Source organism: Taudactylus pleione, unplaced genomic scaffold (assembly GCF_031769625.1).
Source record: "Taudactylus pleione unplaced genomic scaffold, aTauple2 ptg000191l, whole genome shotgun sequence".
NCBI lineage: Eukaryota > Metazoa > Chordata > Amphibia > Anura > Myobatrachidae > Taudactylus > Taudactylus pleione.
The window spans coordinates 1,836,883-1,945,679 of NW_028284593.1; the positions used below are offsets into that span (position 1 = coordinate 1,836,883).

A 108,797-nucleotide genomic window follows, 5' to 3' on the forward strand; every position below is an offset into this window, starting at 1 on the left:
CTGCACCCTGGCAACTTTCTACTGAACCACTGTAGCCTTTAGCAGGGCCTTAACAATGTCTTCCATGTTCTCTCTTAGGAGTGAAGTGGAATCTGGCTTCCCTAAGCATCTGACGATGACCCCATAATGGATTTCCCAGTACAATAGTCTATTTCAGTAGCAAAAAAATTTAGGTGTCTGTCCCTTTAAATTTTTCACATGGATGTTAATGGCTGCAATGTCAGTGCAGTTGCTCGCATCATTCTCCACCACGTGTGCCAAGATCGGGTATGCGGTGTTGTCTCCTGGTGTAGCCTTTGGATTTTTCATGCAGAAGCCAATTCACAGCACACTGGTGTTTGTACAAATAGCCTCAACTATTTTTATTTGCAACAAAAGTAAAAACAAAACCTAAATCGTAGCCTGTCTGGCTCTAACTAATACAAATTTCTTCCCCCTACTGGTGGAAGGATCTACTGTCCAACATACACAAACTGCAGTATAGCACAGCACTCACTTAAAGTGGTAATGGTGTGCCTCAGCAATCCAGCAACTTGCTCCCCAGGCAGTGAGTGACTGACTGGATAAACTGACACCCATTTATTAGCCTCTCTCACAGGTGGTCTGTTAATCAAGGATGCTCACAAGCCTAATTACCACCAGTCCAGAATGAAGCTAAAAACCTGGAACATACATAGGGCTTGATTCAGCATGGATCGCTATTGCGTACGGAGATGGCCGTTTGTTGCGTACTGCGCATGCATATGCATCGCAGTGCGCGTGCACAAGTTAGCACTGTGATCGCTTTGCGTTCAGAGTGAGTGACATCAGGTCAGCGTTTGGGGGTGGTGATGGCAGGAGAAACGCAGGCGTGCCGGTCCATTTAAACGCCGTTACTTGGGCGTGCATAAATTAGCTACTGCGATGGCATACGCAGCTTGAGTACTCGCTGCGTGCGACGAGGTTAGCAATTTCTAAGTTAGGTCAGACCTGTTGTAATTGTGTGTGAGAGGCCGATGTTACCGATGTATACACGGATTGCAAGGTTTTATGGATGTGTAAAAGTGGTAGTGGGCGTCTCTATGCGGGCTTTAGCCATCTCTGTAATAGCTTTGCGATTGCAGTAGTTAGCATATTATCGCAGCACACCTGTGTGAGTAACCACAGCTGCGATCGCAATAGCGATCTGTAGTGACTGAGGGCTTTATTCAGAGGCGGCCGTACGGTCGCCGCCTCGATGTTTGTCTAGTGCGCATGCGCACGAGGGAGCCGGCTCCTTCATGCGCATGCGTGAGACCCGCTACGACCGACAGCGCCGGTCCTAGCGGGTCTCTTTCCAAAGGGGGCGTGCTGTCGATGTTGATTGACAGCTCGCCCCGTTTGGAAGGCGGGCTGGGGGGGTGGCAGCCCAAACGGAGGCGTTCCCATGGGAACGCCTGCCATTTTGGGGAGGCCCCTCTGGCATCACTAGTGATGTCAGTGGAGAGCTTCCGGCTCTGACAGAGTCATAAGCTTTCCGGGGCTTACGACAAGTGAGACCCTACCCTAGGGTCTCGTCGTAAGCCCCGTTGCGATGGTCAATGACCATCGCGACCATCTCCCTAGCGGTCGTTAGAGCTGTGGGTGTTAACCCACAGCCTAACGACCGAAACAGAGGCGGCCGGTCAGGATGCAAGCGGCCGCCCAGTTTCTGAGCGACCGCTTGCATCCTCTGACCGCCTCTGAATGAGGGCCTGAGTCCATAGCTCCCATCCATCAGTTCCCCAGTGCTTTTTATCATTTCAGATGTATGTTTTATAATTCATTTTGATTAGTGCATACTTGCAATACATTTTTTTTATAATGTATACATGAATTTTGAAGCCCCACTCAACTATGCATCAGCTGGAAACTGGAATACTTCTACATCCATATATAAATGCTTATACTTATGTCCAATGACAGCATTGAGATGCTCTCGGCTCATTGCTACTTTGTGGAGGATTTTCCTGAGAGTAAAGAGAAGGCGTGGGCCTTACTGGGAAAGCCATATAGATGCACTTGTGCAAAACCAAGACATTTCCTACCTTGCATCCAGACTGTTTTGCAAATGAGCGTTTTCCTTCTGTGGACAGATCTGTGCTTGATAAAAACACATCATACCCACTTCTGCTTTGTATGTTGCTTGTTAGAAACTTTCATTTGTTATTGTGATTGACACAAAAATGACAGGATTTGCAGAGGAAGCTCTCTGAAATGTTCCTTACACCCACCATGAGATGACACCACAGCTTCAAATGGTAAATCTATTTCAGCAAATCAGAGAACCCTAGAGCATTAACTAATCGATGACCCAAAGTAAAAACAGTATTTCTGTAGTGTAACTTGGCAAAGTAAAAAAATATTTGAAACTGAGGAACCCATGTGTTACAGTAGGCCGGCAGTAAAGAAGCCATTTGTTTGCTTTATCTGGCAGCGTAGTACTAGTATGGTCAATGAGATGTAGAAAGAGCAACAAGCCAATGGCAGCAGATAGGAACAAGAGCCAACAGATGAAATAGTTTTGTTTCACAAGGCCCCAGAACAATAGTACTTTCCGTGCAAACACATCGGATACTTGTTTTTCTTTCCTTTTTCCAGTCTGGGTACTGTGTACATAATAGCCACTGATCTAGTCAAAGTATAAATGAAAAGCGATTATAAAGATTTTTCGAGGGAGTTTGCCAGCAAACATATGGATCTCATTGCCACTTGTACTGTTTTAGCCAGTAAAACAAATGCAATTAATCAATATGTAAAAGTCATAAATTAACATAAGCATTAATCATTCTAATATGTAAAAGCCATGCATTAACATAAACATTCATCATTCTTCCCCCGTATGTGTCAGACTGCAATTCTTTTTTTAATCAGTGTTTTTGTCTGTCATTTCTACCTCTTGGCTACCAGTTAACTGACCATTCCTCACTGTGCAAAACTGTCTCTGCCCTGAAAACTTTGTTCAAGTCATATTTTATTTTAAAGGAACTCTGTAGATTGTCCGCAGTATGGTACGTAGTCATGATTTAGGTCACTACAAATGTATCAGGTGGAACAAGCACCACCGAATATACATTATTATTATTATTTTTATCATAAGAGATATTTGCAATTTTGTTTTGTGCCAGTTAAAACATTAGTAAATGGTCAGTTAAAGACGTTAAAAAAAAAAAAACAACAACAACCCAGACATTATTATCTAGAGAGTAATGGCATGTAACCACTCTGCTAGGATTCTCAGTGGTGGCTTCTACATAGATTTATTTATTACTAGTTATTTATATAGCGCACACATTCTGCAGCACTGTACAGAGAATATTTTGCCATTCACATTAGTCCCTGCCCCAGTGGAGTTTACAATCTATATTCCCTACCACATGTACACACATACATACTAGGGTTAATTTCTATTGGGAGCCAATTAACCTACCAGTATATTTTTGGAGTGTGGGAGGAACCGAAGCACCCGGAGGAAACCCATGCAAGCACAGGGAGATATACAAACTACACACAGTTAGGGCTGTAGTAGGAATTGAAGCTACGACGTCAGTGCTGTGAGGCAGTAATGCTAACCATTTCACCATCTGTGCTGCCCAAGAGATATAGATACTGTATGTTACTACATAATCTATTGTATGCCAGTAATATTACCTTTGATTTATAGTAAGAAAAAAGAAAAGCACTTGTCATTATCACCATACTGAAACTATAAGCATAGTAAATAGAACCTGACTCTATAGCATCTCTTGCTCAGCTTGGGTTACAATGTCTTCACAGGCATGTAATAATACTGATCAGGATACATCTGTTAGAACATATAAAAAATTAAATGCACCTAGAAAGTTTTCAGTACTTATAAAGTTGCTCATTTATTACCAGAGTTAATTTATTTGACAGGCATATAATATAGTCTGAGTCACAAATCAGAGCACTGTATGCTAGAATCACTGACCTCATAAACATAAACATCAAATGTTGGTTAACCCGGTATTTGCAATCACGCGGCAGAGCAATAAATAGTGAAAACATAAATGTACAATATGAGAAGGCTGCAAAGCTGTTTCATTTTGCTGATTATCACAATAGTCATTTGCACAAAATTAGGGATGAGCGGTTCGGATTCTGTGAAATCCGAACCGCTCTGAACAGCGGGGATCCAAGTCCACCCGAGCCGTGGCTCGGGTGTTCCTGCCTGACTTAGATCCCACTGCCAGACCAAACATCATCCTCCTGACATCGGATTCTCACGAAAGTTTGCATCTACATAAGGAGCCGAGAGTTGGACTCTGCGCCATTTCACTCCCACGCTCCGCACTGCTCTGCTGATAGCTGGCTGTGTCCAGAGACTCACAAGTGGCTGTGCTGGCAAAGTGACTGTGTAAGGGGGCACACTGCATGCTGTTGTATGCTGTGCTATACTCTGCTGTTTAAGTGGCTATGTCCAGACTTACAAGTGGCTGTGCTGGCAAAGTGGCTGTGTATAGGGGGCACACTGAACACTGATGTATGCTGTGCTATACTCTGCTGATTAAAGTGTCAAGACTCACAAGTGGCTGTGTGCACAAATAAAAAAAAGTTGAAAAAATAAACAAAATTTTCAAGAAAGTTAATAGTTTAATAAAAAAAATGCTTATTTTTTTGGTGCTGTACCCCACGGTGTATACAGGCACTGTGACTCCTTGGGCCTTAGCCCTCTGTGTATAAAAGCTCTGCGACTCCTTGGGCCTTAGCCCTCTGTGGAGACAAGCACCATAACTGGGCTTTAGCCCTCTGTGTATACAAGCAATGTGACTTCTTAAGCAGTAGCCCTCTGTGTATAAAAGCACTGTGACTCCTTGGGCCGTAGCCCTCTGTGTATAAAAGCACCGTGACTTCTTGGGCCTTAGCCCTCTGTGTATACAAGCATTGTGACTCCTTGGGCCTTAGCCCTCTGTGTATACAAGCACCGTGACTTCTTAAGCAGTAGGCCTCTGTGTATAAAAGCACTGTGACTCCTTGGGCTGTAGCCCTCTGTGTATAAAAGCACCATGACTTCTAAGGCCTTAGCCCTTTGTGTATACAAGCACCATGATCCTTGGGTCTTAGCAGCTGATTCAGACCCGCTCGCTAGGAAGCGATCGCTCGTAGCTGGCCAATTTGTGCAATCTGCGCATTTGTATGCATCGCGAACCACTGTGAAAGAACAGGAAGTGCTCGCTTGCCCAGCATAGACAGCCCAGTTGAATGAGTGACAGGAGAGGCCATTTGTGGGTGGTAAGTGGGGCAGGCCATTAGAAATGAGGGAGTGAAGGTACGAACGCAGGCGTGCCTGAGTGTTTCAATGCCATTTCAGAGGCGTGCATAATGAACAGGCAGTATCATAGTACACATCACCTGGTCGTATTTCACACTGAAGTGATCGCAGTGCTTGCGACAAGGTATAGTCAACATCAAGCGCAAGCACATCCGATGTACCAATGTTTTCATGCACTACCAGGAGATGATGTGCGCAAGTGGGCATCTCTTACAGACCAGGAACCAAGAATGTCAAAACAGATTCCCTGTCCCAAAGCTTTCTTCCAGTTGAACAGCCTGTATCCTCTAATGATCCGATCGTTCCCAGCACACGCATTCTTGCTGGTCTGACACAAACCCTGGCAGAACAGATTCAGTCTTGTCAATCTCAGGCCCCTCCAGGTAAACCTTATGGTCTTTTGTTCATGCCCGAGAAGTTCAGTGGAGCAGTGATCATGGAATTCCATTCCATCAGAACTTCTGGGCATCTGGGGGTTTCTAAGACTCTTGAGTTATTATCCCGATCTATCTGGTGGCCATCCATAACTAAAGATGTTCGTGAATTCATCCTGACTTGTGACATCTGTGCCAGGAATAACGTTCTCTGTGTTGCTCCTGCAGGAAATCTTTTTGATATTCTGGTACCTTCCAAACCATGGTCACATATTGCGGTGGACTTTTTGGTGGACCTACCTTTTTCATCAAGATGTAACACCATTTGAACAGTCGTGGATAGGTTCAGTAAGATGGCCCATATCATCCCGTTGGCCAAACTCCCCACTGCCAAGGAGCTGGCTACTCTGTTTATTCAGCATATATTTTGTCTACATGGTCTACCACTGGATATCATCTCAGATCGAGGTATCCAGTTTATAGTCCTGTTTTGGAAGTCTTTCTGTTCTGCATTGGGTATTAACATCAGTCTCTCCTCCACCGTCAGTTGAATGGGCAAGCAGGGCGGGTCAATCAGGCCTTGGAACACTACCTCCGATGTAACGTGTCCAAGTGTCACAATGACTGGGTCGAACGTTTACCTTTTGTGGAGTTTGCCTACAACAACTCTTGTCACACATCATCCTCAGTTTTGCCCTTCACATGTGTCACTGGTTCACACCCCGGAGCTAATTCCTTTGATCCAATTTCTGGACCCTATCACTCACCTATGTCTGTCTCCCAGCTTAAATCTGTCTTGAAACAGGTTTATCAGGCTCTCCTGAAGGTTTCTTTCCGATCCAAGACTGTGGTAGGTAAGTACCGGAAGTCTTATAAATTGAAGGTCGGCGATTCGGTTGGCTTTCTACCAAAAACATCAAGTTACGCCAACCTTCTCAGAAGCTGGGCCCTAAGTACATTGGTCCATTCCGGATCATTGCACAAATAAACCCAGTGACATTCAGTCTCAGGTTAACCAGGACCCTCAAGATTAATAACTGTTCCCTGCTTAAGCCGGCAGTATTCGTCAGAAGATTTTAATTCAGACGCTACAGAATGCCTTCTCCTGTGGTTGTTCGGGGTCAACAGCTGTATGTAGTTGAAAAGAGCTTGGATTCCAAGTTTGTGCAGGGATACTTACAGTTTCTGGTTCATTGGAAGGGTTATGGCCTAGAAGAGAGATCTTGTGTTCTTGAGAGGTTTCTGCATGCTCCGGGAAAAGCCTTCTTCAAGAAGTTCACAGACAAACCCGTTTCTAGGGGTTCCTTATCCCCTCGTCAAGGGAGGGTCCTTTCACAAGCTGCCACAGGTTATGACAGCCTCTCTGGTCACCAGGCAATGTGGACACCAAACTGAGAGACCAAGACGCCGGACAGCCTTGGGTGCTACTTGGTCTGCCATGTAGATTTGCAGTGTCCCAGCTGTCATCCATCAATCTGTGCACCCGCAGCTCACTGGTGGGGGATCTTTTATCAGACTGTCTGGACCGGCGACACGTTGCCAGTAATAGTTTACTCTGCCTGTGTGAACTCTGTTCCCTGTTGGTCCTGTTGATTCCCATATGCCGATTCTCTTATGGTATCAACTATCTGTCCTGCCTTGTCTCTTTGCCACCTGTCATCCCAGCATGGCCTCAGCTTGTGGCTCCACCGCATCAGCAGCTTCTGCCTGTAGTCTCATGACCTATACCTTTAAGGCTGCACCTCTGCATCAAGGCCGCATCTCTGCCATCAAGGCTGCACCATCCACACCATCAAGGCCGCATCTCAGCCCTCACGGCTGTGTCCATACCATCAAGGCTTTGTCATGATGCGGCCTGTGATTGGTCATTACTTACCCCTATGTCAACGTCTCCGTGCTCCAAGGCATGGAGATGCCAGGCCTAGGGTCCAGTTGCGGCTTAGTATTCTCCCCGGGGTCCACTAGAATCCTCATGTGCGCATCTTAGTTACCATTAGCGTGGACATGGATGCTGCTATGTTGGTTCATATCATCTGATGGATATCCTCCAATGATAGTCTGTGGTCGGTCAGCTGCCTCATTTGACCAATGATCAGCTACCTAGGGGTATTTTAATCTGACTCTTGGAACAGGAAGTTGCCTGTGCATCTTTGATTCTCTTGTGATTACTCGCTGAGACTGCATCCCTAGGGTCCACACTTTTCTAAGTGTCTACTTCTAAGTTGCATTCCTGAGAACAACACCTCTAATCAGCGTCTGGGCATTTACCAGTGTTAACATCTCTATCCAGCATCTGAATCCTTTCCAGTAATAACACCTCTGTTCAGCGTCTGAAAATGCTCCTGTAAAAACACCTCCAATCAGTGTCTGAATACTGATCAGTTATATTTCCTTTCTTCAGCATCTGGGACTCGCTGCCAGATAACACCACATTCCTGCATCTGAGGTTGTCCCCGTCACGCTCAGACACCTCTGAGCTGGATCACCGCTAATCAGAGACTGACTTCTATTTCCAGTGCTGCCATTTTCTAAGTCTGACTTACCAGTCTAGTCGCACTGCTCCGGTTTCCTTGCTATTCTCAGATACTTACTCTAGGGGCAGCGACCTGTTCACTTGGTGCCGCAAAAACCCATATGCCACTTGGAGGGGTCACTGGTGAACACCACTGAGTGGATTAGACTCAGCACCCTGGACTAGGTCTCGTAAACATCTGGGAATAGTTTATGAGGAAGTCCTATATACAGCCACCTCATCTCCTGCCATTAATTCACCCTATCCCCCCAGCTACTGAAGACAATCCTGAAGGCCAATTATCCCTGTGTCACAATCGTGGGATTTAAAGACTGTGTTCCCAGACTGGGCCTTGGACCTGTATCACTTGGCGCAGACGCCCGCAGGAGGAGACTTGGTTTAATAAAGTTCCTCCGCATGAGAGGAAGCAGTGAACTAATAGGGAATTTGAGTACTGCTAGAAGTGGTGGTGTAGCTTGGAAGCCACTTGGAAAGACTGGATAGCCTTGTGTGGACGTTAGGAGCTGAGAAGCTACATGGAGCGGCTGGATAGCCGTGGGTAGACGTTGGTAGCTGGGTGACTATGTAGAGCGGCTGGATAGCCGTGGGTAGATGTTGGTAGCTGGGTGGCTATGTGGAGCGGCTGGATAGCCGTGGGTAGACGTTGGTAGCTGGGTGGCTACGTGGAGTGGCTGGATAGCCGTGGGTAGACGTTGGTAGCTGGGTGGCTACGTGGAGCAGCTGGATAGCCGTTGGTAGACGTTGGTAGCTGGGTGGCTACGTGGAGCGGCTGGATAGCCATGGGTAGATGTTGGTAGCTGGGTGGCTACGTGGAGTGGCTGGATAGCCGTGGGTAGACATTGGTAGCTGGGTGGCTATGTGGAGTGGCTGGATAGCCGTGGGTAGACGTTGGTAGCTGGGTGGCTACATGGAGCAGCTGGATAGCCATTGGTAGACGTTGGTAGCTGGGTGGCTACGTGGAGCGGCTGGATAGCCGTGGGTAGCTGTTGGTAGCTGGGTGGCTACGTGTAGCGGCTGGATAGCCGTGGGTAGACGTTGGTAGCTGGGTGGCTACGTGGAGCGGCTGGATAGCCGTGGGTAGATGTTGGTAGCTGGGTGGCTACGTGGAGCGGCTGGATAGCCGTGGGTAGACGTTGGTAGCTGGGTGGATACGTGGAGTGGCTGGATAGCCGTGGGTAGACGTTGGTAGCTGGGTGGCTACGTGGAGCGGCTGGATAGCCATTGGTAGACGTTGGTAGCTGGGTGGCTATGTGGAGCGGCTGGATAGCCGTGGGGTAGACATCGTTAGCTGGGAAGCTACGTGGAGTGACTGGAGCACAGTGGGAAAGCTCACTAGGAAACTAGTTGCACTGAAAACTTGTGTCAGCATTGGGGAACCTTATATAGTGGATGCTGGGAGCTGACAGGCTGAGAGAGAAGGAGAAGACTCCTCATTGGTGGTAGTGTGTCACATGGGCAATCCAAGATGGCCGCGCCCATGGACCGGAGGACAGCGCTTCTCAGAAGAAGTCAGCGGGGACCAGCAACCAGCAGGAGCCAGCGTGGGAGCAGCAGAGCAGCGGGACCTTCCAGAGGACAGCGGAGACTGGCCAGAGAGAGAGGGAAGCAGCGCACAGCACAGGAGCCGGAAGACAGTGCGGGTCAGCACCCGCAAAGATAGGTGACGGGGTCTGATTCTGGGGTCTCCAGGGCGGCGTGTGACAGTACCCCCTTCTTCATGAGTGGCCACCGGACACTTCCTTGGTTTATGAGGAAATTTCATATGGAACGCTTTGACCAGAAGGGGCGCATGGACATCGGAGGCATTTATCCAGATTCGCTCTTCCGGACCATAATTTTTCCAGTCGATGAGGTATTGAAGATGATTGTATCAACAACGGGAATCTAAGATTCTGTCAACTTCGAACTCCTCTCCTTGTTGTGTTTGAACACCAGAAGCTCTGGGAAGGACCTTCTGAAATCGGTTTAAGACCAGTGGTTTTAGAAGAGAAATATGGAAAGAACTTGGAATGCGAAGAAAAGGAGGAAGTTTTAGCTTGTAGGCCACAGGATTCAAGACTTTGACGATTGGGAATGGACCAATGTACCACGGGGCAAATTTAATTGAGGGAACTCGGAGTCTTAGGTATCGGGTAGAGAGCCAGACCATATCCCCAGGTTGGAAATTGGGAACCGCTCGTCTTTGGCGGTCAGCAAATCTCTTGTACCGGGCTGAGGTTTTAGTCAGAGAGGAACGAACCTTTTCGCAGATGTTGGAGAACCGTTGAAGAGACATCTTGGCCGCGGGCACATCTAATATTGGAAGAAGAGGAGAATCTGGCACTCGAGGATGATGACCAAAAACTGTAAAAAAAGGAGTTGAGTTGGTGGACGTGTGATAATGATTATTGTGAGCAAATTCGGCCCAAGGAAGAAGGTCAATCCAGTCATCTTGAGAGGAGGAGACAAAAGTGCGCAGGAATTGTTCCAGGTCTTGATTGACCCTTTCGGTCTGACCATTGGTCTGGGGGTGATAAGCGGTAGAAAATTTTAGTTTAATTTGAAGGGCTGAGCAGAGTGACCTCCAGAACTTCGCTATGAACTGTACTCCCTTGTCTGACATGATCTCTTGAGGAAGGCCGTGGAGCTTGAAGATCTCTTTTATAAAACTCTGGGCGAGTAGAGGTGCAGACGGGAGCCCAGTAAGAGGTACAAAATGAGCCATTTTAGAAAAGCGATCCATGATAACCCAAATGGTGTTGTGGCCCCGAGATGGAGGAAGCTCAGAGATGAAATCCATAGAGAGGTGAGGCCATGGCTTACATGGAATTGCTAGAGGCTGGAGTTGACCATGTGGAACCCGCCGAGGTATTTTGTGTTGAGCACATTTGATGCATGACGATATATAAGACCTGATGTCCTTTTTCATCAAAGGCCACCAATAGGACCGCTGGATGAATTCAAGGGTTTTATCCATACCCAAGTGTCCAGAGAACCGGGAAGCATGGGCCCAATGCAGCAACTTCTTGTGGAGTTCTGGAGCGACGAAGGTCTTCCCAACCGGGGGTATAGAAGATAATTTGGTGGAGGCGAAGAAAGCTGGATTCAGGATTGATTGGGGCTGTTCCATGGGTAGATCAGGGTCGCTTGTCATGGAACGGGAGAGTGCGTCTGCTTTGAGGTTTTGTGAGCCAGGGCGATAGGAGAGTTTGAAGTTAAACCTAGAGAAAAACATTGCCCACCGGGCTTGACGAGGGTTCAGGCAATTTGCGGATTTAAGATAAAGCAGGTTCTTGTGGTCTGTGAAAATGGTAATGGGGTAATGGGCTCCTTCTAGAAGATATTGCCATTCTTCGAGGGCTAGTTTCATGGCGAGTAACTCTTGATCCCAGATGGTGTAGTTTTTTTCTGCAGGCAAAAACTTCCGGGAAAAGAAACCACAGGGATGAAGTTTTTCATCTTCAAACCGCTGGGAAAGCACAGCACCGACACCTTCGGAGGATGCGTCCACCTCCAGGATAAATGGCCGGGTGGAATCCGGTTGCTTTAAGATGGGAGCAGAGATGAAGGTTTGCTTAAGGAGTTGAAATGCCGAGGTAGCTTCGACGGGCCACTTAGTTGGATCTGCTCCCTTACGGGTGAGAGCTGTAATAGGAGCTACCAGTGTTGAAAAACCTTTCACAAACTTGCGATAATAGTTGGCGAATCCTAGGAACCTTTGTATGGATTTTAAGGAAGAAGGAAGAGACCAATCAAGAATGGCTTATAGTTTTGAGGAATCCATTTGAAGGCCTGTTCCGGAGATGATGTACCCCAGGAATGGTACACTTGAGACTTCAAACAGACACTTCTCTAATTTGCAAAAAAGTTGATTGGACCGCAATCTCAGAAGGACTTCCTTCACCTGGTCTCGATGAGTTTGGAGGTCTTGAGAAAAAATCAAAATGTCAACCAAGTACACAACCACACTCTTGTACAAAAGATCCCGGAAGATTTCATTGACGAAAAACTGGAAGACGGCTGGAGCATTACAGAGGCCGAAGGGCATAATGAGATATTCGTAGTGCCCATCCCTGGTGTTGAAGGCCGTTTTCCATTCATCGCCTGGACGGATACGAATTAAATTATAGGCCCCTCTTAGGTCAAGTTTGGTAAAAACAATGGCTCCCTTGACTCTATCGAACAACTCGGTTATGAGAGGAAGAGGGTAGCGATTCTTAATAGTTATTTCATTAAGACCCCGGTAGTCAATACACGGGCGCAGCCCACCGTCTTTCTTTTTTGCGAAGAAAAATCCAGCCCCTGCTGGAGACGTGGAGGGTTGAATGAAGCCTTTACTTAAGTTCTCTTTAATGTACTCTGACATAGCTTGAGTCTCAGGGAGAGATAGAGGGTAGGTTCGGCCTCTAGGAGGATTCTTCCCGGGAATCAAATCTATGGGGCAGTCCCAATCACGATGGGGAAGTAATAGGTCTGCACTCTGTTTGCTGAAGACATCCAAAAACCCACCATAAGCTTTGGGCAGGTCAGTAGAATCCTGTATGACAGAAGATCGGACAGGTACTACCCGCTGAAGGCAGCCTTTGAAGCAATTGGAACCCCAAGAGGTTATTTGCATGGTGGTCCAATCAATTTGTGGTGAATGTCTCTGTAGCCAGGGTAGTCCAAGGACTAAAGAATGAGAGGCTTTGGGAATCACTAGGAAGGACAGTTGTTCAGTATGGAGCACCCCAATGGTAAGTCTAAGTGGTGCTGTACGATGGGTGATGGTTCCACTAGTAATGCGACTACCATCGATGGCAGTTAAAGTGATGACCCAAGGCAACGCTTCTATGGGGATTTGATGTTTCTGGGCAAAGTCTGTAGTGACAAAGTTCTCTGCTGCTCCAGAATCCAGAAGAGCTAATACAGCTTTGGAACCTCGGGGAAGCTTTAAGTGAGCCTGGATGGTGGAATCAGACTTCCTATGTGATTCAATGGCAACTCCTAACTTAACCTCTCTGTCATAAGTTAGGAGGAGGCATTTCCCAGACAAATTGGACGGATGGGACAGAATCTAACTAAGTGTTGAGGAGATCCGCAGTACATACAGAGGTTCTGTCTCTGCCTCTTCTGTCGTTCCTCAGCCGATAGACGAGAGCAGTTGACCTGCATGGGTTCTTCGCCCATAGGAGGAGAGGGTAAACGGGAAGCTGGATGTGGCCTTCCGCGGTCAAGTTTGCCTCTTTCCAAGGCACGCTCCCTGTGACGAAGATCCACCTTGTTGCAAAGGGAAATTAAATCATCCAAATTGGTTGGAAGGTCATGGGAAGCTAGGTCGTCTTTGAGTCTTTCTGAAAGACCACTCAAGAAGGCAGCGATGCGAGCGTCCTCGTTCCAATTGAGTTCTGAGGCCAGAGTTTGGAACTGGACTACATATTGACCGACGGTCCTGCTACCCTGACGGAGGCGTAGAATATCAGCTGAAGCGGAAGTGGTTCTTCCAGGTTCGTCAAAGATCTTGCGAAACATGGAAATAAATTCAGGGTAGTTGGAGAGCAAAGGATCCGATTTCTACCAAAGGGGCGAGACTCAGTTGAGTGCTTGGCCAGAGAGCAGAGAGATGATATATGCCACCCTGGTTCTGGCTGTTGGAAAATTGGCTGATTGTAGCTCGAACTGGATTTCGCATTGGTTTAAAAAACCCCTGCATAATTTGGGGTTGCCATCGAACTTGCTCGGAGGGGAAAGCTGAAGATGAACAGGAGGTAGAAGCAGGGGAGCAGGTGACACCACAGGAGGAGAGGTGGCTTGCGAGCCAGCGGGAGCGGGATGAGCCAATAAGGACTGAATGTTGTCCAAGCATGACGACATATCTTGGATGAACTGGATCAACTGGGCCTGAGAGGTCTCCTGTCTTTCCAGATGAGATAGTACATCCTGCGAGGGATCTACCCCAGATCCTTGACCACTTGCCGAGTCCATCTGGCCAGTGTAAACTGACACAATCGTGGGATTTAAAGACTGTGTTCCCGGACTGGGCCTTGGACCTGTATCACTTGGCTCAGACGCCTGCAGGAGGAGACTTGGTTTAATAAAGTTCCTCCACATGAGAGGAAGCAGTGAACTAATAGGGAATTTGAGTACTGCTAGAAGTGGTGTGGTAGCTTGGAAGCCACTTGGAAAGACTGGATAGCCTTGTGTGGACGTTAGGAGCTGAGAAGCTTCGTGGAGCAGCTGGATAGCCGTGGGTAGACGTTGGTAGCTGGGTGACTACGTGGAGCGGCTGGATAGCCGTGGGTAGATGTTGGTAGCTGGGTGGCTACGTGGAGCGGCTGGATAGCCGTGGGTAGACGTTGGTAGCTGGGTGGCTACGTGGAGCGGCTGGATAGCCGTGGGTAGACGTTGGTAGCTGGGTGGCTACGTGGAGCGGCTGGATAGCCGTTGGTAGATGTTGGTAGCTGGGTGGCTACGTGGAGCGGCTGGATAGCCGTGGGTAGATGTTGGTAGCTGGGTGGCTATGTGGAGTGGCTGGATAGCCGTGGGTAGATGTTGGTAGCTGGGTGGCTACGTGGAGCGGCTGGATAGCCGTGGGTAGACGTTGGTAGCTGGGTGGCTACGTGGAGCAGCTGGATAGCTGTGGGTAGACGTTGGTAGCTGGGTGGCTACGTGGAGCGGCTGGATAGCCGTGGGTAGGCGTTGGTAGCTGGGTGGCTACGTGGAGCGGCTGGATAGCCGTTGGTAGACGTTGGTAGCTGGGTGGCTATGTGGAGCAGCTGGATAGCCATGGGGTAGACGTCGGTAGCTGGGAAGCTACGTGGAGCGACTGGAGCACAGTGGGAAAGCTCACTAGGAAACTAGTTGCACTGACAACTTGTGTCAGCATTGGGGAACCTTATATAGTGGATGCTGGGAGCTGACAGGCTGAGAGAGAAGGAGAAGACTCCTCATTGGTGGTAGCGTGTCACATGGGCAATCCAAGATGGCCGCGCCCATGGACCGGAGGACAGCGCTTCTCAGAAGAAGTCAGCGGGGACCAGCGACCAGCAGGAGCCAGCGTGGGAGCAGCAGAGCAGCGGGACCTTCCAGAGCACAGCGGAGACCGGCCAGAGAGAGAGGGAAGCAGCACACAGCGCGGGAGCCGGAAGACAGCGCGGGTCAGCACCTGCAAAGGTAGGTGACGGGGTCTGATTCTGGGGTCTCCAGGGCGGCGTGTGACACCCTGGGGCTGACAGGCTGCATCTCGGCCATCAAGGCTGCACCTCTGCTCTCAAAACCATACCTCAGCACTCATAGCTGCACTTTGTCATCCAGGTCTTATATCAGCAACCTATCCGCTCACTTACTATATTCTCTATCAACCACCAGCCGCTATATACCACCTGAGCACCAAAATAGCAGTATAAGCCTCTGCTGTCCCGAGTATAAGACCAGATGGCAACCTAAGTACCAGTGTGCGTACTAGTACTAAGGGAAAAACGGGCACCTGTTATTGGCAGAAGACCTTGACAGTGTGATTCTAGAGGTCTTACATGGTGACTTTCTGGTGATCGTAACACATGTCCACTCTGACATACAATACAAGCAATGGTTACATGGCCACTCTGACATACACTATAAGCACTGGTTACATGGCCACTCTGACATACAGTATAAGCACTGGTTACACGGCCACTCTGACATACAGTATAAGCACTGGTTACATGGCCACTCTGACATACAGTACAAACACTGGTTACATGGCCACTCTGACATACAGTACAAACACTGGTTACACGGCCACTCTGACATACAATACAAGCACTGGTTACATGGTCACACTGACATACAGTGTAAGCACTGGTTACACGGCCACTCTGACATACAGTGTAAGCACTGGTTACACGGCCACTCTGACATACAGTGTAAGCACTGGTTACACGGCCACTCTGACATACAGTATAAGCACTGGTTACACGGCCACTCTGACATACAGTGTAAGCACTGGTTACACGGCCACTCTGACATACAGTGTAAGCACTGGTTACACGGCCACTCTGACATACAGTGTAAGCACTGGTTACACGGCCACTCTGACATACAGTATAAGCAGGGCCGGATTGAGGGCCACATGGGCCTGGAGCTGAAAATAATTAAGGGCCTATTTTGAAAAGTGTGACCAGTGCTGTACTGTGTGGCCAGAGCCACATGGGCATATACACCCGCTATAATCTCAACACCAATGTCTCTGTAAATATGTAAAAGAAAAAAAATCTATTTTGTGAGGTAACTATAAATACAATTTTACTACTTATGATTTATGGCTAACCATGTGGACAGCAGATGGTCAGTCAACATCATGCTGTCATGATGATGGGCCTATTTTTATTTGGAGGCCTGGAGCTGTAGCTCCATCCGCCCCATTGTTAATCTGGCCCTGAGTATAAGTACTGGTTACACGGCCACTCTGACATACAGTACAAACACTGGATACACGGCCACTTTGACATACAATAAAAGCACTGGTTACACGCCCACTCTGACATACAGTGTAAGCACTGGTTACACGGCCACTCTGACATACAGTATAAGCACTGGTTACACGGCCACTCTGACATACAGTGTAAGCTCTGGTTACATGGCCACTCTGACATACAGTATAAGTACTGGTTACACGGCCACTCTGACATACAGTGTAAGCACTGGTTACACGGCCACTCTGACATACAGTATAAGCACTGGTTACACGGCCACTCTGACATACAGTGTAAGCACTGGTTACACGGCCACTCTGACATACAGTATAAGTACTGGTTACACGGCCACTCTGACATACAGTACAAACACTGGTTACATGGCACTCTGACATACAGTACAAACACTGGTTACACGGCCACTCTGACATACAATACAAGCACTGGTTACCACTCTGACATACAGTATTGGCAAAGTGGAGTTTTGTCACCTTCCCCTCCACACAGATCATCATGGCTTTCCCAGGGTGGAAAATATAAAATTGTAGCTGAATTTACTAGTAACACTAAAGGCCCCCATACACGGGGCGATCTTTCACACGATCTGGCCATTTTCGACTGATCGTAGCGACCAATCGTGTGAAAATTAGTGTTTTCATACACGATTACAATGCGATGCGCGTCCTTGGCGTCGTGGATTGGCATCGTAGATCAGATGGTCTTTGCAGAAAGATTGCGACCCATCGTGTATGATTTGACACACATCGTACGCACTTTTGCTGCAGTACGATGCGATCTACGATGTACAATGTCCCTGGACACTCCCCTCCTCCATTTTGAGGCAGACGATGGGAGAAGTGAAGAGAAGCAGCATCGTCTATCTAGCGGAGTGTGCCTATAAAACGTGAGTATCGCCTGTACACCCTGAACCACCAATGCATAGCCCTGCCCCACCAATGTGTATTTAACTCCTGTGCCTCCAATGTATACCCCTGGCCCACCAATGAGTTTTAACTCCTGCGGCAACAATGCATACCCCTGCCCCCCCCCAAAGTGTATTAACCCCTGACCCACCAATGCATACCCCTGGCCCCCAAATGTATTTTAACCTTTGACCCACCAATGCATTCCCCTGGCCCACCAATGAGTTTTAACCCCTGCGCCACCAATGCATACTCCTGGCCCCCCAATGTGTATTAACCCCTGACACACCATTGCATACCCCTGGTCCCCCAATGTGTTTTAACCCCTGACCCCCCAATGCATACCCCTGCCCCCCCATGTGTTATAACCCCTGTGCCACCAATTCATAACCCATGCCCCCAAAGTGTATTAACCCCTGACCCACCAATGCATAACCCTGGTCCACCAATGTGTATTAACCCCTGCACCACCAATGCATATCCAGTTTCAGCAAAATATTACACACCAAATAAACAAACAGCATTTATTGTGTCAAACGGTAATAACTGTGAAAAATTAATTATTTACAAATGTTCAACTTTAAAACCTACAAAAATTTTACTTTTCTTTTTCTATATATTTCCCCAACAGGAATGACAAGTGCCAGAGAAAGGCAGTTTGTGACGGGGTTCATCAAAATGTTCCATGGCCACGAGTGTTTGTGGTGAGTCAAAAGTCAACACTACCGCAACAAAATCAAGTGCAATGCGGCAATCCAGGAGCTAATTTCATTTAGCAAGACCTTTCATCCTGATGATTATGTCACAGTGGTGTGGGCCAAAAACAAAATACAAAATCTCCGCACTGTATACGTGAAGGAGAAAAGGAAGCAGGAAGAGTCCCGGGCATCTGGAGCAGAGGCAGCTGACACCTATTTAAGTACGCTGTGGTACTTTGACCTGCTGAAATGCCTGCATGAGCAGGAGCTGCAGCGACCTGCACAGGCCCTAATGGTGCTGAATACAGAGGACCCTGGAGTGGAGAACCCAGACGCGGAACAAGAGTCCTCATTTGAAGTCATAAGTATAATTACATTTTTCCCATGTCCACTGTAGTCCATTAGCATATACTGTCCTCCTGCCACGGTACTGCCACCACTCTGTTGAAGTAGGCCAGATATTGCTCCCTCACCTCTTTAGCCCTCACAGTTCCTGTTGTTGAAGTGAGTGAAGGTGGGGCCACAGAGAGCATTGGGACTGTTTCCTCCGGTTGGTCCGGGTCATCCAGCACTGCTGTGTCTGATGTCCTCTGGGTAGAGCTCTTTTTCCGTAGGAAATTATGGAGGACACAGCAGGCCAAAACAACTGAATCGATTTTGTCCATACGTAAATTAATAGAGGTATGGAAAATCCAGAACCGGTTGCATAGAATCCTGAATGTGTTCTCCACTATTTGGCGAGCCCTGGATAGTCTGTAATTAAAAATGTGCTTCTCTTTTGTTAGCCCACGTTGCGCATACGGCTTCTGCAAATGCTTCTGTAGAGCAAACGCCTCATCAGCCACAAAAACATAGTTTAGGCCGTGCTTTGTTTCCGTTACAGATGGTAAATTCAGGCGGTTGGAGCGAAGTCTCTCATAGAAGAGTGTTTGCTTAAAAGAACCCCCATCCGAAGCACAGCCATTTTTGCCCACATCCACAAAAATAAATTCATAATTGGCGTTAACCACCGCCACGAGCACTATGCTGTTAAAACCTTTATAATTATAATAAAAGGACCCGCTGTGGGCAGGTGGGGTAATCCGGACATGTTTGCCATCTATTGCTCCACCGCAGTTTGGGAAGTTCCATTTCCGTTCAAACTCCTAAGCAATGGTCTGCCACTCCTCCACCGTTGTTGGGAACTAGAATTAAAAAATTAGAAAATTAAACCTTTGAAAAACATGTTCTTTATACAATTATCTCTCTCCTCCAACAGCCTTCAACACCTAACCTGGATTTAGCGGTCAGCCCACAAATTGCCGCCCAAAGCTAGCCAGAAACACCACAACCTGCACCTAAACGCCGGAGATACCAGTGTAGAAACCAGGAACAACCGGATGAACTACTGAATGAGGTCAGGCAGGCTTTAAACAAACCAACCGACATGTTTGACCACCTGGGCACGCACATAACCAGCACGCTATGGGAAATGGAGGAAAGCCAGCAGATACATGCCCAATGCCTGATGTATGATACAGTTATCCGGGGGCGAATGAAAAAGCTGGCAACCACTACTAGGCTCACGGATGACCCTGTCCCCCAGACAACGCTACAGCCATTTAACTATGGCCCATCCACATCCTACCAGGCCACACCAACCTATCCCAGTTATCCTACTCCACAATCAACCAATCCCTCCACATCATCTGAAGTGGTGTATAGTGCCATGTTGGAAGAGGATGAGGACCCACCTCTATTTGCAAATTTTTTATTTTACATTATGTTTAACTATCAGCCAGTTTTATGTCTCCCAAGGTGCTGCGTGGTATACGGCATTGATGATGCGGGTTGGACAGGGTCCCGAAGCACATGGCGCAAGGCCAGATTGTTGCATGCCAGGGCCTCAATCTGGACTTGTGCCATGTGCCTCATGGCCTGTTCAATCCAGCATCTGATACGCCGTATACTATGCAGCTGATTAACAATTGGGAGACATAAAACTGGAGGAGATAGCAGTTTGTTTTCAGTGCATTTCTTGGCATAAAGTTGCTGAAGGTTTTACCATTTAAACTATCAGCCACTTTTTCACTTGTGGATATACGACTTTTTATATGGTAAATATACATTGTTGGTTTGGTACACAAAATAAATCAGCCATTTTGGTTTGGAATTTATGTACCCACAAACATTATAAATATATATACAGCCATGTTGGCTGTTTTACTAATCCCCATTGTGTTTTTAAAAAAATAATAATAATTTCTTTCACAAGAAACAAATGTGTAATGTTTTACTTACTTTGAAGAAGTGGAACTTCAGGACATTGACAATGGCATCACAGGTGTCCTAGATGATGCGCCCCAATGCCTGGGGGAAAATGAGGGTCCCAAACTTCAATTCTTCAAACGACCTCCCTGTAGCCAGGTACCTCAACGTTGCAATCAGCCTCTCCTCAGCCGGAATGGCCATCCTCATGTTGGTGTCCTGCCTCTGGATATAGGGGGTCACCAGACGCAGCAACTCCTGGAATGTAGCGTAATTCATCCGCAGGTAGTTGCGATAATCGTCCGAGTTGTTCTACCTAATCTCCATCAGCAGGGGCATTTGGGAGCCTCTTCGTTAGCCACTCCTTGGTCCAGCAGGACCTCATCCTCCTCCTCTCCTCAGGTTCTACACCTTTCAGCCTCAGATAGCCATAGGCTAGCAGAAGTTTATGGCAATAGGAATCCATCAGAAAGAAGAATAAATACACACACTTTGTAAAAGGCAAGCCTTAAAACAAAGCAGAACACACTAACAAAGTACAGTGTTCAGCAGGGTATAAAACCAAGTCTCACTAGTCACTGAGCAGAGTGTGCACAGATCTAAAATGGATGCTGCCTTTTATACCCCCTAGATAAGCCCTCTGCTATTGACATTCCAACAGATGCGTCGTGTGTGTATTTTCTGCATACGATTGATCATAACGGTTTACAATCGTTTAAGATACATCTGATCGTATGGTCGTTTGTACAATCGCACCATTTCTAAATACAAATCGTACAGAAAGCCAAGGGGAGAATTTCCAAGGGAATCGTATGTGAGATCGAATCGGATACAAATCGCCCCGTGTATGGGGGCCTTAAGGGGTGTATTTATCAAAAAGCAACATTAAAAGAGTTTTTTTGTTGCAGAATATTGCAGTGATAGAGAATCTTCGATCACTGTTATTTACCATAAAATTTTGCTAATATTGGTGACTAATTTAATAACATATTTAATATATGCTGTTGTATCAGTGAAATACTATGCAATTCACCTGAGAATCAAAGTAAGAATTATCTCCTCTCCAGAAATACACAAAATTATTGTAGTATATTGACACCTGCACTATCCAGAACAAATTCAGCAATAATGGAAAGTGTGAGAGCAAATGTTTAGAAAACATACCTGCTGTATTTGGAGTGTCCCATAGCAGCAAGAGATCCTTAACCGCTCACTGAATTCAGGTTTACACGCTCCATAAACCATTGCAATTTAGCAGAACATTGATAAGCTCAGTGTCACTAACAGGTTGTTTAAAACAGATTCTTCAGCTCACTTATCCTTTATCACACAGTTTACACCAGCAGGAATCTCTGCTCCACATCATCCAGCTGTATTACCTTAAGGCAAACATTGCATACCATTGTACTCTCACATATTAGAGGACCATTAGCTCTGCCATGTGTCACAGTTTTTAAAAGTTGTTTTTTGTTCACTAAGAAAACTTCTGTAACTCATGGGGGGGCAATTCAATTGTTTTTTGCACGTCAATGGAGCAATTGTATTGTTGCTCTAGTTAGGCATGAGTCCCGCGAGCGCACAGATTTCCGCAAAAAGTCTGGCTTTTGGGCACCCCAAAATGTCTGTTTGGGTGCTTTAACTAGGAATATTGACTGATTTAGTCATTGGCTGAACCCAGTTCATTTTGGTGCGACAACCACGATAAGTTATAAGGGGTTTATAGCAGTGTTAAGAAACAGAGTGAAAAGTGATAAGGTGCCAGCAAATCAGCTCCTAACTGTCATTTTTCAAACACAGCCTGTGACATGACAGTTGGGAGTTGATTGGCTGGCACCTTATCACTTTTCACTCTGGGGGTCATTCAGACCCATTCACGAGCAAAGGACGCTCGCAAGCGGGTCGATGTTGTGCGCATGCGCGATACCCGGCGAGCGACGAGGAATACGTCGCTCGGGGTCTCGCACCAAAGGGGGCGTGCTGTCGATGGTGAGTGACAGCACGCCCCCTTTGGTGGGCGTGCCGGGGGCGTGGCTGCCAGACGGAGGCGTTCCCATGGGAACGCCTACCGTCTGAAGCCGGCCCTACTGACATCAGTAATGATGTCAGTGGGAGTGATTTTGGCTCTGATAGAGCCAAAATCATTCCTGGGCTTGCGGCAGCGAGACCCTACCACAGGGTCTCGTCGCAAGCCCGATGGTCGCGATGGTCTTGACCATCACGACCATCTTTTTGGCCGCTCGCATATGCTGTGGGTGGACACCCACAGCTATGCGAGCGGCCAGGAGGCTGCTCCATTTTCAGGTAGGAGGGAACTGATTCAGAGCGAGCGCTCTGGTCAGAGCGTTCGGCTCTGAATCAGGCCCTCTGTCTCCTAACACTGCTTAGTAAATAAACCCCATAGGCACCTGTGGTACTCGCGCCCGATCGAAGCAACAATTAAATTACTCTGTTAGTGCAAAACACAATTTTAATGCATAATGCTTATTTTCCAAAACAGAGATGTGACAGTATGAGTATCTGATTTAGCAGATTCAGTGAAGATAGTCACCTGTAACTGGTTAAAAGGAAAGAGTTCTAGTTGCAGGACATGTCAATGGGAGACAGACCAAGCCATACTATGCTGCAATATAAAAAAAACATTCCCAAAACATGTTATGGCCAGAGGGAGAGCTGCAGTAGCCTCTACTTCTATTCAGTGTTTCATTAAAGAAAAGTCTTTAATTTACAGGTTCAGTGACCCATGGATTGGGATAACATGACTATTGAAGACAAAGAAATACAGTAATAAGAGCATCATTTTGGATGTTTAACTCCCTTTTTTTAATGCTTATAGGGCTATGTGGAAGTGAGTGTGTAGAATATATATTTGTACAGAAGTACACATGGCAGAGAGAGGAAAGAGGGAAATAAAAACTTTGAAGAATCTCAATTAAAAATGTAATGTTATTAAGGCAAGGTAATAGTGTGCAATTTAAAAGTAATTTCATTCTTAAAATGCCTATAAAAATCTTAGTAGGAAAAACTAAAGAAATGTTAACAGCTTTTTATTGCCAAAGGATGACATTATTTGTCAACGATTTAAAATAAGCAAGCGATTATTATAAACAATATTATTTGCAAACTAATTTATGCTGAGCACATACTTTTACCATGACGCTCCCTCTAGTTTATTACTGTTAAGTCTAATTTATACATTTCTAATGACCCCATTATTCATTTAGTCTTGTATAATTCTGTGATGTATATCTTTCTGACATTTGTCCAGTCAAGCCTGTGACTCGCCTGCAGTCATTCTGAGCAAGAGCAGAATCTGGATTTCCATTTATAAAGCCATGTTTATATACTTGTCAGTTACACGTTTTTTCTGTTCGTTGTGAGCTCAAGAATTATCCCCTCCACAGCATCCCAGGGGTTTCCATGAAGAAAACAGAGGTTTCAAACTGGAAAAAGCATGTGTTTGTTTTCTTACTTAAGTACATAAAGATTGTTTGAGAAAAACGTTGTGGGGCAGGGAAGTGACAGATATGTATATTAAATAACGTTTATTTAGTAATAGGGTAAGTGGCCGGTGAAGTTCTAGAAAGCATATAATCTGTCTATAACTAACTTACTTTTCAATTGACTGAGTTATATTATAACCTATGAACATCATTAGGTATTACCAACTTTTGTGGTAAACCAAAATTGACACACATTATTTTTATAAAAAATGTATCAGTTAATATATAGATTAAAGTATAATTACACACCAAAAAATGTATGCCATCTTATTTTGGTCATAATTGCATACATGTCAGCAGAAATGGCTCATTTTTACATACATGTCATCAGGAGTGGCTCACCATTGCATACATGTCATCAGGAATGGCTCATCATTGCATACATGTCATCAGGAATGGCTCATCATTGCATACATGTCATCAAAATGGTTTGTCATTGCATATGTGCAAAGCTGCCATTGCTGGCCCCATTACTTGGAGGGTGTGATAAAGGACAGGGCGGGATGGCCATGTCATTGTGCATATCCAGCATCCAATTTGGCAGCAATAGCTTTGGGGTGTGTTTGTGCCTCCTTGGCAAGCCTGGGTCCCCAGACAGACCTGGGCCCTCCAACTTTCTCAGCAGTGGCGTAACTATAGAGGATGCAGGGGGTGCGCTTGCTATGGGGCCCGGCGGCTTAGGGGCCCCACCAGCCCAGTAAGCATCCCCCCTGCACCCCCTGTAGCACAGCCGGCCAAGACTTGCTGGTGCAACTGGGATCTCCGGTCTCTGAAGCAATCAAAGATTAAAGTCACCTCTAATTGCTTCAGAGGCCAGCGTTCCCAGTGATGCAGTGCGTGGGTGACATCAGGACGTCACCGTCATCATCCGTAATGAGAGGAACCTGTGCATGCTGCTGGATCTAGTTTGATTCAGTCAGTGGAAGCATCTATGCGGGAGAGCTGATGGCGTGGAATGGAGGGTATCCCAGTGGCCAGCATGAAGAAAGGTAAGTACTGCACAGGGGAGGAGGGCCACAGTATAAGGGGCACTACTAGGGGCATTACTGGGGGCACTGCATAAGAGGTAATACTGGGGGCACTGCATAATGGGCACTATTGGGGCACTGCATAAAGGGCACTACTGAGGGCACTGCATAAAGGGCTTTAATACAGGGGGCATTGCATAAGGGGCTCTAATACAGGGGGCATTGCATAATGGGCACAACTACAGGGGACAATGCATAATTGGCACAACTACAGGGGGCATTGTATAATGGGCACTGCATAAGGGGCACAACTACAGGGGATACTGCATAATGCGCACAACTACAGGTGCACTGTATAGGTAGACCTATGGGGGTCCCAAGGAAATTTTGCTATGGGTCCCCCATACCTCTGGTTACTCCCCTGCCTCTCAGCACCCCTACATATGTGTCACCAGATCTACAGTGCATCCGGAAAGTATTCACAGCGTTTCACTTTTTCCACATTTTGTTATGTTACACCCTTATTCCGAAAAGGAATATTGTTTTTTGTCCTCAAAATTCTACACACAATACCCCATAATGACAATGTGTAAAAAGTTTTTTAGAGATTTTTGCAAATCTAATAAAATAAAAAACAAATATGAAATCACATGTACATAAGTATTCACAGCCTTTGCCATGAAGCTCAAAATTTAGCTCAGGTGCATCTTGCTTCCACTGATCATCCTTGAGATGTTCCTACAGCTTAATTGGAGTCTACCTGTGGTAAATTCAGTTGTTTGGACATGATTTTGAAAGGCATACACCTGTCTATATATGGTCTCACACTTGACAGTGCATGTCAGAGCACAAACCAAGCATGAAGTCCAAGGAATTGTCTGTAGACATCTGAGACAGGTTTGTCTCAAGGCACAAATCTGGAGAAGGGTACAGAAAAATATCTGCTGCTTTGAAGGTCCTAATGAGCACAGTGGCCTCCATCATCCGTAACTGGAAGAAGTTCGGAACCACCAGGACTCTTCCTAGAGTTGGCCGGCCGTCTAAACTGAGCGATCCTGGGAGAAGGGCCCTAGTTAAGGAGGTGACCAAGAACCCAATGGTCACTCTGTCAGAGCTACAGCATTCCTCTGTGGAGAGAGGAGAACCTTCCAGAACGTCAACAATCTCTGCAGAAATCCACCAATCAGGCCTGTATATTAGAGTGACCAGACGGAAGCCACTCCTTAGTAAAAAGCACATGGCAGCCTGCCTGGAGTTTGCCCAAATGCACGTGAAGGACTCTCAGACCATGAGAAACAAAAGATTGAACTCTTTGGCGTGGATGCCAGGCGTTATGTTTGGAGGAAACCAGGCATTGCTCATCACCAGGCCAATACCATCCCTACAGTGGAGCATGGTGGTGGCAGCACCATGCTGTGGGGATGTTTTTCAGCAGCAGGAACTGGGAAACTAGTCAGGATAGAGGGAAAGATGAATGCAGCAATGTACAGAGACATCCTGGATGAAAACCTGCTCCAGAGCGCTCTTGACCTCAGACTGGGGCGACAGTTCATCTTTCAGCAGGACAACGACCTTAAGCACACAGCCAAGATATCAAAGGAGTGGCTTCAGGACAACTCTGTGAATGTCCTTGAGTGGCCCAGCCAGAGCCCAGACTTGAATCCAATTGAATATCTCTGGAGAGATCTAAAAATGGCTGTGCACTGACACTTCCCATCCAACCTGATGGAGCTTGAGAGGTGTTGCAAAGAGGAATGGGCGAAACTGCCCAAAGATAGGTGTGCCAAGCTTGTGGCATCATATTCAAAAAGACTTGAGCCTGTAATGGTTGCCAAAGGTGCATCAACAAAGTATTGAGCAAAATCTCAAACAAACTTTTTACACATTGTCATTATGGGATATTGTGTGTAGAGTTTTGAGGACAAAAATTAATATATTCCATTTTGGAATAAGGCTGTAACAAAACAAAATGTGGAAAAAGTGAAACGCTGTGAATACTTTCCAGATGCACTGTATGTCACGAGTATATTCCACCAAATATGGCTTCCTGTTGCCATTGTTACATGAAATGGCTCAGCGTTGATATCTGTAATGTATTACATAAAGTTTAATATGTATATTCACCCATACTGTGTGGTAACAGGTGAGCATTTTATGAGCTTTGTTTGACATTAGGTATGCTGGCACTACTGGGTATAATGTATGTGTTAAATGCAAGACATCATGTACATGAGCACAAGCAAAATTTAATAGTGATAACGGCGGACAATACATGTATGAATTTAGTCATACTTTAATACAATATACCTGCACACACAGCGTTTTACACTTTAGAATTCAAAGCAAGCAGTCGCTATTGTCTGATTTTATACATTTAAAATACGATATTATTTAATGGGGGGTTTTTTTGCATATTACATTTGAATACAATTAGAAATAGATGAACTAAGCATTTAGCAAGGTCAGTAACCTTGTACTAGGTCGGTGACACAGGTGATCATCTGTTTAATCCGTGTTGCCAACCAAAATAAAGTTGCCTGGAAAATTGAACATTTAGGAGGACAACATCTTGTTAGCAAAGAACTGAGGGATATTAAAGTATACAGCAAATGGGACATTTTTTATAAAGGAAAATCAAAAGCTAATTTAATATGAAATGACTGACATCACTTAATATGTAAAACCTGTGCAAAATATACCAAACAGTAATCCATATGATCACATGTCCTTCACTCATCTAGTAGGATCACGTTTGTAAAGACTTCCCATCACCACCACTGGCTGGTATTTCCATTGTTGTGTTCCACTGAAGTGTTGTATGAGGAGTTCTCCTGCTCTGCCTTCATCCTCCGTGCAAGGGTGCTCACGGGGGAAAGGGGGACGTGTATTACCTGCCCTGGCCATTTGAAGGGGCCCAGGTTAGCAATAGCCCCCACCTGAAAAATTCTCTATGCCCGCTACTGCTGCAGCTGCATCTGTATAGCAGCGAAGCAGCAGCAGCACATCAGGCAGTGAGAGAGAGGAGACTACTGCCACACTGAGCTCTCCTCTCTCACTGCCTGATGTGCGGCAGCGCTGCTATACAGACATGGCTGCAGCGGTAGTGACCAGAAAGGAGAATTGTTACAGGGGAATCGGTATGATTTATCGCCGGACACATGTCCGGCGGTTGGAATCCCCACACCAGCATCCCGGCAGCAGTGGAAATCCCGATCGTCTAGTATTAGCTAACCTATTTCTACCCCCTAACCCTAACCCTCACTTAGGGGTGCCTAACCCTAACCTCCCCCCCAGTACCTAACCCTAATCCCCCCTCTAAGTGCCAAAACCTAAATCCCCCTTCCATGCTGCCTAAACCTAAGTCCCCCGTGGGGGTGCCTAACCCTAACCTCCCCTGGGTGCCTAACCCTAACCCCCCCCTTCCCCTAGCCTAAACCTAACCTCCCAGGTGAGGTGCCTAACCCTAAGTCCCCCCCCGGGAACCTTAAACCTAACCCTCCCTTCCCCACGGCTATCCGCGCTCGGTGCCTGGCATCCCTTCGATCGGGATGCCGGGCATCGGTCTCCCGGCGTATGTCTAATGACAGGCATCGGCATATCGATGCCTATCTTTAGACCCTTGCTGGGATATGACAGTCAGGAAGCCGGCTGTCAGGATTAGGTCCGCCGGCTTCCCGACTGCATACCATTACAGGTGAGCCCCTGGACTGCCCTCACCCCGTTGAGCCGCTCCTTTGCCGAGTGCGCGGCACATACTATTTTGTTACTTTTTTTGGGAGGGGGCCAGGCCATGCCTCCTGGATTTGGTCATGCCCCCTAGTACCTGGGCCCACTGGAGCTCTCGATGGCCATGCCTCATTGCAATCAGGTAAGTGCCAGTCTCTAGGAGCTGCCAGAGCTCAGCAGGAGCCCTGATCTCCAACATGTGCTACAATGCACATTAAGATCACATCGCCAGAAAGTTATATGGTTTAATAGGTAGAACACAAAGGGTTTGTATAAATGTGCATAAGACAAATGGTATCAAAATGTACTTAAGTAGTCTTACACATAAGTGGTATAAACATGTGACTACTTAAACACATATTGATACCATTTTTCAATGCTCTAGTGCAAAATAATTTGTTACCCTTGGTGTGAAACAAGCCGATACCAAGGTCAATAAAGCTGCAAACAATATGGTGTATAAGGATCTGAATGAGTACAGACAGACCCTATTCACCTGCATTGGAGAAATGTACAGTGCAGCGAAATGGAAATTTGCCATGGAGATATAGTTCAAAAGAGATAAGTTATGTAAAGTAACTAACAATACAGCTAATAATCTAAGCTCAAAAGAAGTAGATAGAGCTCTGTGTATGATTGGTCTAGCTGTGGAATGACACGTTGATTTCCTTATTCATGGTAAAGTGAACCCACATGATATGTGGGTAACTCTGCAAATGGCTTATAAAGCTAAAGGGCTAATGAGATTAATTAACTTGAGATGCACATTGCATGCAACAAAGCTTAGTGCATGTAAGAGCATGAACGAGTATATGGACAGAATGTTATCCCATCTCAGCAATTGACTTCAGTGGGTGTCATAATAGATGACATGAAGGTTGCAATGGCGATGCTGAAAAATCTTTCTCAAGAGTACGATTTCCTGGTAGTAGCATTAGAATCAAGTACTACAAAGCTAACAACAGAGACTGTATGTGCTAAATTATTGCAGTTTTGCATACCTACAGAAATAAATGCTAAAAATTCTGTTTTACTGTGTAAAATTTCAAAGCACAAAAAACCTAAGTGTTAGCAGGAAAAAGTCAGTCTTGAATGTAGCAGATAGCCACCATAAGGACTGCTGGTACATGGACTCAGGAGCCACAAGGCATTATAGCTGTAATGAAAGTTGGTTCAAATCATTAAAATCATGTGATTCGGTAAAAGATAGAGGAATTGGAGACAAGGTCCTAAATGCTATAAAAGTTGGGACAAAAACTCTATGGTTGAAGGTGAAAGGCAAAGAAATTGTCACAAACGTTGAAGATATATTATTTGTGCCGAACCTAAGAACTAAATGTAATTGCCATCGGTGTACTTGAGATGAGAGGATACAGACTCCAATTTGCAAAGGGTTGGTGCATTGTGTACAACCGAAGAGGGACTGTAATAGCTGCATCAACCCGGTACCAACAACTATATATCCTAGACACAGTGGAGTGCTGTGCAATGGTAGCTGCTGAATCCAACAAGTCAATGGAGCTGTGGCAGTGGAGGCTAGGACACCTAGGCTATGACAGTAAACAGAAACATCAAAGTGATATGGCGACTGGAATTACAATGGACAATCCTGTAGGACCAACATGTGAAAGCTGCATGAAGGCACAAACAAACATGTTACACCTTTTCCAAATTTGCATCCAGAGCATAAGTGCCATTGGAATTAGTGCATACTGATGTGTGTGGACCAATGGAGGTAGAATCCATGAGCAGAAAACGTTACTTCATGACACTCATCGATGATGCTACAAGGATAACACATTTATTTTCAAAGTGTACAAGAATCTTGTAGAAAACCAAATAGGTCTGAAAATGAAGGCACTAAGGACCTCATTCAGAGCTGGTCGCACAGAGCGTGCGGTCGGTCTGAATGAGGGGAGGACGTCTTGAATTTTCAAGATGTCCTCCTTTGCGGTGGTAAGGCTGTGGGTTAACACCCACAGCCTTACGACCGCCTAAGGTGATGGTCGCGATGGTCAAGACCATCGTGACCATCGGAGCTTAAGACGAGACCCTAGGGTAGTGATGTCAGTGGGGCCACCCCCAAATGGTAGGCGTTCCCATGGGAACACCCCCGTTTGGGCTGCCACCCCCCTGGCCCGCCTTCCAAACGGGGCGAGCTGTCAATCAACATCGACAGCTCGCCCCCTTTGGATCGAGACCCGCTATGACTGGCGCTGCTGGTCGTAGCGGGTCTCACGCATGCGCACGACGGCGCTGGCGACGTTGTGCGCATGCTCTGTGGGGGGCCATCGACCTGGTCCGAGCGCATCGGCGCTAACGAGCGGGTCTGAATGACCCCCTAAGATCTGACAATGGCAGATAGTATGAGCATATAGATCTAGTCAACCACCTTAAACAAAATTACAAAATGGCGTACAGCATCAGCGTACTATCACTTATACACCAGAGCAGAATGGCGAAAGTGAAAGAGCAAATAGGACAATAGTTGAAAGAACTTAGGTTATGCTGAATGATGCAAGTCTTGACAAAGAGTTTGGGCCGAATCAGTACAAATAGCTGTTTATCTTAAAATTCGATCACTTACAGTGGCAGTCAAAGACAAGACACCATTGGAGGTGCGGACCGACAAAAAAACAAACATCAGTCATTTATGTGTATTTGGAAGCAGAGCTTATGCTCGTGTACCTAAAGAGAGAAAATACAAACTTGATCCTAATTCTAATGAGTGTATCTTGCCAGGATACTGTAAATAGCAAAGGTTACCATCTATGGGCCCCTAAGAACAAAAAGCTCATACTGTTAAGGGATGTTGTGTTTCATGAGATTACTTCTGCTAAAGACAACCAGAGTATTGTACAGCCACAGAGACTTTTGTTGCAACACATGCCTGCAGCTAAAAAGTGTGTCAGAGATTGAGACATTGAATGCTGACAACCAGAACAGGAGTTCCATGAGGAGCCACAATTGGAAACCTCCAAGAAAGTATATTGAAGTCTTTGTTGGACTTGTTTGCTGTATACCTCAGACACTTCATGATCCAAAACTAAATTGTGATTAGCATGAATGGAAATCTATCAAGTCCTGAAGTTAAAAACAAGTGTCCGTGAAAGTATTAAAAATTGTATGTCCAACTGCAAAAGGAGAAGATAGATGAGTACTTGCATGTTTCAGGCAAAACCTTTTTTTATTTTTCATCTCCAGAATGTTTTCTTGCAGGGATGTGGACTGGAACAAATTTGAATGTTGATATATTTTCTTGCTAAGTAATGTTATAACCCTCCTTGTTTCTCAGTACAGTTGAGATTTTAAAATGTGTGATGCTCACGTTGTATTATGTGATGAGAGACAGGGGGGAGGTGTTGGATGAGGATCAGTCCTGCACTGCTTCATCTTCATTGCCATCAGGTAACTGAGCTGGCAGTCTCTGGGAGCTGCCAAAGCTCAGTAGGAGGCCTGACCTCCGACATGTGCTATAGTGCATGCGTGCCTTGTACACGCGTCTTTCTTCCCTATTATTTCTAGTGAATGGACACACACCAACCCTGTAGAGCCCACAGAGTACTGCAGGTACTCTATATCACCACCGCTACATTAGAGGGGCATAGTGCTACTCAATGACATGTGGTGAGGTCAATGGCTGGGGAGGCACACATGGAGATAAGTCTGTGTGCTGGGAGCCTGTCTCACCCCCTACTCACTGTAACTCTCCCCTCACTACAGTAAGCTTCAGTGTCCATTGATTCTCCTACCTGTATCACTGTGTCTTCTCTTGCTGCTGCTGACTGAGGTCCGATCTCTAAACACTGCAGTGCACTTCTTGGTCACATGACACATCCAAGGTGTCCATAAGTGCTCAAGGTACGCCCCCATGCTCTTTCTGTGCATCTTACTGCCCGTGGTGTGGCCCCGCCCCCAACTCTGCAAGCAGTGTCTGACTATACAGAAGCGAGGCTGATCTGTTGCTGCCTCATCTCTCGCCTCCCTGCAGTCCCAGGGAACTCCACAAAGCTGGTGAGTGTTAACTATAAAAATGATTATAATAAACAAAGAAGATGTTTATAAGTTAAAAAATATTTTCTTTGTATTATTCTAGTCATTTTATATCAAATCTCAAGAGTATGACAGGGGAGGCTCTTTACCATTCTGATGCCCGGAACATTACAACACCCAGCGATACCCTAATGCTACAGGCTGCATCTATACTACTATTTGTACAACTATTATATCCCTGTGTCTTATGCTACTTGTAGTTCTACCTGGTTCAATAAACCTAAGACCTGGTTAAGCTGTACCACGTGTTGACTAACCGCCAAGAGCACCAAACAACTGTGCAACACATTTAACACCTTATACACTCTGGTCCAGTGTAGTGACTGTTATCTATTTGGACTATTTACATAACTTTAATTTCACCCAGTGTCATTCCGTTGCACATCTTCATTACCGCTGCTCTGCTAATAGGTTATGATGAGACAAGCAACTTCAAGCTAATAGGTTCTGGTCCCCATACACTGACACTACCAGCATAAAGGAGACTGGAGCTTGTTTGATTTATACCTTTGGTAACCTGTCCTAAGCCTTTCTTACTTTCACAGAAAGGAGCACATACAATCTGAATACTGTTGTACCCAATGTAGAGAGCCAAGTTATTCCTCAACCAATGGTAATACAAATAAGCAACTTTTCCTAATAGCCTTATCACAAGATTTAAAAGCAAATAAGAGGATAAAAAAGTATATAAGTCTACTTAAGAAAACCTTGCAGGAAGCCATAGCAAATCAATAAATAAAAATACAGGCAAAATTGTAAATGAAAAAAAATATATATATTTCAATTTAAAAAAGTCCTGAATGTAAATATTCTGTTGCACTTTACAATTGGGAACAAAACAGTAATAAAACAAGACTGGGTAATAATATTCAGACAAAGAAGTAAGAGGGCCCTGCTCGCAAGTTTACAATCTATAGACAGTGCCAAAACTTCCCAATCTGATCATTGTAGCATCTCACACTCAACATAAGTGAACATCTTAGTAGCGTAATTCAGAATATAACTATTCAAAATTATAAAATATTAAAGGCCTAACTTGTTTTTCTAATTATTAATATGAAGTGAAATTAAAACTTATTTACATTTGTTTGAAGAACAATCAACAAAGGTTTGGTGCCTTGATGGTTATTAGTTTTCTAAACAAAGAATAGTTTGCATTCCACCTAACACCTCCACCCATACTTTCATATAACACAGCTCCATGAGATCTCATGAAGAGAGTACAACACAGTATCACAATTGTTTTGTCACTTTATTTTTAAATTTCATCTCAGGAATCCATGCAGTACCCAAACTTGAACCTATATGCCTTCCAAAAGCACTAAACAGCCCACTATTGTGTTAGAAATTGATTTTGGCAGGAATAGACTTGTCAGTCTGTCATCAGATGAGCTGATTACGACATGCTCTGACCAACTTAATGAGGGCAACTCTTTACCAGAACCATGATCCCCAACACTCACCGGATAGATCAAAGTATGTTTATTACAATATTTTTTTTTTTTTTTAAAGTTATATAAATGTAACTTTCTAGTTAAGAAAATGTTTACATTTTTGTTTCTAGTCAAATAATTTTCTTATAAAATAAAATTTTGTATAAATATTTGTGAAAAAGAAGATAACTAATCCTACCTCTGTGTTTAAAATACGAAAATATTCTTTGAAATTTAAACTGTGCTCACGGTTAATAAAGGGATCAGTTACAAAAGTAAAGCATACACTATTTTTTCTTTGGTGTGGGGGGAGTTTTGGAAAGGGATAGGTTCACGTTTGCATGGATTCCTGAAATTGAAACATAATGAAACCAAATAAGTTATTGAGTACCAAGCAGTCCTTTATGAATCTAAAATTGCAAGTGAGTTTGAACCCAGGATGTTTGGCATACATACACCATATTTGCTTATTGAGAGGTACACACAAGTCCTTCATTGCCTTTCTTGGTACTGACTCCGCACTTTTCAGCTCCAGGTTGCAGGCTAAAGGTAATCAACTAAGAGCGGAAGGTGTATTTATCAGTGCTGAATAATAATAAGCATCTCCTTACATTTAATTGAACTGCCTACTGATAGCTTGACCCAGATATTACTGTGTGTCATTCTGCTGAAAGGTGGCAATGTATTTGGATTAGAGATGAGTGGGTTCGGATTTACTCGGTTTTACTCGGATCTCAAAACGGCATTTTATTGGCTATCGGCTATCACGTGTCTTGGATAGCCAATAAAATAAATCCAAACTAATCCGAACTTGCGGTAAAATGGCGATAAGAACCGAGTAAATCCGAACCCGCACATCTCTAATTTGGATAGGAATTATATTTTTTGCCTCTCCAAAAGTGCCACATGATATAAAGTGTCTGATGTATAGTAGGCTTGGCACCGGGTGTCTGAAATTGGGGGTGTATTCACCGTTTATGAATATCAATAGTTCTTTGGACAATGTTACTCCAATGGTAATGTCCAAAGCGTTACTAATATTTATACGTGGTATTTTATTTTACCTTTTTCAGGTTCCACATAGAAACCCACAACTGAGGATTTCTGACTTAACATCAAAATCATTAATTATAATAGATTTTTTTACTTCCTGTAGGAACTGATTGGCCAGTAGACATTCACTTTTTGTGCCACCAAGAGAACTTCAGATCCCTATCACAAAATAGGCCTTTAGCTCTTACTACAAATACAAAGAATTTTATCCAGTATTGTAAAAAAAAAAAAAAAAAAAGAAGACAGCTTTTTAAATAAAGCTAAATGGTGGTAATATACTTTGTGGGAACAAGGTAAGCAAAATGTGGAACTGTATTCTTAAGACCATTATATTATTACATTGCACAATTTTTTAAACATTGCTCTAGTTTCTCTTTAACAAACCCATAGAGCTACCTAACGGCTGCAAAGGGGTTGGATTATCTACATTTTTGTTATTCACTTTCTAGTCTATATACCACCAATAACTTCAGTGATCCAAATGGAGTTTCATAGCTCTTAACATTCCCAATGGTTTAAACCACATTCTGAAGACCTGTTGTTATGTAATCAAATATGCATGACTACAATTGCATAATAATGAAGGCCAGGGCTCTAACTAGGAAAGTGCGACCAGTACCATGGCACAGGGAACCGCAGGGCAGGGGGCGCTGTTTGGGCCTGTCAATTTTCCTGTATACTATCATTCTCACTTGTACAGTAGCTTCCTCTTCTTTTATTCCCAGCATCTCCTGGCCTCCCCTATCTCTTACCTGGCCCTTCCTCAGAGGCCATGGCCCTTTTTCAGGTGCACTATCTTATGGTCCTATTTAAAAAATAGGAAGGGGGGGCGCAAATGCTCTCTCTGGCACAGGGTACCAAAAAGTCTAGTTACGGCTCTGATGAAGGCATACTTCTTCCGACATCAAAAATCAGGAAAGTAGGGACCATAGGGGACTATTGAGTTTTTAGGTTATGTCCAGCCACTCATTATGTCAGAGTAAGACTTAAAACAATTAGTTAACTTCACCAAGCCACGTGATATAATATTTTTTTACAATAGAAACCTCCTACATAACTGCATTACTTTTTAAGATACAGCTATTTAGTGTAGCCAAATCAGTTGACTGCTTTCACAATTATACCCTGTTGCTGCAGTAAATATAACCATAAATTAAGATGGGTGTCAAGTCTCTTTATTCACCATGGGCAATTAACTATTGCCTCTAAGGGTATTTTTCCACATTGGTCACCAGCTCAAAATCCCTAGGGAAAACAGTAAAACAAATAATCTGAAAGGTTTAATGTCCTAGAAAATATTATATATCACGAAAAGAACACACTTGTTGCACCCATAATTTAAATGAAAAGCCTGTGTAGTTCTAAAGATTAATGTGAATACCATGGAGGTACATTTTTGTGGTTAGAGCCTCATAAAAAAGATGTCACTCTGAATAGTCCGCAGTCACGCTCTACAGCATTTGGTCAACGTGGAATATAACTTGCCATGCCATTATAACAATATACTGTATACAGTTGATATATTTAAGTGATACACTGGCAATGACAGAAAAGTACATTGCTCTTACGCTGCGGAGTTATAAAATTACTACAAAAAAAAGGATAATCCTATATGTTATTACATATTGCTTTAAGATAGATAGCTCAAAGGACAATTTGTCACTGCTGAAGACGGAGCTATTTATAATCTCCAAGAGACAACTTTCAAACTTATTTATGTTTCATGAAATGTAGGTTCTGCAAGAATGGCTCTTGCTAAATTTATGAATTTTCTGTGTTTAGACTGCACTCAACGAAAACTATTTTGAACCGGCTATTTAAACAGAGACAGTTTTCTGGAGTCATTAAGTTACAAGATGTGAATGGACAACAATCTTTGTTATATATTTTACCATGTCCAGCAAAGAAATTTAAAATATCAAATTATTTTACTAATAATATTATCTTTGGAGCCAGGGCACCATTTAGATACATGAATAACAAAGATAATGTATAATTAAAGACAAATACTTCTAGTCACTGTGACAACTTTCTCTTCAGAACAGTATTTTCTTTAATATAATAAAAGGTATTTAGAAGGAATCGCAGAAGACATTACAACTTATAAAAAAAAAATCCCTAGCTGGTAACTCAACCTGTGTGTCACGGACCACAATAATTGGGGGGGAAAGAATTAATTGAACAACACAGAGTAAAAGCTGCTTCTCATAGCCCCATCCTAAATCCTGTATATTGTCAGGATCTTTTCCCCTTTGAAGACATAGCCTCTGATTGAGGCTTCTACTCTCTGGGAAACAGATAAGACAAGACTAGTAATCTGACTCTAAGCCAGTGGATAAAGGCAGTTTGTTTCCTCTTAGGCTATCTGTCAACACCTCTTCAGTAATTAGTCCTAATTATTACAAAGGCCTAGCCTCCTATTCGCATTATTAAATCAGAAATAGTATCATAGGCCAGGTATCTTTCAACACTCACCTAGTCTGGCGACCTTCGATTTCATTGAATCTTCTATCAGTATCTGACTTTGGAAGAGACTGGGCAGTAATTTTAGTGTCGGCTTCAAAGATGCGGATCCTAGGATGGAATTCCAGTGCTGCATTGAAAAAACAAACTCATCGTGTAACATTAGCGCAAAAGTTCTCAGCATTGTTTGACTGGGTTTCCTCTGTGCATAACTTTTTGCTGCATGTACTTGTCATTGAGAGTTACTCCTCCTATGAAATTAGTGGATGTAACATTGGCATGGAGTAAAATGATAAAATATTTACTTGGCACAAAATATTCCTTATTTAGTACAGACGTACTGTATGTGTGAAAGTAATACAAAAGTATACAATATCTAATAATTCTATAAATATAGGTAATGTCGTAATAGAACAATCTAGAAAAGCATAATAAATATCACTGTTTAAATAGGTTCTAAAGTACACTCCAAAAGAGAAAAAATGAATATTCATTTTCTATGGTTTAAACGGTTATTTGGGAACAAGGATGTAGTGATAAATATAATCCAGGGTATTTAATATTGTAAATGGAAAATGTGAATTGTTTGGAGTTACACTACTAAGTAAGAACTAAATGTATAATATAATTATAATCTAACTGTCTTTACAAGAATAATATGTTCATTAATATGCAAGTACTTGAGATTTTTATAGTAATAAGAAACTAATTACCTCCTACCTATTAATTTACCTATTTTTTTTGCATATGTGAGTTTTACACATATGCAGGGACTGCGGCTGTATTTCAGCTCCGGCATCCATCTACGCGTGTGCACATGAAAACATCCAAGAATCAAGGGCGTACCCTATTCACGATCAGTATGGTTCTTTTAAAGTATATCAAGGTATCTTATATATGCTCCTGGTGTATCACCATCAAAGATTCTTCCCTCAGTGTGGAGTTAGAGAAAAAATAAGTTGATAGCAAATCCAGAAAAAAACGTATATTATTCCAAATTTCCATTGTGTCCGGGATTATTTTGGAATAAAAGTTTTTTTCTGGTTTTTTACTATCAACTAGGACATATTTTTTCTCTAACTCCACACTGAGGGAAGAATCTTTGATGGTGATCCACCAGGAGCATACAAAAGATACCTTGGTATACTTTAAAAGAACCATACTTATCGTGAGTAGGGTACGCCCTTGATTCTTGGATGTTGTATACAAGTTTAAAGAAACCATTATATGTTGAAAGAACACCACACTGATAGTGAGTGTGGTACGTCCGACTTATTGTGGGGATCACTACTACTTGCACCAATCTTTTGTTGCTGACATTTCCTGGTGGTAAAGATACCTTGATACACGGTGTATCACACTTAGGGATCTCCCACCACGGCCCTACCTGTGCAGAGTTTGTATATTATCCCTGTGCTTGCGTGAATTTCCTCCGGGTACTCCGGTTTCCTCCCACACTCCAAAAATATACTGGTAGGTTAATTGGCTCCCAACACAAATTAACCCTAGTGTGTATATGTGTGTGAATGTGATAGGGAATATAGAATGTAAGCTCCACTGGGGCAGGGACTGATGAGAATGGCCAAATATTCTCTGTAAAGCACTGCAGAATATGTGTGCTCTATATATATAACTGGTAATAATAATAATAATTTACTAAGCAGTGTTAGGAGACAGAGTGAAAAGTGATAAGGTGCTCCCAACTGCCATCTCACAGACTGTGTTTGAAAAATGACAGTTGGGAGCTGATTGGCTGGCACCTTATCACTTTTCACTCTGTCTCCTAACACTGCTTAGTAAATAGACCCTTAGAAGTGTGAGTGATGGTATGCTGATTATTCCTCACGGGTGTGTAGAGGGAAGAAGAAAGATACTTCTTAGGAAATAAACTGTGCTACACATATGTATATTTGTTTCTTTTCCATGACCTCCTCATACCTGAGTTGAGAAGAGTGAAAAGAAGGATTATTCGTGAGACACGTATCATCCCTCATCCACCAACAAGAGGGATGTATTTCTATGTACTTATGTACTTTTATTGTTTGTAAAGCGCCGAGCTCATGAGTCCCATTTTTTTGTTATTTGATGTGAATATGTATAATGTCCGCACAAAAGCGTTCTTTTTGGGCGGACAGCTTTATGCTTGATTAAAAGTAATTTCAATGTAAAATGTAGAAAACGGCACTCCAAGTTGTGATTCAAACACCAAAGTGTTTATTTACAGCATTAGAAGATATACAGCGACGTTTCAGGCAGCCAGGTGCCCTTTCTCAAGCTACCAGAGTAAGTGCCCACGTCAGGTATAAATAGGCTTCACTTAATTACAAAAAAAAGGTGCCAAAATGATCGCTTACCTAAATGGAGGGTAGCGCGCTCAGATCCCTTGTGTGTTGCTGCCGGTTGCTAGGCAACCACAGCTCAGAAGAGGGCCTGAAAAGAGAGGACGTGGTGGCTTCATCCAAGGGGCGGGACTACTGGGTCCAAATGTAAACAATGAAACTTGAGCCTCTGTAGAGTCTGAGTGGCAATCCTGTAACATTCAGGTCGGTACAATAGTTACAGTAGTCTTGCAGTACAATTGCTCCTCCTTATCTGCCTAATGAAAAACAACTCGCTGTAATTTCAACAGGTGTAGTAGTGAAAGGTATTCATTGTGGGGTAAGTTGTTTTGAAACTTGCTTGAGGCATCAGTGACTTGTTCATGCAGGAATGTCTTAATTGATGCATTACTGGATTGTGGATCAAAGATGGACTTTGGGCCTGATTCAGAGACGGACGCTATTTGCGCTCGCTCGTTCAGAAAAAGGGGCTAACTATTTAAATGAACCGTTCGCTCTTTGCGGTCTGTTCACGCCTCTATGTCTGAACGAGTGAATAAAACATGCAAACGTAATTTTGATAAAAACGCCCCCTGGCCGCTCGCATCATACGTCATGTCCGCTATTTATTAGATTAATCGAGTACATCGAAAGGCGTCTGAACTGCTCGCTATTCTTGTGGTTGGTTTTTCCTACCACAATCATGCGAGCAGTTCTGACTATAAAACAACCAAGTGACGTGGTCAATGACGCTGCTTTGTTAATTATGCACACCCTTAAAACTCCCGTTTTGACCTTTAAGCAAGCCTGCATTCGGATCTCCACTCCCCATTTTCAAGCACCTTCCCCTGTTACCACCCACAAATGCCTCATTCTGTCACTCAAAATAGCAGGCATTCGCTATTTAGCGAGCACACGATTTTCGGCCACACTGACTGGTTCGCGCATGCGTATTAAAATCCGTATGCATGCGCAGTTGCGCGAACATCGGTAGGAACGAACGAGCGGCCGCTTACGAGCGGCTCTGAATCAGGCCCTTTGTTCTTAGATTGGAGGGTAGGACTTCCTCACAGGGGATTGAGTTTTACCGAAAAAGTATTTCGTATAACTCTATGTCCAAGTTGAAGCCGGAAAAGTTGTCGGTATGCACAAAGGACTCCAATAGCTGGTAGTTGGAAAGGTTTTACAATAGGTTTTCTTCTTTGATGTGGATTTCTTTGAGGTGTGTCAACTGTTGTCCTCATCTGGTGAATCTTGATTTATGCCCAGCTTTTGGGGGGTTAGGTATGGGAGACCAGCAGTCGGGATGCCAGCCCTCAAAACACTGACAGCGGCATCCCGATGCTCAGAATTAATTAAGTGAAGCCTATTTATACTTGATGTGACCAGTTACTTGAGAAAGGGCACCTGGCTGTATATTTTCTAATACTATAAATAAACATTTTCTTTTCCATATCTTACACTGTATCTACGATATCATGGTACCCTTGATAAAACATTGGACACTGAAGTGTCCATTCCCAGAGTGCATCCTGGTGCCATCTTTTCCCCAGTTAAACAACTCACACACCGGACCATCCACATGATGTAAAAGAAAATGTGATTCATCAGATCAGGCCACATTCTTCCTTAGCTCCATGGACCAGTTCTGACGTTCACGTGCCCATTGTAGGTGCTTTTGGTGGTCACCAGGGGTCAGCATGGGCACTCTGACTGGTCTGCAGCTACGCAGCTGTGTGTGTGTTCAGACACCTTTCTGTCATAGCTAGTATTAGCCTTTTCAGCAATTTGTAGCTCTTCTGCAGGATAGGACCACACAAGCTAGCCTTCGCTCCCCTAACGCATCAATGACCATGTTTCGCCGGTTCACCGGTTCACCTTCCTTGGACTACTTTTGGTAGGTACTATTGGCTGCATACTGGGAATACTCCACAAGATCTGCCGTTTTGGAGATGCTCTGACCCAGTTGTCTAGCCATCACAATTTGGCTCTTGCCAAAGTCGCTCAGATCCTTACACTTGCCCATTTTTTCTGCTTTAAAGTAAACACATTAAACTCAAGAATTGACTGTTCACGTGTTGCCTATTAGGCAGTGCTTAATATATCCTAACCCTTGACAAATGCCATTGTAACAAGATAATCACGGTTATTCACTACACATATCAGTAGTTTTAAGGTTATGGCTGATTTAAGAGCAGATTCACTTTGTTGCAGAGCTAACCTCGCACAATGTGTGGTTGCGATAGGAAATCCTTGTTTGTCATGTGAGCAAAAATAGGCAGGGTGCTCCTGCCTTAATCTGTCTTATTAAGATTTGTATCTGTGTCAATAAATTATGCAAATATATTTAAAGTAAATGAATCATCCCTAAGGGAAATAAATGTAATCTTTAGGAAAACAATATCAACCAATCAGTAACTCACTTTTATCTGTCTATATAACCATCACAATGTCTGATAGCAATTTTTATCAGATGTTACTGCGCCACAGCTGAGAGGTACTACTTAGGAATGCTGAATAAATTATATATCAACAATGATTAATTTCCTTTGGAAATACTACACAAGAAAGGGGTGAATGAAGATAAGGTACATTGGAGGAGATGTATCAAACCTTCTGAAGAGGGAAAGTGGAGATGTTGTTCATAACAACCAATCAGATGCTAGATAAATAATAGCTAGTATCGGATTGGCTGCTATAGGCACCATCTCCACTTTTCCTCTTTAGAAGGTCTGATAATTCTCACCCAAAATGCATTATCTTCATTCACCACTTTCTTTTACCAATAGATATTTACTGAGTTTTAATTTTAAACAGATACAGAAATATTATTATAAATAAAAATAAAATTAGGTACAGTAGATAAATTGAAATAATATAATACTACTAAAAAAATATAGTAACAATATTAATATCAACATTAACATTTACAAGAATAAAATCAAATAAGAGAAAAAAGAGAAAAAGGGGGAGAAAGAAAAAAAAAAAAAGAAATAGCAGGATCTTAGTTAGTACACATTCAGGAGATATGTACAGATATCACATTTTCAAAACGGTATTGTATGAACCGGTTATTTATCATCAAAATGATGCACTTTTGGAGCTCAAGAAGCATCATTGTCAGAAGGGGAGTGTAGAATTCCAAGATCAACTGGACCAGATCTCAAGGGATGTCCTCCCTGACTCTCCCTATATTCTTTCCATTTAAACCACAGCATATGGGGCGACGAGACCGCAGTAGAGTATTTGCTCTCCGTCTCAAAATCGCAATGGCTTTGAACCTTATTTATTACAAGGCCTAAGCTGGGCACGCTGTCTGATCTCCACAACTGAGCAATAGCAGCTTTTGCAGAAATTAGAATGTGCCCCATTATATATCTATCTAGCTCCCTTTGTTAGGTTCCCAGGGAAAAAATTAAACAGCACAATAACTGGGTCCAGTGGTATTGCTATGTCCCCAATCATGGTAAATACTTCGGACTAAAATAGGTCTCAGGAGAGGGCATGACCAAAATATATGGAAGATACTTCCCACCTCTCCACACTTCCTCCAGCAAAATTTAGAAATGGATGGCCAAATCTTATGTTGTCTCTCAGGGGTGAAGTATGATCTATGGAGTAACTTTAAGAACATTTCTGAGTGGTTAATACAGCGAGACATCCTATAACAAGTACGAAAAACTATTTCCCAATCTTCCTTTTCCAATGTTCTCGACCAATCCTCCTCCCATTTTTGTAAGCATGTGAATTTATTTGGTCTATTCTCCGTTATTAGAAGTTGATACCATCATGTAATCCCCCTTTTTGATTAGAGGACTGGAATTGTTTCAGTATAAACCCTGGTAAGGATATATGTTGAGCATTGAAGGATGGCAAGCTCTGAACCCAGTGCCGTATCTGCAATTATTTGAAAAAATCCTGTTTTGGGAGGTTGAACTTACTCTGAAGTTCAGAAAAGGAGAGCACTCCTCCACCAGACATCATATCCCCCAGTGAATTCAATCCTGCAGCCTTCCAAAACTCCATCTGTAAATTTCCAATTAATCTAGCTATACAAGATATTGAGAGTGCTGGTGTCGGTAAGGAAATGTCTTCGCACCTTATAATGAATCTATTCCACGCCTGTATTGTGGCTCTAACTGAGTGTCACACTTCTCGGATGGATTATGGATGTGGCCCGTATTAGGGAGTTGGCTAGACCTATGCCTGAGGCGCGGAGTCTAATGTGCTGGTGGTATTCACCAGGGACCCTCGGAAGAAGGTATGTACTTGGCTGCGTCCAACACACAGGTCACGGCCCTCAGGATAGGTTTCCTTATACTGGTGCTGGTAAACTCTGGATGCAGTGGTGGAGATGTATAGCTTAGTCGACAGGCCGGGTCAGAACCAAACATACTAGATGGTACCAGGGAGCAGGCGTAAACATGTCACAGGGAATAGCCAAAGTCAAAACCAGATATCAGATGCAGTACCAGGGGTCAGGCGAAATCAGAGTCACAAACGAAGCCAAGGTCAGAAACAGGTAATGGAATAACACAGGAACGCTGGAGTATGGTAAATGAGCCTATACTCTGGCACAGAAATGCTCTCCTAGACTTCCTTAAATAGGCAGGGCTTGATTTTGGCACCTTCTGTGGTTTACACTAAATTGTGTGCATGTCCCTTTAAATCCTATGCAGAGCGGCGCGCGTCAGAGGAGAAGAGAGAGAACAGTTGACAGCGGGCGCCGGGGATCTCTCGCCCGCTGTCCCATGCCAGCCAAGAGTCCAGCGTCGCCGGACCAGGTAAGAGGGACCTGGATTCAGCGGCTGCTGTGACACAGAGTGCTTGGAATTTGAAGGCTTTGCGGAGACAGGAAGCCATAACAAGTCTGGGAGAGCTTATGGTTTTAGGGCCTCCAATTCCCATGTTACCCAAGGCTTAATATTATCCTCCGCAAACCAATCTCTTGCCTGATTTATCAAACAAGCATACTGATATTTCTCTATATCTGAGAACACAACTCCTCCTTCCAGTTTAGGTAAAGAGAGAGTCGCTCTTGCTATCTTTGGCTTACCTTCTTTCCAGATGTAACGGCCTATGGCTTTATTACATTTATTTCACATGAATTTAGGGAGAACTCTGGGGAAAGCACGGAACAGATACAGCAGTTTTGACAAGAGCACCATTTTAAAGGCAGCTATTCTGCCCAGCCAGGATACTTCATGAAGCATCCAGTCTTTCATGGCTGCTTCAAAAGTGGCAAGCAGAGGGGCATAATTGCATTCAATTTAGGGGTGTGCACCGGCCACTTTTCGTGTTTTGTGTTTTGGTTTTGGATCTGGATCTTCCTTCGTGTTTTGGATCTGGATTGGTTTTGCCAAAACCACCCTTCCGTGTTTTGGGTTCTGGGTTTTGTGTTTTGGATCTGTATTTTTTTTTTAAAAAGCATAAAAACAGCTAAAATCACAGAATTTGTAGGTTTTTCTGCTCCTATGCTATTATTAACCTCAATAACCTTAATTTCCACTCATTTCCAGTCTATTCTGAACACCTCACACCTCACAATAGTGTTTTTATGTCCAAAAGGTTGCACCGAGGTAGCTGGATAACTATGCTAAGCGACACGAGTGGGCGGCACAAACACGTGACCCATCTAGGCGTGAAACTGCAGTGGCAGACAGGATAGCAGTTTGAAAAACTAGGCCCCAAACTGTACATAATGCAAAGAAAAAAAAGAGGTGCAAGATGGAATTGTCCTTTGGCCCTCCCACCCACCCTTATGTTGTATAAACAGGACATGCACACTTTAACAAACCAATCATTTCAGCGCCAGGGTCTGCCACACGACTGTGGCTGAAATGATTGGTTCGTTTGGGCCCCCACAAAACAAGCTGGCAATTAATCTGTCCCTGCACAAACTGGCTCTACGGAGGCAAGATGTCATCCTCATCCACCGATTCCTCACCCTCTTCAGTGTGTACATCCTCATCCTCACAGAGTATTAATTCGTCCCCGCTGGAACCACATGTCCCTCTGTACGTTCTGGAGGCTGGTCTCCCTGGAAGAGTTGATAATTCATTTTATGAACATCATCTTCTCCACATTTTGTGGAAGCAACCTCCTACGCCTTTCGCTGACAAGGTTCCCGGCTGCACTAAACACTCTTTCGGAGTACACACTGGAGGGGGGGCAACTCAGGTAAAATAGAGCCAGTTTGTACAGGGACCTCCAAATTGCTTCTTTTTCCTGCCAGTACAGGTACGGACTGTCTGACATGCCTACTTGGATGCTGTCACCGATGTAATCCTTTAACAGACAGACGCACGCTTGTCGCTGCTGCTTTGAGGATGCAAGTGCGGCTACAGCCCACACAATTCACAAAGACAGAAAAAAAAAAAGAATATTTTTATTGTTTGTGGAGCGCACTTTGAGGGTTACACCACCCTTTAACAGACAGACGCACGCTTGTCGCTGCTGCTTTGAGGATGCAAGTGCGGCTACAGCCCACACAATTCACAAAGACAGAAAAAAGAAGAAGAATATTTTTATTGTTTGTGTAGCACACTTTGAGGGTGTCACCACCCTTTAACAGACAGACGCACGCTTGTCACTGCTGCTTTAAGGATGCAGGTGCGGCTACAGCCCACACATTTCACAAAGACCGAAAAAAAAAGAACAATATTTTAATTGTTTGTGTAGCACACTTTGAGGGTGTCACCACCCTTTAACAGACAGACGCACACTTGTCGTTGCTGCTTTAAGGATGCAGGAGCGGCTACAGCCCACACAATTCACAAAGACAGAAAAAAAAGAACAATATTTTTATTGTTTGTGTAGCACACTTTGAGGGTGTCACCACCCTTTAACAGACAGATGCACGCTTGTCGCTGCTGCTTTGAGGACAGTATCATATGCAGTGACAGTAGACTTGTCAGAAATTGTTGGCACGTCCTTCAGTCCGGACCAGATGTCCAAACCAGCCCTTGACTTATGACACAGGCGCACGCTTGGCGCTGCTACTATGTTGATGCACATGCGGCTACATCGCACACAAGTCACAAACACATTAAAAAAATAGTTTTTTATTTTTTGGAGCCCTTTGAGGGTTACACTACCCTTTAACAGACAGACGCACGATTGTCGCTGCTGCTTTGAGGATGCAAGTGCGGCTACAGCCCACACAATTCACAAAGACAGAAAAAAGAAGAATATTTTTATTGTTTGTGTAGCACACTTTGAGGGTGTCACCACCCTTTAACAGACAGACGCACGCTTGTCGCTGCTGCTTTAAGGATGCAGGTGCGGCTACAGCCCACACATTTCACAAAGACAGAAAAAAAAAGAACAATATTTTTATTGTTTGTGTAGCACACTTTGAGGGTGTCACCACCCTTTAACAGACAGACGCACACTTGTCGCTGCTGCTTTAAGGATGCAGGTGCGGCTACAGCCCACACATTTCACAAAGACAGAAAAAAAAAGAACAATATTTTTATTGTTTGTGTAGCACACTTTGAGGGTGTCACCACCCTTTAACAGACAGACGCACGCTTGTCGCTGCTGCTTTAAGGATGCAGGTGCGGCTACAGCCCACACATTTCACAAAGACCGAAAAAAAAAGAACAATATTTTAATTGTTTGTGTAGCACACTTTGAGGGTGTCACCACCCTTTAACAGACAGACGCACGCTTGTCACTGCTGCTTTGAGGATGCAGGTGGAATCTAGACGGGATTTGGAACCGGGGACACACTACCTCCATCAATTGTCTAAATCCCACTGCACTAATGGCGGATACCGGACGCACGTCTAACACCAACATAGCAGTCAAGGCCTCAGTTATACGTTTTGCTTCAGGATGACTGCTGTCGTACTTCATCCTCATCGCTAGGGACTGTTGGAGGGTCAATTGTTTAGTAAAAGTAGTGATGTTCCTACTTCCTCTCTGGGATGATGAACAACTCCCAGCAGCAGCAACAGCACTAGGAGGAAGTGGTTCTTGATCTTTCCCTATTTTATTTTTATCGGAGAAAGTTTGGTCCTCCATTTATGTTATATTGATATATACGTGCGGCTAAAGCGCACACAAACACAGAAAATATTTTTTTATTTTTGCTGGAGAGTAGTGCACTTTGTGGGTTACACCACCCTTTAAGAAATGAGCCAGCCGGCTCTTTACTTATGGGACACAGGCGCACGCTTGGCGCTGCTCCTTTGTTGATGCACGTGCAGCCACAGTGCACACAAGTCACAAACACAGAAAATATATATTTTTTTTGGTTTGGAGTGTACTTTGGGGGTTACAGCACCCTTTAACGGTCAAGCCAGCCGGCCCTTTACTTATGACACAGGCGCACGCTTGGCACTACTTTGTTGATGTACGTGCGGCTTCTGCGCACACAATTCACAAACACAGAAAATATATATTTTTTGGTTTGGACTGGAGTGTACTTTGGGGGTTACAGCACCCTTTAACGGTCAAGCCAGCCGGCCCTTTACTTATGACACAGGCGCACGCTTGGCACTACTTTGTTGATGCACGTGCGGCTACTGCGCACACAATTCACAAACACAGAAAATATATATTTTTTTGGTTTGGACTGGAGTGTACTTTCGGGGGTTACAGCACCCTTAACGGTCAAGCCAGCCGGCCCTTTACTTATGACACAGGCGCACGCTTGGCACTACTTTGTTGATGCACGTGCGGCTACTGCGCACACAATTCACAAACACAGAAAATATATATTTTTTTGGTTTGGACTGGAGTGTACTTTCGGGGGTTACAGCACCCTTAACGGTCAAGCCAGCCGGCCCTTTACTTATGACACAGGCGCACGCTTGGCACTACTTTGTTGATGCACGTGCGGCTACTGCGTACACAATTCACAAACACAGAAAATATATTATTTTTTTAGCACTTGGGGGGAGCACCCCTGATGGACAGAGCACCCCCTGGACAACACTACAGCACCCCTTTAGGACTGGGACACTGCACAGGACTTTGGAGTGGACACAGCCCCTATGGAGAACTGACTGCACAACACAGTCCAGCCAGCCCCTATGGACTTTGAAGTAGTGGACACAGCCCCTATTAACAACAGCAGCACAGCACAACACAGCCAGCCCCTATGGACTTTGAAGTAGTGGACAACAGCAGCACTACACTACACTACACTACACAGTCCTAACTCCCACCCTCCCTCTTCACTGTCCACAGCCGAGTGAGAAAATGGCGCCGACGCGGGTACCTTATATAGGATCCAAAACCCGCGAGACTCGGAAGGCGGGATGATGACGTTTTGCCTCGATTTCAGATCCGAGTCAGGCGGGAAAAGTCGAGTCTGACTCGGATCGGACTCGGATCGGGGGGGCTCGGGGGGGTTCGGATTTCAGAAATCCGAACCCGCTCACCCCTAATTCAATTACATCTTTGGTTCTAGTCAGGTGCACTTCTAAGTATTTCAGGGAACAAGATTCCCATGAGTAGTTAAAGGATGATTTTAGAAATCATACACCACTTTCTTAATATAAACAATGTCATATTGTATAATTTTATGATATAGCATAGACTAGAGCATGTGAGCAGTTGCCTAAGTCACACATATTTTTTATTCAAAAAGAGGCTATCAGTAAAGAAAGCAGTTATTCATTGAAGGGTATGATCAGAACATTAACTAGAAGTTTTAGTACCTGGGACAAGAAGGAAAACTGACGTCCCCTGGACCTCAACTGTAACCAAATTCAGCTCTGCACCCTGGCAGGTGCCCCTCGTTGTGCAGCGCTAATTATGGCCTTGGACACAATACAACTTCATTATGCATACACTCTTACTTCATAACCAGTTTCCTTACATATGGGTTTCTTCAAGGTTTTATTATTTCAGGGCTATCAGATGAAATAAAAACAGAAAATAATAACTTTAAAACATTTCTTATTTTTTTTAGAAATTAAAATTATTTTGTTTATGTGAAATGGTCCTGAACTTCTGCACCCGTTATTCTTTTATACCATACCTCCTTTTTGAGAAAATAAATAATATTTTATACTGTACATATACAAGTGGGTTGGGTATGAAATACCTGCAGCTTAAAAGCCGTCGGTTCAAATCCCGACCCTGGAAGCCTGACACATCATAATCCCGACGCTGGCTGGTAAGTATATTTAACCCTTCTCTCTCCCTCCCTAACCCTAAGACTCAGGGGGTGGTGCCTAAACCTAAGTTCCCCCATGGTGCCAAACCCTAACCCGCCCTCCCCGCACCATAAACCTAACCCTACCGGGGGGGTGCCTAACCCTAACCTCCCCCCGGGTGGTGCCTAACCCTAACCCCCCTTTCTCTAGACTAAACCTAACTGTCCCGGGTGGGTGCCTAACACTAAGTCCCCCTGGTGGGTGCCTGAACCTAACCCCCCCCTCGGTATGCTCGGTATGCCGGGTGTCGGGATTTCGGTGTGGCACTAATGATAGGTGTCGGTATTTAGATGCCTATCTTTAGTCCCATGCCGGGCTTTAAGTGTCGGGATTCTGGCAGTCGGCATTTTGACCGCCAGCATCCTGACTACATCCCATACAAGTAGTAGGCAGAATTAATCAGTGTGTAGTAATATAATTTCCACATATGTGTGAATTGTGTGGTAATAAGGCTTATGTATGATAATATAAATGATTATTTACATGCTTTTTTACCATCCAGTATGAGTACATTATCTATGTAATAATTGCACAAGGTCTGTTTCATCTCCAGCATGCGTCCGCAGTGGGCGCTGAGACCTGCACCCCAACAGCTCCAATGGTTACGGAGATGGGACAGACCTAGACAAGGTAGAGGACCTGGGGTAACTATGGGATTTGGGTGTGCACCTTGAGCCGAGACAGAGAAACAGAGAGGGGGGAGGAGCAGCAGATAAAGAAGGTGTGGAGTGGAGCTGGGGGCAGACTGAGATGACCGGTCCCTTTACTAGTTCATGTAAAGAAAGTACACTGCACCTGAGAGATAGTGGGCTTTGATGTACTATTTTATTAATTATGTCTAATGTTTGATATTGTACAGTTCATCAAGGTTGAGGGGGTTGTCAGTTTACATATCAATAAAAGATTACAGTGAAATTACATTTTTCTAAGTAGAAAAACATATGCTATTTTGTTCTATGTTTTTTGGGGGGCAGTTTTGCTTTTTTATTTTTTCTAAATTTCTATAGGAAAATATGTTTCCAAAAGCGATGTTCTGTTTTAAACACACCGTCAAAAAGGGTGAGGAAGGTTCTGATTCTGAAGATATTGTGGAGGTGGAAATGGCACTTCGTTATGCTATATAAATAAAGACTAATAATCATAATAAGTGGGGAGAAAGAAAGGGAAAAGTTATGGGTGACACCAAGATATCTGACTTGGGAAGCAGAGGAGAGGGAGAGAGAGGGAGCATAAGGGACCTTAGCTGGGGGAGAACATGATAAGTTTAGTTTTAGAACTATTCAGTTTCAGAAAGTGTTGAGCCATCCAGTAGGAGATGGATTGAAGATAGGAGATGACATGGGAGAAGAAAGAGGGAGCGAGGTCAGGGGAGGAAAGATAAATGAATGTAATGTCTGCATAGAAGTGGTATCAGAGGCCAAAGGAACTGATTAGTCCACCGAGAGAAGTAAGTGGAAAAAAAATGGACAGTCCCTTGGGAGATCCCGACCAGAAGGGGTAGTGGAGGGGAGTTAGAAGTTGGTTCGGATACAGTACAGAGAAGGAGTGGTTGGACAAGGAGTAGCAGAACCAGGAGATAAAGGGTATGAAAATGGAAGGAGTGTTCATCCATGTGAAACACCACTGCCAGTTCAAGAAGTATGACAATATGATTTGGCTATTGGCTTGGCAGTGATGGGGTCATCAGTGACCTTGGTGTGTGTAGTTTCAATGATATGAAGAGGCCAAAATCCAAATAGGAGGAGGTCAAGAAGGGAGTGGGTGGAGAGGAGATGACTTGGTTATATATAGTGTCAGACTGGGGCATAAAGGGCCTACCAGGGGAATGCTATGATAGGGGCCATTGCGTAAGGGGTGTGGTCAGCCACCACAGTAGATTGACTAACCAGTAGGCAAATCTTGGTGTGGTTTCTATAGAAGCAAAACAAGAACCAATGTGGTCCTGCTCCACCAGGTAACTGACCCTCTAATAGAGTAACAATGTATAATACAGTGCACAGTCTGGAACATGACACCTAGAGAAGGGGGTGGGGCCCTCAGGCAATGGGGCCCACTGGGGATTTCCCAGGTACCAATGTGGGCCAGTCCAACCCTGGTTATAGATCATGCACTCAGAGAGCTTATGAAAAGAGAAAAATTGGATGGTAGCTACAGAGGGAGGAGTGGTCAAGTGAGGGTTTTGTGACAAAGGGGGAGACCATTACATGCTTTAAGAAAGTGGGGAAGGTGCCAGAGGAGAGACTTAAGTTGATTATGTGGACACTGGGAGCATGCCTCAGGGGGGGAGGGACCAGAGGAGATGGGAAGGGATGGAATGAGGACGAGGGGCAGGTTGAGAGGAATGTATGGACTTCATCTCAAGAGACTGAGAAGGAGGAGGAAAAAGTAGATTGTCCCAGTCAGGGGATGGTGTAGCCTGAAAAGATGAGGGGGCTGAATCTAATTTGGGAGCAAATAAAAAAAATGCTAGTAAATTTGTATCTGGAACAAACCTTCTTCCAATGTAAGGTGTGGAAGTACATGTGTTTGCATGTGAGGTAAGTACTGGCTGCTTTTGTATGTAGCCCACAAATACTGGACATCTTTATTTTTACACTGCAATTTACATATCAGTTTGTACATGTCCCTCTCACATCTATAGCTCTCAGCACGTTATATCTGCCCCACCTGCAGTGCAGTATGGTTTTACCAAGGTGCACAGTTACTTGCTCTTTTTTTGCTTTGCTCCCAACTCAGAATCAGATCTCCTGGTGAATGGACTAATCATTCAGGGGTCAGGGTAGGTTGTACAAATGTTTTTGGTTGAAATTAAATAGGATGTCATATTTACAATGTACATGTTCACTTAAAATATAAAGATTTAGCAGATATATATCAAACACGCATTTATTTGAGTTTGAATTATTCTATAGCATCTAACCCTTGGCGGAATATTTATCACATAGCAATTATTTTGATACCTTTAAATCGCATGTACTTTGCCCTAACCTCATGTGGTTTACAGAAAACCAACATAGTAAAATTAAAAAAACCTTCCATTCTTTTCACTACTGGAGCGTGCCCAATAGCATTGGTCATGGTCCCCTCAGGGTTGGGACTCAAACAAACAATCAGGCTCCCACACCTAGCGATGCTCAGCCAAGGCCAAGTAGTTCTGGGCCCCTACTGGTACCCCTGGCCTGTTGGTATAACAGGGGAAACAGGTCCTCCTTAATAACTTACAATAAGTAGTGCCCCTATTTAATGTTATAAATAATAGTGCCTCTTATTATTATTGCTCTAAGTAATTTATTTTAATAATTAATATTGTCCCTGTCTTTAAATAATTAGTAGTGGCCCCATATTAATTTGAATAATGAAAAGTTTCCACAGTACTTTAGGTTATTTTTAAACAATGTATTAGGCCCTAATGAACCCAATAAGTGTAAGACAGATGCTAAGCAGCACAGCCCGTTAGTGTTGGGAGGAAGGTTTTCTTTCTGCCTTTGGTATGAGCTATATCGCCTGTCACATCCGACTTTCTTTTATGGTTATTTTTTTCAAACTAATTTCCAGATTCATGTTAATGTCTGCCGGTTTGTATATTTTGATATAGGGAGAGGGAGATTCCAAACTGGTCACTAAATATATAGACAGAATGAATTACAGGTTGAGTCTCCTATATCCAAATATCGAAAATACGGAATAGTCCGAAATACAGAATTTTTTTTAGAATGACTGAGATAGTGACACCTTTGCTTTCTGATAGTTCAGTGTACACAAACTTTGTTTGATGCACAAAATTATAAAAAATATTCTATAATATTACCTTCAGGCTGTGTGTATAAGGTGTATATGAAACATAAATGCCTTCTGTGTTTAGACTTGGGTGCCATTCGCAAGATATCCCATTATAGTATGCAAATATTCCAAACTAAGGAAAAATCCGATATCAAAACACCCCTGGTCCCAAGCATTTTGGATAAGGGAGACTCAACCTGTAATAATCAACAGGTTATGTTTCCTTATAAGGAGATCCAAATTCTACTTGTAAATGTATATTTTGTATGTCAATTTAAAGTATATCACGTTTAAAAGTGGCACTTAAGCTGTAATTTTCCTGGGTTTTTGCCTTAATATTTCAGCAGTGTGAAATCCACAAAGATAGAACCCTGCAAATTTATAAAATTACAGCTTAATAAATTTCACCTTGATGTTACTTGCCTCAGGGAAAAGAAGAATACAGGGTATGCTACTGTGCTTCCCTCCATATTGCTTACACATGAAGCATTTTCCCATACCTAACCAAGATGTCCGCCTTAACTTAGTCTGTGCTTGCGCAGTGTTATCTTGGCTCTTTACTGTGTTTGAGCGCCATGGTGGTACACAGCGGTGGGGATCCTACAAATCCTGCTGCCAGCGGCTACCTACATGACAGGCTGCTGTATGCTCTACTCCATCTCTGCTACCCATATGTGTTTCTGTGAGTACAACTGTACAATAACTGTGCACCATAAATAAACCAATGCTCTTGGTTATATCTATCTGGCTGGTGTGCTCCAATAGTTCTTTCCGCTGGTGTCTACTATTCACCATATTGTATACATCACAGAAGAGTACACACATATCAACAGGTTATGGGCCTAGGCACCCGGACATACCAGATGCCATAGAAGGCTGTATCTCAGACAAGTTAATCAGTGAAGTTGCAAAGTGTTCCAGCATAATTAAGTGCTGAGCATACTACATTACACACTAAAGATGCCAAGTCTTGGAAATTCAAGTACAGGTATTACACAAAACAATGCATCCCAATGTAAACCTAAATATGTGAATACTGCATAGAGTAAGAAGTGCAAAGTAAGAATGAGTCAGACAGTCGCATAGGAGATTGCTGGTATATTTCAGTTGTAATCATGAGTGGTTCACTACATTGAACACATCTAATCCTATCACAGTCAGAAGAATAGGAGATAAAATACTTACAGCTACAAAAGTTGGGACAGTCACTACCCACCTAAAAGTTGGAGCTGAAATTTAAATCACAGAAATAAATCCAAGACGCATTATATGTACCAGATATGGGGACAAACTTCATAGCTATTAGTATCCTGAAGCAGAGGGGACACAGAGTCCAGTTTGCAGGAGAAAATGTGTTGTGCAGAACAAAAGAGGGACCACAATAGCAACAGGTACCTAATACTGACAGCTGTATGTCCTTGACAAAGAGGATTCTTATGCGATGATAGCCTCTATGAAACTCTGGCACAGAAGGTTAAGTCATCTTGGATTTGATAATGTCCAGAAACTCCTAGATGGGATGACTACAGGCATATATATGACTGATAAAGAAAGACCAATCTGTGAAAGCTGTATAATAGGCAAACAAAGCCATTGTCCCTTCCCAAAATCAGCAAGCAGAGCTGAAGCACCGCTACAACTAATTCATACAGATGTGTGTGGTCCAATGGAAGCAAAATCGATAAGTAGTTATTGATACTTCATAACAATCATCAATGACTTCACAAGAATGACACACATTTATATCATAAAAGAAGAGATTGAACTGATGAACAAGATAGAAGACTTCGAGAAATCAGCAGAAACTCAAACTACAGGCTTAAAGTCTTGGAGGAGAATATAAACCTCTAAACCCCGCCCCTGAGCCTAAGGCAGTTAGTTAAAGCCCAAGGCAGGTGGAGGAGAGGAGAGAAGGAAGACTAGTACACAGATTAATCACACTGTCACATCAAAGAGACGGGAAACCGGTGACCAGGAAATCCAACCCAAAGAAGCCAGGGGTGTCAGGGCGGGCACCTAATGGACCCTATGGACTTTGAACAACAAAGGTAAGTTTTGCCATAACTCTAATTTTCTTCTTCATGATCCATAGGGATCCACAGGGATACCATGGGGATATCCCATAGCAGTACTCAAGGGTAGGGACACTCCTGTGCTAAGAGAAGTATCCTGCATCCAAATGAAGCATCCTGAGAGGCAAAGGTATCGAAAGCATAAAACCTAAGAAAGGTGTGGACAGAAGACCACGTGGCTACCTTACAAAGCTGTTCAACTGAGGTGCCATGGTGAGCTGTCCATGAGGGTAATGGAGGAGAATATCTAAACAAAGATGTGGAGGCCTTGCTAAAGAAACACGGTATTAATCATCAGCTGACCATTGCACACACTCCAGAACAAAAAGGTGAAGTGAGCATGCAAACCATACTATAGTGGAATGCTTGATCTATGCTTAAAGATGCTTGCCTAAACAAGTGTTTTTGGTCTGAAGCAGGGTCTACAGCAGTATATTAGATAATTGTGCTCCCATGGTTGCCCTAAAAGACAAAACATCAATAGAGGTGTGGTCTGGAAGAAAACTTAACATAAAAAATCTCTGAGATTTTGGAAGTATTTGCTTATGCCACATCCAATTTAAATGTTTTTTCTACTAATGCTACTCTTTTTAGCAGTTTAATTACATCTGTGTATCACCTGTTAACACATAGCTTTTGCTTAATTCTTATTAACACCTTAGCCTCTCACTGGTGTGCTGCCCTGGGGTGGCTGGTCTTTGCTGGGTTTTTGGGGTTCTATGCCCCAGACTTTGACTAAGTAATAGGGACCTCCAGTAAACAGAGATGCAGTGAATTGGCCTGGAAGCTTAGCCATATTTTTGCAAATACATGCAACTGACATTTCTAAAGTATCTACCACCATGTCATTTTTCAAATCTTATTCCTGATATCATCCCGAATGCTGGGGAATACCTTTTGCTGTTTCTTGTATAGAATAACCCCTTCATTTCATGCACCTGAGTGATATTGCAGAAGTGATTGAGCAGCCACAATCATGTACTTATGTACACAGGGCCTGATTCAGGTTGGTTCGCAAGGCTGCGTTCGCACGCACCCAGATCACTGCAAAAATATGCTAATGAATGCAATTGCACGGCAACCACAGCACTATACCAAGATGCCCATCACTGTATAAAGCAGCCCACTTCCCATGACATGCATGCGCAAGTCAGCAAAGACACCTGTACCATCGAGTAACATCAGAACCATAAACACAGTTGTAGTTGACCTGACCCTACCACAGAAACTGCTAAACTTCCTGTCGCCATCTAGGCTATCGCATGGGCTTAATTATGCACACCCCTGTAACGGTGTTTACGCACCCAGGCACGCCTGCATTTCTCTGACCACCCCCCATCACCACCTTCAAATGGTCACTTCCTGTCAATCACTGTGTGAAGACTCTGTGTGCTTACTGCGAACACTTCCTGATCGCTGTAGCCGGTTCGCGCACGCACACTGCGTCTTATATGCATGCGCAGAATGCAAACATTGGCAGGCTGCGTGCAAACGCAGCCTTGCGAACCAACCTGAATCAGGCCCACATCACCAAGGAAAGAAGACATAAGCTGGATCCCAATTCAATGAAGTGTATCATTCTTTCATATTTCCAGAAAAATAAAGGATACAGACTCTGGAATCCTAAGAAATTAAAGCTCATTGATTCAAGAGATGTTATATTGCAAGAAACAGTGCCACTTAAAACAAATCTGGAATTGGAAATGCATAAAACGTATGTGATATTAGATATGCCATCTGCTAGAGACATGTCTGAAACAGAAACTACCAGCTTGAACATCCATCCACTGAAAAGAGCTTCTGCAAAAGCAAATAGTGGAACACCACCAAAGATGTATTGTGAGGAGTTTGCAAATATAACATTCTGTGCACCCCAAAATATCCAAGAGGTGAGGTTAAGCAACAAATGGTGTGAGTGGAAATCAGCAATAGACAAGGAAATTACATCAATAAATTACAACAATACATGGACTGTAGTTAAGAGACCAAGTCACCTCAATACAGTCAAGAGCAAGTGGATTTTCTGCAAAAAGATGAAAGCATATGGGACTATCACCTGATACAAAGCTTGTCTTGTTGCAAAAGGCCACATACACAAAGGTGTTGACTACAGCAGTGGTTCCCAAACTGTGCACAGTGGCCCCCTCTGTGCGCTGAAGAGGGGGCCACTGTATGCCCCTCAACCCGGTGCACAGCCAATGGGGGACGTGATCAGCGTGATCGCTCCCCCCATAGGCATAGGAGACTACTCCAGCTGCTGTTTTAGCAGCCACGAGCAGTCTCCCAGTGCAGCCCAGCACACAGCAGCATGTGCTGGGCTGCTGTGACTTAAGAGGGAGGGGGAGGGGGAGCGGTGCCAGACCCGGGCACCCGCCGGGCCCCTGCAGCAAGTACGGGCCAGAGTAATTTGTACCCGATTCCCCCCTCCTCTCGGTGCCCCTGTTTCTAATGGCAGGTGCAGCAGTTAGCTGGTCAAGTAGTATACGACCAACAGTAGCCCTATTTGCCAAGGAAGTAAAATATATGGCATTATCAAAGTCAGCTAAGGAAGCATTACATCTTTAAGAGACTTTGGGGTAAATTTACTAAGAATCGAGTCTGATCGGGGTTTTTTCAACTCTATTAGCATCGGCGAAACTTGGGTGATTTGATGCTTCTGAAACTCACAAATTTACTAAGAAGTGAGTTTACCTGAGAGTGAGTTGGCTGATGGTGGAGCAGATCGAGATTTCTCCCATGAGTAGCAAGTTTAGATAGAGATTACTCACCCGAGATTGCAGTGTTTTCTCCTTGCCTAATTCTCCCGAACAAGCAGCCTGCACAAAAAATGACATAGGGTACCCCCCAAAAGCATAACCAGCCCTGGGCTGCTCAGCCAATCCTGGTTCCCAAAAATACAGGAGAAAAAATGGATAGGGTCCCCCCTTATTTTAGGAACCAGCACCTGGCTGCTGAGCCTGTTTTACACTATTTACAATACTATTACCCCCGTACCCACAGCCCATGGGTGCGGGAAAGACTAAGCCTGGGGTGTCAGGAGAAAGGGGACCCCTTTATTGGGGGGCACCTCCCATGAGGTCCCCAGCTTGGGCTGACCAGCTTGGGGTGCGAATGATTGGCCGGGGTGACCCGGTGATAGAGTCCCCTGGCTGAGGCATTACAGCCAAGCCGGATTTGAGCCTGGTGCTGGTTTTAAATATAGAAGGAACCCTACGAAATTTTTTTCCCCCTATTTTTAAAACCTAGACAGGCTCAGCAGCCAGGTGCTGGTTCCTAAAATACGGCAGGACCCTATTCATTTTTTCCCTGTATTTTATGGAACCAGGACTAGTTGAGCAGCCCAATGCTGGTTATGCTTTTTGGGGGGACTCTATTTAATTTTTTTTTTTAATTAACAATTTAGAGAAGGTTACCAAGCAGAAACATACACAAATCACACTGATCTGTGTATGTTTCTGGCAAACTCGCAGCTCAGGAGGTGGTCTATTTGAAACTTCTAATTAGCTGCGAGTTTGCTACAATTACACCCGAGATTGTAATCTTGTTTCTTAGGAAATTCCCGAGTTGTATCTTTATCATTAAAAGTACTTCAGAGTTTGGCCGATGGTGAGTTTATTTGAGTTTGCAATCTCACCCGAGTTTTTCAGTGAAAAGAAAGAAATCTCTCCCAAACTCACCCGAGTTTATCTTTAGTAAATTTGCGAGCTGAAAAAAATGTCTAAACTCACCCGAGATTGCAATCTCGACCAAACTCGAATCTTAGTAAATTTACCCCTTTATGTGAACTTCTAAGCAAGGATGACATAATCAGCCTTGAACATGACAATAGAGATGTAATTGATCTGTTTTATAGCACCAAACATCATGCACGGTCCAAGCACTTTGAAAGCAAAAATCACTTTATCCGTGAACTTGTGGAGATTGGCTGTTGCTGTGAATTATGTACAGTAGCTAGTGAAAAGAGCCCTGCTGATGTGCTCACTAAAGGGACTACAGTACATCACAATCCTTAGTTTTGTTCATGAAAAGTTGTGGACTAGACTATACCAGAAAATGTTGATATGTTGTTACTTGTTTAACCCTCATTTCTTTCAGGTTGCTGCAAGAATATTATATATGTTTGTGTAACATGGAGATAGCTTGCAGCGATGGGGGGAGTTGGAATACAGGATGCATACTATGATTCCTTTTATATTGCTATTCTCCTGAAGCCTTTGCCCATACCCAGTGGTGTAACTAGGGTATTTGGAGCCAGGGCAAGATGAAAAATGGACACCCCTCACGATGTACGCGCACCGGGGAAAAAATGGGCGGGGCCACTGAAAACGGTGGTGTGTCAACATGACACACCACCGTTTCTAGTCTCTCTGGGAACATTCCTTACCATTCCATATGCACCTTAATGCCCCCAGTAGTATATTCCCTTATGCAGTGCACCCTTATGTAGTGCCCCCTGTTGTAGTGCCCCTCATGCAATATCCCCAGTAGCAGTGCCCCTTATGCAATGCCCCCTATAGCAATGCCGCAGTAGTAGTACCCCTTATGCAGTGCCCTCAGTAGTAGTGCCTCTTATGCAATGTTCCCTGTTGTAGTGCATATTAAACAGTGCCCCTTATGCAGTGCCCCCAGTAGAGCCCAATATATGGTGCCCCTTATACAGTGATGCTTATATAGTGCCCCAGTAGTGCCCCTTATGCAGTGCCCAATATACAGTGCCCCTTAAGCAGTTGCCCCGGTAGTACCCCTTATATAGTGCCCCCAGTAATGCCCTATATATTGTGCCACTGATACAGTGCCCCCAGTAGTGCTCCTTATGTGCCCCTTATGCATTGGCAATTAAACAGTGCCCCTTATATAGTGCTCCCAGTATTGCCTCTTATATAGTGTTTCCAGTAGTGGCCCTGTGCCACTTATGCAGTCCTCCCAGTTGTGCCCAATACATAGTGCCCCTTATGCAGTCCACCCAGTAATGCCCCCTATGCAGAGGCGGATTTAGGCCTCATAGGACCCTAAGCAAGATACCAATTTGGGGCCCCCTTCCTCAAACAATTCCCCTCCCAGTCAGTCTGCATATGCCATTTCCCCCCGACCCCACCAGTCAGTCAGTGTAAGTCTAGTCCCCCTCCCCACCGGGACTGGAACATTTTTAGATATTTGGATATTACAGAGAAGGACTTATGTCTACAGTAACTGATGTGCCAGGTTTAACCCCCCCACACCCCCCTGAACTGCACCAGCACTGCCCCCAACCACCTAATCGGAACAGGTGAATGTAGGTGAAAGCTGGAATCAGTAAAGTTGCCTGCCAGTGTGGGGAGGGGTGTTGCTGGCCCAAAGCACCCTGCCTCCACCCCACACTGGCAGGTGCCACAAACCCCACACCTGCACCACCTCCCCCTTCCCCTAATAAGATCAAAGGCAGCAGGCGCACGTCACCTTCTATTCTAGTATCAACTTTGGGCGGCTGCGCACCTCAACTTCTATCTTCTCAGCTCCCCCCTCTCTCTGTCACATCACAAGCAGACAAAAACAACACAGTAGAGAGCAGGAGAGAAGACAGAGCAGCACCCGGCACCTGTCCAGAATCAATGAGCTGACAATCTGCCGGGGCCCGGAAGTAAAGATGCACATGGACACTCCAATTAACAACCCTGTCACCGCAGTGACAGAACTCTTGAGTGGTAGACCCAGGTGCAGCAATATGCTTTGGGGCCCCCACCCCACTGCAAGCAAGAGGCTATCTGTGCGCCAAAGGTGCGCAACCGAAACAGAGGTGTGGTCTTGTGGGGAAGTCTCATATAATGCAGAGAGCATCACAGTGAGTGCCATATAATGCAGAGAGCATCACAAAGATTGCCTAGTAATGCAGAGAACATCACAGTGAGCACCATATAATGCAGAAAGCATCGCAGTGAGCACCATATAATGCAGAAAGTGGCACAGTAAGTGCAATATAATGCAGAGAGCGTCGCAGTGAGCACCATAAAATGCAGAAAGCATCACAGTGAGAGCCATATAATGCAGAGAGCATCACAGTAAGTGCAATATAATGCAGAGAGCGTCGCAGTGAGCACCATATAATGCAGAAAGTGTCACAGTGAGCGCCATATAATGCAGAAAGCGTCACAGTGAGCGCCATATAATGCAGAGAGTGTAACAGTAAGTGCAATATAATGCAGAGAGCATCACAGTGAGCACCATATAATGCAGAAAGCATCGCAGTGAGCGTAATATAATGCAGAGAGCACCGCAGTGAGTGCCATATAATGCAGAAAGCGTCATAGTGAGCACCATATAATGCAAAGAGCATTGCATAGACCATCAATTTGAGCACCATATAATGCAGAGAGTGTAACATTGAGTGCCATATAATGCAGAGTGTAACAGTGAGCGCCATATAATGCAGAGTGTAACAGTGAGCGCCATATAATGCAGAGAGTGTAACAGTGAGCGCCACATAATGCAGAGAGTGGAACAGTGAGCACCACATAATGCAGAGAGTGTAACAGTGAGTGTCATATAATGCAGAGAGTGGAACAGTGAGCGCCATATAATGCAGAGAGTGTAACAGTGAGCGCCACATAATGCAGACAGTGGAACAGTGAGCGCCATATAATGCAGAGAGTGTAACAGTGAGCGCCATATAGTGCAGAGAGTGTAACAGTGAGCATCATATAATGCAGAGAGTGGAACAGTGAGCGCCATATAATGCAGAGAGTGTAACAGTGAGCGCCACATAATGCAGAGAGTGGAACAGTGAGCGCCATATAATGCAGAGAGTGTAACAGTGAGCGCCATATAATGCAGAGAGTGTAACAGTGAGCACCATATAATGCAGAGAGTGTAACAGTGAGCGCTATATAATGCAAAGAGTATAACAGTGAGTGCCATATAATGCAGAGAAAGGAACAGTGAGCGCCATATAATGCAGAGAGTGGAACAGTGAGCGCCATATAATGCAGAGAGTGTAACAGTGAGGGCCACATAATGCAGAGAGTGGAACAGTGAGCGCCATATAATGCAGAGAGTGGAACAGTGAGCGCCATATAATGCAGAGAGTGTAACAGTGAGCGCCATATAATGCAGAGAGTGTAACAGTGAGCGCTATATAATGCAAAGAGTATAACAGTGAGCGCCATATAATGCAGTGAATGGAACAGTGAGTGCCATATAATGCAGAGAGTGGAACAGTGAGCGCCATATAATGCAGAGAGTGTAACAGTGAGCGCCATATAATGCAGAGAGCATCGCAGTAAGTACTATATAATGCGGAGAACATTGGTGACCCACATAGAAGTTATAAAACAGATCATATGAATACACCTCTTACACACACACACTACATTAATACACCAACCCCACCACAGACAATATAAAAACACAATCCAACCTCCCCCCCAAAAAAAAAATAATACACCCCTCCCCATCACATACATATACCACCCCCCCTAGATGACGCTGGCACTTACTTACCTCAGGATCTGTATGGCCTCTGCTGGTCTCCAAGGCATAGGAAAGGAAACAGCTCAAGGAGAGTGACACTGGGTTAGACTGGAAAGGAAGGGGTGGGGTCTCAGTGTTAGAGGGCATGGTCTTGAGCATCATTCAGGGATAGGAGGGTGACTATAGAAGTTGTTTAGGGGTTGGTGCATGCGCTGGAAGTTTGATATCGAACATCCAGCACATAAAGGAGATCAGACAACGATATCTGATCGTTGTCTGATCGCTCCGTGTGTACGGAGCTTATAGCATAGACAGAGAGGGGGCGGGGACTCAGGGGAAGGGATGGGGTCTCGGTGTTGGGGGGCTTGGTCTCGGGCATCGTTCAGGGATAGGAGGGTGACTAGAATAGACAGAGAGGAGGGGGCGGGGACTCAGGGGAAGGGTCTGAGTCTCGGCCAGTCTAGTGACAGGTAGAGCGATAAGAAAGGGAGGGGCCCTCTCGTCTCCTCCACCCTGACCGGCTCCTCCTTCCTTACGGCCAGCGGTCAGCCACAGAATACTGTAATAATGAGTCAGTGTGACTCATTATTAGTACTGCCTGGCTGCCAGCCCCTTCATTGCCATGGGCCCCGGTGTAAGCACTGTTGACGCTGCGGCCCCCCTGGGACCCGCCGGGCCCTAAGCACCTGCTTGGTAGCCTAGCGGTAAATCCGCTACTGCCATGTGCAGTGCCTTTTACACATAAAACATAGACACACACAGACAGACAAATACACTTACCTGAATCCCTGCTTTTGCCGCGCCCATCACTGTCTGCTGCGCTGCTCCCGTCTTGCTTGGCAGTGGGCACTATGGGAGAGACGACATGAAGGCGGAGCTCATGAGTGAGCTCCTGCCTGGCTCTGGCACTGGGTGCAGCAGCAAATAAGATTCTGTCTGACTCTTATTGGCTGCAGTGCTAAAACAAACACACAGCCGTCTGCGGTGTGTTTCATTCTGGAGTGACACGGACCACACTCCACGTTACGCCACTGCTGATACCTAACCAAGATGGCCACCTCAGAACCATGGTGGTACATGGTGATGTAACAGCACCGTGGAGATACTACAAGACCTGCCACCAACGTTTACATTCATGACTGGCAGGTCAATTGTTTGCCCCATCTCTGCTACCCATATGTGTATCTGTAAGTACGGATGTACTGTTACTGTGCACTATAAATAAACCAAAGCTCCTGGTTAGGTCTATATGGTTGGTGTGCTCCAATAGTTCTTTCCGCTGTCTACTATTCATCATCTTGTGTACATCACAGAATAATGCACACATATCAACAAAATGAACAGAAAGTGTTATAGTTAGAAAATGTTGATCAGTGCAGCACTTACAATGGATTTGTTTTTTTTATGCTGAGCACAGATGCTGGCATATCAGCAATGATTAGAGACAGTTTAACAGATATTGCAGAGTGTGTTGGGTATACAATCGGGAAGCCGGCTGCCTTAATACCAACAGCCGGCTTCCCGGCTGTCATATCCCGGCGAGGGTGACATGCCGGGCATCTAGATGTAGACGCCTGACATTTTCCCGACGCCGGGAGACAGGCGCCCGGCATCCTGATCGAAGGGATGCCGGGCGCCGCGAGCGGACAGCTGCGGGGGAGGGAGGGTTAGGTTTAGGGCACCCGGGGGGGACTTAGGGGTAGGCACCCCCCCGGGAGGGTTAGGGTTAGGCTAGGGGGAGGGAGGGTTAGGCTTAGGCACCCCCAGGGGGGACTTAGGGTTAGGCACCCCCCTGGGGTTTAGGCAGCGGGGAAGGGGGGGTTAGGCACTTATAGGGGGGATTAGGTTTAGGCACTTGGGGGGGAGGTTAGGGTTAGGCACCCCTAAGGAGGGTTAGGGGGTTAGGTTGGGTTAGTAAGTACTTACCTATCGATGATCGGATTTCCAGCGCTGTCGGGCTTCCGCTGCTGGGAACTCTATAAACTCTATAGCTTTTGTCGGCCAGGCGCTGCCAGGAATCGTACCGCCATGCGGCCGGCGTTATTTCATACCGATTCCGTTTCTTGTCCTATCTCTATGCCCAATAATGTTTGATCAGATCATTATCTGGATTTGACGTAAGTGTGCCTGGAAGATGACTTCTCCAGTGCATCTATATGTCAGTGGCGCTAAAAGACCCCCAGTGAAGCCAAAATAGATCAGGTACGGCCGTATTTGGGCACACATGTGACTCAGGACCAGTGATTGCAGCTATTCTGGGTGTGGATATTTGATGTTTCGTCATAGTGTTTCATGCATAATTTTCTTCTTAAAAGTTGACTAAACTTCAATAACAAACCATTGAAAATATAGTGTATACTGTACATTTATAGACTGCGATACATATTTTAAAAAATCCTGGCAATTACTCACTTGAGATTTTTGTTGTGGATATTTCAGGACACAAGTTTGGAATTTGGTGAAATGTTTTCGATTTCCCAAGAGTTAATGTATGTTTTTATTGAGCAACTGTGCATGGCATACACATATGTTTAGGAACAAAATATCCCTTTTGATGCACTGTTATTAGTTTGTGTTGACACATTATTTTAGTACAAGACAGTTGTCAAACTATTCACTTATTTGTTGATTTTAGGCCTTAATTACAGGTAACTAAAAAGTAATAATTAACTACAATTATAAGGAGACAGGTATTTTGTTGTGTCCTTGCAGAAATACCATAAAGCCGGCTTTGTAGTTCAGCTCATGTAGTGCCAAATACAAAGCCAATGCTAGATTACAGCTATGAGTTCTAAGAAATCATCCTCTCTTTTCTGATTAAATGATGACCCAAATTAGTAGTTCTCAACCATCATCAAACTGGTACATATACTCTGCTTAATAGTATTAAAAAATATTTTCTTTCACTTACACGTTAAAAAATATTAGCAAATAAATAAATAAATAGGAAATTAGTAGGCTACACTTGTTTGGTTTGATTATTTAGCCTTTAATTGTCATACATAGTACAAAGCAATGAGGATGATTGCATGTTGTATGACGGCAAAGCATCACCCCACACAGAGCTGCCATCAGAATTAGTAGGGCCCATGACAAATGAAACAGACGGGGCTCTTACACATACTGGTACCTAAAGCAGGACATGCTAAGAATCTTCCTCCCTCCCTGCAAGGTACTTATGTGCCCCATGATGGGTGGGGGGGAGCCTAATGACATGGTGCTTAGTCTCACCCCATCTATAACCAGCAGCTGCTGCATGGTAAGTGTGTGTGTGTGACATACACATGTATGCTATACAGTATTTAAGCATATATATATATATATATATATATATATATATATACACACACAGTATATATACATATATATACACATATATATATATATATATATTATTTTAGTTTTTTTATAAATAATACACAGGGTATTAATACACACGGTATTGAAATGAGGAATCCAGACAGGCAGGTACTTGGTAAAGCAGTGTCTTTTAATGGTAGCAGACACTGCACTTTAGCATGTTTTGGTTTTGGATTTGCATCTCCTCGTGTTCTGGATCTGGATTTGGTTTTGCCAAAACCGCCCTTACGTGTTTTGGTTCTGTATTTTTTTTTTTTAAATCATAAAAACAGCTAAAATCACATAATTTGGGTCTGTTTTTGTTCCTACATTATTATTAACCTCAATAACATTTATTTCCAGTCATTTCCAGTCAATTTTGACCACCTCACAGCTCAAATATTGATTTCATCTAGTTTAGGCCAAAAGGTTGCATCCAGCTAGCTGGCTGTCTAAACTAAGCATATGGGAAAGATTTCTGGACTGCACAACCTGACTATATATATGTTGGGAGGTGCTACCTGATGAGACTAATTGCAGGCACAGAAACAGATTAACCAACGCAATCCAGGGGGACCCACACCCCAAAAATGAACCAAAGTTGCACTACAGTATATAACTTGTAGGACTTATCTAGAATTGTGCCTAATACAGTGTGCATATACATTACCATACTCCATGCTTTTAAACCAATAAGGAAGGGTGCTAGTCCAGAATGAGGGCGTCTCTTTTCCCTCAGAAGTGCAATAAAGCACATTAAATGGAGCATATGGGAAAGATTTCAGGACTGCACAACCTGACTATATATATGATGGGAGGTGCTACCTGATGAGACTAATTGCAGGCACAGAAACAGACAAATCTCAGGTGAATTTTGGTTCATTTTTGGGGTGTGGGTCCCCCTGGATTGCGTTGGTTAATCTGTCTCAGGGCACCACATTATAACACATTTTCCTTTATAACACATTTTAACCCTTCACTGTGTGTGTTTAATATATATGTACTCTGCGCTCTGGATTTGAACCCTAGTATGTTATGGACCTACCCGAAAGAGGTTACCTGGATATGGTGGGTAGGCCCATAACCTTGGCCATGATTATGCTAAAAACCTCTATTGATTGCAAAATTGTATTGCATTTATAATATATATTATTAATAATTTGGAGTTGTGCACCTGAGATTTGTCTGTTTCTGTGTCTAAGCTAAGCGACAGAAGTGGGCGTCACTGACTTGTGCCAGTTCAGCTTCCAACATGGCACAGAGTGGCATTGCAGTGGTAGACAGGATGGCAGTTTAATAAACTATACGACCCCTAGGATGTTTAAAGAACAAGAATGTTTTCCTTAACTAGGTCAGAGGCCTATATTATCAGTTGGAATATGTTTATGGACTGATAATATAAATTTTATTTCACTGCTATTTTTTTTTCACTGGAGAAGAGCACCCCTAATTGACAGAGCACCCCCCCTGGACACCACAGCACCCCTTTATGGACTGTAGCCCTAGCCTGATGGACAGGACAACAACATAGCAGCAGCCACAGTTAATTGACAGGACAAGTGACTTACTGCAGCCTAAGCCCCTTTATGGACAACACAGCAGCACTCTTCAGGCCAAGACCCCGACTGGACACACACACTGAGTGACTGACCGTGACTACACGTCTGTTAGCTTCTCTCTCCACAGCCGGAGTGAAAACGGCGCCGATCGCGGGGACTTTTATATAATCCAAAACCCGCGAGAATTCGACACCGGGAGGATGATGTAAAATATATAAATGAATGTTTCATTGGGCGCTACCCTTTTTGTCCACCTTTGTATAACTGTCAAAATATGTGTAACTTAAACTACATACATCTTTTCTCTTGGTCACATTTTAGCATAAAATGAAATGAATCAACACTTGGGTCAGAATTCATTATAAATTAAAATGCATACATTTATTGTGACAACAAGAAAATGACAATTGAACAAGCGATAAAAAATGAATTTTGCCAGGTGACTGGCATTGGTGTTAAATTGGAGGAAGGTGGTCCGGATCACCTGGCTTCCGTATGCCCCAACTGCTACCGTCCTAGCTCGCACAGCCCCTTAAACCTCCTGGTTGCTTACTTGGGTGATTACGTGACCAAGCAGGAAGGCGAAACCAGGCAAAGTGTTGCGGATTTCTTCCAAATAAATTAATTGCGCAGAGGTTTGCTCTCTAAAGAGGACTGGCCGTGCTTTTCCACTTTTCTCCCTTTTCAGAGGTAGGGTCTTGGAGACTTTACATTGGCTGTGTCTCCGTGATTTCTCTAAGAGCTCAACAAATCCTGGGAAATTGCGTCACAATATGATAGGATAGAGGAGCTTAGGACCAACCGCGGCGACCACCTCATAAGCGTGTCCCTTTTTGGTGAGGCTCACTTGCACTCGGGAAAAGTTTTCTGTGGATCCAATGTACTTCAGCTAACCCTGGCACTTTTTCCACTGCCCTGGGCAGGACAGCCCCTTAGATCAGGGTTAGCTCACTCCCTTAGTATATAATAGCTGGGAGTTCTCAGCCATTCAGTAACATAGTTTCCCACATTAACGGGGGTCTGGAATTCCGGGGTACCATTGTGCAAAAAGCTGGATACGTAGCGCCCATACTAGCAGCTGCACGCTCCATAGCCTCTGTTTTTCTGGGGCAGTCCCGCCTTATATGACCTGGCTCTCTGCACTCCTAGCAAACAACCCTGGCATCTCCAGTTCAGTTTCCTTGAGGAGGGGTGACAGTCGGGGTCACAGGCCAATGGCGTACCATCTTAACGGGTCGCTCATTCCCTGGTTTCTTTTCTGAGAGTTTTGTCATATTTCCTGTGGTCTCATACCGCTCCACCACTGTACTTAATTCCTCTAAATTCTGAGGATCAGCGTGTATGACCCAGCGCTGCATATTCCACCCTAAGGTTCTTATACACTGGTCAATAATCACCGTCTCTACAATCTGAGCGGCAGTGCGGTCTTCTGGCTGGAGCCAACTCTGCCCCTGTTCTGCAACCTGCTTCCGAATAGGGACCCCTGGTATTAGGGCCCATTCTTGGAAGTGCTGCGCTTTCCCAGAAGGAGTGAGACCTGACCTGGCCAGAATAGCACTTTTGACTAGGTCATATTTCTCCGCATCAGCAGAGAACAAATCAGCATAGGCTTTCTGAGCCTCACCAGTGAAATAGGGGGCAAGTGTATCAGCCCAAGCATCTGCTGAACATTTAAAATTCTTTACCACCCTCTCAAATATCAGCAAATATGCCTCTGGGTCATCTGAGGCAGACAGCTGCAACATTTGTTCATCTGTCTTTTGATGAGAAGCCAACAACGTTACTATAGTGCAAAAAACTTCCTCCATTTTTACAGTAGGAGGTGCATGTAAGTACTTAGTGGCTTTTATATAAGAGCAATGAAAAGCCAGTTTACACAAATATATGTATCTCAGAAAAGCAATTGTAATTCACGTTTAACACAGAAAAAGAAACACTGCTGCTTTTTTTTTTTCCTCCAGCAATGGAGGGGTTTAACAGAACACAGGATAAAAATTGTCTCTTTCTCTTCCAGCACTGCAGTGCTTCATTAGACCTCAGTAATATGTGTGTCTTGCTCTTGTTCAGTCAACAGGTGGACTTAATTAGATAGCATACTAGCTGGTGAAGATACGAATCAGCATTTGTTATAGCTCAAGTACTTTAGTAAAAACAAAGCAAAGTAACTTTTTTTTCTCAGAACACATAACAGCTTTTGCACATGCATAGCAAGTTACAGTGACCTTAATATAACTGCATTTTTTTCAGGTTCACCAACCATACTCACATATACCAAACATTTTGCCTTGTCAGTTCCTTTGTCACGCTGGAAGCGGCTGGCGTATGCGCTGCGACAAAGTAGTGCAGAGGTCCCTGTACAGGCCACCACAAGCAACACGGAGCATTGAAATGAGGAATCCAGACAGGTACATGGTAAAGCAGTGTCTTTTAATGGTAGCACACACGGCACCTTAGCCTATGTGAGCATAGGCCTGGACACACACAGGCACATAAGCGAAAATAAGCAAACAACATAAAAGTAAATGTCTCAGCACTCCTTGTGCTAATGTCTGTGGACCCTCCAGGTCTTGGCACCCTAATGCTAACCACCACCCCCAGCCTATCACCTGGCTAGCTTATCCAGCCTCAGGGGCAATGAGCAACAGGTGTGTGAGAGTTTTAAAACCCTTCCTGTGCTGCTGACGTCTGCTGGCTCTGGGCGACCTGGAAAAGCCGGAATTCTGTATTTCCAGTTTAAGTAGTGCAGCCCAGAAAACACGGAATTGCAAACTTCTATTGTAGGTGCAGAATGTGCTGGTCTTGTTTTCCTCTCCCTTGGAGGGAGCTTATCTCACCAGAATGTGGGCAATTCAGGTGAGAGGCAACCCCTCTTACCACAATATATATATATATATATATATATATTCCAGGGTTCAGCTCTCATATCAATAAGTCCAATCACATCAGCGGGGTGCACATCATCTATGTGTCCAGAATCAAAGGGTTCACCAGCATAAATACGTATAGAAGGGATGGCACTCAGGTTATTTAATGTTCAGGTTATTTAATGTTCAATATAGGATAGGCTTACATACAAAGCGACATTTCGGTCCCCAAATGGACCTTTCTCAAGCAGTCAAGCCTCATAATCAAATGGATAACAGGTACAGGTCCCAAATATTAGGATGATTCTAATATTTGGGACCTGTACCTGTTATCCATTTGATTATGAGGCTTGACTGCTTGAGAAAGGTCCATTTGGGGACCGCAACATCACTTTGTATGTAAGCCTATCCTATATTGAACATAAGCTGCAAATACTGGTGAGTGAATATATATATATATATATATATATATATTAGGGATGTGCAGGCTCGGATAGGTTCGAGTTTGCACGTGGAGTTCGGATTTTTCCCTCCAAAAAAACGGAACTCAGAACGAGGCAAAACGTCATCTTACATGGACGAACATCATCATTCCTGGTCTTTTGTCCAGGAATGATGATGTTCGTCCATGTAAGATGACGTTTTGCCTCGTTCTGAGTTCCGTTTTTTTGGAGGGAAAAATCCGAACTCCACGTGCAAACTCGAACCTATCCGAGCCTGCACATCCCTAATATATATATATACATACACACACACACACTAGCGTGCAAAGGCTTATATGTTTACTTATTCTCTATCTTAATGAATATCAACTTTAATTGCTCCCCAAACTCATTATCATGATTAGAAACGAGGCTTTAGGGCTTCACTTCAAATGTACTATACTTAATTTACCATATCATTTGTACACACAAGCGTATTTCATTTTCATCGCAGTCCCAACAGTTTATTGATATGCTAAAGTACGTAATATAGAGCTGGTCATTACTAAATCTGCTATGTATGTTGATTCATTTTATTAAATAATATTTTTTATTTAAAATATGTTTTTATTAATTGAATATTTTATATCTTACTTTTTTAATTTTAATTTTCCTTTTTACAGTGTTAAAATCAATAATAATAACCAGAACTTTTGCAAAATGAAAAAATGACGCGAATATTCACTTGAATTGCATGGCAACATTCAACATATTTCTAAATAAGGCTATACTCATCGACAAATTGCTAAAAAATTAAAGTCCACGGTCTAGTATAATGTATACATTAGCTCGATACAAAGAAACAGGTACAAATGTGATTAAAAACTGTTATGGACGCCTCAGGTATACATCAAAAAGGGAAGATAAATACATCATAATGAGTAAGTGAAACCGAAGACTCCCAAGCAACTGAAATCAAAGACCACCTCAATAAATTTAGACAAACTCCAGTATCACTTGATATAGTTAAAAGACATCTGTGTAGTGTAGGTCTAAATGGTCACATAGCTTGCAGAAAACCATTGTTGAGGTCTGTAAATAAAGTAAAATGTCTTCGATGGGCCAAAGAACACTGGATCAGTGAAAGAAAGTATTTTGGACCGACAAATTTGAACTTTTCGGAACCAGAAGACGTCAGTATGTTCGAAGAATGGTCAGAGAACGTGGTGTTAGATAGTTGTGTAAGTCATACAGTTAAACATGGCGGTGGTCATGTCATGATTTGGGGTGGTTTTAGTAGAGGAAAGGTCGGAGATTTAGTTCAAATAACATCAACTATGGATAAGAAACGATACCACAGTATTTTAGTACATCACGCTTTACCAAGTGGAACTCAAAATATTGGAAAGAGGTTCCTCAGAGGTTCCTCATGCAAAAATATAATAACCCTAAACACACACATCTAAACTGTGTATCAATTATTTGAAAAGTAAAGAAAAGCAGAAAGTTCTACAAATTATGACATGGCCTCTTCAGTGCAATGGTTTCAACAAATACTAAAAATTTATGGGAATGTCTGAACGAGGCCTGGAAAGGCTTAACTTACGAAACTTTAGAAAAGTTGGTGTCTTGAATGCCCAAATTATGTGAAGCAGTGATACGCACCAAAGAAGGACACATTGATGAAAGACAAATTTAATCTGAAATTTATTTTACACTATAAAATTATAAACAATTCTGATAATGTGAAACATTATTATGAATATTTTTATTATTTCACTACATTTTGCTAGTGTAAACTGTACATATATGTCCACACATGGCATTCTAGTAAAAGTAAATGAAAATGGTGCTTTGCTGCATGCCCACTTACACTGTGTGGAGGAGTGCCGGAGCAGTGGATTGTATATATATATATATATATATATATATATATATAGCTATTTATAAATCTCTCTCTCGCTCTCTATCTATATATAAATGTGGCCAAGTCACAATACAGACAGATGTTTGAATTTATTTCCGATCACTGGAAGCTGCCGGAATTGTGACTGCTTACATGTGGCTCAGGTTCGGGCTCTAAGTTCGAGGAAGGAACTGCCGCTTTGCCTGGACAACTTATCTTGCAGCAGAATACAAGAGCAGCTAACACTGCTGCTCTATGATGTGGGGGGTCCAGGCATAGCACCAAAGACATTACGGTTGGGAGTCATAAAACAGCAGATATGGAGCTACAGTCAAGACCAGAGTCATCTTCCATAGAATACTGCACCTGTCAGCTTTGTGTGTGAGGAGAGGACAACACGTGACAGGATAGAATGTTGGGGGAGCATATGTGACAAATGCCTCGTTGCATATGTTCCCTCATCATTTTCCCTTTGTGACATACAAGAGCTGGGCCCAAGAACTGCTCTTGCACACAGACCCATTAAATCAATGAAACGCCTTGGATGGGTTGGGCCATATTTAAAACAATAGTTTCTAGAATATCATGACTCATACCTCTTAAACAAAAGAGATTTACTTTATTTTCATACATAACCAAACTGTATTTTAATGTTGATGTATGTTGCTATGATAAATAAACTATATCCAAGGCTTAGCAGTTGTTTTCAATTTTAGCCTGTGTCCTGGTAAGACCCCATCAAAATGCAACTACAGCTCAATGACTTCTGTATAAATGATTGACATTTCTCATACATACTGTGTATTTTAACGCTATAAAACTATTGTTTTTACTTTTGGTGAGTTGCATACATTGCAGGATTTAGTGAACACTTAAACTGTGAACCACTTCATAAAATCCCAGCCGTTATAATCTTTTTAAAACCTCAGTAGACTGAAATTTAAACTATTGACTGGTCACACTTGACATATAAACCCAGAAAGCTTTGGTGTGAAGTAATGAATAGCTGCCAACTGCTAAGCATCTTATCTGTGTTTTTTATATAGGTTTACACTGCAGTGACTCTCACTTTATTTTATATAGATAAGGTTATGCAGGGAATTAATTTTTAGTTTTACCTCTTTTACTGGAGAATAATACATACTATTCTCATGCAAAATCAGTCTAGTAACAAAAACAGTAAAGGTCATATATTCCTATATTAAAAATCAGCATTATATAGTCTACTTTTATATGAAGTTGCTCAGTAGTAATGTAATTACCACCGCTGTCATTACACTCAGGGGCGGGCTGGGCGGCAGGGTGCCATCTGCCCCCCGGGCCGGTGCAATTGTGCAGCACTAGGGCCACTGCTGTACTCTGTGTGCATAACGGTATACTGTAGTATAGACAGGAAAAAAAAAATCCTGTCACCCACCAACAGCATTCAAAACTAAGTCTGGCCTGTCTTTTCACCTTTTGGCCGCCAGAAGCATTGAATCTCCCATTCCGCACCCCTGGGTTAAGCCCTGCCCACCGTTGGGTTGCCCGAAGCTCCGCTCCCAAGCCATCAGAAGCTCTGCCCCCGGGTCATCCGAAGCTCTGCCCCCATTCATTAACACCTACGGCAACTTAATAGACTGACTGACAGCAGCCAGGTACTGAAAAATAATGAGAAATTCACCACCGCTGTGCACAGGAGGGAGCAGGTACAATAAGTTGCACTATGCAATCGTGGAGAGACTCCGGCATATAAATGTCTCATGGAACTAGTTCTTTATTCCCTGTTTCTGTACTTAATCACCACCACTATCCTCAGTAGTAGAGGTGATGACGATTCATGCAGAGCAGGGGGAGCATGCATGGTCCACACAGCGCATTGGGGTCCTGCTACCAGAGATTACTCATTTTTCTTGACTGGTAAGCTCCTATTATTTCCTGAAATCCAGTAGATCTTAAACATACAACCAGAAAATAGTGGGAATAGGCATACTAGGTGGGAATAGGCATAATAGGTGGGAATAGGCATAATAGGTAGGAATAGGCATACTCAAATCTGCTGTCCCTTCTTCCTTTAAGATTTTCTCCCTTTTAGGTCTAATGTATACATCTGTATAAATATAACCCTTTATTGGCTCTAACATCATCTGATTAGTCCCTTATAATAGCACTCACCAGCGGCTAGTACCCTCTTTGATGAGGGGGGCTGCTGCTGCTGAAAAGGACAGAGTCACTCACCGGCTCCTGGCTGGGACCCAGCACTTGAGCAATCGATCTGTCTGGCACCGGGACCGGCACATGCGCATGTCACCGTACTGTACTGTGGGGACCAGTAAGACCGGAGCTACCACTGTTTCTAGCTCGCATCCAAAACCTGCTTGATGACACCAAATACAAATTCTCTGGGGGTAGACAGGTAGAACAAGCTATGTAGCCAAGCACTATGCCTGGATAATGCAGCAGTTTGCCTATTGACCTACTTATTCTCTGGACTAAACTATCAGAACACAAGAATATTTATTCAAAGTGTATATGACAATATTAAGTTTTCTCTTTGTCCGCTGTCTTTATTACTTGATTATAGCTGTTTTTATTACTTGATTATAGCTGTCTTTAACTTACTAATTGCATTATAATTATTATTGTTGCCATTGATTTATTATAAGATTTAGGACAATGGGGGGGGGGCATGTAAAATGGTACCGACAGACAAATTAATACAGACAGAAAAACAAAAAGTAGGAAGGGCCCTTTCCAAGAGAACTTACACTCTAGTGGCAAAATAGCAGAACGAGTCTAGAAGAGCAAATGTGTCTCACAGTCTAGATTGGGACAGTTATGAGATGTTCCAGTGGATGTTTTGTAGGTGGGAGTGGGGCATCTAGACATAGGCATATGTATAATGGGTAAAGGGTGTACAGTGCACACAGATCCCTGGGTCCAGGGGGCCCCGCACTGCACACCCTGTACCCAGAATAAACCTACTTGGTGCCAGCAGGCAGCTTCCACCTCCAATATGCTGCAATCTTCCCAGTGACATCTTCAGGAAGATGATGCCGCGCTGTGAAAGCACAGACCTGAAAATCACTGGGAAGATGGTGCCCTGGTGGAGGGGGGACCAACTTGCTGGCACCAGGTAGGATGTGGAGGTCCCCACTGCTCAGAGGAGGGAGGGGTGTCTGCTGCAATTGGGCCCGGTCAGGCATTATTACATCCATGTATCTAGAAAAGAGGTCTAGCAGTGAACCAAGAAATGTCAGTGTCACAGGTGCTAATGAAAGAAAGGATGTCCCAGAGAAAAGTATGATAAATGATGTTGAATATTAATATATAATTACATTTGTGTTTATTAATGCTCTGTATAATTTATTTGATGCTTATCCTTAATTAAATTTTAACATTCACCTTTACTGATGAAAAAAGGCAGGGACACTGAGATGGTGCAGGAACTAATTACCCAGGCCCGGGTTTGTCTGGGGAGCCCGGCATGGCCTGAAACAGCCATACAGGTAGAGCAACACCCTCTCACTCATTGTGCACCTCCACTTCTCGGGGAACGATTTTCAGAGCGGGCATGGCCATGCCTCCTCTCTAGCACCTTGAGACAAAGATGTATTGGCAGCCCTGGTAGAAGGGATTCAAAATAGAATAAAGCTTGTTTATTGTGAAAATCAAGTAGAAAGACAACATAGGCATTGGCATACAGTGGAAAAATGCTGTGGCGATAGGTTGCCACTATTCATTATCTTATCCTATTTCATATATTTTTAAGTTTTGACAAAATGCATTTATTTCTTTTACAAAGAAAGGGGATGTAGTTAAAGAGGAGTCATGAAGTCTGTAGTAAAACAGAAGAGGGGGTAAATAAAATGTGAATGCCTAGCTGGCAAGGGTAGTTAGACTGCAAAATTCACGATCAAGTTGTCAGTGGTAGCAGATTCACTAAATGATTTTAAAAAAGGGATGGGATTATTTATACGTATTAGTACTATCGGTAATTGTAACTTGAAGATTACATAGTTGGAGTGAATTATCCAGGGCAGTGGTTCCCAACTCAAGTCCTCAAGTAGCACCAACAGGTCATGTTTTGTGGATTTCTTTAATCATGTGTGGTGCCCCGGGTGTTGTAGTGGGCACAGATAAGTTAGGTGTAGATGGTACCTTACAGCTGAGATGTCAGCTCCAGCGGATCTTCCTTCTCCTTTGGCAATGACTCCACAAGCTTTATCCACATCAGACTGTAGCAGAGAGGCTAGCCCCACACACACAGTAATATGACATACTGTGACAGCCTTGGTAAATAGAATAATTAAGTATTTATTAAAGGGGGTAGAAGGACGTAGATCCAGGGCAGGTCACTATATGAAAATAATGATTACTATTTGTATAACAGGAGATTGCAGCACAACAAGGATTTTGCAATTTCAAATCAGTGGTTAGCAATGCAGTAGTGAATATGCAATAGCTCTTTCCAATAGTTAAACAGACTTCATTATCTTTAATGCTCTTGCAGCACCTCTTCCTTTAGCTAGGAAAAGGGCAATTTTTTAGCATATTATCCACTGCGATGCCATACACAGCTTGAGTACTCATAGCATGCGATGAAGTTAGCAATTCCTGAGTAAGGTCAGAGCTTGTGCAAGTGTGCGTGAGGCTGCGATAGTACCGATGGTGTCGCAGTCTTGCCAAACATTACGGATGTTTGTAAGGAAAAGTGGGCGACGGCATAGCGATCGCAATGGATAAGCATACTATCGCAGTGAGACTGCATGCGTAATCGCTATTGCAATCGCAGTTGCGATCCGTAATGAATCAGGCCTAAAGTTCTGTCCTTGGAGTACTCTGTTGCTGGACGATCACTGACCTATAACATGCATGCATTTGTAATCCACAATTGGTTAAAGTGATAAGCTTAGCATCTAATGCTGTTCATTTCCTGTTTCCAGAAAGCAATAGGTTTGATTTTCAAATGGCAAAGCACAATAATCACAGTTCCACTTGCAATATAACTTAATTGTCTTGAGCACTGCACAGCAATAACCAAGTTCCAAAGTTCTCTTTAACTCAGCACAGTATTGACACAAAATGGCTGCCACTCTTTAAACCGACAAACTCAGGCACAAGATGAACATCATGCTGTTTACTCAAACTCAGGGCCTGATTCAGACCCGCTCAGTTGTGCGTATGCGCGAGACCCGGATAGCGATGGGCAAGCCGTCGCTCTGGGTCTCGTACCAAAGGGGGTGTGCTGTCGATGGTGAGTGACAGCATGCCCCCTTTGGTGGGCGTGCTGGGGGTGTGGCTGCCCAGATGGAGGCATTCCCATGGGAACGCCTACCGTCTGGGGCCGGCCCCACTGACATCACAAGTGATGTCAGTGGGAGTGCCTTCGGCTCTGATAGAGCTGAAAGCACTCTAGGGCTTGCGGCAACGAGATCCTACCACAAGGGTCTCATCGCAAGCCCGATGGTCGCGATGGTCTTGACCATCGCGATCATCTTCCTGGCCGCTCGCTATAACTGTGGGTGGCCATCCACAGCTATACGAGCGGCCAGGAGGCCGCTCTAAAAATTAAGAAGGACGGCCCTGATTCAGAGCGAGCGCTCTGTCAGAGTGTCCGGCTCTGGATCAGGGCCTCAGTCTCTTGCACAAGTCAGGATTACACAGTACTTGAATTATATCAGATCTCAGTATCACTTAGCAATTCTTTGATCATTCTCCATCTCTCATACACCCGCAACTGCTCTCAGTAGCTCTCAAAGAGTAGGGATGCCTTACTTTTACAGCTCGTTTCTTCACTCACAGCCTCCACAAATCTCAGCTGCGACTCCTAGTGCCATCTCTCAGTCTCAGCTGTCACTTCTGCGCTATCAGTGGGTATTCAGTCACTTCTGTCACTTCACCACTTCAGCAATAATGTTTTGCTCAGTCTCTTGTCCCCCACAGCATACCTGTGGAAGCTCACCCCACTCTGCACTCTGCTCCTCGGTTTCTCCCAGTCTCAAATGCGCATGTGCAATTATAAACACACTGTCCAGTAGCTGACTTTTCTCAGTTTTGGCACATAACAGCTCCACCTGGTGGCAGCCTCCTATACTGCAATGTCCATTGGCTGCTATCAAAGCCAGGGGCACAGGTGAGATAATCTATTTTTGCTGTCTCAGTAATTATCCCACCTGTTTCCACAGACAGAAATTCTCAAAACATGACCTGTTGGGAAAACTTGAGGGTCGAGGTTGAGAACCTCTAGCCCAGGACATTAATCAGGGTATAACAATTCAGTGCTGCAAGTACTTTGATTTAGTAATGAGCTGTCAGCAAGACCATATTAAAAGGTCACCCTCCCTCTCGCTCTGTGAATACAATCTGATTGGAATACTTAGGCGTGAAGAAGATCTTAAATAATGTGCATGCTTTTATATGCTAGGAGGAGTATTTGTTAACATATAAAAGCATATAAAAGTCTTCAATATTGTGTGGATATACAGTACTGTGCAAAAGTTTTAGGTAGGTGTGGAAAAAATGCTGCAAAGTAAGAATGCTTTCAAAAATAGAAGTGTTAATAGTTTATTTTTATCAATTAACAAAATGCAAAGTGAATGAACAAAAGAAAAATCTAAATCAAATCAATATTTGGTGTGACCACCCTTTGCCTTCAAAACAGCATCAATTCTTCTAGGTACACTTGCGCACAGTTTTTGAAAGAACTCGGCATGGTGGTTGTTCCAAACATCTTGGATACCTAACCATAGATATTCTGTGGATGTAGGCTTGCATTTCTCAGCATTGAGGACACTATTAATCCTGACCAAATCCTCAACTCCATTTGCTGAAATGCAGCCCCAAACTTGGTAGGAACCTCCACCATGCTTCATTGTTGCCTGCAGACACTCATTATTGTGCTGCTCTCCAGCCCTTCGGTGACCAAACTGCCTTCTGTTACAGTCAAATATTTAAATTTTGACTCATCAGTCCAGAGCACCTGCTGCCATTTTCTGCACCCCAGTTCCTATGTTTTGGTGCATAGTTGAGTCACTTGGCCTTGTTCCCATGTCGAAGGTTTTGGCCGCAATTCTTCCATGAAGACCACTTCTGGTCAGACTTCTCCGAACAGTAGATGGGTGTACCTGGGTCCCACTGGTTTCTGACAGTTCTAAGCTGATGGCACTGCTAGACATCTTCCGATTCGAAGGGAAGTAAGCATGATGTGTCTTTCATTTGATAAAGTTTCCTTGGCCAACCACTGCATCTATGGTCCTCAACGTTGCTGTTTCTTTGTGCTTCTTTAAAAGAGCTTGAACAACACATCTTGAAACTCCAGTCTGCTTTGAATTCTTTACCTGGGAGATACCTTGCTGATGAAGTATAACTACCTTGTGTCATGTTGCTGTGCTCAGTCTTGCCATGGTGTATGACCTGTGACATGAAACTGTCTTACACAACCTCACCTTTGTAGCAGAGTTTGGCTATTCCTCACCCAGTTTTAAGCCTCCTACACAGCTGTTTCTGTTTCAGTTAATGACTGTTTCAACCTACATATGAAAATGATGATCATTATCACCTGTTTGGTATGATTGGTTATTCATACACCTGACTATAATCCTGACTTTGTGAAGTGTACCTAGAAGAACTGATACAGTTTTGAAGGCAAAGGTTGGTCACACCATATATTGATTTGATTTAGATTTCTCTTCTGTTCATTCACTTTACATTTTGTTAATTGATCAAAATAAACTATTAACACTTTTATTTTTAAAAGCATTCTTACTTTGCAGCATTTTTGCACACCTGCCTAAAACTTTTTTCACAGTACTGTATATAATACAGCACACACAGGCGTAAATAGATCTTTTTATTTATTCTCATGATGGAGACTTCACTACGCTATTCCTTCTGATTGTAAACTACACATGCACCGGAGTAGAGAGCACTCAATTACAGGTTATGCAGAGCCATTCGCTGCTCATTTGCTGTTGATGAGCGTAAAGGTGCATACACACTTAATGATTCGCTCCATGAGCGATATCGTTGAGTGTTTGCCGGGCTCAATGTCGTTAACGACAGTGAGCATATACACTGAACGATATCATTAACGATATCGTTCAGTGACGTCTCCGGCAGCATCCCTGAACATGCACAACCTGACGATATTGTCAGGTTGGCCTGCATGTTCAGGCAACGATTGTTAACGATATCCTGCATACACACTGGACGATATTGTGAACGACTGAACGATATCATTATTGTTCACAATATCGGCCAGTGTGTACGCAGCTTAACTCTGCAGTAATAGGACCTTCGCACATAGGCAAAGTTTACCTATGTTGGGTCAAGTGTGTTGATGAAATTGTGGGCTATTCAGATTTAAGTCAACACGTAATTACACCAGTTTTCAGATGATGGGATAGGGCTAATTACTGATGACGACTATAAAACCAAACATATCGATGGGGCGGTGGAAACGCATAACTGCATACAACTCAGCGAACAAACAAATATCCATATTTACCTCTGCACTGAATGTTGGTGTAATTATGTCTGACTTCAACTTTGCAATAGCCTATTAGTGTTTACCGTGTATTTATTAACATCTTACCTGAAGCATACGCTCTGCTTACGTTACAAAGTATTATTTTAAAAAAAAGATAGTATGCATTTTTGCATCTTATTAGTGAAATTGGGCTATAATAAGGTGCACTTGTCAACCACAAACATTTAATTTGAATTATAATGAAAATTCAAATACATGTATCCGATAATCAGTAAGGAAGTCATACTGCTGAGTGATAACACACATGTAAATGTATTACTTCATAATACTTCAAATAATCTTTAAATCTAAGGATTGTGTAATAACTAAATAGATGTATTACATTTTATCATTGTTTCATAACTTACTACAGTAGATGCCTTGGCAAAGGCAAAGTAATATGAACTTACAAAAGAGTCTATGTCAGCTGAGAACAGTCCACAGATCAAAGTTGTGCCCTTGCATTGCTTTAAATGGAGTCATGAAATAGTATAAGCCTGCAAAGGCTAAAATGTTATTATATTTGGCTCTGTGATACTTATCCACACGTATCTTGTGCGTGCCATTAATTTGTTTTACACATTCTTTCAGTAGATGATATTGCAAACAATTTGTGTGGATTTTTGTTTCTACAGCTTTACATTTGCAGTAATACAGCATTAAAACTACAAATGCGGATCAGTCTAGGATCTGCCAAATAGTTTCACAATCGCTGAACTGAAACTTAATGAACAGAATCCATTAAAAAGGGAATATAGCCGGCAGAGGCTGGAACTCTCACTTTCTTGAGCGGCAGGGATGAATGAATACCATTAGCTGCACTTAGTACTGTTGTCTATTACACTACTCTAATACATGGAATTAATGTTAGGAAGTGCATTTGCCTGCTAACAACGTGGACAATAAAAATCTACTCTAAGATAAACACAGGAGGAAGCAACACCCTAAACTTGAAAATGGGGGGAAATTGGTTTACTTGACTGGAAAAACAAGACGTATCATGATAACAATGGGTTTCTTTCACATATTACACAGTTCCCATGTTACTGCAAGTAGAAAAGTCAGTTTATTATGTCTGTTGTTATTTCAATCAATTTCTGAGGCAAGTTTTCTTTATTATTATATTATTATTTAACTATGACGTGCAGGGAATGGAATAAAGAAAAATCTAAGTAAATATAAGGGAGGTGGGGATAAGACATGGGAAGACATGGATTGTTTATGCCAAGTGGGATGAAAGTTTACCACAGTGTCTCCCAGCCACCTCCATCTTGTGACACAAATCCTGACTTAGATACTATACAGGTTGAGTCTCCCATATCCAAAATGATTGGGACCAGGGGTATTTTGGATAAAGGAATATTCTGTATATTGGAATATTTGCATTCAATAATGAAATTTCTTCGGAATGGGACCCAAATATACACACAGAATGCATTTATGTTCTATATACACCTTATACACACAGCCTGCAGGTCATTTTATACAATATTTTCAAGAATTTTGTGGCTCAATCAAAGTTTGTGTACAGAAATGAAATTAATTTATGTTCATATACACCTTATACACATAGCCTGAAGGTAATTTTATACAATATTTTTAATAATTTGTGCTTTAGACAAAGTTTGTGTACATTGAACCATCAAAAATCAAAGGTTTCATTATCTCAGTCATGCCAAAATGATTCCGTATTTCGGAATATTCCGTATTTCTGAATATTTGGATATGGGAGACTCAACCTGTACTCCATACCAATGTCAAAATATTGCAAATTAATGAAAAATGCAAGGTACAGTTAAAATATAGCTCATATACTGTGTAATCCCCATTGTATATACCAACATGACTGGGAACTACTGGTTTACCCAGTGACGTGTCAGAAAGGCTTTATATATAAAGTTACAGAGTGAACTGAAGGCATCCATGGATCCTAGAATGGTATTTGTAACATCCAAGGTTTGTCTACAACTCGAACACCTCATGGAATTCCAAGGTATTCTCTTAACATCACAGCCTAGAAGATAATGAGTAAGGAATGGAAAAGGAAATGAATGGAAATCAGTTATTAATTCACAAGTGGATTAGGCAGGCGCTATGTTACTTGTGTTTGATTTAGGCTAAACTGGAATCTGCCTAGAAAGATGGTTTTGCATTATTCTGTTATTTAGAAATGGGTATTGTGAAGTCCTTTTTGTGAATTTTACGTTAGGCTGTAAGCCATGCATTATTGAGTATACAATGAAGAACACTGCCTTCGGCCCCCTCGAGACCCCCTGCATTGGACACAGTAAGGATGTAATGGTCTTCTCTCTTCTGATCATTGGTTGAATATATGACATGCTGTTTGTCTCAGTCAACGCACTCTTGAGACTGCAGCTGTTGATTTTGCTCATATAGCAAAATTGGGATAAAATATATATCGGTTGAGTCTCCCATATCCAAAATGCTAGGGACCAGGGTTATTTTGGAAATCGAAATATGTATTTTGGAATAATTGCATACCATTATCAAATATCTTGGGAATGGGACCCAAATTTAAACACAGAATGCATTTAGGGTTCATATACACCTTATACCCAGAGCCTGCAGGTCATTTGAAACAATATTTTCAATTATTTTGTGTCTAAAACAAAATTTGTGTACATACATGAAATTCATTTATGTTTCATATACACCTTATACACAAATCCTGAAGGTAATTTTATACAAAATTGAAGGCACAAAATTATTTTAAAAAAAAGTTTGTGTACTTTGAACCATCAAAAAGCAAAGGCTTCTCTCTCTCAGTCATGCTAAAAAAATTCTGTATTTCAGAATATTCCGTATTTCGGAATATTTGGATATTGGAGACTCAACCTATGTTATTTTTTTCAGGAAGACCAAAGACCATGGCAAATCATGTTTTAAGAATTTACTGTGTAATAACATTTTAAATAACTACTGTTCAAGTCAATTAAACTTATTTACCTGCGAGGAAATCCTCAAAATACAATCTTGTTGGTTTTGAGACACTGTCATAGGCTGAATGGTGGGAGACCAGTATATTAGAGGGTTGAACATGTTTAGAATGAAATCAGCTGTTATAGATGTTTCTATTTCTGAAATGAGCTAAAACAAGAGATTAACAACTACTAGTGTTTGTAAGAGCTGAATAAATTCTTCTTACAATGATTTGATTACGTTTTAAAAAACAACCATGGTCCCATATTTGAGAGATGCTGTATAAAATACGTCATATGTTTAAATAAGACAGACATCATCATAGGCAGGCCATGCTGACACAGGCGGTCTGTAGGTGGATGTTCTGTGCCAGTATAAGTCTGTGCCATGTGATAAAAACATGGTGAGGCACTGACTCAGTAGGCTGCCATGTAAATGACATTATGCAGTCCATAGAAGTCCATGTCTCTATGGGAGTGATGTAATTGCATATTATTTCTATGTAGTGATGCTTGGAGCTCCCTAACATTTGTCATTCTTTTAGTAGGCCTGTCATGAATACTTCACTAATGCACTGTATAGGAAATGGATTATGGGACCAGAGATGTAACTAGAAGTACCTTGGGCAAGAAAGAAATTTGACGTCTCCCAAGCCATCAATTCTAACCAAATAACCTTAAATTATGAATTCCTTGCACCCCCTTTATGATTCACTGCCTGGGCGGTTCCCCCTCTTACACAGCTCTAGTTACAGCCCTAAATGGGACTCGGGTATACATCAGACGTGCTTACACCCCAACTCTTGAAGCATTTGTTTTCTAAGTGAAATATGCATTCGCTATTAGGTTTGAATATTTTGTTTTAAAACCGTCTCTCTAATCCAGCAGGTACAGCCCTCCATCCCACGTCCAGAAAGAACCTTGCTAAACTACACTCGCAAAATGATAAGTAGCTAGTGCTGGTGACCTTCCTCATTATTAGTAGCAGCGTATATCTGCACCATCTCTCAGGCACCTGCAACTTATACAGCTTTGAAAGGTGTATACAGTATATGGGTCTCTGTGCGTGTCTGCATCTGTTAGTAGTTAAGTGAATACGCCCTAATGTACGTTAGGCCGCCCCTTTCCTCCCCCATCCAATCTTTTCACTCACACGTGTTAGATTAGCATAAATCTATCTTCATTCATACCTATGCATGGTGCCTGTAGTCTGGGAACACGGAGAACCAATTTACAGATTTTACACTGCACACATCATCAGTACAACTCTGCACAGTGTACGGCTGACTTCTCAGTACCATCATCAAGGACAATGGGGCCTATTCATCAACACTAAAATAACGGTTTTAAGGACATTTTCCTTAATTACCATTATTTTAATATTCATTAACACACTTAAAGGAGATATCACTGATATCTCCTGGTTAAGTCCATCTGCGTTAACTTCCACTCTCCCTATACATTAGTATGGGGATATGGAAATTATGTTATTCATCAAATTCCAAAAATTATGTATAGATTTTTTATTTATTTATTTATTTTATTTATTTATTTTAACTTTATTGTTTTCTCTTCTTCAGACTGGAGGTCGGGGTCCGCAGCTGCAGGAGGGGAGGGGGTGGTTGGGGGGGGACAGAATTACCGCAGCTGTAGGCAGTGCTGCGCATGCGCTGATTTTGTGAATGTAACGGCGCATGCGCAGCACTGATCACAGCTGCGGTAAGGTAGAGTAGAGAGGGAAAAGTATCTATTTCCTGAAAAGCTGTCAATAATGACAGCTTTTCAGAATAGATACTTATGGAGAGGAGGAATGATGAATTCCTCCGGTAATTAGGTAGAACTCCATGTGAGTTCTAAACCTAATTACCGCCATCGATTATTTTGTTATGATGAATAGGCCCCAATGTTACAAATGTGCTGTATAAACGTGGTGTCAGAGTTCAGCCGGGGATCGGCCATCCTTTACCGTCCCGCCGGCTTCCTCTGACTTCCCGGGCTGTCGGGCGGCTGGCGCGGCGACGTGGGAGGAGCTGAGCATTCACCCTGTAGCTGTGGTGTCAGACGACCCGGTGAGCGGGGATCGCAGTTTCCATCATGGGCGCCGCCATGACACTTTCCTTATGTCAGTACTTCGTTCCCTGAGTGGCCCGGCTGGTCAGCTGACGCTGTGGGCCTATCAGCAGGCTTCCAGGGGTATATATCCGGCTCCTGTGCTCCAGGTAGTTGCCTGAACAATCATTGTCGCCGCTAGTGTAACTAGAGGAGTCTCGTTCCAGGTTCCCATGCTTCCAGTGTGATTCTTCCAGAGCTTCTGAGCTATCTCATCACAGTGCCTTTACTATCAGCAGCCTGTGTGCAAGTTTAACCTCCATCTCACCACAGTGCCTTTACTAATCAACAGCCTGTGTGCAAGTTTAACCTCCATCTCACCACAGTGCCTTTACTAATCAACAGCCTGTGTGCAAATTTAACCTCCATCTCTCCACAGTGCCTTTACTAATCAACAGCCTGTGTGCAAGTTTAACCTCCATCTCACCACAGTGACTTTACTAATCAACAGCCTGTGTGCAAGTTAACCCTAAATCTCACCACAGTGCCATAACTAATCAACAGCCTGTGTGCAAGTTAACCCTCCATCTCACCACAGTGCTTTTACCATCACAGCCTGTGTGCAAGTTAACCCTTCATCTCACCGCAGTGCTTTCACCATCACAGCCTGTGTGCAGGTTAACCTTTCGTCTCACCGCAGAGCTTTTACCATCACAGCCTGTTTGCAAGTTAACCCTTCATCTCATCACAGTGCTTTCACCATCACAGCCTGTGTGCAGGTTAACCCTTTGTCTCATTGCACCCTAGTGCATGATCTCCAGCCGGCAATCCGGTATATACTTCATGGGATATCCAGCTGTTACCTCAGCCTACCAATAAATCTCCACACCTCTCTAGCCAGCACCTCAAGTGCCTTTCTCCAGCCAGCAGTTCTATCCCACTCCCCACGTGCCTATTCCAGGCATTACCCTTGGCCACGGGTGTTTTTGATTCTCTTTTCCCTGCAGGCCTTGGTCACCAAGTCAAAGGACCGCGACCTGAACACCTCCTTGTGAGTTAGACTCCGCACCATTGACTAGGTCTAGCCATCGTCCAAGACTTGTGGATGCGGAGATCATACGTCCAGGCCCCTCGCCTTCGCCTCCTCCTGCAGCCCAAGAGCTCGGCTTTCAAAAACCCGCCTCCCAGCGTGACACGTGGATGTTTGCAAGTAACTCTGCTGAGGTAGTACAGTACTTAGAAAGCCAATTAACCTTTAGGATTTAATACAATGTGCAAACGTCAGTTATCATTCTCATGTTCCCTCTTGTTAGTCTCCAGAGATCTGAACCTGCTGGTGGCAGCAACAGTGGAATTATGACCTTGAATATCAGTCGGAGACTGTGGGAGTAACGTTCCCAATGAAAATTAAACCTGGGTGATTCAGTCTTTGCAGGCAAACAACAAAGCTGCCAAGCCTTAGACTATGACATTTATCAAATTCATTCATTTTCTTGCTACACACATGCTAGTGCCATATAAATATAAATGTATAATTACACACTGTCCTGATTGTGCTACTTTCAGAGAGAAGTAATTAATGATGCCCGATAACGTAATTAAAAACAGGTACATCTTTAATCTAGTTTCTTACTGCCTTCCCTATATCTTCCAAAATATCACATTTCTCTCTTCCTATTTTTCCCATTTGTTTTATAATTGCACTAGCCCATGCTAAATAAATTAAAGTATTAGTCTAGTAACAATATTATTATTATTAATAATAATAATAATAATAATAATAATAATAATAATAATATTAATATCCCTTTGAGGATTTTTCTAATCTGTAGGAACAGTTTCACATGCTCAACTCAACTGATGGGCAGCCAGCATGCAACTTCAATTAAATGCTGATATTGTCAAAAGTGAAAACAGCTTTCAGATAGTATTACTGACTTTGTCTGCTCGTAGAAGGATTCTCTAGCTACCTATAAATAATAGCCCAGTCATTATTACTGCAGTAGACCACAAATGCAGTGCAGTTGTTGTACATCAGTAGGGCATACAACAACTGCTCTTCATCTATTTTCCAAATGAAATTTTTCATTATAGTTGCTGTACATGTTTTAAGATAAATTGTTTTTACCTCCTAAACACATAATGTTTTAAAAGAACCCAATATGCTACAGTCAGTATATCTCATGATATCTAGCTGGTTTTCTAAAAAGATTGTGCACAACTAAGGGGCACATCCACTAGCAGACTATTATGACATTGAAATCGTGCAGTAGTTTCATAGTCTGTGCTGTACCTACACTGAACGATCAGTCATTCAGTGCAGGCACCCTCCCTCATCCCCGACTATATGGCCAATCTGTCGTTATCGGCAGATTGACCAGCATGTTCGGGCGATGGTAGATGTCAAAAACGACCAGCGGGAGCGCACATCGCTGGTCGTTTTTAACATTAAGCTGCCCAATTAACAAACGATTTAACGATAACGATGTCATTATCGTTCAATTGTTCTGTTTAATCGGGTAGTGGATACCCGCCTTAAGGGGGGATATTCAATTAGACACAGAGCTTACGCCACAGCTAATTGATCTTACTGCCAGATTCAATTCCCCCGTAATTGTCTGTGGGGTATATTCTGCAGCTAATTGAATTTTCACCTTAAAATCAAATAATTTACTTTATAAACAGACATGTCAACATTTGGTAAAATAGCTTTCATTGTATCATGTGTCTAATTATCTTTTGATGCTGGATAGGTTTCTTATTAATAAAATATGTAAGGTATTTTATTATAAGTAAGCATCCAGTGAGTTAAATAGAATGCTTGTTTCAACCACTATGGAGACTTACAGGGGTATTCAATATGGGTGCGATAACATCGTTTTTGCGTTAATATCGGAGGTATGACGTCATTATCGCAGGTTTTACTTTTACACCGTATTCAATTTCAAAGACTTATCGCAGTTTTGAAAAGTCTTTGATAAAAAACGGGGATAACTTTTCACCATTGAATAGGTGTCGAAAAAAAGTGTAGAATTGGGGTTTAGGGGTGCAGGCTTAAAAAAAATAGCCTGCACCCCTGGGACTGACATTTAAGAAAGAACTGTGTCAAAAAAAGTTTAAAAAAAAAATAGGGACACCCCAAAAAATTTATTTAAAAATTGGGGTGAAAAAAATTGTTTAACAATGGGGAAATAGGTTCAGGGCTATTCCGCAAGTATGCGGCAGATGTTTTCTAGAATAGAATTATAGCGGCAGATGCACAAATGCAGAATTTAAAAAAAATTAATTTAGGGACATAAAAATATGCTAGTACCCATTTTCATGTACCCCAAATTTGATGGGACCACTTAAAAAAACGAAAAAAATAACCTAAGTGCTCTTCTGCATCACTTCTTCAATGTCGGGAAAAAAAACACGTGCTGCGGCTATTTAAATCCCCGACTTTCAATTAAAGGCTAAAACGGGGGTACCCATAGTGATCCCCCATGTTTTTACTACTTTGGGGGGTCTTACAATTTTTTTAAGGAAAAATTTGTAACTTTACGCAAATCCAACTTCGGAGTTTCCCGTTTTCGTAAATTTTATATTGAGAACCGGTATAAGCGGGAGCGCGCCCGATACTTTAACGCAGGTAAAAACTCTGATATGAAACGTTAACTTCGACAGTGAAGTTAACATTTCATATTGAATACCCCTCTTAATATTAAAGGTGTATGTAATATAGAATTATAGAGACATCTTTGGTTTTAGTAATGTTTTTTTGCACTGGATTTCAGAAACCCTCAAGGTTCTCTCATTCAACATTCCCCAATCTACAATGCTCGTGTGTACTGGGAAAACCTCATGGAAGGCATTACCACCCACCATGGGCAGCACAGTGGCCGACCGCGGGTGCTTAATGATTGTGACCAGCGGCGTCTGGCCAGAATTGTCCGTGGTCACAGACAAGCGACACTGGCTCAAATCACATCCAAAGAAAGAGATACCAGACGCATATCCAGCAGGTCAGCGAGCATTCTTTAGCTTCCATGGGATATATTTTAGAAGAAGACCCTGCAGAGTACCCCTGTTAACACTGTAATACCGGACACAGCACCTCACCTGGGTTCGTGACATCGCTAATTGGACTCTGAAGGACTGGCAACATGTAGCATGGTACGATGAATCACGGTTCCAGTTGTTTTAGGCTGATGGCAGGGTTCGGGTGTGGCACAGACCCCATGAGGCAATGGACCCCAGCTGTCAACAAGGCACTATGCAGGCTGGTGGTGGTTCCATAATGGTGTAGTGTGTGTTCATATGGTATGGCTTGGCTCAGCTGGTCCACCTGAACACGTTACTGGTAACTACTACTTTGCGTTGCTTGATGACCATTTGCAGCCACTCATAGACTTCATATACCCGCACAACAATGAAATATTCCAGCAGGATAATACACTATGTCATATGTCCCAAGTTGTCCAGAATTGGTTCGAGGAATATTCAGAGTTCAGACGTATGGAGAGGTCCATTTGCACCCAAAATCCTGCACCTACAATTAGCACTTTGCTGGGCTAAAGGAGGTTCTACACGATAGAAGGCATCTATCCCATGACTTTTGGTACTTCAGTTTGTGTAATATATATATATATATATATATATATATATTGATAAAAGCAGAGGAAAAGTTGTGAATGGGAGCCACTGTATTAGTGTGCCCTAGGTTTCTGGCTTTTGTCTGGTGGACAACAGGAGCTAATTGGCAACATTGATTGTCACAGCACTTGTGAGAGGTGTGTCAATTGCTAGTCTCAGGCTCACTACATGGGGGAACAAGCATCAGATCTGCTGAGAGACAATAGTACTGTGATTAATGGCTGTAATAAGTTCTGTGCTAATACAATTGTTTTGTGGGAGGGACGTTAGGTCCCTCCACCTTGACAGAGGGAATAATTTTGTTTTGTTAGAGCCGGACAGGCCAGGCTTTTCTTTTATGTTTTATTTATCTTTATGAAAAAAACTGTGAAACAGCGCTAATGAGAAGAAAGAAACCCTTATCTGATATGGCAGAAAAATATAATCCTCTCAAAACAAATTGAAAGTATAACAATAACTGTTATAATATTAATAAGTTACAACAGACAATAAGAAAAAATCAATCTGTAAATTGTATTACATCAATACCAGCAATGGAATCACAATATAATATGTATATATCAATTTAAAAAACAAGCACACGCTGCAACAATAGGCATCAATCTTCAGACTAATTTAATACTGTTTGTAATTTGATAGTGAGTACTGATAGAGGTACCAAGTCCACCCTTCTAATAATAGTGTGTGGAAATAGAAGCCCAGAGTAAGTGCTTTAAGCAATGATCTTATATATAAAATTCATTGGTATGTTTGTTTGTTATTTGTCTGTCTGTCTATGCATTCAGACACCCCTGCACCGATTGGGATGAAACCAAAACGAGGTGGTCCAGTTGGACCATGGTCAGGTTTTTGGGGGGTTAGGGTCTCAGTTGGCCCTCCCGTTGGTGTACCTGGGCAGAACTTTGACCCGGAGAGTCTGTTCTGAGCCTTACACTGGATGGATGTGGACAAAAACTTCATAGAGTGGTAACATTGGATCCCAGAAGGCATACTAGGGGGTTGAGGTCCCAGTCGGACCTGCCATTGGTGTACACTGGACAAAACTTTGGCCCTGACCCTTCGGCTCAGAGCTGGCAGAAACCAGTGGGACCCAGGTACTGTACACCCATCTACTGTTCGGAGAAGTCTGTCCAGAAGTGGTCTTCATGGAAGAATTGCAGCCATTTCCTTTGACATGTAAACAAGGCCAAGAGACTCAACTATGCACCAAAACATAGGAACTGGGGTGCAGAAACATGGCAGCAGGTGCTCTGGACTGATGAGTCAAAATTTTAAATATTTGGCTGTAACAGAAGGCAGTTTGTTCGCTGAAGAGCTGGAGAGCGGTGCAATAATGAGTGTCTGCAGGCAACAATGAAGTATGGTGGAGGTTCTTTGCAAGTTTGGGGCTGCATTTCAACAAATGCAGTTGAGGATTTGGTCAGGATTAATGGTGTCCTAAATGCTGAGAAATACAGGCAGGTACTTATCCATCATGCAATACTATCAGGTAGGCGTCTGATTGGCTCCAAATTTATTCTGCAGCAGGACAATGACCCCCAAACATACAGTGTCATTAAGAACTATCTTCAGTATAAAGAAGAACAAGGAGTCCTGGAAGGGATAATATAGCCCCCACAGAGCCCTGATCTCAACATAATCGAGTCTGTCTGGGATTACATGAAGAGACAGAAGGATTTGAGCAAGCCTACATCCACAGAAGATCTATGGTTAGTTCTCCAAGATGTTTGGAACAACCTCCCTGCCGAGTGCCTTCAAAAACTGTGTGCAAGTGTACCTAGAAAACTTTATGCTGTTTTGAAGGCAAAGGGTGGTCACACCAAATATTGATTTGATTTACATTACTCTTCTGCTCATTCACTTTGCATTTTGTTAATTGATGTAATTGATAAAAATAAACTATTAACACTTATATTTTTTAAGCAATCTTACTTTGCAGCATTTTTCCACACCTGCCTAAAACTTTTGCACAGTATATATACTTACTAATACTGTTGCAGAAGCTTCGCCTACACCCTTCTGTCCAGTCCATCCCAGATTAGTTCTATGGGGTTTAATTCTGGGGACTGTGCTGGCCTTTCCATGATTTGAAGCCTACAGTCATCGTCAGAAGTTGAGACACCTGTAGAAATTGTTTGCATCAATTTTCAAGGCTTAATTTACTTCCATTTTCGGCAGAACAGCTGTAAGTCCTTAACCTATTACTTGTTCCCTGAAAAGGGCCTTTTTTTATATAAATCCTGAAATTGACATTATTTTTCAGTATTTGCTTATCTAAACTTTTTATTAAGCCTCTAGCAATGCATTCAGGGGCGGGGCTGTCACAGGGTGCACTGTGTGATTCTGAACGCATGGGACTTGTGAAATATGCTATTGACTTAGCGGATGTGCTGTGCACTGAGACACCCACCTCCTGCGTTCCACATTCACCACTTATGTACAAAAGCAACAACATCAGTTGCACATCGAACCACTGAGTAAGCCTATGCTGTCTGAGACTGAGTGGCTCTTCTAACACAATGGAACGTCTGCAGCTGCATAGGAATTCGCAGAGGCTCACTAGAGAAAATGGTCCCAACACGCCTGCATTTTTCTAGCAAGCCCCTGTTACCTCCCCCAAAGGCTGACTAAGCCATTTTTAAGCTTCAGGCAATTCAATTAGAGCCCTTTTTTGTCCCCCCAGGTGAAAACACATAAAATCCGTTATACGTTCTTGGGCCTATGTGTTTTTCGCTGGTGGCTTCCTGAGAGCAGGCAAATTATCGGGGATTTTTTTTCAGAGGCTGCTGAGGTCCTGAGAAAAAAATCCCTGATGTGGCCGCGCTTTGGGGCACATTGGAAAGCCCTGGGGGATCAAATAGCGCATGGTAATTTACCATGGCTAATTGAATTCCCCCGTCACTCACTTTGTGATTAAATCCTCTCTGAGGCGGCCATCGCTAATCCATCGCCGTGCATGCACAGTGCAATTTTGGCACATGATCAATAGCAAAAACATTGCTCTGTTGCATCCAACATTTACATTGCATCCATCTCCGAATCAGGTCCTTAGTACCTTAACACAATACTCATTCTTCTGTACATTACAATATAGTATACAAATAGGGGTCTAATTACTAAGCAGTGTTAGGAGACAAACTGGAGATAAGGTACCAGCCAACCAGCTCCTAACTGTCATTTTTCAAACACAGCCTGTGACATGGCAGTTAGGAGCTAATTGGCTGGTACTTTATCTCATTTCACTTATACCCCTTTTACACCGGAGCTAAAACCCGGGTTTTTGAAGGGTTAACCCGGGCAGCTCCCTGGTGTAAAAGGGGAGAGAGCTGGATCGCCGGGTAACTAGTAGGGTTTAACACGGGCGTAGCCCGTGAAACCCTGCTGTGAGAACAGCGCACTCTGGGTCACGATGACCTGGAGTGCGCTGCTAGCCAGCCGATTGGTCCGGCTTCAGTGGCGCTTGGAGATGACGTCATCTCCAAGTGACCACTTACACTCCGCAAAAGCCGGGTCTATGCAGACCCGACTGCGGTGTGAGCGGCGCTGACTCAGGAATATCCCAAGTCGGCGCCGGCAAAATTCCGGGTCTGATATGGATAGGAACTTTGTTCCAACTGCGGGTCAGACCCGGAATTTAGGTGGAAAAGGGGTATTTGTCTCCTAACACTGCTTAGTAAATAGACCCCATAGACTAGTGCAAAGTTAACATTTACTACTATCACTAACAAATTTATCATGGGAGTATAGATGACACTTGTATATCTAGACAAATAGCATTGTTTCTGAAGATGTGTCCAACTCAAAATATAAAGAGAAAACAGGTTGTGGGACTCTTTACTGCTATAGTTTGATATTGAGAACTTTATTAATAAATGTCATTCAGAAACCTGTTCAAGTGAGAAAAGCATTTGAAGTCATAAACCTTTGACATTTAAAAGTAACCTTGTCTTCATGACAAAATCCCCCAATCTGCTCAGCAAAGGTTTTAATTCTCAAATCCAAAAGACATACAGTACTTTGTCTTTTTAATATTTTTCGTTTTAGTAAACGCCTATTTGCCCATTCCAATGATGTTACAGAGTGGTTGTTTTTTTCCAAAACTCCATCTTGGGTTTCAGGATTAGGTGAAACTAGAGTGCTTTAAACCTCTTTAGAGGTTTGGGATTAGGTACTGAGATCAGGACTAATACAGTCCTTCTGTGCAAAGTTAAATTAAACAGCAAGAATATTTGCTACACATTGATTCACAGGTGCTTGGCAGCATACCAGAACATATAAGGGAATCTCTGGGTGAATTGTTAATGCAAATCTGCAGAAACTTGAGCATTAGCTAAAGTAATATAGTATCCATTGCAACCACAGGGTTGTTTTAATGGACTTTTAAGTGGTTGTAAGCATGGTTATTATTTCATGTGTATCTCTAACACAAATGGGAGGAAGATTAAGAATCACGACAGTGGGAATTTCCCAAAAAAGTTAATGTTTTGCTGTTGTTGTTATTATTATGATAGGTGTCACACTATATAGACTGATATATTAGTTTGCTGAGAGGCACAGGCTAGTATACCATTGTGGTTAGAGGTACTGATATACAGCATACTTGCCTAATTTTTTTTCTCCTCCCCGGGAGAAGCCCGGGGAGGAGAAGCAGGTGGGTTATGATGGGAGCGGGGCCTGAGGGTTAGCGTAATTAATCCCCACCCACTTCGCTGTAAATTGTCTCAATTGGCGCAAATGTAAATAAGGGGTGGGGCTAAATTACACGCTTCTTGAAGGATCGCATCATTAAGACCGGCCCCCTACATGGGAACCCGCGATCGCCGTGGCAATTCTCCCCATACTGCCCACTTCACTAGGAAGTGGGCAGAATGCGGGAGAAATGTCTACTCTACCGGGGCTGTGGGGGGTTACCTGAAAAATTAGGAGCCACCCGCGACTTCCGGGAGAGCAGGCATGTATGATATACAGTATGTATTACTGTGATGGGCATAGTCTGCTGAAATAGTGTGCTTAGAGGCACAAGCTAGTGTAACCATTAGAGCTAGTGGCACTGGTACGTGTAATAATGGGACATATGCTGCTGAAATAGTGTGCTGAGAGAAGTGCCATATTGTTCATAAGGCTAACTAGACTGAAACCTAGGGGTCCTGTAGGGAGAAGCTGCAGGGCACGCTCGTAGTCAGTTGCAAGTTGCAAGGCACGCTCGTAGTCAGCTGAGACAATGGAGGGGGAGAGACAGAGAACCAATAACACACTAACGTCAGGGTTGTTATAGCTCCATGTGATGACATGTGACTGCCGCCATCACAAGTTCTCTCTCCTCCAGACCTCAGCACACACACTGACAGGAGTTTCTGCAGGACTTGTGGGGATTCCGTCCAGCCACTAGAAAACCACCATCAACTGCAGAGCAAGGATACACCAGCATAGGGGTGGAGCCAACTGGATTGAATATTCAGAGTGCACACACCAGGACAGACTCTGCAGCCTACTGGTAAGTGCATAGTGCGGGACGCCACCATGACACACACAAAAGGCCATCCAAAACCCAGATGACCACCTTCAAGACCCGAAATACCTAAACGCCTAGGGGCCATGGGTTAATACAGTCCTGACTGAAGGGCAAAGACTGAATACCAGTGTGGCTAGAGGCACTATTATGTGTAATAATGTGATGGGGCATAGGCTGCAGTAATAATGTGCTGAAAGGTACGGGCTAGTATAACCATTAGAGCTAGAGGCACTGGTATGTGTAATAATAATGTAATAGGGCATAGACTGCTGCAATAGTGTAATGAAAGGGACAGGCTAGTATAACCATTAGAGCTAGAGGCACTGGTATGTGTAATAATAATGTAATAGAGCACAGGCTGCTGCAATGGTGTAATGAGAGGCAGGGGCTAGTATAACCATTAGAGCTAAAGGCACGGGTATGTGTAATAATAATGTAATAGAGCACAGGCTGCTGCAATGGTGTAATGAGAGGCAGAGGCTAGTATAACCATTAGAGCTAGAGGCACTGGTATGTGTAATAATAATGCAATAGGGCATAGGCTGCTGCAATAGTGTAATGAGAGGCAGGGGGTAGTATACCCATTAGAGCTAGAGGTACTGGTATGTGTAATAATGCAATGGGGCATAGGCTGCTGCAATAGTGTGCTAAGGGCATACTTTACTACTTTTGAAAAAGTATTTTCAGGGAGATTGTTAAAGCAACACCTATGAGTGTGGCGATAAAGTGGACATGTACTGCTACATCTGAGAGATGTGTTATAAAAATGACATATCCAAATGTAACCAAGCCCCAAAGTAATTAGTAAGATCCACTTTTTGATTAAAAACACACTGATACATTACAGGTCTTGCATGTAATGTGTTATACAAGGGGTTCCATCAGGGGCTGGCTGGCAACTTTCACGCTGGGGGGGGCAAACCCACGTAAGTGGCCCCAGGTTTTCTCCCCTAAAAAAAAAGTGACATAAAATTATAGTGGAGCAGCCATAACTTATTTACGAACAACACACAACACCTGACAGGGGCTAATTTCCTTGAATGAATATATATTATAGACTATATATATATATATATATATATATATATATTATACACACACAATAATTATATATATATAAATATATATATATATACTGTATATATTATATATATATTGTGATACAGTCAGGATAGGGGTCCCTCTCCTGGGTAGATAGGCACACACAGCAGCCAGAGAAACAGGACACAATTCTGGGGTTCTCGTACAAGCTGGTCGGAGCCAGTCTTTATTGTACAAAGCACATAAATAAAACAAAACACAAACAAAATCCTAGCCCATCTGGGCTCTATCTAGACAGTAGAATCCCTCACTATCAGGAGACTAGATAAGTTCACGTCCACAGTACTTACAGGTTGTATCAAACAGTGTCTCAGAGCAAGCTAGCCTGTGGGCCTGCTCTCCCAGGTGTGAGACACTCAGCCACAGCTAAACCTAGCTTATCACAGCCATTTCCAGGTGCAAGCCCTAAAGAGCCTCCTACCAGGCTAAAAGGCCCAACACATGGAGTGGCCTGTGGATGGAGTCCTCCCTCTCCTCACATCCACACCCCCAGGACCCATTCCGGCTTTTCACTAAAGTCAACATTTCTAGTCTGTTTTCCAAACAGACTTCTCCTGGGGGTTTTAAAACACATAGGAAAGGAATTTGGGACAGATATAGCAGCCATTCAAACCTGCTCCAGTGCTTCTATCACATATCTCCCCCCTTTGTTTTGACCTGTGGGCGGAACAACAGCAGCCCCCAAGCAATGAATGCGTGACAAAGCGTCTGCATTGGCCAGCTGGCTTCCTGGCCTGTGTTCTACCGAAAATGTAAAGTTCTGTAATGCCAAGAACCACCTTGTTATTCTCCCATTGGTCTCCTTGTTCTCTGACATCCACTTCAACGTGACATGTCAGTGATCAGCCTGAATTTCCTTCCCACCAAATAGTACCTGAGTTTCTAACGCCCATTTTATGGCAAATGCTTCCGTCTCAACTGTAGCATAGTTTCTGTCATGTACATTTAATTTCCTGCTTAGGTAAAAAATAGGGTGTTCCTCACCTTCCTTGCTCTGGAACAGGACCGCTCCTATATCTACTTCTGATGCATCAGTTTGCACAACAAACTCCCTGTCAAAATCAGGAGTCATCAGAACTGGTTGGGAACACAACGCTATTTTCAACTCCTGAAAAGTCTTCTCTGCTTCAGGACTCCATTCCACCATGACTTTCTGCTTGCCTTTGGTAAGGTCAGTCAGTGGGACTGCAATGGTGGCAAAATTGGGTATAAACCTCCTATAATACCCAGTGATCCCTAAGAAGGCTCTCACCTGCTTCTTATTCAGGGGTCATGGCCTGTTTTGTATTGCCTCAGTCTTATTAAGCTGTGGCTTTATCAAACCTCTGCCAATGGTGTATCCAAGATACTTTACTTCCTCCATCCCTAGACAACATTTTTTTGGGTTGGCTGTCAAACCTGCCTTATAGATGGAGTCCCACACCGCTTGTACTCTGGGCAAGTGAGGCTGCCAATCAGGACTATGAATGACCACAGCATCCAGATAAGCAGCAGCATACTGTCTGTGGGGCCTTAGAATCCTATCCATCATTCTCTCAAAGGTAGCAGGTGCCCCATGTAGCCCAAAGGGCAACATCTTGTATTGAAACAACCCCTCCGGTGTAGAAAAAGCTGTCTTTTCTTTGGCATTCTCAGTTAACGGCACCTGCCAATACCCTTTAGTTAAGTCAAGAGTGGTTAAATATCTGGCTGTCCTTAGCCTTTCAATTAGTTCATCCACCCTAGGCATTGGGTAGGCATCAAACTTTGACACACTATTCAATTTCCGGAAGTCATTGCAGAAACGCACACTCCCGTCGGGCTTTGGAATAAGCACAATGGGACTGGACCACTCACTATGCGATTCTTCAATTACACCCAATTCCAACATTTTTAAAATTTCTTTCGATACTGATTCTCTTTGGGCTTCTGGTAACCTGTAGGGCTTTAGGTTAACCTTAATCCCTGGGTCAATGATTATGTCATGTTTAATGACCGTGGTTTTTTCTGGTATGTCAAAAAACAGCACCCTATTTCTGATCAGAAATTCCTTAACTTCCTGCTGTTGAATTGCTGACCGGGTTTTTGCCACTGTCACTTCGGGAACCAAGATCCCTGGGTTTATTGGAGGGGCTCGGACGACTGACAGTGCTGCTCTATCCTTCCAGGGTTTTATAAGATTTACATGGTATATCTGTTCTGGTTTTCTTTTCCCCGGCTGGTAAGCTTTATAATTGACCTGCCCCACTTTTTCTAAAATTTCAAAGGGTCCTTGCCATTTAGCCAAAAGTTTACTTTCTACTGTGGGAACCAACACCAACACTCTGTCCCCAGGAACAAAGATGCGTAACCGAGACATTGCGGTTGTATACCCTCTGCTGTGCCTGTTGGGCCTGTTCCAAGTGCTCTCTCACTTTCGGCACCACAGCAGCAATTCTTTCTTGCATTTGGGAAACATGCTCAATAACGGTTTTATATGGACTAGACTGCCCCTCACATGTCTCTTTGGCAATGTCCAGTAACCCCCTTGGGTGTCTCCCATATAACAAATCGAAAGGTGAAAACCCGGTGGAGGATTGAGGAACCTCTCTTATGGCCAACAACAAATAAGGCAACAAGTAATCCCATTCTCTACCATCCTTGTTGACTACTTTTCTTAGCATATGTTTTAACGTCTTGTTAAACCTCCCCCCCAACTCATCGGTTTGGGGGTGGTAGACCGACGTTCTTAACTGTTCAATTTTGAACAGGCTGCATAACTCTTTCATGACTTTTGACATAAATGGAGTAGCTTGGTCAGTCAGTATTTCCTTAGGTATTCCCAACCTGCTAAAGACATGGACTAACTCTCTAGCAATGGACTTGGTTGACGTATTGCACAACGGTATTGCTTCCGGGTACCTGGTGGTGTAATCCATTATCACCAGAATATATTGATGGCCCCAGGCAGACTTCATTAAGGGTCCAACCAAATCCATAGCTATTCTTTCAAACGGCACCTCAATAATGATTAATGGGACTAGGGGACTTTTAAAATGTGGACTGTGAGCATGATACTGACATTCAGGGCAGGATGCACAAAAGTCAGATACCTCTTTATGGACCCCGGGCCAGAAAAACCTCTGCAAAATTCGCTCAGTGGTTTTCTCTACCCCCAGGTGGCCTGCCATTATATGACCATGAGCCATATCTTCTGTATGCTTTGGGAACTATAAATTGTCACACAATATCTTCCCCTTTCTTAGTCACCTGATACAAAAAATCCCGACATACTGCCATGTGAGGATATGACAAAGGATTATCGGGGTCTATGGGTTTGCCATCGATCACTTTGACATTCTCCCTGGCTTTTCCAGAGTAGGGTCATTTAACTGCTCCATGACAAAGACCTCTCTTCTGACCTCTAAATCAGGCAGACGATCAAGTGGCTCAATAACACTTCCCACCTCAGTGGGAGGCACTGGCGAGCCACCATCACGCTCCGCATTCTCTAGTTTGCCAATCATACTAGAAAAAGGGAGCATCTCTGACCCTGAAGAAACTTCCTCTGCTACTACATCAGTAACCTTCTCAAATGGGTCAGGGTGATTTACCTCTGTGCAAAATTGGCTTTCCCACAACTTCCAGAAGTGAGCAAAGTCTCTCCCCAATATTGCATCATACATTAAGCCATGTACCAAACCCACAGAGACTATCGCGGAACCACATGGTGTCTCGATGTTCACTTCTGCAGTAACATAATACAGAGTATCCCCATGTATGCAGGTCACACCAACAGTTTTCCCCTTACGCTTCAAGGGGTTCACCAGTTCAGCTTTCATAAGTGTAACCAGGCTACCAGAATCTAACAGAGCCTCTACTCGGTTGCCTTCTACAGTGAGTACACACATGTGCTTATCTGTCTCAGCCTGCCGGTCAGCAGTACAGGCTGGCTGTGCAAAGAGAGACCCATTGTGGTTGACATGAGCAGTATCACATTACATAGGTTCAGAGCTAAGTGAACAATTAGCCGCAATATGGCCGAAACTACCACATCGGAAACACTGAATCACATTAATATCTAGTCTTTTATGGGGTAGGAACCTTCCTGGCCTGGCTGGCCTGTCTCCAGGTTCCACACCCTCGTACATTCCATCACCCAGCACCCTTCTCCCCTGGAACAGTCTTACCAGTGTCGATGGGAGTTCGCCGATGCAACATTGGGGCTCGGTGGGGCAGACTCAACAGCTCCTCAGCCACCACATACCTCTTCACCACTTCGACTAACTGGTCTGTGGACTTAGGGTCTGCATGGCTCACCCACTTGCACAGAGATGCAGGTAGCGATCACAGATACCGGTCCATCACGACTCTTTCCACGATCTGTGGTCCTGTCAGCATCCCGGGCTGTAGCCATTTTGTGGTTAGATGGACGAGGTCATGCATCTGTGAGCGTGGAGGCTTTTCCATTTGGTTCTCCAGACAGGAAGGGTGCCACAAGACTTGCCCACTGGGCAACTCTCCCTTTCTGCGGTTCTCTCAAATGCCATGAGATACGCCTCCACATCATCACTTGAAGTCATCTTCTGTAAAAAATGACTGGCGCGGATGGAGCGAGTGTGGGTTGGAGGGTCAGTGGATGCATCTCTAGACCGGGCTACCAAGTGCTGTACTACCTCTTTTAAGGCCTGGCGGGTTTCCTCTATAGTGACTTGTTGTTGCCTCTGGGCTGTTTCCAAGGCCAACAGTTGCACATTGGTGGATTCCTGCTGAGCTCTTGTAGCTTCCTGCTGAAGTTAGTTCATTTCCTGCTGAGCTGCCGTAGCTTGGATCAAGGCCTTAACAATGTCCTCCATGTTATCTTTAGGTGCAGGTTGGAAGCTGAATCTGGCTTCTCTAAGCATCTGCTGATGCCACCTTAATGGATTTCATAATTTCGTGCATGTCCCTTTAAATTTTAAAGGATAAATTTTTCCTTGCTGCAATTTCAGTGTGTGCATGCCCGCATTCTCCACCACTTGTGACACAGTTGGGATAGGGGTCTCTCTCCTGAGTAGATGGGCTCCCTCCTTCACACACAGCAGCCAGAGAAACAGGACACAATTCTGGGGTTCTCGTACAAGCTGGTCGGAGCCAGTCTTTATTGTACAGAGCACATAAATAAAACAAAACACAAACAAAATCCTAGCCTATCTGGGCTCTAACTAGACAGTAGATTCTCTCACTATCAGGAGACTAGATAAGTTCACGTCCACAGTACTTACAGGTTGTATCAAACAGTGTCTCAGAGCAAGCTAGCCTGCGGGCCTGCTCTCCTAAATGTGAGACATTTAGCCACAACTAAACCTAGCTTATCACAGCCATTTCCAGGTGCAAGCCCTAATGAGCCTGCTACCAGGCTGAAAGGTCCAACACCCGGAGTGGTCTGTGGATGGAGCCCTCCGTCTCCTCACATCCATACCCCCAGGACCCATTCCGGCTTTTCACTAAAGCCGACATTTCTAGTCTGTTTTCCAAACAGACTTCTCCTGTGGGTTTTAAAACACATAGGACAGGAATCTGGGACAGACTTAGCAGCCATTCAAAACTGCTCCAGTGCTTCTATCACTAAATATATATTATATATATATATATATATACACACATACACACAATTCACACACGTGTATCACAATAAAATTTACATTGCTGGTTTTTAACCAGCGAGGTGACCCAAACAAGGTACTCACCATACCAGCAGCCTTCTCCGTCCCTATTTTGTCTCTGCAGCCTCATGCATTCTGATTGGTAGATAGCTGATTGGTGGAAATCCCCACCACTGTGACTGGTGGATGAACAGAGCCTTCCACCAATCAGCAGCCTATCAGCATGGCCAGTTGGAATCATTATGTACATGCTGCAGCTGGGAGAGACAGCCAGAAGATGGTGATCATTTGCTCCAGTTATGTATGTAACACAAACAGAGTGGTCCGGCAGCATCCTCCGCCCAGGGGTGGATTGGGATGGAAAATCAGCCTGGGAAATTTCTGGGAGGAGCTAGGTGCATCTCAAAGTTGTCCATGAATGCTCAGGCTATGCCCCAATAGGGCTTTGCACCCAAGCCCTAGTACCATAGGCTGCAGTCTGGTCAACCTGGATCATCAGTTACTGATGAACCAGGTTGACCAGTTACTGATCCTCTTGACCAGGTTGACCAGTTACTGATCCAGATGAACCAGTTACTGATCCTCTTCCCTAATGCCCTGGCCACATCCTGTCTTCCTTCCCTCACACCCTCCTCCTTCCTTCGCACCACAGCCACATCCTCTCTTCCATCACCCTGCTCCTTCCCTTGCACCACAGCCACATCCTCTCCTCCATCACCCTGCTCCTTCCCTCGCACCACAACCACATCTTCTCCTCCATAACCCTGCTCATTCCCTCGCACCACAGCCACATCCTCTCCTCCATCACCCTGCTCCTTCCCTCGCACCACAGCCACATCCTCTCTTCCATCACCCTGCTCCTTCCCTTGCACCACAGCCACATCCTCTCCTCCATCACCCTGCTCCTTCTCTCATACTCTGGCCACTTCATCTCCATCTTCCTCTTTCCCTCACACCCTGGAACATTCTGTCATCCGTTACCCTCCTTCCCTCACACCCCAGCAACATCCAGTCCTGCATCACCCTTCTTATGTTACAGTCGCAGGCTATAGCGCTCAGTAAATGTCAGAGAGAATGGGTCAGTGTTGCAGACGCTCCTCCTCACATGCCTCCATGCCTGCCCACAGGGCTGCCATCAACAATTGTGGGGCCCAGTACAAATAAAACAGACAGAGCCCTCCTACCTTCTTAAATCCTATGCCCAACGAAGCAGAGGTGTAACAACAATGCAACTATGCCTCCACCCACAGTAATGAAATGTGCCATAGAAACTAAGACGACTTAATGGTGCTCACCATCAAATAAGAGGCACAATATCAGTTGCTGCCTAAAGAAAGCTGTGTGGTTTTCAAGCACTAGTAGAAGCCCAAAATTATTTTCCAAAGTAATAATAAATGTAAAAACTATATGTGAGTCAGACAACTGATATTGTGCCTCTTATTTAATATTCATAAAAACAGCCGCAGACACTAAATGATGGATAGTAACAATACAGGGCCTCATTCAGAGATGTATGCAAACCCGTTGAAGGGAAGACTGCTTGTTGTGTACTGCGCATGTGCAGACCTCCATCCATGAGTTAGCTCACAGTGTCTCCAAGCCGCAATCTGATTGACAAGCTGTGGCCATTTGGGGGCTGGGAGGTGTGTCACCAGCCTGCGTTCCAGGAAACGGGCGTTTCGCTCCCGTTTTCTGGAAGTGATGAGGCCAGGCTCTGCGTCAGAAGACGCAGATTTCCTGGCTTCGGCTACACAGGTAAGATGGCCATTCTGAGTAGCCTTTGGCTTTCTCAGATGGCTGATTCTGCAACCATCACTACTGAGGGTTGCGAGAATGAACCAATGACACCTCCTGCTACATTACCATATTTTCACATCGCTGCTACATCCAAAAACGGTGCAGCAATGTGAACTGCGTCCATTTCTAAACCAGGCCCATAATTCAATACAATTTTTACATTTGTAATTCATAAAATGTGTCAAATTTCTACATATATATATTAGTATATAAGTATATATTAATATATAATCTAATAGAGGGTGTAATGTTGGAAATATTAAAATAATGGACCTCAAAAGCAAATTAAGCAGAGGAGGAAAGATGCAATTGTCCTCCAAGACGTAATACTCACAGTCCTTGAGAGTGCCTCTGTTTAAATGGTCAGGCCAGTAGCAGCAGGTTCATTACAGGTGTTCCACAGTGAAGCCTCTTGAGAGGGGGCACAAGGCACAACACCAATGCTGGATTGTGCCCTGCCAGCATTCATAATCACGCAGCCTGACAGGAGGGGGCAGGGCCTGACTTCCTGGACACACTCATAATGATGCAGGGCCGGTCCCTCTGCTCAGGCAGCCTGCACGGCCAGTGTGTGTGACTGTGTGCTGTACACTGACCCCACGTGCCACAGACTGCCTTGCTGTCACTGATTGGCGGAGCCTGTAGGCACAGCTCAGAGAACACCTGAGCACGGCCGCGGCACCTGCCACTGAGTGACAGTGGTTGCCGGAAGTCATCTGACATTTAACAGTAGAGGGGGTGCGGCCCAGCGGGAAGTGTCCCAGTGGCCCAAAACACCCCTGCCTCTGCCTGTCTCCAGCCACAAGGCATTTATGCAACGCCCTGGCTGCAGGCACCTGGCGACACCCCCAGGACTGAAATAGTACCAGCCTGTGGGGCAGATAGCACCCTGCCCCCTCGCCCAGCCCGCCCCTGGGTTCCATATAAGTGGCCAAGAGAAACCTTATATGAAAATGCATGGAGCCAGTGGCATAAGTACATCCCAGGTGCCCGGAGGCAAGTTATCATTTAGTGCCCCCCTATCCTCCATATTTACAGCCCTAAGTGGGGTGAATATATTGTGGGTGATGGAGGAGGTGCCCCTTCAGTGCTGGCGCCCAGCACCTCCATTGTCTCCCATACTTCTACCCCTGCATGGAGCCATAGGGATCATTGTGCCTTATAACCAATACAGAGAAATGACGCCGATTATCCCATTTGAATGTTTATATCTCTGATTTACTTTTTTTCCAAGTATATAACAGCTACATAATGGGGGTAAGGTGCAATCAGGGAGATTACTAGACTCTTCAGGGAGTCAGGGAGATTCACGGAGTCTCCCTGACAATCAGGGAAAGTTCACAAGTATAGCTAAGGGGCACAAACTGAATGCAGCATTGTGGCTAGAGGCACTATCAAGTATAAATATGTAATGGGTAAAAGGCTTTTGTAACAGTGTACTGAGAGGCATGTGCTGGTATACTGTACTACTGTGATAGGGACAGAGGCTGGTGTATTAATGTGCTGGGGGCACAAGTGGGAAGTATAGAATGGTATAATTATGTGCTGGAGGAAGAAGACGGCGGAGATGAAGTGAGCTGGCTCTCATCTCAGCTCCGTTGCCACATCCGCCATTACACAATTTACGGCCGCTAGTCGGCTTCTATTTGCAGCTGCAGTGCCCCCGAGTCCTCTCCTTACCTGGCTGGCTGTGCATGGAGAGGTATTTGTTTCCAATCATGCCTGGTAAACAACAGAGATCCCATCAGGAGCGCAATCGTGTAGCCCCGCAATCCAAGATGGCCGCCGCAACCACTCATGCTGCCGGAGCTCCTGCAGTACAGCCCAGTCTCTCCCCTTCTGTGATGACTGAGTCAAGGGGACAGAATAGCTTATTATCCCCTGCATCTGATCCGCATGTGTCCCTATCGTATGCAGATGTGGTTCAGGCTATAAAGGAGACGGTTGGTCCTCTCCTCAAAGAACAGGCTCAGGAACAGTCTGCAGTGTTACAACAGGCAGTGGATGACATAAAAGGACAGATTCAACAGCTTGCCCACAGAGTGTCTCAGATAGAACACAGATGTGGGGATAATTTTCAATATATCAACGTATTAAAATCTGTGACTTCTAAGCTTCAGAAATCTGACAACCAAATATGGGCTAAACTTGACGATCTAGAAAACAGGTCCAGGCATAACAACCTGAGAGTGGTTGGCCTCCCAGAATCCTTAAAAGGCCCTGCACGATATCATTTTATGCGGAATACCCTACCCGAGATTCTCAAAATTCAAGATGTCTGCTCTGATTTTGTAATAGAAAGGGCTCACAGAACTGGTCCTGCCCGGATGCAATCAAATTCAAGACCTCGTGTGGTTCTGTTGCGATGTTTAAACTTTCTTCATAAGGAAGCGATATGGTCTGCCTCTCGTGGAATTAAAGAGCTTCTGTGGAACAATTAAAAAAATTTTATATTCCAGGACTATTCTCCAGAGCTTACGAGAGCTCGAAAGGCATTCTCCCCGGTTTGCTCCCGCCTGGTTCAGTTTAACCGCAAATTTGCATTGTTGTGTCCGGCCCGTCTGCGTCCTTTTGAAGGAGATTCATTAAAAGATTTTACTATGGCCTCGGATGCCGAGGCTTATGTGGAGGAGGTTGTTCAGGCTACTTCTGAAGAACAAGCGGCAGGAAACACTACTTGAGGACGCGTGATTATATATAGCACTATTTGCCTATTTCTTATTCTTACGTCATTTTTCATAGCTACAGTTTCTCCCATTACTGATGTAGTAGAATTTGTGATATGTTCGTTATCTTAATACTTTATTTCCCTGTGGTTTAATACGATTATTAGTAATATATTGTGAGATAATATTATGGTCCGATTTCTTTATATATTACTCGATTGCCTAATGCTACATGACGATTTTTTTATTGTTATCTCTATAGGCCGGATACTCTATGTTGGTTCTATATATATATATTATGCTTCTTTGTCTTATTAGCCAAAATATATTGTGTCTGTTGTTCTAATTTCAAAGGAGGGAGGGGGAAAAAAAATGCTGCAAACTTATTGTTATATTCTATCTATTGTGGCGGAGTTGGTTTGGAGCTCTCTCACTTCAT

The 108,797-nt window shown here is 43.7% G+C and overlaps 1 protein-coding gene across 1 annotated transcript; it reads right to left on the bottom strand.

Moving 5' to 3' along the window:
* Positions 1 to 18,630: 18,630 nt before the first annotated feature.
* Positions 18,631 to 107,412, bottom strand: LOC148519299 (uncharacterized). The gene is made up of 5 exons (XM_088476726.1): positions 107,373 to 107,412; positions 68,909 to 69,108; positions 64,238 to 64,306; positions 37,685 to 37,802; positions 18,631 to 19,265 (listed from the first exon to the last, which is right to left on the bottom strand). The coding sequence occupies exons 1-5, from the start codon at positions 107,410 to 107,412 to the stop codon at positions 18,631 to 18,633; spliced, it is 1,062 nt and encodes a 353-aa protein (XP_088332852.1).
* Between the last annotated feature and the right edge of the window lie 1,385 nt (positions 107,413 to 108,797).

Coding starts and splice junctions, on each gene's coding strand:
- LOC148519299 (XM_088476726.1), bottom strand. CDS start 107,412: ATGATTGGAAACAAATACCTCTCCATGCACAGCCAGCCAG. Junction 37,803..64,237: donor CGGCAAAAGCAGGGATTCAG/GTAAGTGTATTT, acceptor TTTTCAATGCAG/CACTGGAATTCCATCCTAGG. Junction 19,266..37,684: donor ATCGAAGGTCGCCAGACTAG/GTGAGTGTTGAA, acceptor ATAATTATAAAG/GTTTTAACAGCATAGTGCTC.